The sequence below is a fragment of the Anabas testudineus genome, chromosome 19 (assembly GCF_900324465.2).
Source record: "Anabas testudineus chromosome 19, fAnaTes1.2, whole genome shotgun sequence".
NCBI classification, from domain to species: Eukaryota; Metazoa; Chordata; class Actinopteri; order Anabantiformes; family Anabantidae; genus Anabas; species Anabas testudineus.
Window position 1 is genome coordinate 8,905,568 of NC_046628.1, and position 135,027 is coordinate 9,040,594.

At 40.5% G+C, this 135,027-nt stretch overlaps 22 protein-coding genes across 31 annotated transcripts in view; 12 read left to right on the forward strand and 10 right to left on the reverse strand.

Moving 5' to 3' along the window:
* Positions 1-271: 271 nt before the first annotated feature.
* Positions 272-2,218, reverse strand: LOC113156627 (putative uncharacterized protein DDB_G0292292). Its single transcript, XM_026351864.1, has 4 exons — positions 2,111-2,218; positions 1,905-1,955; positions 565-1,359; positions 272-468 (listed from the first exon to the last, which is right to left on the reverse strand). The coding sequence occupies exons 2-4, from the start codon at positions 1,948-1,950 to the stop codon at positions 272-274; spliced, it is 1,038 nt and encodes a 345-aa protein (XP_026207649.1). The 5' UTR covers positions 1,951-1,955; positions 2,111-2,218.
* A 2,005-nt stretch (positions 2,219-4,223) lies between these two features.
* Positions 4,224-9,109, forward strand: adprh (ADP-ribosylarginine hydrolase). 2 transcript variants are annotated; one of them, XM_026350859.1, is made up of 8 exons: positions 4,224-4,559; positions 5,054-5,171; positions 5,373-5,481; positions 5,853-5,951; positions 6,037-6,142; positions 6,524-6,790; positions 6,971-7,185; positions 8,454-9,109. In XM_026350859.1, the coding sequence occupies exons 1-8, from the start codon at positions 4,552-4,554 to the stop codon at positions 8,600-8,602; spliced, it is 1,071 nt and encodes a 356-aa protein (XP_026206644.1). In that variant the 5' UTR covers positions 4,224-4,551; the 3' UTR covers positions 8,603-9,109. The 2 variants fall into 2 exon arrangements, with proteins under 2 accessions (XP_026206644.1, XP_026206645.1); XM_026350860.1 differs by having other exon boundaries at positions 5,057-5,171; positions 8,454-9,108.
* Positions 9,110-9,141: 32 nt separating this feature from the next.
* On the reverse strand, positions 9,142-19,574 carry LOC113156041 (ataxin-2-like protein). Of its 2 annotated transcripts, none has more exons than XM_026350855.1 (23): positions 18,874-19,574; positions 17,927-17,966; positions 17,269-17,325; positions 16,989-17,060; positions 16,674-16,833; positions 16,322-16,443; positions 15,996-16,087; positions 15,611-15,859; positions 14,822-15,246; positions 14,652-14,738; positions 14,456-14,569; positions 14,189-14,269; positions 13,984-14,045; positions 12,718-13,067; positions 12,543-12,612; positions 12,164-12,298; positions 11,781-11,853; positions 11,381-11,559; positions 11,047-11,185; positions 10,587-10,696; positions 10,246-10,425; positions 9,936-10,104; positions 9,142-9,830 (listed from the first exon to the last, which is right to left on the reverse strand). In XM_026350855.1, the coding sequence occupies exons 1-23, from the start codon at positions 18,996-18,998 to the stop codon at positions 9,781-9,783; spliced, it is 3,141 nt and encodes a 1,046-aa protein (XP_026206640.1). In that variant the 5' UTR covers positions 18,999-19,574; the 3' UTR covers positions 9,142-9,780. The 2 variants fall into 2 exon arrangements, with proteins under 2 accessions (XP_026206640.1, XP_026206639.1); XM_026350854.1 differs by having other exon boundaries at positions 13,984-14,048.
* Positions 19,575-19,730: 156 nt separating this feature from the next.
* Positions 19,731-24,427, forward strand: mto1 (mitochondrial tRNA translation optimization 1). The gene is made up of 13 exons (XM_026350856.1): positions 19,731-20,114; positions 20,635-20,837; positions 20,943-21,142; positions 21,250-21,367; positions 21,460-21,758; positions 21,975-22,087; positions 22,170-22,360; positions 22,555-22,685; positions 22,943-23,147; positions 23,284-23,455; positions 23,583-23,692; positions 23,863-24,020; positions 24,182-24,427. Exons 2-13 carry the CDS (start codon positions 20,648-20,650, stop codon positions 24,308-24,310), a joined length of 2,016 nt encoding a protein of 671 aa, XP_026206641.1. The 5' UTR covers positions 19,731-20,114; positions 20,635-20,647; the 3' UTR covers positions 24,311-24,427.
* On the reverse strand, positions 24,390-28,615 carry LOC113156043 (tectonic-3). Its single transcript, XM_026350857.1, has 14 exons — positions 28,095-28,615; positions 27,542-27,656; positions 27,363-27,460; positions 27,090-27,202; positions 26,884-26,992; positions 26,502-26,614; positions 26,367-26,405; positions 26,051-26,125; positions 25,837-25,956; positions 25,652-25,750; positions 25,461-25,564; positions 25,172-25,319; positions 24,795-24,929; positions 24,390-24,696 (listed from the first exon to the last, which is right to left on the reverse strand). The coding sequence occupies exons 1-14, from the start codon at positions 28,342-28,344 to the stop codon at positions 24,463-24,465; spliced, it is 1,752 nt and encodes a 583-aa protein (XP_026206642.1). The 5' UTR covers positions 28,345-28,615; the 3' UTR covers positions 24,390-24,462.
* A 1,724-nt stretch (positions 28,616-30,339) lies between these two features.
* Positions 30,340-35,098, forward strand: sult1st6 (sulfotransferase family 1, cytosolic sulfotransferase 6). Of its 2 annotated transcripts, XM_026351341.1 has the most exons (8): positions 30,340-30,457; positions 30,577-31,030; positions 31,507-31,635; positions 32,117-32,214; positions 32,388-32,514; positions 33,565-33,659; positions 33,791-33,971; positions 34,468-35,098. In XM_026351341.1, the coding sequence occupies exons 2-8, from the start codon at positions 30,844-30,846 to the stop codon at positions 34,578-34,580; spliced, it is 930 nt and encodes a 309-aa protein (XP_026207126.1). In that variant the 5' UTR covers positions 30,340-30,457; positions 30,577-30,843; the 3' UTR covers positions 34,581-35,098. The 2 variants fall into 2 exon arrangements, with proteins under 2 accessions (XP_026207126.1, XP_026207125.1); XM_026351340.1 differs by having other exon boundaries at positions 30,362-31,030.
* atp2a1l (ATPase sarcoplasmic/endoplasmic reticulum Ca2+ transporting 1, like) lies at positions 34,974-45,637 on the reverse strand. Of its 2 annotated transcripts, XM_026351338.1 has the most exons (24): positions 45,367-45,637; positions 44,489-44,506; positions 44,120-44,202; positions 43,033-43,137; positions 42,020-42,158; positions 41,178-41,258; positions 40,994-41,079; positions 40,582-40,879; positions 40,307-40,473; positions 40,126-40,214; positions 39,917-40,019; positions 39,688-39,819; positions 39,405-39,521; positions 39,112-39,330; positions 38,919-39,030; positions 38,513-38,736; positions 38,174-38,394; positions 37,866-38,068; positions 37,689-37,774; positions 37,484-37,617; positions 37,245-37,362; positions 37,008-37,125; positions 36,659-36,704; positions 34,974-35,439 (listed from the first exon to the last, which is right to left on the reverse strand). In XM_026351338.1, exons 1-23 carry the CDS (start codon positions 45,482-45,484, stop codon positions 36,700-36,702), a joined length of 2,976 nt encoding a protein of 991 aa, XP_026207123.1. In that variant the 5' UTR covers positions 45,485-45,637; the 3' UTR covers positions 34,974-35,439; positions 36,659-36,699. The 2 variants fall into 2 exon arrangements, with proteins under 2 accessions (XP_026207123.1, XP_026207122.1); XM_026351337.1 differs by lacking the exon at positions 36,659-36,704.
* A 5,479-nt stretch (positions 45,638-51,116) lies between these two features.
* LOC113156534 (serine/threonine-protein phosphatase alpha-2 isoform-like) lies at positions 51,117-57,289 on the reverse strand. The gene is made up of 7 exons (XM_026351748.1): positions 56,856-57,289; positions 55,651-55,782; positions 54,754-54,984; positions 53,421-53,525; positions 52,816-53,039; positions 52,161-52,295; positions 51,117-52,037 (listed from the first exon to the last, which is right to left on the reverse strand). The coding sequence occupies exons 1-7, from the start codon at positions 56,908-56,910 to the stop codon at positions 51,942-51,944; spliced, it is 978 nt and encodes a 325-aa protein (XP_026207533.1). The 5' UTR covers positions 56,911-57,289; the 3' UTR covers positions 51,117-51,941.
* Positions 57,290-57,618: 329 nt separating this feature from the next.
* Positions 57,619-63,185, forward strand: pelo (pelota mRNA surveillance and ribosome rescue factor). Its single transcript, XM_026350566.1, has 13 exons — positions 57,619-57,829; positions 58,316-58,408; positions 58,500-58,650; positions 58,900-58,990; positions 59,977-60,140; positions 60,850-60,910; positions 61,105-61,266; positions 61,358-61,404; positions 61,617-61,690; positions 61,784-61,855; positions 62,179-62,253; positions 62,347-62,378; positions 62,730-63,185. The coding sequence occupies exons 1-13, from the start codon at positions 57,789-57,791 to the stop codon at positions 62,822-62,824; spliced, it is 1,158 nt and encodes a 385-aa protein (XP_026206351.1). The 5' UTR covers positions 57,619-57,788; the 3' UTR covers positions 62,825-63,185.
* A 110-nt stretch (positions 63,186-63,295) lies between these two features.
* LOC113156436 (progestin and adipoQ receptor family member 4) lies at positions 63,296-65,800 on the reverse strand. Its single transcript, XM_026351585.1, has 3 exons — positions 65,451-65,800; positions 64,256-64,474; positions 63,296-64,051 (listed from the first exon to the last, which is right to left on the reverse strand). Exons 1-3 carry the CDS (start codon positions 65,617-65,619, stop codon positions 63,618-63,620), a joined length of 822 nt encoding a protein of 273 aa, XP_026207370.1. The 5' UTR covers positions 65,620-65,800; the 3' UTR covers positions 63,296-63,617.
* Positions 65,801-66,192: 392 nt separating this feature from the next.
* On the reverse strand, positions 66,193-76,821 carry cmn (calymmin). Its single transcript, XM_026351865.1, has 40 exons — positions 76,798-76,821; positions 76,502-76,552; positions 76,267-76,393; positions 76,112-76,186; positions 75,988-76,035; positions 75,803-75,883; positions 75,483-75,527; positions 75,299-75,340; positions 75,171-75,203; positions 75,042-75,089; positions 74,528-74,581; positions 74,346-74,423; positions 74,173-74,217; positions 73,778-73,959; positions 73,522-73,696; positions 73,093-73,389; positions 72,017-72,070; positions 71,825-71,878; positions 71,612-71,644; positions 71,473-71,523; positions 71,291-71,350; positions 71,122-71,160; positions 70,956-71,012; positions 70,616-70,660; positions 70,476-70,514; positions 70,268-70,324; positions 69,775-69,843; positions 69,599-69,646; positions 69,377-69,442; positions 69,246-69,293; positions 68,899-68,970; positions 68,616-68,684; positions 68,456-68,527; positions 68,285-68,353; positions 68,144-68,206; positions 67,974-68,039; positions 67,870-67,908; positions 67,467-67,760; positions 66,707-66,763; positions 66,193-66,608 (listed from the first exon to the last, which is right to left on the reverse strand). The coding sequence occupies exons 1-40, from the start codon at positions 76,819-76,821 to the stop codon at positions 66,604-66,606; spliced, it is 2,931 nt and encodes a 976-aa protein (XP_026207650.1). The 3' UTR covers positions 66,193-66,603.
* Positions 76,822-82,607: 5,786 nt separating this feature from the next.
* On the reverse strand, positions 82,608-88,108 carry patl2 (PAT1 homolog 2). 4 transcript variants are annotated; one of them, XM_026350704.1, is made up of 19 exons: positions 88,002-88,108; positions 87,516-87,669; positions 86,859-87,142; positions 86,708-86,770; positions 86,578-86,631; positions 86,328-86,492; positions 86,088-86,162; positions 85,843-85,991; positions 85,542-85,616; positions 85,331-85,454; positions 85,125-85,242; positions 84,873-84,979; positions 84,739-84,792; positions 84,507-84,649; positions 84,252-84,399; positions 83,929-84,069; positions 83,736-83,833; positions 83,447-83,587; positions 82,608-83,353 (listed from the first exon to the last, which is right to left on the reverse strand). In XM_026350704.1, exons 2-19 carry the CDS (start codon positions 87,592-87,594, stop codon positions 83,320-83,322), a joined length of 2,052 nt encoding a protein of 683 aa, XP_026206489.1. In that variant the 5' UTR covers positions 87,595-87,669; positions 88,002-88,108; the 3' UTR covers positions 82,608-83,319. The 4 variants fall into 4 exon arrangements, with proteins under 4 accessions (XP_026206489.1, XP_026206485.1, XP_026206484.1 ...); XM_026350700.1 differs by lacking the exon at positions 88,002-88,108 and adding an exon at positions 87,875-87,971; XM_026350699.1 differs by lacking the exon at positions 88,002-88,108 and adding an exon at positions 87,869-87,971.
* Positions 88,109-88,399: 291 nt separating this feature from the next.
* Positions 88,400-96,505, reverse strand: LOC113156708 (transforming growth factor beta-1-induced transcript 1 protein). 3 transcript variants are annotated; one of them, XM_026351962.1, is made up of 12 exons: positions 96,212-96,505; positions 94,079-94,129; positions 93,606-93,754; positions 93,451-93,476; positions 92,920-93,056; positions 92,762-92,843; positions 92,582-92,666; positions 90,896-91,078; positions 90,646-90,819; positions 90,440-90,521; positions 89,797-89,945; positions 88,400-89,244 (listed from the first exon to the last, which is right to left on the reverse strand). In XM_026351962.1, the coding sequence occupies exons 1-12, from the start codon at positions 96,222-96,224 to the stop codon at positions 88,978-88,980; spliced, it is 1,398 nt and encodes a 465-aa protein (XP_026207747.1). In that variant the 5' UTR covers positions 96,225-96,505; the 3' UTR covers positions 88,400-88,977. The 3 variants fall into 3 exon arrangements, with proteins under 3 accessions (XP_026207747.1, XP_026207746.1, XP_026207748.1); XM_026351961.1 differs by having other exon boundaries at positions 93,451-93,506; positions 96,212-96,503; XM_026351963.1 differs by lacking the exon at positions 94,079-94,129 and having other exon boundaries at positions 93,451-93,506; positions 96,212-96,501.
* Positions 96,506-97,775: 1,270 nt separating this feature from the next.
* On the reverse strand, positions 97,776-101,085 carry LOC113156589 (elongin-B). Its single transcript, XM_026351823.1, has 4 exons — positions 100,975-101,085; positions 100,021-100,155; positions 99,631-99,739; positions 97,776-98,772 (listed from the first exon to the last, which is right to left on the reverse strand). The coding sequence occupies exons 1-4, from the start codon at positions 100,975-100,977 to the stop codon at positions 98,660-98,662; spliced, it is 360 nt and encodes a 119-aa protein (XP_026207608.1). The 5' UTR covers positions 100,978-101,085; the 3' UTR covers positions 97,776-98,659.
* Positions 101,086-101,106: 21 nt separating this feature from the next.
* Positions 101,107-105,057, forward strand: pkmyt1 (protein kinase, membrane associated tyrosine/threonine 1). The gene is given in 9 exon segments (XM_026351822.1): positions 101,107-101,238; positions 101,916-102,330; positions 102,655-102,892; positions 103,020-103,299; positions 103,390-103,496; positions 103,585-103,757; positions 104,003-104,223; positions 104,326-104,431; positions 104,433-105,057. Coding segments are annotated over 8 exon segments (1,767 nt in total). The 5' UTR covers positions 101,107-101,238; positions 101,916-101,955; the 3' UTR covers positions 104,700-105,057.
* A 222-nt stretch (positions 105,058-105,279) lies between these two features.
* On the forward strand, positions 105,280-107,537 carry LOC113156012 (zinc finger protein 2 homolog). The gene is made up of 3 exons (XM_026350808.1): positions 105,280-105,548; positions 105,718-105,913; positions 106,023-107,537. Exons 2-3 carry the CDS (start codon positions 105,724-105,726, stop codon positions 106,901-106,903), a joined length of 1,071 nt encoding a protein of 356 aa, XP_026206593.1. The 5' UTR covers positions 105,280-105,548; positions 105,718-105,723; the 3' UTR covers positions 106,904-107,537.
* Positions 107,538-107,715: 178 nt separating this feature from the next.
* LOC113155941 (rho-related GTP-binding protein RhoG-like) lies at positions 107,716-109,307 on the forward strand. Its single transcript, XM_026350694.1, has 2 exons — positions 107,716-107,973; positions 108,061-109,307. Exon 2 carries the CDS (start codon positions 108,083-108,085, stop codon positions 108,647-108,649), a length of 567 nt encoding a protein of 188 aa, XP_026206479.1. The 5' UTR covers positions 107,716-107,973; positions 108,061-108,082; the 3' UTR covers positions 108,650-109,307.
* Positions 109,308-110,291: 984 nt separating this feature from the next.
* On the forward strand, positions 110,292-113,558 carry LOC113155858 (zinc finger protein 235-like). The gene is made up of 3 exons (XM_026350576.1): positions 110,292-110,577; positions 110,880-111,070; positions 111,217-113,558. Exons 2-3 carry the CDS (start codon positions 110,881-110,883, stop codon positions 112,125-112,127), a joined length of 1,101 nt encoding a protein of 366 aa, XP_026206361.1. The 5' UTR covers positions 110,292-110,577; position 110,880; the 3' UTR covers positions 112,128-113,558.
* A 451-nt stretch (positions 113,559-114,009) lies between these two features.
* On the forward strand, positions 114,010-117,021 carry LOC113155847 (sesquipedalian-1-like). Its single transcript, XM_026350561.2, has 4 exons — positions 114,010-114,148; positions 114,627-114,740; positions 115,355-115,658; positions 116,374-117,021. The coding sequence occupies exons 2-4, from the start codon at positions 114,657-114,659 to the stop codon at positions 116,805-116,807; spliced, it is 822 nt and encodes a 273-aa protein (XP_026206346.1). The 5' UTR covers positions 114,010-114,148; positions 114,627-114,656; the 3' UTR covers positions 116,808-117,021.
* Positions 117,022-118,859: 1,838 nt separating this feature from the next.
* On the forward strand, positions 118,860-122,256 carry mylpfb (myosin light chain, phosphorylatable, fast skeletal muscle b). Its single transcript, XM_026350621.1, has 6 exons — positions 118,860-118,919; positions 119,486-119,584; positions 120,687-120,867; positions 120,995-121,073; positions 121,152-121,200; positions 121,290-122,256. Exons 1-6 carry the CDS (start codon positions 118,917-118,919, stop codon positions 121,389-121,391), a joined length of 513 nt encoding a protein of 170 aa, XP_026206406.1. The 5' UTR covers positions 118,860-118,916; the 3' UTR covers positions 121,392-122,256.
* Positions 122,257-122,794: 538 nt separating this feature from the next.
* pgap3 (post-GPI attachment to proteins phospholipase 3) lies at positions 122,795-128,475 on the forward strand. Its single transcript, XM_026351988.1, has 8 exons — positions 122,795-123,481; positions 124,182-124,279; positions 124,466-124,618; positions 124,700-124,762; positions 125,373-125,434; positions 125,652-125,788; positions 125,936-126,140; positions 126,282-128,475. Exons 1-8 carry the CDS (start codon positions 123,211-123,213, stop codon positions 126,343-126,345), a joined length of 1,053 nt encoding a protein of 350 aa, XP_026207773.1. The 5' UTR covers positions 122,795-123,210; the 3' UTR covers positions 126,346-128,475.
* Positions 128,476-131,277: 2,802 nt separating this feature from the next.
* The window catches only part of erbb2 (erb-b2 receptor tyrosine kinase 2), a 20,548-nt gene continuing 16,798 nt past the window's right edge, over positions 131,278-135,027 (forward strand). The window contains exon 1 of the mRNA XM_026351015.1: positions 131,278-131,580. Coding sequence (XP_026206800.1) covers positions 131,508-131,580 — 73 coding nt within the window. The 5' untranslated portion in view covers positions 131,278-131,507. The remainder of the gene's footprint in view (positions 131,581-135,027) is intronic.

Below are 135,027 nucleotides of genomic sequence, written 5' to 3' on the forward strand. Positions count from 1 at the left end.
GAAACCTTGGGAGGGCCCACTCAAAGAAGAATCCCCCCCCAGGAAACAGTCGGTGCCAGTAGTGGACTGATGAGCAACTTTGTGGGAACCACCCTCTGTCTGTGTATCATACCCAGTGCCTAATTTACTGTTTATGCACACAAGTCTTTTAGTAGTTATTTGGGTGAAACACTACTAAAAAGAAAAAAGGATCACCACAAATGAAAACAGTCCAAAAAAGTCCAATTGTCAACTGTCATTGAGAGTCAGTCTTGGTTTCTAGTGTCTCGTCCTAATGTCTCGATCGTTTGCTGCGTCCACTGTCTTCATTGTCGTCACTTTTTCTCGACCTCTTCCGCTGTGATCTTGGCAGCGGGATTTCCTCCTCCACCAACCGGTTGACTTCCTCGTTCGTCTGCTCCGCAGGGCCTGCGGTTTCAGCCGGCTCAAAACTGCTACTACTCTGAGCGAGATCGTCACCAGTTGCGACTGAAGCAGTGTCAGAGCTGAGGCCAGAGCTGAGGCCAGAGCTGAGGCCAGAGCTGAGGTCAGAGCTGCTGTCAGAGCGGCTGTCAACTGACTCACGGCGCTGTCGTGATTGTTCGCCTCTTCTCGCCTCTTCTACTTTATCGTTGTTACTTGACCATTTCCGAGATGGACCAGGCAAAGGGTCTTCTTCTTCTTCTTCTTGTACAGCTGCCGTGCATTTGGCTGAACCATTTTCAATATTGCTGTCATTGCTGTTATTGTCAGAGTCAGTTCTGTCAGTGACACTGTCGCTGTCAGACATGTACCCGTTGCTGCTGTCATCAAACTCATCCCACCACCTGAATCGTTTACTGCTTCTGTCTTCGTTGTCCTCGTCATCCTCCTCTCTTGACCTCCTCCTGGATCTTCCAAGCAGGAGTTTGTCGTCTTCTACATTCTCAACCCCTGAGCTTGCATCAGTATCGTTCGCATTTTCCCCGTCAACATTGTCAGCACTGTCATCTATATTGTCGTTGTGGATGTCGTCATTGTGCAAGTTGTCAATGTTGTCTTGGTTGTCATTGTCTTCATTGTTAACGTCATCTCTGTGGTTGTCATTGTTGTCATTATTGATGTTGTCGTCAGGATTTTCATTGTTCTCGTTGTTGTCATTATTGATGTTGTCGTCAGGATTTTCATTGTTCTCGTTGTTGTCATGGTCTTCGTTGTTGATGTTGTTGTCAGCGTTGTGTCCTACCACGGGCTGCTGAACCACCTCCACCAACCAAGCAAAGCCAGCCTCCTCCAATCCATGATTTATGAGAAACTGCAGCCATGCAAGGAGTCCAGCATTAAGCGGAACAGCTGGTGGCTGTTCTCCTATTTCAAAGAGATGCAGGGGAAACTGGGGGTCTGCAAGATAAGTTAGAGAATTATTTTATTATTACCATTAATAGTTAAGCTTTAGGGTGACACTTTTCTTTCACAGGTCCCATATTTTTCCAAATAATCTCCTGGAAATATTCCTCGTACATGTCTAATAGTAGGCCGGTACGTTGTTGTTAATTACCACTTTCCAATACTGTTTTTGATAAAAGAGACACACTCAGCAATTCTACCTGCAAAACAAATGTCTTCCAAATCCCACAAACTGAAAAGTTGAAATAAAGTGACTCAACGAGAAACATTTTCCCTCTGGTAAAAGAAAAATTTCTCAGTCTTACTAAATTCAGTTGGATGTCTGTATGCAGTTTCATGTCCCTTATCAACCGTTTAGAACTTCAATGGAAACTTTACTGTTAATTAACTGTTGCATACCAGACAATACTTAGGAAATGTTGGGAAATATTTCCAGTGAATTATCTAGAAAATACAGTATAAAAAAAAAAAGCACAGCCAACTTTAGCCTTAGAGAGATTGTGCACTCACAAGGTTTGTGTAAAATGATGAGTACTTACGATCATCTCTGTTGTGTGTGCCATCCCCTCGTCCGTCTTCTTCCATTTTAACTAAACAGACACGAAAGCAACAGCAACAATGAACATTTATTAAAATGCTACTAAAAACCTCAAATGTGACAACAAAAACAATTAGTTTGGCTTCAAGCAAAGTGTCCAAAACTAAATAAAAGTGTTAATGTAACACTATAAGGCTACAGACATACCTTGCGACCAAGGGACTGGTCTGTAAAAGTAAGTACCAGTTGAAAAGCGATGCTTGTCTAAAAAACAACTTGTCTCAAAGTAAAGATGTTTACTTGAGATTAGCTGTGTTCAATCTGCAGGTTCTGTGAAGTTGAAGTGAGAGTTCTGTGGTTCCGTTGTGACGTCACACAGAAACTCTGGTTCTAGGGTTCTAATATATTCACGGATGATCACATTCTATAATATAATATAATATAATATAATATAATATAATATAATATAATATAATATAATATAATATAATATAATATAATATAATATAATATAATATAATATAATCCAAACAAGCCCTGCTTTTATAGCCACAGCCTAATTACTGATATTATTAATTAGCTTCACATTTTGTCTAGGTGCCCATAGGTACACCGACTGTAATCATTCTTCTTGCTCTCAAAGACTTTTATAATTAATGCACCTTTAATGATTGGTGGACAAAATCTGCAATTCTTGTTTTGTACCAGAACCTTTTCAAAGGAGCCAAATAAAGGTTCAGCAGGCTGAATAAAGCAGCTCTAGCAGGTACATAATTTCGACTACATGTTCCCCTCTTTGTGTCTCCTTGACACGGTTTCCTTGCTGAGTTTCAGTGGAAAGATAATAACAACTGTACTCAGAAGGGTGTGATGTATGAAACATCCATTGCTGAAGCTTCCTATTAATGTCAGAAAAAGTGTAGAGGGTAATTTTGAAAAGAACAAGGATTGTGAATTTAATCCCCCACGACTTGACAATGACGCATTATGAGGAGATGTTTAATGGTCGGAATGAGCAGGAGAAAAGATTACAGTAAGAAAAAAAAAAAAACAGTTTCGGTGTTCATAAGTTCACCAGACCATTGTTTTAAAATAAAACATGTAAAGCTATTCTTTATCTTCAGTCATTTTCTGTGTCAGTGACGTCTGTTGTTGTCTACAAGCTATTAAATACATATCAATAATCTACACCGCTGCACACAGCAACATGTTTCCTCACTTGGGGGTTTGTTTTCGAATCGATCACACACATTGTCTTGCTTTTCATCAATATTTCAATTCAAGCTGGTTGACGTCAGTGCAGCCTGTCAAAGTCCAACCCTGGTTTAATATTCAACACATACAGAGTTTATCATTATCATTATTGTGGGGACTAAAAAAGTGTGCAGTGATTTCAGGAAACTATGGTGCCCCTAAGCAAACTGTGCATATTTGTGACCTATTTTGTCTAGACACCATTGAACTGGACACTGTTGATAACATGAATGTTAAAGTCGTGCCAGGATTTGATCCCCATGTGCCTCGTAAAAAAGGTTTCTGCAGAAGTCTAAATTGTTTTTAGATAAAAAAAAACCTTGTTTCTGAGACTTTTACTTGAAAAATCATCATCATCTACAAAAAAACAAGACTTTGGCATGGAACAAAAAGAAAAGCTGTTCAGTGTCTTGTCCAGGTTCCAGGAATCAGGGGGAACTGGAAGTCAAACCACCAACCCCGTCGCCCCCTTAACAGCCATTTAATTACTTTATGTACATACAGGCATTGACAAATTATGAGAAAGTGAGCTCATGGGCACACACAGGTAAAAGGCTCCCCACCTCCCATCTTACATGAGAACCCCAGACTGAAAGAGAAACACTATTCTATCAGAAAACTACAGTTTCTGGTAGTTTGGTTGGACTTTCTACTCATGCTGTGAGTCTTTGTAGTCCTTTGTCTTTGGGATCACTTTGCATCTCCTTGTGTGTGTGTGTGTGTGTGTGTGTGTGTGTGTGTGTTTTTATTTTTAATCTCATATGAGCCTCTACTTGAGTAGCTGCACTTACTCCCTTTACCCCTTCTCACCTGTTCTTTATTCTAAGTGCTGTCAGGAAAACATGATAAATGTCTTGTTTGCCTCTAAATCTGTGGAGTTAAAAATAAAAAATACATATATATGTTTGGAATGAGTGAAATTATTGTTAATGTGTAACTGATATTAAAAGTATGCTACAGTATTAACAGAGCAGGATAATTTGGCTGCATTTGTTTTTGTTTGCAGTTGCATGTGCAAAGATACCAACTTTGCTTTTACAGTGTAATTCAGTCATGCAAACAGGAGTCTGTGCAGCTGTGGAAATGCTTCGTGCTCGGGAACTCGTCACTGATCAGTCCTTTGCCATTTGTTTTGTCCTGTCTCCATCTTGCCTGCTGGACTGCTGCGTCTTTTTATAGCCTCGCGGTTTGAAGGAGTCCATCGCGGCTTCAGACTGGAAACTAGCCTTCGCTCACTCTGATGCATGAACGCCGATGTTTGCTAGAAGTGTGTCAGAGCTGGGACTGAGCTAACACTTGTTAGCAGCGACAGTGTGCTTGCTCCTGCAGCCCCGGTGTCTGCTGGTGTGTGTGACCGCGTCGTGAAGCCTGGTTTCCGGGAGAGACGCGCTGCAATGGACCGGTGAGACCGCAGCTGCGCGGAGGAAGCGATTTACTAAAAATGAGTCTCAAATCAAGTCAGACAGTATATTTTTGTTAAAGAGGATGATATAGATACAGGCCACAAGCTGAGACGACTTTACAAACCTGCAAAAAAAAAAAAATTAACAAAGACTATGTTTGGCAAATATGTATAATATTTACTTCATAAATCATAATAATAATAATACTTGAGAAAGTATTGGAGCTAATACTGTTTTCAATTGAAAATATATTTTGTAGTAAGAAGAAATTCTTCCAAAAATAACAGGCAGTTACACATTAAAGTGACAGCACCTAACCAGCCTCACTGGGGACTGTGCAAAGGTCAAAGGTTACCAGTGCTGTTATGACCATACATGTATTTATTTCTTAGCCTCTTTATTAGAATGCAACTAGAAACTATAGGAATTGTGTACACCGTATTAAAAATCAGATCCTTTTAACAGAGAATACCCTCTTTGCCTTTTGTCCCAGCAGAACTGCTACAGTGGAGCACTATAAGGCCGCCATGCTGCTGAGTGGTGTTGGCGATGCTCTTGGATACAGGAACCAGCTGTGGGAATACAACGAGTCTGGACCAGCGATTCACCAGGTCAGTGCAGGACCACCACATCAAAGTGGGCTCGAGGCCTCCAGGTGTCATAGAGTTTAACTTCTGTTACATGTGGCATCGTTTTTGTTGATAATATCACTCGGACATTATCTTGTCCTGAATCATGACTGAGCTGCTGCTGAAGGCGTATTTTCACACAAGATGACAAGATGTCCATTTTCAGAGTTCCTGTCTTTGCAGGAGCTGAAAGAGCTCGGAGGTCTGAAGAACATCAAGGCTGAGCTTCCCGACTGGCCAGTGAGCGACGACACAGTTCTGCATCTGGCCACGGCTGAAGGATTAGCGACTGGTGAGGTCAAAATCACACTAAACCCATTTGCTGCCTCTCCTTTTGCTCGCTCTGTTTCATTGGAGGAGTTGATTGGATTGATCAGATCGCGCGTGTCGTTTCTGATGAGGCCCCATCAGGAACACACACCACACCCTCCTCCTCAAGAGCCCCAAACTGAAGGTTAAATCTAATTTCCAGTCTTGCCTTGATTTGCAGCTCCATTACAGCTCTGCACAAGTGGCAGGAAGGTGGTAGAAATTCAACTTGACCTTTTCTGTGATAAGGCAAACAACCAGCCTTGTTAACAGATCCATTACATCTTTAAAAAATGTTAATATGTGCAGGGTGTGCAGTTTGAATTAGTTAACACAGTGCTGTGACCCTGACAGGGAAGAAAGGGGAGGAGCTCCTGCACGAGGTGGCTGCTCGATATGTGGAGGGGATGAAAGACATGGACGGGAGGAAACCAGGGCCCTCAAGCATTCTAGGTGAGAGAAAGCCTTTGTTTCCCAGTCACATCACACTGATGGCTGCTGACGCCAGAGATCATACGTGTTCTGTTTTCTCTTTTAGGAGTGTCCCAGCTGAAGCCTGGAGAGGAAGGAGGCTACAGAGTGGCCTATAACCCTGAGGGAACAGGCTGTGGAGCAGCCATGAGGTCCATGTGCATTGGCCTGAGGTGAGCCACCTGTCCTGAGAATAAATCCACATGAACTCTAATATCCTTGTGCATCACAGTTTTAGTGGTCTAAACCTCGCAGTAATGCAATTTGTTTCTACCTCAAGACAAAACAAAGGAACTTATAAATATTCTAACCAATCAGAGAGTCATGACTGATTAGCAGTGTTTTTATTTTTTATTATTGCGTTTTGCTGCCAGTATCCACAGTAAATCATAATAGTGCAAAATTATTTGGAAAGTTTTGAAACAACTTCTGTAAGAACATCATGTGGAGTCAATCAAAACATGAAAAGAAGTAATTACTGTGTATATAAACACATCTCCCCTCTGTGTGATAATAATTCACATTGATAAGGACTTTAATCATTTGGTCACCAGGTATCCAAGGCCGGACCAGCTGTTGTCGTTAGTGGCAGTTGCCGTGGAGACAGGCAGAATGACCCATCCTCATCCCACTGGTTTCCTGGGAGCCGTAGCGTCGGCCCTTTTCACTGCATACGCCGTCCAGCGCAGGCCAATCACGACTTGGGGTCTAGGCTTGATCAACGAGGCCTGTCCAATAGCCAAAAACTTTGTCCAGGGTCGAGGCTACGCTGTAGAGGAGACGGAGAGAGACTGGGACTACTTCTGTGACAAATGGATGTGGTATGAGCGATTTACATCAGCCGCTTCTGTTCATCTATTTTTAAGTCTCAATGTTGAAAAGATGATGTAGATTTGTACTAAAATATTTTTAGTACAGGAGAATATTTTAGGAAAGGATGTTGAGCATTATACAAGAGGCCAGGTTTGACAGGGCTTCACACTTCTTATCCCCGTCTGCAGGTACCTAGATTTAAGGGGCATCTCTAACGGGGTGGGTCCCGTGATTTGGCCCTCCTCCTATGGCCCCGCAGAGAGAGATGAAGCCTACAAGACCTTCAGCCTGTCGGGCTGGGCGGGACGCAGTGGCCACGATGCTCCGATGATAGCCCTCGACGCTCTTCTAGGGGCGGGTTCAGACTGGGAGGAGCTGATGAACAGGGCCGGCTTCCATGGAGGTCAGAGATTTAACCAACAAAACCTCTGTGTTGTTTCTTCTATAATGACAGGGAATTCTCTCCCTAACTTTTAATTCTTAATACATTTGGGACCTGTTCTAGTATTAAGCACTTCTACTCATAACCCTGATGGACATCATTTCTCATCTTTTGGTGAAAATGTTCACCTCCGTCTCAAACGGGGACGTTTTTCCAGACGTCTGTCTCATCTAGAGTCTGGGCACATTTCCTCAGACAAGTCATAGACTGATGGTCTGCACTCTAATTAGTCCTCATCTGTCATTGTCTTGAGGACAGAAGTGGCTTTGTAGAGCCTGCACAAATGAGGTGTAAAGGAAGGTTTTTTCCAAAGTGGTTGCTTAATAACAGTAATGTAAAAAAAAAAAAAAAAAGCTTCTTAGCGACGTTGTTAAGTCACTGTAGCTGAAGATGATTGTGATAGAACAGTGAATTTAAAGAGAACTTAAGATTAATCAGGACATCAGTACTGTGACTAGTTTAAACTCTTAGATTAAGATGTCATTTTGATTCACTGAACTGTAAAATGTGCTCTGTGTAACCAGTTTGCTCACTTGCTAGTTAAATGTCCAAAAACCTAAAGGCTATGACAGTGGTTATCACCTGTTAGTTAGTTGAATGCACTGAAACCTGCAACTGGTCTTCAGCCACTTTGAGCAGTAGAAGCAACGAGTGAGCACAAACACCAACATTTTATATGCAGTGGCATTTTAAATGGAAACTAGCCACATGTGATGATGATTCTGGATTAATGTTAAATGATAAAACAGCAGCACGGTGGTTTACCTAGCTACACCTAACTCTCTAATGCCTTAGCATCCAGGCTTTATAACGTACTATAATGAGGCTTAGGTTTACCCAAGCATAATAGACTGAGCAAAGGTCTGTTTGACTGCTTATGACTTGACATGAACACAGGTTTTCAGTCACTTTGAGGTGATAGTGACCGGGAACAAAGTCCAAAACTGACTGTTCTGATTCTGTTTTGGTGTTGAGGAAAATAACTAACTAGCTCTTTAGCAGCTGATTCTTCACTGTGTTCATCACTGGCTAGTCACCAACCTTGTCATCTGAAAAGAATGCAGTTTTTGTAGAGATAATAGTGACGTTGAGAATAAATCTAAGCATTAAAGTTGGGGCTATAAAACCAAAACAGAGCTGAACATTGAAACAGACAAAAGGCAAATGTAAAATAATGACTCAGCTGAATTCTTGCATCATCACAGAATGTTTTTTCCCTTCTTGCCCAGGTGACAGTGACAGCACAGCAGTAATTGCCTGTTGCTGCTGGGGTCTCCTTTACGGCACCCAGGCGGTTCCTGAGGGCAACTACTCCAACTTGGAGTACCGGGACCGACTGGAGCAATGTGCCGAGCAGCTTTATGCCCTGTCACATTGAAAAGGCAGCCCAGCCTGCGGCGCTGACAGCGTGTGTCCCTACACTGAAGGGGAAACTAGGCCACATGCTGAAGTAGGACTAGTTGGTGCAATACATCGATCTAGAGTACTGTCACTGAGCCATAATAAAGTGTGGCGTCATACTTGGCTGACGGGGAAGCAGTATGTCCCACTAACCCAAAGAGGAATTTCTGCAACAAGGACTTTGTGCCTCTCAATGGTGGAACAAAGCTGGTGTATACAGAGTTCCCCCTAGTGACAGTTTTATATTAGCATGCAGCATTGTACCACTGAGCAGAACGAATCCAACCTAATGAGAATGTGAAGTGAATAGAAAAAGTCCCCTAGGAGGCAATTATTTCGTTTTGTCAGCCTGACATAATAGCAAATGCTTAGCGAGCTTCAAATTAAATGTACTCTTGTTATTGTCTAATGAAAAATAAATTTGTGTCTCATTATCGCTCATGCAGTGAAGAGCAACACTCCAGACTAGCACAGTTAATGATTCAATAAATTCAAGAGGAAAAGAAAAAAGCTTTGTAAGTTGAGTTGAAAACTTTATTTTTTGGTCATTGTTGTTTTAATATTTTTTTTTGTCTTGTCCATTTTTTTATTAATATTTTCCTACAGGAGAGAAGAATGGCCAAGGGGTGGTTTTAACTACAAGATTGAGTTAAAAAAAGAAATGATTTGCTAAAAACCCCCTCTCCTCGTCAAGTCCCTCCGTTCATGCTGTATTCATGAGAATCCTGCAACAGTCTCTGTATTTCCATTTGTGTCATGGTGCTTACAAAACCCCACAAAGGCTAAAAACACATTGTTTGAAGATAAAGTGTCTGCTGCTGTTTTTCATCAATGTTTTCTCCCCCTCCTCTCCGACTGGTCCGCCCAGCAAGGTGCCTCATGTCTTTCAAAAGGGAAGAAGTTGGAGAGGAGAGCAAGGTGGCAGCAGGGGTTGGGTGCTGCAGCTGTCATCTGCCGCCTTCATCATCAGCATTATAAAAGGTCCTTCTCGTCTGGCACAGACTGACCGAGGTTTGTACTGATGAAGAACATTACAGCAGGAGAATAAGGTGCTGTCAGAGATTCAGTCCTCTCCGTTCATTCTGAGCCTCACATCCAGCAGCAGTGGGGATGTTGGGCTCATTCTTGGAACAGTTTTGGAGAGTCCGGAGGTGTTTAGTTTCCAGGTGGATGGAAGGGTGCAGGATGTGGCTGTACCGACATTGCTGTGAGTAGTCAATAGAAAATAAAACTATAAATAGCACACTTGAAACAACACCGAATCAGAATTAGTTTGACTCGTCAAGGGGCATTTTTGGCATGTCTCATACCTTGTGGAGTTATGTAGAAGTGTTGGTGTGCTCCTTGCTGAGGTCCGTGCTGTGGGTGCTGGGGAACTGAGCCGGGGCCCTGCTGAGGTGGTGGCTGCAACATCACTAACTGGGGCTGACCGTGGCTTCCCGAGTGGTGTGGACCTGACATGGCTCCTTGTACATGTGCCTACAATACCAGAACAAAATTCAAATCAGATAAAGAAGCTTCAAGGTAAAAAATAAATAAAAGTCGCCGCTTTCATATATCACAGTTGTCAAATTAACCATTTTCATCCTACAAAACAGTAAAATCCACATGGAGGCATACCTGTGCAATCTGCCCCAGGGGGTATGTAGGTGGGATACCCTGATGACTGTGGATGCTGTAGCCCTGTAGGGGGTATGAACCTTGTGGAGATGTGTGGCCTGGCGGCATGTTGGGAGGAGTTGGTGCTGACAGAGGACCTGAGTGGTACAAGGACTGAGGCTGTGGGCCTGACTGGGGAGTCTGAAAGAAGAAATCATGATATTAATAGGCCATACATAGATGGGCAAAGCTTGTCTTTAATATCAGAATGTTTAGCACAAACACTCAAATTCACACAATAACACAACTAACAAATAGTGTTACAGCTTAATGTTAACATATGAATAGAGGGGCAATCTCACCTGTCCAGGGCTAGGAGCAGCGTGCTGGGGTGGAGGCTGGTTGCCTGTTGGGGTACTAGAAGGCTGAGGCTGATGCACTGCACCCGAGTGATGGGAGAAAGACTGTGGAGCTACATGGAGAAGAAATAATCAGTGTCATGGCTTTTGTAGCCACAATCTATTAAGACTTTCATCACTGTTTGAAGACATCATGATAAAGGTTCCGTTAACTGTATAGTATCAGGCTTCATATCAACAAGTGATAAACTGTCAGCATTTCTGGATTTTCAGTGCTTCAGCTCTAGGTCTTGAATCTAGGTTCTCCAAACATGGTTTTAAAAAAAAAAGTGTGGGAGGCAGTATGGACTAAAATGAATACCAGTCAATGTTCTGATTCTTACATACAGTACTTTTATACATACAATAAATGCAGTAGATATTTGTGTTTCATATTTATCACACTAGATTTGGTTCCACTAACCGTAGATGCCCTGCTGTGGTGCCTGGGGTCCATCTCCTTGTGCAGGAAACTGGGGGCCTCCTGGTCCAAGGGCTTGTGGATGGGGACCGCCACCTTGACCTATCATTCGTGCTCCACCCTGCAGCATGGAATACATTGGCTAGAGATGGGAAAGGAGAGGAATACAATATTTAGTATTTACTATTTCTGGGGTCAACTATACCAACAACCAGTTGAATAAACTCAGTGTTCAACACTCCCCTTAAGTATCATGTGTATATTACTACTACAGCAATCATTCTGCTTACCATCTAAAACCAGAATTATCAAAGGAATAAGGGCTAAAATGTCCTACCTGTCCAGGGTAGGGTGTCATGGCCTGGATGACCTGCTGCTGACTGTACTGCTGTGGGTTGTACTGAAGGTAAGATTGAGGGTAGGGGGATGCTACTAGCGGGGCCCCAGCTGCTGAGGCTGCAGTTTGCAGCATGGGAGGTGCTGCGCCGTGGTCAGAGCGTGGAGCCACAACTGAGCCTGATGGAGGCAAAGAATTATTAATCCAAGGCTGTCATACAGATACACATGCAGGTACTTAAAGTATAATTTAAAGATAACTGAAAGACTCCAGTCGCATTAATGCATGTTCTGTAAAGTCTTTGACGAGTTCACAGGATATTTACTCCAGTAGCCATCTACAGAATTTTAAACAAATTAAAATAGACATGCAGGACTAGAGAGAACAATGCTAAGTTTACCTTTGGTCCTGGGGTATTTTCCCTGGCTCACTGTAGACATTGTAGACATGGAATAGTGGTACATTTGTGGAGGCTGTAAGACAGAAATGACCAAACAGTCAAAACAAGAACTGTTGCTGCAATGTGTGAAATACATATTGAATCAAATTGAAAATCCACTGAAAGGAAAAAAAAAAACATTTATTCCTAAAACTTAGATAAATGGTTTATTATCCGAATCATCTCAATATCCAAAATGCAAAAAAAGCAACTAAACAAAAAATACACCTCTCTTGTACCCAAATGCCATTGTATCTGAAAATTACTTCCAAATAAATTGTACAAACACACAAATACATATTTGATAAGCAATACAGTTGTCCACACTTTATTTTCTCAAATACCTGCACAGTGTGGATCTGAGACACATAGGAGAGGTAGGGAGTACTGTAGAGTGGTCCTTGTCCGCCTGGATGTTGCAGGACCACTGGACTTGGAGGAGTTGGCCGAGGTGGGGTGGGTGCCGTGTTGGGCTTCGTCTGAAAGACAAAAACCACAGGTAAATAAATACTAAATGTCAACTTCATGTACTCGATTTTTTTTTCTTTCATTTTCTACAAGTTTCAAAATAAGTCATGGGACCAAATAAAGTTTTTCTATTCTAGTTTTTCTATTTATGCTTACTGAGAAACAACTCTAGTTTAACACATTTCCCTCCACACTGTCTACATTTTTCTACCAAGACAATTAAAACAATGATTTAACAAGAATGAACTGGCGTACCATAGGCATCTGAGGTTTGATTGGGTTGAACTCTTTAGCATTGGGGTTTAGCGTTGATTTCTTAACTTGGCTGGAAGAAAAGAATAATATTATATTACATGTATTATAATATTTGTGTTTAAGACAACTTATATAGCTTACTATCAGACACATTTTATCATTTTTTTAAACTCACTCTGCTACACCGTCTGTTCGCTCTGCAGTCTCAGACCTGACTTCCTCACTTCCTGGTGTCCTGGCCGGCTGTGGGGCGGCTGGTGACTGCCTGTCTGAAACAGGTGCTGTAGCAGGTGCTGTGGTGACCCCAGGTGTAGCTGTGCTGTCCTTGGTGGGATCCTCAGCTGGGGCTGGTGACGGCTTAGCTTGGAGCTGAGGAGCTGGAGGCTGAGGTTTGGGCTCTGTAGCAGGGTGAGCGTCTGATGGTGATGGTTTGGCTGCACTGGACTGGACGACCTCGCTGACAGCAGGAGGGGTGGCTGCTGCAGGAGAGCTGGGAGAGCTAGAGCTCCCTCCACTTGGCTGGAGCTGGAAGAAAAAGAGGCAGATGATGGCAGTCAGAGTGGTCAAGGGAGAAGGGCAAAAGGAAGTAAGGAATTAAGATTTAGTAAACAAATAGATTATGGCTAAAACTAACTTTTTTTTTTATTGTTTTGATGATTATTTTTAAACAGTAAAAATTCCTGTTACAACTGCAGAATATAAAAAACGACTAAGCCTGGCTTCTGAACCACATTGTTCAGAGGTGTGACAGAGTTACTCCTCTGTCACACGACTCCTACCTGTATCTCATTACACACAGCAATGTTAAAGCCTGTTTTTCCCAACAGCAAAGAGCAAACAAGCTCGACAACAACAACAGGTTTAATTTTGACTGGTCATCAATTTAAGCTATGGACTATTAGTTACAACTGATCTGACCTAATGGTTGTCATTTTAACCAAAACCAGAGTGATAACTAGCGACATGAAGCTCCTACTTCAATAATTTCACTTAGCTTTGCTAACATGAGGACCAGAACTCAAGTGTCATTTGCACTATTACGCCTAAATATTTTTCTTCACACGTTAATATCACGGGCAACGTTACATCGCCACTGGAAACATGTAATTAATGTCCACTGCCAAATGTTTTTGATGAGAAGTATACTGAGAATGGAAAAAAAAAAAGTAAAGCAGTAAATAGCAATCCATTAACTGCATAACAGAAACCAATTTGCTAACTTACAGCTAAGCTTTTCAGGATGAAAGATGCAAGTATCTTACAAAGCATATTGTTCAAATATTTACAGCCACCTAGTAATCACTGCCACACACACATTATTGGTCACAGACCTCATACAGACATGATTTTTTTGAGCAGAAGTCAGACAATGGTGAAGTTTCAGGATGTGTGTGTGTTTTTTTTTTTTTTTTTTTTTTATTAGTTAGAGTTTAACTCTTACCCTAAATTCCTTGCCAAATTTCCGCAGCTCCTCAATCTGAGACCTTTGCTGATTTGAGGGAGCTGCTGGAAGAAAGAGAAAAACATTTTTCACAATGAAACTGCAAAATCAGTGCATGCTGTCACGCAAAAGCATGCAACTAAGCACAAATGAATTCTGTTTTTCAGTATTTAGCTCGTACCAAGTTCTAGTATTGTACACAAACCTTTGTTACTCTTGCTTTCCTCTGTGCTGCTTGGGCTCTCGGCTGAACGTTCTTTTGCCGCAGCACCAAGGATTTCATTCACTGTAAAGACGAGACAAACAGCATGCCAATTACTTGTAGTGCTTCATTAGATTCCACCTTCAGTGCCTGTTGCTCACAGTTAAGAGGTGACTGTCTAATTGAAGCTCACGCCCTGACAGACAAAATCAATTCGACTTTGACATTGCACTCTTTACTACAGATTAAGAACAAGAGACGAGACAGTACCATCTACAGGGAAGAGAGGGGCAGGACCAGATGTCTTCTGGGCAGGCAGGGTGACAGACGATGTGTCCAAATAAGGCGTGTCCTGGGAAGAACCTGATTTAGGAGAGCGAGTGGCTGCAAGGACATGAAAGAGAGGTTTTAGGTAATAGTATAGAAGAGGATTGTAAACAGCATTTAATTTGGGTTTATACTACACCTGTGGGCTGAGAATGTGAGTTTGGAGTGCGGACTGTCCTGCTTGACTGTGGAGGTCTTTGGGCTTTAGGAGATGTTCTGGCAGAGACTGAAAGACCCAAGAAAACTACAGTTATGCATAATGTATAATGCCTCAGTTAAGTTACTTTTGACACAAATTCACACACTTACCACCATTAACAGGCCTGCCGGCATCAGACAGCGAGTGGGGGAGTGAATGGGAATGAGGTACTGCATGTCCATGTGGGGCAGGGGGGCTGGATGGGGAAGGGGCAGCAGAAGCAGAGGCAGGTGTGGGTGCTGGTCCACCAGGGCTTGCAGGTCCAGAGCCAGGGCTCGGGCTGGCACTTCCCTGGGGGTGGTGGGGAGCATAGGCTCCACCTCGGCCTGACAGAGGGCTGCTTCTCTCTGAGGGGGAGACACTAGGCTGGTTCCCAGCAGCTGAGGGTAGCGGTGGTCTTGGGGAAGAGGAGGATGGAGGGGTGGGGCGGTAACCTCCACTGAGACGACTGTGAGGTGAAGGCCCACCAGGACCCCTCTCAGCTCGCTCTCGGTTCATTTCTCTCTGACGCTGGGGTAATGGAATGTACTTCTCTCTGCAAGGTAAAGAAAATACACACGGACAATGGTGACACAAGAAACACTACGTCATCTAGAAACACAATGGAAGCAAATGATGTGAGGTTTTGTCAACAGCTATTTCCAAGGACAACTTAGCACGAAGGGGTACATTGTCCAAAACAGAATTCAAAATTCACACTTACTATTTGTCTTACAGTTTGGATTTTTACAATATCATGATTGTAGTGCTCTACAGTCAACAACTATCAACTCTCTTCTTTAGGAAAACAATAGCTGATAGGACAGTATAAAAATGGAGTATATTGATGCTGTTCATGCAGGTGGATGTTAACTACACTAATAGTAAAATACTACTTTTCAGTTGTTTGACAAACCCACCTGCTGATGGCTCCAGGGCTGTCCCGGCCCCTTTCGCGCTCTCTGTCACGGGGGCTTTCACGGCCCTTCTCCCGATCACTGCCATCCCGCAACACAGCACTGTACTTGTCCTCCTCGCTTTTACCCTCATCATTTTCCAGGTTGACACGATGGCGATACTGGGGGCTGGACTCAATCTCACTTGCCAGGCGAGCGGCACGTGCTTCCCTCTGCCGATAGACATCAGAGTTGCCTCTTTCCAGTGGCACACTGCACAGTGAGAGAGAAAGATGAGAAAAATCTATGCGACAAAATTCATTGGACATTACTTTGATTTAAGTATGCAAATATTCTCACAATAGATTTGTAATTATACCACAGACATGACCAAAAGATGTAAACGTACGTATACATGGAGAGGCTGGAATCGTATGTTGATGTGACTCCATATTTCACTTCATTGTAACGGAACATCTCATTAGCATCCCAGCCATTTGACTAGGGGGGGGGGGGGAGTAGATATTAGTAGAGTAGTATAAAAAATTAATTAAAAATACAGGACTTATAATCATGTTGATCACAGACATCATTTTACAACTTCTACAAAAAGATAGAAATGAAAGAAATGTCTATATCAATAAGAGTCTATATTCTTATGACCTTCTGAGGCCAATGGCCATTTTATCAGATGTTATGGTTTGATGAGCATTTTAAAGATACAGAGCAACTCACAGCATCATTTTCCAGGTCATAACTCTCTCCGTTGCTGTCTCCTCCTTCCCATCTCTGCAACACCTTCTCCTTGTGTTCTCCATTGACACGAGTGGAGCTGATGGCTGTGTCTGTGAAGGTATCTAGGATCAAGTATGTAATATTAGACAGGAGAAGATAAAACATTCTAAAAATGTCTGTTTGGCTCTGCAGCCTGTATTTGGTTCAGATTCTAAATACTATAATACATTTCCATTTTCCTATTTTAGAATTACACCACATTACTTTCTCTTGTTTTTTCTCTTGGATTATCTCACAAAAGAAAGATGTAAATTCGACCAAGCATATCCTGACAAATGACAACTATTTATACCTCTGGTGGCATAGTTTAGGTCGACGTCTCTGCAGATCATTGTAACCAGGTCAGAGGGGCTGAAGATCATAGTGTCAGTGATGTCTTCCCTCCGTGGTGGAGCTGATGGTGAGCCCTCCTCCCCACTGCGTTTGTGTACAGCATCCACAGCCAACTCGCACTAAGAACAAAACATGAGAAACGCATAAAAAAATTTAAACAACAAAATAAAAGCCCATGTTTTTCCTTGACAGGAGTTTACCATTGTACTGAAAGTATTATTTTTAGTGCTTCCTTAAATTAGCAGAAGTGTATGTCATAACATAAGCTTCTTACCCGAGAACTTAGAGTCTTAAATATGCCTTCAAATACACTTCCATTCTTCACTCTTATGTCACAGGTGGAACCCTAAGAGAAATAAATGTTTTAAATAAATAATTTTAACATTAAGTGAGTCAAAAATTTTTACATGAATTCATGTAATGTACTCTATGGTATCTTGCACATATTTTTTACCAGTCAGATTTGACTAGTCTGGTAGGTGTCAAAGTCTTTCATTTTACAAAATAATCACTATGGCCTGGGAAGGACACTGACAACAAGCCAAATTACTCACCACGACGGCTGTGAGGAAATGAAGCATTCTGGCATTATTGTACACACCCTCAAACACCTGCAGATAGGAAAAGCATTAAATATAAAAGTTTCACAGAGATTTAACCTAATTATTGTTGCAAAATATGTATGTATTGTTGTATTTTAAAAAAACACAGTCTGATGCTGAAACAGCTTTGTTAAATGTGATATACAGTTAACTGCTACATAGATGTTGCCAGTTTATTGGAGACACACTGATCAGGAGCTGAATTACACAAATTTCCTAAGGCCCCTGTTGGACAGGAGATGCAGTTATGATGTACTCTCCTGAACTTAACTCACTTAAGCCCAATTCCTGACAACTTACTTTCATCACAGGTTAACTTATGTTCTTTTGACCACTGTTCAGATATATTTAATTTACTATAGATTTCTATACATAGTGTCTATTGCTGTAAACTGTGTTTCATCTACAAGGTTTGTAAAAATGATTAATCTCTATATTTTGAAGCTGATTACCCAAGAAACATTTCAACTTTTCAATGTTAATGGCATTACTCCTTAAGTGAGGTGTCTGACACTTAAAGATAAGGAATCAGTACAGTCTTTTAGTTTTTAACGCAGAGCACAATATGTTGTGTGCTTGTTGCCCAACTTCTCTGAACCGCAATACTTACAGGAGATGACTGGAATGATGGCTTTGCAGAATTTCGATTCCTGTGAAAACAGCACAGTTAAAACGTGTTTGTCTGCTTTAAAGAAAAAGGAGCATAACTTGTTTTCAAAGCCTGCTGAGGCAGTGTCACCCTCCACATTTCTGAATACTGGGTCCTCTAGTGTCATGTATTGAATTTTAACTTCACAGCCACTGTCAACTTTCCTTGTTTTAGTACTAGGCTTATACTGGCTAATAGAGGCACTTCTATTACTTACAGTAAAAGAAACTGGTTTCTCCAACAATCCTAAATGTTAAAAATGGGTAACATCTTATAAATCATGGCTCAAATTTAATGTGTAAATGTTGGGGAAGGCACATGGTATAAATTACATCAGCATTTTACAAATTGTAGTTTGGAGCAATAGATTCACCCTCACTTATTCAATAAAAGACTACATACTAAAAGTACATTTAATAAAGAAAACATGACATGGGATGTTAGTTATGCACGATTACTAAAACTGAGGTGTACGGTAAACACATACTGTACACACAGATCAGAGATTCAGGCCACATATGACCTTGTTCTATCCATAAATTCCAATTGACGTTACTTGTGACTATTGTATATGTTTTTTTTATGTGTGTTACAGTGGTGAATTAGCCATTTTTCAATTAAGGTTCCATCTTTTGCTCTGCCTGGTCCAGACACTTTCTATCGCCCGTGTGCTGATCTACTACTCTTTGCTTTCACGAAACTTAGACCCACCTTCCTGATTCGTCATCGGATCACTTTGAGTATTGTGATTGGCCCAGCGCCACTGTCAATCTGGCAATATCTAATCTAATTGGTTCATGCAGACGCTTTATTTTCGAGACACGCCCACCAAACGCACAGGCCGGTAGGCCTCTGAAGCACAGGGCAATCCCCGGACTGTCCTGACAGAAATGACCGAGTTTGCTTACCTCCCTGCCGGTGTCCTGTTGCTGCTGTTGATGCCGCTGACTGGGGCTGACATACCGGCGGGGCCCGAGGTTCCGTTAGACGCTTTTCTCCCGCCTGAGCCGGGTTGCGGCTGTTGTTTCATCATTGCGAAGCACAAGGCTAAGAAAGTACCAAGTGTACGCTAACAGATAAACAATGATACCTCCCGATGTGAAGTTGTTTTAAAAGCGAACTATCTTTAGCAATATAGCCTGTCCTAGGAGCGCAGAGCCGGCGTAACCTCACTAACCGGCTATTGTAGCTAATCTTGCTAAGTGAATACCATCCGCTTGTGGCCTAAAATATAAAGGCAAAACACCTCTTTATTTAAATTAAATGTAGGATATAAGTTAACAAATCTCCCCCGGCTACCTACTTTGCAACCACAGCGGTTGTGTCAAAGCGAGCCACTAACAAAATGACACGAGTTTCCGTTTAATTATTTAGCAATAGCTGGCTAAGTTAGCATTAGCTTCGCTCCACAAGCTCACTTCTGGCGCTTTCCCTCCGGGATTACTTTCGTCTCTCTGTCGCGTCACCTGAACTTCGGCACCGCTGGCCCCTTCCCTTAAAAATTCAGGTCTTCGCGTTGCTGTCAGTTGCCTTAAAGAAGTTAGATTTCCAGGTTTCTTGCTGAGAACCTGCTGCAGTAGGTCAACACCACCTCTCGGTAGGTTCACTTGACTCAATCCGCGCGCGGATGACTGGAAACCGGCTGAGGGGGAGGGGGCGTATACGTGCGCGCGCGCGCCATTGACCTACCGGCGGGTGCTCGTGCGTGGTGTTTATTGAATCGGTTTCGATTGAACCGGATTTAACTCCAGTATAAACAGAATGAATGGTTTCCACTGTACACGTGGCAGTCCCCGCTGTTTTGTTGTGTTTACAAAGTATCGCGTTTATATTTATGGATTCGACCTTTTCATGTGTTTACTACCTGACTGCTTTATTTTTTGCATTTCACTGATCAATTCATCAATAAGCTATAATAAAGTCAGCACATTTACAGCCCAGGAAAATCAGCGTAGTACAACAGCTTTGTCAGTGCGTCTCTACACCGGATGTTACGGCTCTAAGCCACACACAGCATGGCAGCCTCCGTAAAGAGCGTTTGTTACATAGCGAGTTGTGTCTTGTTCCCAATTATCTTCTTTTCCTGAGTATTTTGCAGGGATCTGGAAATACCAACAAAAAACCACATCCGTCATCTGCTAAGAAAAGGGTAAGTACCTGTATCTACCGGTGAACAGTCGGAGATAGTTTGTTAGTGATAATATTGGTTGGTTATGTGCTATGTCGCTTTAACATTAGGTCATATTGTTCTTCTGATCATGTTTAAATGTTGAAGGACAACCACCTGACAGGTGATACGACTCTCATGGATATTAGCATATAGTGATCTTTATAGATGTAGTGGATCAACACAACAGATCTTTATTATGGGTAAAGGGTGATTCTGATCTTAAATTCTATGCAGCTGCAAATGTGTATCTGCTATTTATATGTATTGATTGGTTAATAATGGTTTTATTGTATATCTTCAGATTTGGAAGCATATAGTTATACCATCAAAACACTAGTAAGAGTATGGCCTAATGAAACAGAAATACCCAAATGTTTACCTCTGATACTAAAGCAGTAGTACTTCCAAGTATATTTTTTGAATGTAGATGCATTTTTAAAATCCCACTTGACTAACAATTGAATCTTCTCTTCTGACCATCTTACTTTTATTCTGACAGGTGCCCATCTCACATGTTGATAAAGAAGCTGCCCCCCCTCCAGAGTTTTCAGTTACTGGTTTCCAGACCTGCCAGTCATCTTGCCAGACAGCAGTATGATGTCATTGTGGTGGGTGGAGGTCATGCAGGCACAGAGGCGGCAGCCGCGGCAGCTAGAGTGGGAGCTGAGACCCTCCTTGTCACGCAGAAAATACACACTATTGGTGAGAAACAAATGACTAATAGGATAACTAAAAAGTACAGAAACAGGTGACTCTTGCTTGCTTGTGGTCCAAACAGATTCCTCTCATCAATTCACATTTTCTTAGGTGCCCTGTCCTGTAACCCATCTCTGGGTGGAGTAGGAAAGGGACAGCTTGTGAAGGAAGTAGATGCTCTGGATGGGCTGTGTGGCCGAGCAGGAGATTGGGCTGGGATTCACTTCTCCATCCTAAATCGTAGAAAAGGCCCCGCAGTGTGGGGCCCAAGAGCCCAGCTAGATCGTCAGCGCTACCGCGAATTCATTCAGGTATCATTTGCCTTTTTTTTTTTTTTTTTGTTCCGTTTCGTTTTAAAATGTGGGAATAAATTGAAAATGACATTAAACATCTGTGTGTCCGACTGTTTCCCATTTAGTCTGAGCTGCTGGGAACTCCCAGGCTGACAGTCTTAGAGGGCTCGGTGGAGGAGCTGCTGGTGACAGAACCAAACCCAGAGAAGCCTGGACACCATAGAGTCACTGGGATTCGTTTAGGTAGGAAGCCATGTGTGAAATCTAGGTCAGTAGTAACATATAAAGTATTCTGTTAATCAATCTATGATCTTCTCTTGACATCTTCTTCTCAGCAAATGGAAACCACTCGATCTCTGCTAGTTCTGTGGTTCTTACTACTGGTACTTTCTTGTCTGGCTCCCTCTTCATGGGACAAACCACGTCACCCGGTGGTCGGATTGGAGATGCTCCATCGAGTGCTGGACTGTCCCATACACTAAGGGAGAGGCTGGGGCTCAGGATAGGCAGACTGAGGACTGGTACTCCTCCCAGGATTGTGAAGGATTCAGTAGATCTTTCCCAGGCTAAACTTCACCCCCCTGACAGGCATCCAACTCCATTTAGCTTCTTAAATAAGAACACACGTTGTAAGGTAACGTTTATGTTAATTTAAGATTAATATACTAAATAATGAATCTTTAAAGTGTGGATCCTTGCATATAAAAATCTGTCACTGTCAGAAATAGTTTTGTTAGTTGAAGCAGTTTTTAGAACTAGTAATATGAGAGTAACAGCACAAAGGACTTGATATCATGTTGTTTAACTTAAATAAATGTCCTTTCTGATGAATGCTTTACTTTCAAATCAGCCTGAAGACCAGCTACCCTGCTATCTGACATTTACTACCCCAGGTGTAGAGAGAGTTGTGAGGGAGAGTCTTCATCTCAACTGTCACATACAGCAAGACACCAAGGGTCCCAGGTACAGGTGCAAACACACAACGGAGGTTGACATTACACTCAATGTGGCTGAAACTCACAACTTGGGTCTTCATCTTTCACAGATACTGCCCATCGATTGAGTCGCGAGTGCTTCGTTTTCCAGGCCGGAGGCACCAGGTGTGGCTGGAGCCAGAAGGAGTGACCTCTGACCTTTTGTACCCTCAGGGTCTGTCCATGACCATGCCCCCTGACGTGCAGCTCCGCCTCATCAGAGAAATTCCCGCCATGCACAGAGCTGAGATCCGCACACCAGGTAAACTGACTGAATCATACAAATGATCTAAAAGCATGGATAGCTCAGTAGTAATCTCCCAGTTATAGTGAAACAGTTTGTCTACAGTCGTCCCTGAAATGACAGGCAGCAGCTTAAAGGCTTTGAATAACACATGCATACTAAAATGTCCTGCTTTAATGATGCCATGGTGGATGTTATGGGCTTTTTTTCAGGTTATGGTGTGCAGTATGATTTTGTGTGCCCAACTCAGCTGAGCCCTGCCCTCCAGGTGAAAAGTACCCAAGGTCTCTTTCTGGCTGGACAGATCAATGGAACAACAGGATACGAGGAGGCTGCTGCACAGGTAGCTGCTTTCTCTGTAGATTACATTAACACTAAATCAACTTTTACAGACATTCTTTCACTGGATACCCAATCCTCACTTTGCCACAAGATATGCACACAACCGGAAGCGTAGACCAGCTTATTTTATGCTCTATTGGGAACCTACATAGTATACACGCACATAACTTAGGGCAGATTTAGCCTAGTTACTGAACTTTAATGCACTCCCAATATCTATTATCTGTTCAGCAATGTATTTGGATCAATTCTGTGCAGGGCCTGTGGGCGGGAGTGAACGCTGCTCGCTGGGCACTCTCCATGTCTCCTGTGATACTGTCTCGCACTGAGAGCTACATCGGTGTTCTCATTGACGATCTGGTGACTCGAGGTGTTACAGAGCCCTACCGCATGTTCACCAGCCGTGCTGAGTTTCGAACTGCTCTAAGGCCGGACAATGCAGACCTCCGTCTCACTCTGAAAGGTAGGTACAGTGTTTGGGAATTTTTAAGCAAACTTGTCTGTCTGAATGAATTAAAAAATATCTCTACCTCTCCTTTGGTTGTCATTTGTTACTTTCTAGTAGTTTTTCTCCTCTAATAAATGTTGTCCTCTATCAGGGTTTGAAGAGGTGGGATGTGTGTCTTCATTACGCTACCAGGAGACAGTGAGAGTGAAGGACAATCTCCAGGAAGTTCTGGAGGCCCTTCAGACTCTTGTTCTGTCCACTCCCAGCTGGAGAAAAAAGATGCCCAACATCCTTATGAGTGAGAACAAGAGCAGAAGTCTGAGGTGAATCAAAAAAAAAAAAAAACCTAACAAACAAACATGTAATTACCAGTGTAATTGACCAAATCTGCAGTGTGGTCAGTCTTAAACTTGGACTGTGTTCTAAGTTTCTGTGTGCCTTCTTTCTTAGTGGTATGGATGTGCTGCAGTACAACGACGTGTCCTTTGAAATGTTGGCATCTGTCTTCCCAGAGTGCCTTTCGCCTTACATGGAATTCTCACAAAGACTCAAGATAGAGGGTAAAAACAGAGTCTGGCATTTTTAGGAATGGGGAAAGAGGAGCGCTGCGAACTGTTCGCTGCTCATTCTTCTTCTTCAAATACCTGAAAATGGGTCTTTCGATTTATGCCTTTTAGGTCACCATGGTTTCTACTTTCACAGTATTTTCTTTCTCCGTTCTGATTTGTAGCTGTGTACAGGCCTCTCTGTGACCTCCAGAAGAAAGATATCGAGAGAATTCAGAAGGAGGAGAACATGTCTCTACCTCTAGATATTGACTATTTCTCTCTGCCAGTGTCTCTGTCTCAGGAAGTCAGAGAGATTCTGGACAGAGTTCGACCCAGCACTGTAAGTCTGCAAATTCATTATGTATTGAAACGGGTCCATAGCAATAACTCTGTGAAGACTTTAAAAAAAAATGTAAAAAGAAAAAAAAAAGATTATAACCTAGATTATAGTTGATGTTTGGCTGTATTAAATTCATCTTTGTGCCCTGTTACATTCTCTAGCTGGGAGCTGCTACACGTTTAGAAGGTATAACGCCTGCTGCAATCGCACATCTCCTCAACTATGCTCGACACACAGGACAAAAGGAGAGAAGAATGCACAGGAACCAAGTAGACCAAAAGGAGGATTGAGAAGAGGAGCTATGTGCAAGAAACGCATCTTTACCTCAGTGAAATTATGACTCAAACTGTCTTGAAAAAATATATGTATTCCTGGAAATGTACAAAACAATAAATTAAAATATTTTAGGGTGACATTATTTCAAACATAGAAAGTTCTCAAATCACTCCAACATATCTGACCATATCCAACTGACTGTGAACAGCATTAAACTCCATGTGACCTTCTCACTGCTGTTAATAACAGTGTGCCCGTCCAACTCAACAGTGCCTCTAGTGAAGAAATCAAAGGGAAACTTCCAGTTAGGCCGTGGCATGCCCCTGGGGGGTTCTGGGTAAACTGTAGTGTCGGCGAATGTCACTTCAGTAGTTAGACTGAAAGGGAGTGACACAGGACACTGAAAAAGAGACATAAGGAAAGTATGTGGACATTTTAATAGAAGCCAAAAGTGTGAAAATAAGAAATTAATGTCAGAGTGACAGTACATGCTCCTACCTTGACATTTTGACATTGGAAGAGGTATTTGGCCCCGAGTATGTAGTTCTGGGGAAGGTCTAAGAGACCCTGTTGAGCCCACAGCACTTGTATAGAAAGAGAAGTTGGGAGAATACAGCCTGATTCACATGTTTCCTGGGGAAGGGAACATAATAATTATCTGTAAATGAGAATAACTCAAGTGTGTAGATTAAAACCACTGATTAGTATATGTGTTGCTGCAGAGCCAAAAATAGCTGTAAGAGGCTTTTATTCCAATATTTTTCCCACTGAACTCCTTTCCTTTCTGGACTTTCCTACTGATTACTAGATAATCTAAAAAACACTGAAAATGATTCAACTTTCTTAAATGCTTTAGATTTGCGTTTTAGCTGTACCTGCAGGTTGATGGGACACTCCTGGGTGATAACTCTTGTCCAGTTCAGTTGGGAGCCTGAGCTCATTGCTATCTCATCAGGAGTAGCAAATCCCTGCAAGATTCCGTAAATCTGGGAGCGCAGCTCTGAGCAGTCATTAGATAGGGAACTATCAAGCACATGAATAGACAAGAGAGACATGGAAAAGAGACACAGAGGGATAAAACTCATCTGACACAGATCTTCAACAACTCCATCACTCATCTTTACTCATCTCAAGATAGTGGTAAAACAAATTGGGTCGCCTCACCTGAATGTACAGCCAGTGATGGTGTTGTGGGTGAAGTGGATAGGAGCTCGTGTGCTGGGGTCAGAGGAGCAATGGCCGCTCGGGGACACCCCCAGCGTGGTCAGCTAACTTACTGTCAAGGAACTGTGATGCCTAATTGATTTAACTTTAAGACTAAAGAAGTTGATGATGTAAATAAATGGTGTGGATACAGTCGTCAATTCTCCATTAAAGCGACCAATTACAGGAGAACCTGCTCTAAGTCCGATTGCAGGGATTGGACCTGCTGGTGCAGGGCTGGGTGTGGCCCGCTGCAAGAGACAAATGGCACTTATGTTACCGTTTGAACCCATAGTTCCCAGTGTTTGAAATTGTATATTTGGCATTAACAGGCTACCTGGAACTGTACTGAGTGTGTCTGTAACAGCAACTGATTTGGATCGACATCAGCTAAGACTGCATTCACTGTTGCATATGCAAGTTCTCCTTTGCTTGTGTATCCTATGATATACTCCACCTAAGAGATTCAGGAAAAGCAACTAAACGATTATTCATGTAGCCAAAGTTAGTGTGGTTTACAACAACAAATATTAATATTCCAATATACTCACCTTTTTTACTACATTTTTACAGAAGTTGTTTTGAGTGATTGGTGCAGGCCACTCTGACAACGGAGTAACAGGGATCTGAAATGAGTTAGTAGCGCTTATTTCTTAGGAAGACAAAAGGTACTACCAACACTACAACAAATTTAATAAATCATACTGTAGAGGCACGTGTAAGTATTTTTCTGTTAACTCCAAATGTCAGTGTTGGCAGCTGATGTCTGCTGGCTGGGTGTCACCTTCTGCCCAGGTGTGTGTGCAAAAAATTTTTTGTCTCATGATTTTTGGCTTTGTATGACTGTGTGTACAATCAGTGACTTACTAGTAAGTCTGACACTGGTGCAGTCTCAACTTTTGGAATCTGTAATAAAAAAATATGAATTTTAGTCTTTCTGCACTGGGATTCCCACCAGTATTTATCTACTTAAAAGTATTTAGTGCAGGCCCACTTGCTGACCTTAATCAGACTCAGGTCGATGAAGTAGGAGCGGGCATTGAGATTTGGGTCTGTGGCACAGGACTGAGGAGTCAACATACGAGTACAAGACAAAGACACAGATCGCAAGAACTCTGCAAGGAGAAAGAAAAACAGAAGGTAATTTGATAAAGAGTTTTAGTGGGCAAAATGGTTGAATCATATAGGTAATATATACTAGACATGAAAAAATGTGTTGACAGTTAGTCAAGGTTAACATGTCTACATATGCCTGCAGATTCACTTTGAACATGGTTCAAATTTCAGAAACTGTTAGCACAAACCTATAGCGAATATACTTAAGACCTGTAGTACACCACAATACTCATCAGTTTAACATATATTCTGTGTTTTATATAATTACTTGCAGGGTTGTGGTTAATACAGAATGCAGCAGCCACCCCTGGATATGGCTGACGAAGAAGACCCCGCATGGAGGTGTTGGAGAAATATGTCTGGATGACATCATCCACCTAAAATAATGGATTTTATTTGATTACAGATATTCTGATATTAAAAGTTCACAATGTGAATACTTCAGACACAACACTGTAAGCAGAAATCAGTTACCTTATAGAAATCTCTTATGTAGTTGCTGCTTGTAGGTATTGGTGGTGAGAAGTGATATGAATCACCTAAAAGTGGATACTGAAGTGCAGCTGGAAGAGACTGGGGAACATTATCTGATGGAGATGTAGAAAAAAATTCAGATGATCAACAGCATTTGTGAGGGACACTTATATGTTGATATTTGATCCTCCTGGTTGAACTACTGATTGTTAAATACTTTCAAGTTTAAATGAAATACATTGTTAAACTAATATTCTTATTTTATATACTTACCTTGTGACTGGACACAGAACAATGTGTCAGTCACAGTTACAAGAGATGAATTGACATTGGCGCTGAACATCAGCCATTTCTCAATGCAGACTCCTAATCTGTAAAAACAGTTTAACATCGTAAATCTTGTTACATTAGCACTTTATGCACTGACTTTAGATCTTGTGAAGAAGACTTACACAGTATTCTGTGAACATCCTGTGAAGACCGTACTCAAATTAGCAACACCACAATCAACTGTGTCACAACAGCAGCCAATGTCACAGAAATCAGGGGTTAAATCACAGAGACAACCTGGACAGCAAAAGAAAAGACAGGACAAATTTCACAATTCACGGAAGATGTAAGATAGATGTAAGGTGGGCTTCCACAGCACATCTTACTTTTAGAGTCTCCCATCAGGATGTGTGAACCTTTCAAGCAATAGCTTAAACTTAAGCAAACTATTTGAAACACGAGAAACATATTTGTTTTAAACACATATTGCAAAAATAAGGAAACCGGAGCACTTGAGGTATCTAGTGACTTACACCTACTGTAAATACAAATTATAGAGTTTGACAGCAACAAATGTTGAAAAACAAAATGGGAGTTCAAGAGTGTGGTCTAGAATAAACACTGGAAAGCAGTTTGATGGGTCTTGGATCAGCTGTGAAGTCTTTATCAAACCAATTTGTTAAAACCTGACTACAGTCTTCAGCTCATTAGTGACAGGTTGCAGGTGTAAATCACCATCTGAAGTCGTCACAGGTAGGATGGTGGCTGCAGTGGCTGCTCTGAAGACTAAATCAGCGGTGACAACACCGGTGGAGTTCACGGTGTCTGTAACATTTAAGACATCACTCGGAGCAGGGGTCGAGGAGTTGGAGGTCTCCCAGTTCGTAAAGTTACTGTCGACAGTGGGCGTGACCCCTGACTCTGTTGCTGCATTTACAAAACTTACACACAAGACGATAAATATGTGAAGTGAACGAGAGCTCATCTCGTTGAACACACACACACAGGGAGCTCCAACAAGCTAATTGGCTAACGCTAGATAGCTAAACGCTAAAGCTAAGGATAACCGCGTTAGTTGGAATAATGTCTCCTGCGTCGCTCGTTATAAATTCATGCCGACGAAAAATATATTAACATTAAGCTATTTTTAAATAACGCACTTGAGCAACTCAGAAAACAGCTTTTCAAGAAAAAGTTGAGTTAGTTAAAAACGCTAAAATGTAATACAACTGAGAGCCAGCTTCGCGTTACCAAGGAAGTTGTCACGGGGACTTCCGTTTCTAAGTTAATACTACCGTAAAACATGGAAAAGAGGCGGAAAGATTTTTTTCAGCTTCTTTAAATTCATTTAATCATCACGTCTGTCCAGAACTATAATGCCAAAACATAAATACCCTATAACCTATATTAAACAATTAGTAATTTAAATCAGCATAGTCATTTGTATCTGATTTCATTTGTACTCAAATTGTTCAATTAGTAGTTTTAAAAGTATTCTCTCTCTTTCCTACCAACCAGGAGAGTGCAGTATTACAGTAAGTTGATAAAAAAAAGACACTGTGAAAAAGATATGAATTCAATTTCATGATGATTCATGATTGATGATATAATTTATAGTACAAACAAATGAACCAAATTATTTTAATTTCATAATGTCAGTTTTCATAACACATGGGCCGTATTGGTATAGGTCTATCGTTCTTGTAGCTTTTAAGTCACAGCATTAGATGCTACCTAACTAAAAGTCTTTGAAACTAGGTAGTGAGCTTTGTCATGACGTCAGCTTGTCTTTCTTTTACGGTGATGTGTGTTATTTTGTGAGGAACATCTTTACATAAAAAAAAACTACAAAGGTAACAGAATAAACCTACTAATGTTAGGTGCTGCCATTAACACAGACTGTTCACCATAGCAAGCATGAGAGTTTTGGGGATTAGTTTAAACGTGTCTTTTATTGTAAGATGTACCATACTATACTTCAGCTTCTAGAGGCAAAAGCAAAATATCAGTGAAGAAAAGTGGACTGTATCCCTAATGCCTTTTCTTGTCCCACTGTGTCATTCTTCATGTTCTTGTGAAAACATCCTGTCAGCATGGCCTCACAACTTCCTCTGTTCTTTCTGGCAGAATATTTAGTGTTTAGTTACAGCTCAGTCCAGCATGATTATTGCAACAGTATTTTGTAACCTGCAATCTAAACCTCGCCTAAAAGAAAATTAGATTAAGCATGAAATCATAAACTCACATTAAACAATAGTACACTTGTCTGGAGCGATGTGTTTTTCTTTTGTGTTCACTTTCTTTATCTATGCGGAAAACCAACAACAGAAAAGCAAACTACTGTTTGAAGTTACAACATTCTGGTTTTAAGTTGTTGTAATTGAAAACAGTTATTCAAAAACTGTATTTCCCACACCACACTCTGTCCTTTGTCGAATGCCCCAGGCAGCTGCTGAGCTGAGCTTATTCACAGTATATTGAAAAATATATTAAGTGTAGAAATCCTGTAATGTGTATTTTAAATAGCTGCTAGCTGAATCTACAGCACTCTCAAGATAAACAAGTTATTACCCTGCAAACCACATGGCTAATTTTCTACACCACACCTAAAAGCTCAGATGAGAATAACAGACCTTTGTCAACCATCTTTTACCGCGATTGGGCCATAATTCTGTTTACTTAAGTGGGTCCAAAGGTGTGTTTCAGCTGCAGAGAGTCAATACATTGTTCAGTCCCTTAGAAAACCAGTCAAACTTCATTTTATTTGTAAGAAATATTATCGGCATCTTGCTGAGACACAACTGTTGTTTTCTTTTTTTTTAAAATGCAAGTAACAGGACAGACAGAATGCAGTTTAAACATAACAGCTTCTTGATCTGTTAAGATAAAATGGTCAATCCACCTCTTTTGTACTCTTTGTGTGTGTCCCTGGCTGTAGAGCACTTTTAAGACCCTCCCTTGTCCCCTCCTCAAATTACAGAGGAAGTGAAGGTAGCGTTGTGAACAAAAGTGGATTTCATACGTAACTGGAAATATTACATAAGGGCTCTGTAGTGTAGGTCTGTGATCACAGACAGATAAGAACTTACAAGCACAAGGTACAAGCACTCAGAGAGTCAGACTGTAAAGATAGAAGGAGAGTGGAGAGAAACATTTCAGAGTGACTAAATCATTTAGCTGGGAGAACCTACTGAGAGATTCTTGATTTTGGTTTCAGATGTTGGAGTGGATTTAACCTGAAGACCAGAAGAATTTAATGGAAAAAAACGAGAAGTCAAGACTGTGGGCTTGACAATCAACCAGGAAGAGGTTTGAAGACAGTTGGACAAAAGCAAGTCAGCTGTGATTGTTTGACAAAAGAACCAAAAGCCACCCGAGAGAGGAGCTGCTAGAAACACCACCTGGCCTGTTTGAAGAAATTTGACAGTTGAATTTTGGCTTCTGCTTCTTGATTTCTTTAAGTAAACATTTACCAGTGTCAGTCATGGCAAAGGAAGAAGATTTGTCCTACAAAGAGGCGATTCTGAAGGCTAGTGCTTCCATCTCTCGTTACCCTCTCATCCCAATCAAAGGAGTTCCTCTCATGAGCTACATTGCCAACAACTGGGACTCCATCTCGGCTTTCTGTCCTGACCCGTCGGACCTCCTCATCGCCACCTACCCCAAAGCAGGTACTCAAACAGCTTCTGGATGCTGGATGAACCTAAATTCATACTAAACATTTCTAATAGATAATCTGCTTTATCTGATGTCTGCTGATCTTTATGTATCATATGAATATCATAGAGTATTATCATAGAAATTAAAAGTACATAAATTTAGTGGCAAATCAGTAGCCACTCTAAACCAACATCCCACACTGTTTCTACAGTAGAAAGGCAAAACCTGATTTCCCCGGCTGACGTTGTTGAATATGTTACAGTTTTGAAGTAAAATTTTGTTTCTTGTTACATGAAGAGGAATACGTGACAAAGAGGAATTTAGAAAAATTAACATGACATTGTGTGTAGTTCAAGGACTGGAGGTTGGTGAGGGGGTTACATTGTATTTCTTCTCAAACTTATGAGATTCCCCAAGTAGAAAAAGTCCTTTTCATCAAATAGTTTTTATGTTTTGTTTTGGTTTTTTTTTGTGACATAAAACGCAGGCACCACATGGACCCAGGAGATAGTTGACCTGCTTATTCACAACGGAGATGCCGAGGCCTGCAAACGAGCGCCCACACCCGTTCGCAGCCCTTTCCTAGAGATCTGTGCTCCACCACCCATTCCTTCAGGTGGGTGTTACTTTCTCTGGTTGAGACTGGTTAAGTGTGTAATTGGATTCCACATGTTTTGTGTTGTTTTCCAGCTATTTTCATTTGTAGCTATAGCTAAACTATCCCATTCAAAAACACTTTGTGTCCACAAGTTTTTACTAAAACCAAACGTGTTTCTTTGCATAAAACCTGGGATTCTGAATCAGTTTTAATGTTTTTTTCTTCAAAGTTTGACAGATGTCAAAATACAGTTTCATTGCAGATGGCTTAAAAAATATACAGCATTTAGAACAAAATAAACAATACCAAGAATATAAAGGCCCTAAATTTAGGATCTTTTTGTTTTTGTGGGTGTCAGTGAAGACATTTAAAGTTCACTTTATTTTGGTTCAACATAATAGATTATAGCTCAATTTTAGTTGAATCAGATAGGATGGATCAAAAGTATGTTTCAGCTCTTTCAGATGTACCTATCTATCTTCCTATATTCATGTCTCAGGTCTTGAACTGCTGAAGAACATGGATCCTCCAAGAATGATCAAGACACATCTTCCTTTTCACCTGGTTCCTTCTGGATTTTGGGAAAACAAGTGCAAGGTAAAACCAAATTCCTGCAGTGTATTTTATTGCTTTAGTGTGAACAGTAAGTGCTGGGTTACAAGGTTAAAGGTTCATGATACAATGCACATAAAAAGGGGTAAGAGGTTAACAGTACAATGCAATGCAATAACCTAGTCTCTGTATTCTGAATTGCTTTTTTATGTGTAAAGACTATCTACGTTGCACGCAACGCCAAGGACAACCTGGTGAGCTACTACTACTTTGATTGTATGAACCTGACCCAGCCTGAACCGGGGCCCTGGGAGGGCTACATTCAGAAGTTCATGAGAGGAGAGTGTAAGCAGATTAAATCACATTCCTCAGTGTCACCTTACCTTGAATCAAAGGTAATTTGATTATTTCTGTTTGCCGAGCCAAGAAACGACCATCACATAATAGTTGTGGGTTATCTTGACCAAGACTCAATCAGCCTCTTTAGTTGCCTGCAGGTTTTTAGGAACTGTACAAAGTTAAAATTCTGCAAAAGTTTCTTGGGACATCTCCAATTGCTGACACTTTAGAATAATTAATGTTCTTAGTTTAAACAGCTTCTGTGACCATGACAAGAATAGTAATACTCTGCAAAACTGCACCACACGGAAAAAGAAAATACTTCTCTGAAAGAATATTTTTATAAAGAATATAAAGAATATTTTTCTATTCTTTAGGTTAATTATAACGTAAGCATGTAAAACAGTTATTACATCCACTTTTACTGACAGATTTTTGTTGTGGGCTTCTCAACTGTCAGTGGCTTTATTAAATGTAGAGTTAACATTATCATTTCATATGCTTAATAGATTAGTTAGAACAAATAAGAACAATTATTAATATCCTCCTCCACTAAGACACTTGCTGTGTTTTCAGCTCCATGTAGCTTTTGGAAAAGGACGAACCACATTATGACTGAATGTCAGAAACAGACATTGGCTAATTAAGTGGGTCTGATCAGCTTCTTGTTTTAATGACAACTGTTAAGATGAGTGTTAGCGTTTTGTAATTAATGGATTTAAATTTGGTTTTACCTGTAAACTTGCCTCGTAGTGGATAGAAAATAATTTAGTCACTAAACAAAACATCAAATGTACAATAATAAATATTGATCTTTGACCCTTTCTAATAGTCCATGTCTTTCAATAATTCATCGATCTACCCTCCTTCTACTATTAATAATATAGTAATAAAAACATTGAGAAAGTGGCCTGGGGTCTAATCAAACAACAGCATGTTACTGGGAATGATCCCTGCGATCAGGCTGCCACTAATTACACTCAAGTAAATTGTTGCCCTGTGCTAAATAGTCCCATTTGGCATCAGCACTTTTATCAGTGACTGTTGTCTCTACAGTGTCATGGGGCTCTTGGTATGACCATGTGAAAGGTTACTGGGAGGAGAGAGAGAAGAAGAACATCCTTTACCTCTTCTATGAGGACATGAAGGAGGTAAGCAGGACATATGGAGCCTCTTTAACATATGGAGCCAGTATTATCAGACTGTGTGGTACATTTGTAGTAAAAATTGGGAATATGTAGACAGTATCCTCTAATTCTTACCGTCATATTTATTCCCCCAGAATCCTCGGCGCGAAGTGGAGCGTATTATGAGGTACTTGGACCTGTCCGTCTCTGACGAGGTCATCAGTCGAATCGTGGAGCTCACAACCTTTAAGAAAATGAAGGAGAACCCGATGACCAACTATTCCTGTGTCCCACCACCTGTTTTCGATCAATCCATCTCTCCCTTCATGAGAAAAGGTGAATCACTCTGCTCTCTGTCTCAAAGAAGCAGGATTGTTGTTCAAAGTAATAAAGAAAGTGCAGGTAGGGGATGTAGCAACCCTAAAGACCCTGGTTTTAGAGTGATTACAGAGGGGGAATACAATATCATGAACGCACCAGGTGTCTTTACATGGACCCACATCTACTAATGATCTGAATAAAAGCTCAATCTGAATAAAAATGTCTTTGTTCCTCTTGCGGGTAACATTAGGCGACATGACAAGTTTGGTTTTTTACTTTCTTCTTTAAAGATTAAGATTTAAAAGGTCCTTTTGGGCTCTTTAGTTTAAAGATTTGCTTTTTACATTGCTGCCAAAGTCTGTTTTCATAACACCATGAATCTTGGTGCTCCTCTTCTTTAGTATGAACTGAATTTTTTCAAAGTTAGGAGAAATAATGTACACGGCTCTGTGGCTATTTATGTACATAACTAACACAACTGTATTCCCTTCTGCATTTCCTTTATAAACAGGTGAAGTGGGTGACTGGAGGAACCATTTCACACCGGAACAATCAAAAATATTTGATGAAGATTATAAAAAGCAAATGAAGGATGTCAACATCCCATTCAGGACCCTCATCTAATGGATGATTACCCAGGATTGATTAGCTGACACTGTGCTGCACGCAAACGGTAGAAACACTATCAGAATGATAATTTGGCATGAGCTAAAAATAACAACAATAATTAAAAAGCAAAACATGTTTGAATTAATCCTCAAATCTGTAGTCACTGTACGTATATGTCTATACAAAGGAAATTCTTCAAATATATGTAAAAAGGATCAATAAAAATGTGCTTCACAATACAAGTGCATGAGTTTGTAATCATCACTTTATTGCAGCTTATCACGTAAACAATATATAAGACCAAAAGTGTTGTGACTGAGTGTCATGAGACCTCCAACAGAGTCCGCTGACTGCATGGAGCCTATAGAGAGCGCTGGCAGCTAGAGACATAGTTTTTCTGCCCATATGAAGTCATTTTGCAACTCTACACCACACTGTACAGAGCCAGACAAAGCAGGCAGGCTGCACGAGACACGAGCAACAAAGACTAGGATAAGAGTAATGAGCTGGAAAGTCAGTCATATGAAAATGGACAGAGGACACAAAAACAGCTGACAATGTCCAAGTTTAACAAAAAAACACTTTTAATACATACTTTATTTCTTAGAATAAAATCTTAAATATTTTAATACTTTATCTGTAGGGATATGTCCCTTTTAAATTCAATCTCCTTATAGAGGCTATTTTTATGTAGTTTTTTTTATGTTTTATTGTTTGTTTTTTATATGTTTTCCTGTGTTTTCTCCTCTCCCTTCTGGTTGGCTCACTATGGCTCCCCTCTTTGGTTGTGATCTTCTGCTCTCTCTCCTCCGCTTCTTTCTCTCCAACTCCTAAGATCCCCTTCTTCTACATCTCTATTTAATTTCTGCAGATACTGAAAAGAAAACAGATGTATTAGAGAGGAGAAGGATGTTTTTTGTCAGCAACACAAATAGACTTTTGTGAAAAATGTAATAAGGCAGAAACTGAGTTATAATCATAGACATGTGTCTCCAAGAAGAAAAGTATTTTCCAAAGACTCTGATTTTGTTAATCAGAGTCACCTTAAAAAACATAATTGTAATTGTACAAGTCAAGATACAAGCTGCATGGTTCTTTCTGGGACTTTCTCTGAGTACTGTGGCCCCGCTCCCAGAGAGAATGCTTCAGCAGCAAAGCTTTTACTGTTAGCAAATCCCCAGCTGTCCTGCAGTGGTACCGAGAAACATGACAAGATTCTCCCACAGAAAGCCACTGAAGAAGCAAATGAATCTTAAAATAATTAATTGAATCCTAGTCCCCAACCCAGCACAGAATGATATCATATGTATGTGTGTATGTGTTGAATGTTTGAGAATCAATTAAAAGAAATGAAACGTTCGCATACTTTAAACATTGATCTATGACTACATTATACTGTAACTAGTTGCAGTTTAAGCATTTATTAATATCCATCCATCCATTTTCTTAAACACCTGTCCAATGTCTTAAGCATCACGGGAGTGCTGGAGCCTATCCCATTTTACCACCATTGTAATAATATTATTGTTATGAATTCTCCTATCAATAATTAAGATCATTGAGATTATTATCATTGAGATCTATATAAAAAAACACTAATATGCCTTATATCAGCTTCCTATTGCATTGTAATGTCTTAGAAAAAAGAAAAAAAAAGATTTATTAAGTGTTTATCTGCTGCTTATAAATGCTCAGTGGGAGTGTTAAAACACTCTTTTCAGGAGTGGTAGCAGAGCAGGCACTACGAGCCGCGGTGCTGATGCTGACAGCAGCAAGTCACAGGGGATTAACTCACCTGTAGAGCCATGTCACGAGCTCTTATGACACCAGAAACAGAGAGCTCAAAAGTGGATATCAGAAACATATAGCAGCCCTTAGGGATCTCCCCATACAGAAGTCATCATGCCACCTTGCCAAATTTGTAACATTTGTGATCTAAAATGATTTGTTTCATTTATGTCCTTCATTAACAAGGAGATCCCAGAGTTCCACATAATAAGCAGTGAAACTGCAGGCATATGTGCAGGAACATACACAAAAAATACAGATATGAGCATGGCAATAGCCACTAGCTACTACAAGCTGTGGAATACCTTGCTTTAATTACAGGCTAATGGTGGTGGGTTGACTGAATTTATGCTGGAAACAAAAAGAAGGTAAGTAAGTTAATGATGAAGAGAGAGAAGAGACAGAGAAATAATAAAGATCAGGCAGTTAAATTTAGAATGAACTGGTAAATAAATAAAGAGATGAGGTGAGAGAAATTAAATGACAGAACAAGGAAGAGGGACTGAACTTTGTTAACATAAAAAAATGTTAATGTAAAAAAATGAATACACAACGACAGTGTAAATGATCTGTTATTTTAGGAAGTAATACATATAGTATTTCTGTATTTAATATGTTAGAGTGAATGTACAAAAAAAACGAAACACTACTTACCCTCAACGTAGTTGCGGGCAACGAACTTCAGCACCTCATCAATGAGGATGACTGGGAAGGAAAGCTTTAGGACCATCAGCCACTGTTCAGTGGACAGATGGGTCAACTTGAAGATCATCTGTGGGGCAAAAGAAGTGCAGTCAAAACCTGTGGGAAACCACATCGGAGAACAACTCCAACTAATTCAAATGAATTTCTGCACATACAGATTTTAATCTAGAGATAATGTAGACTTACAGGCAGAGGGTCAACATAGATGATCATGAAGTGCAGGGACATGGAGAGGGTCATGGCAGCAAGCAGCCAGAAGTTGCTCCATGGGGGCATGCGCACCAGAGACTGGTTCTCAGACAAGCTTGAAAAAGAATATATTATGAGATTAAACATCTGTGTTGTCTCAATGAAAACACTGGAGTTAATTAAGGTTGAAACTGTGCTATCTGTAAAATCGAATTCCAACACATTTGAAGCATTACCTGTTGAGAGCGTTGCACATCTCAATGGTGACAAGCACAGACAGAGCCATGGTCATGGGAGGAGCAGCCTCAAAGATCTCACAGTCAAGTCCAGCAAAGTCCTCGTTCTCCTCGTGGCACTGCATGAAGTGAGACTGCACAGACGAGAGACAAGGTCAGTATCGGAGTTTGCAGAACACAACACGGAGGAGAGACAATCACTTACCAGCTGGTAGTAGGTGACACCAGGGCCAGTCTGATCGTACAGGAACCACCAGGCAGCACCACCAACAGTGGCGGCACCGACGTATCCTGTTAGGCAAAGAGAACAGCGTAAGTGTAGGTGAGTGCTTTTCCTGCACTCAAACACATTTCAAACACAATGAGGGGGGGTCCTACTTACCACCAATAGCCATGTATCTGAAGAACAGCCAGCCAGAGATCAGGGGCTCCTTGGGGGAACGTGGGGGCTTGCCCATGATGTCCAGATCAGGGGGGTTGAAGCCCAGAGCGGTGGCAGGCAGACCATCAGTCACCAGGTTGACCCACAGCAGCTGGACAGGGATCAGAGCCTCAGGCAGACCCAGAGCAGCAGTCAGGAAGATACTAAGAGAGCCAAGAAAGAACATTGAGCTTAGGCAGACACAGAGAGTATGGCTGAACTACGGCATTCAGGAGTAGATCAGAGTGTGCGTTCCACGTTTTACTCACCAGACGACCTCACCAACGTTGGAGGAAATGAGGTAGCGGATGAACTGCTTCATGTTGTTGTAGATAGCTCTGCCCTCCTCAACAGCAGCCACAATGGAAGAGAAGTTGTCGTCAGCCAGGACCATCTCAGAGGCAGACTTGGCAACGGCAGTGCCAGAGCCCATGGCGATGCCAATCTCGGCCTTCTTCAGGGCAGGGGCATCGTTCACACCATCACCAGTCTAGGGCGAGGGGAGAAGAAGGACAAGTTAAAACCACTACACGGCTGAAAATCCTGGCATAAACTACCAACGGGACAGCTGAACGATTCAAAATGTGTGTTATTTGCCGAGCTCCTACCATAGCAGTAATGTCATCAAATCCTTGCAGGAACTCCACAATCTTGGACTTGTGGGATGGCTCCACACGGGCAAAGCAGCAAGCCCTGCGCACAGCTTCAGCCTGTTCGTGGATGGGCAGATCATCAAACTCACGGCCAGTGTAGGCCCTGCCAGAGACATCCTCATCCTCAGAGAAGATGCCAATGCGACGGCAGATGGCGATAGCGGTTCCCTTGTTGTCACCTAACAACATGGAGATTTGGCTGAGTGAAATACAAAACACTTGTAGAATAAATTTTTTTCTGTAGAAACAAACTCAAAATAGCAACTTTTGCCAGCTTAATGAAACTGTGACAGAGGTGAATTTGTATAAACAGAACACATCACAGCACATATTGATAATTCCTTCCATCTAAAATGCTAACCAGTGATCATGATAACGCGGATTCCAGCAGCTCTGCACAGCTCAATGGAGCCAGTGACCTCCTTACGAGGGGGATCCAGCATACCCACGCAGCCAACAAAGGTCAGGTCAGTCTGAGGAAAGAGATTTTTGATGTAGTCACAGATGTATTACACAGCCTCAGTATCAAGTTCATCGGGTTGCTGAGTTCTCACCTCGTAATCGGCAAACTTGGTTGAGTCCTCGAGGTTCATCTCCTCCAGCTTCAGTGGGGTGTCACGGGTGGCCAGGGCCAGACAACGCAGGGTGTCACGTCCAGTACCCCAGTCTCTGATAACAGCCATGATCTTTTCCTTGATGGCATTGGTCAGGGGGACACGGGTGGTGCCAACACGCACATATGCACACCTCTCAATCACACCCTCGGGGGCACCCTGTGGAGAAAACAGATTGATTATTTACTGTTGTGTTGTGTGCGGTGCGAGTGCAAGAGAGAGAGATAACTGACCTTCACAAACATCTTGGGACCACCATCACCCTTAGAGGGGGTGCAGTACACGGACATGGACTTCCTGTCACGGGAGAACTCCAGAGTGAAGTTCTTCCTCATGAGCTGCTTGATCACCTGTTGGAGGATACAGTTTGTAGTAGATAGTCAGTCATCCCTAGCTACATGGTGGAATTAATTAAAACAATTTCATATAATTAACCTTCAGTTATTTGCGGTTATCTGAAATAACAATTAAAATGTGTACTTTCCTGAATGCGGCTAATGGCAAGAAGCCACTTACAGTGCAGCAGGCGTTGGCTCTCTCAATTCTTGACAGGTTCTTCACGTTGGAGTTGAACACGTTCATCTTCTCAACAAGGCAGCACAGGGCAGTCTCAGTAGCCTCACCGACCTTCTCATAGATCTTCTTGGACTGGAGAAAAGACAGGTGATGGAGAGAATTTGTTAAACTGATTAAGACTGTGAAGTGTGTACGGTAGTAAATAAACGGCACTACTTCATGATTTTACCTCGTTGTAGTCGAGAGAGGAGTCATTGCACAGGGCGCAGATGGTAGACAGCTCAACAAGACCGTCGTATGCACTGCAGACTACCTTGGCACCTCCCTGGGTACTGATGGACAAAGAAGGAAATATAAATAAATGGGAGATGGTTTATGTACACTTCAGTGATACCTGCGAGTTTGAATGATGACAGATGGTTCGGGAAACCAACTTACACCTCGCCTTCTGGGGTGTACTTGGAGCCAGAGATGTCAAAGGCATCAAGGTCAACATGGTCTCCATCAACAGTCTTGACAATGAACATCTGTGGACGAGGAAACAAAGATGGTTTTATTTTATGTAAGTAGCGTCACGTTGTAGACAAACTGACTACGTTAGGTACAATTTGCTACCCACCTTGGTCACACACATCTGGTTGGTGGTGAGGGTGCCAGTCTTATCGGAGCAGATGACAGAGGTGCAGCCCAGGGTCTCCACAGAGGGCAGGCTTCTGACAATGGCGTTCTTCTTGGCCATACGGCGAGTACCAAGAGCCAGGCAGGTGGTGATGACAGCGGGCAGACCTGAGAGAAATTGGTGGAAACTTTGAGTGTGACAAGCAAGCAGTGGAGGAGAAACATACACACAGGCCTGCTCTTCCTTTTTTTAACATTCATATTCTCCTCTCTCACCCTCAGGGATGGCAGCCACAGCCAGAGCGACGGCAATCTTGAAGTAGTAGACAGCCCCGCGGATCCATGAACCTCCGTGGACGGGGTCGTTGAAGTGACCAATGTTAATGGCCCAGACAGCCACGCAGATCAGGGAGATAACCTTAGACAGCTGCTCACCAAACTCGTCAAGCTTGGCCTGCAGGGGAGTCTTCTCCTGCTCGGTGGCAGCCATCTGGTCACGGATCTTACCGATCTCAGTGGAGACGCCAGTAGCCACAGCCACACCGATGGCCTTGCCAGCAGCAATATTAGTACCCTATGGAGGAGAGAAAAGGAGGAAGATATAAAATCAGGTCAAGGTAGGAAAAATAAGCAAAGAGTGACAGATACAAGCTTAAAACATAAATAACTGATGTCTGCAAGCACTTACAGAGAAAAGCATGTTCTTCTTGTCCTGGTTGACAGCTCTAGGGTCAGGAACAGGGTCAGTGTGCTTGATCACACTGACGGACTCACCTGAGAGGGAAAACAGAAAGTTTACTCAAACCTGGCAATGATAGGGCAAAAAGAAATACACACACTGACAGATTAAAGTTTTATTAATTTTTTCTCACCAGTAAGGATGGACTGATCAACACGCAGGGTGGTGGACTTGATGGAAACAATCCTGATGTCGGCGGGGACTTTGTCACCGACTGTGGGAAGCACAGATCAACCATGATTAAAATAAATTATCATTATTTCTTAGATTTATTTGGAGAAATATTGTTTTTAATGACATTCGAAGGAACTAAATCTGCTGTGGTAACTGTGTGTATTTGCAAATGAGTGTGTGGACAGGAGGTTTAATCTATTAATTAATCTTAATTAGCTTAATCTCAAGTACAGTATATATGCTAAATGCTTCATTTTTATGCTAAATCCACAGACTCTATGAAATGACACATATGTGGCCCAATGTGAATGAACTACACGTAGGAGGAGGGGGTGGGACAGGGGGGCAGCTAGCCCCAAAGGCAACAGGTGTACACTGACAAATGAACAGAAGTAGGCAATGGTAGGGGGGGGAGAGAAGAGGTGTGGCAGGTGCTAGTGAGGGTATTTATACTCATTTTGTTTTCCCTCAGTCAGCATGTTTTCACAGCAGTGCTACTCCATCCTGCCTCACTCACATTGCCTTAAAAAGACATAAGGCATCTGCCTTTACCAGTCACACATATCCTGCATTTTGTGTCTGCCTTTACTTCCTTCAACAGATATGTACAGTAAGTAAGTGACTGACCGACTGTGTGGTGCACATTTACACATCTATATTGTAATTTGACAGTGGAGACTATCTACCATGGCATACAGTGATTAACGTGGATAGTATTCCCCCAACACAAATGTTAAAAGACTGTCTTTAATACTAATTAACAGCTGGTGACAACTAATGGACAATTTAGACATTTCTTACCGGACACCTCCACAATGTCTCCAGGGACAATTTCTCTGGCCTTAATCCTCTGCACACTCTTTCTGTCAGAACGGTAAACCTTGCCCATCTCAGGCTCGTACTCCTTGAGAGCCTCAATGGCACTTTCAGCATTACGCTCCTGAGCCACACAAAGACAATTAAGCAGAGAAGATGATTAAGCAAAGGACACTTAAGAAAAACAACATTAAAATACACTTATAAAATATAAGTGTTCCATGTGATTGGGCGTGATGCACACCATGACTACGTGGAGGTTAACATGCTTGTTTATCGTTGTTTGGATGTAAACTATGCTTGTTTTTGTCCTTGATCTACCACTGGGAATGTCCTCCAAGAGGCTCTGAGCTAATACTGATACACAACCCTACTGATGACACATGAGTAGGTCAAATGAACTACTTGAACCAAAGCTAATGAACTTTACATATGGCTGATTTTTATTGTTGTTCTATGAAAATATAAATATAGATTTCTGTGTGATTTGCATCGTTGAACTGAGGGACTAGAGCAGAGGAGCATACTGTCTTCACAGATAATATTTGAAGGGATACAATTTCAACCAACACAGATCTAATACCAAGTTGCTATAGTCAGTTTTGTTTTTAATGAGAAAAGCAGCAGGGAAGCAGCTGATTTCAACACTTGGTGGGGATGTGATAACAGCAATGTTCCCACAGTGACTGATGCCTGACAGCAGTGCCAATTACTTAATGGCAGCCATGGAGAAGAGCATGGCTCTTGTGAATCATCCATTGCCTGCTGTCAAAAGATAAACTGGACATGATGTCTGCAAATCTGAAAATACCTTTATAGAAATAATAAAATGTGTGATCAAGGTTTGGTATATTACCACGTATAAGTTTAAGCGAACTCTGATTTTTTTATCTTTCAGTTGAGCAACCACGTCTTGTGAGGAAACATGACAGTAACTAGACCTCATGTACTGCAATGGATATGTGTTATTGCCCAATGTGCGGGGCCTCATCACTGACCTGCCACACTCCAACAACAGCATTAGCGATGAGGATAAGCAGGATGACGAAGGGTTCCACGAAGGCAGTGACGGTCTCCTCACCTTCCTCAAACCAAGCCAGCACCTGAGGTCATTGATAAAGAGTAAGTTAGTGTAGAATTCAGCAGGCTATGCTGCTCCGCTGTACATACCGTACAACCCTAACCCTAACCCTAACTGAATAGCTTATTAACAGAATTTCAACATTTTGACTGCACTTGAATTATACACCAGTCTCCTCACTGGTGTAAATAATATGTATGTCTGAATAGGAGAATACATTCTTAAAGAATGCGAAGGCCACCATTAAGGCATCACATATGTGTGTATAATATTTTTAACCTCAATTATGCAGGCCATTTTTGTATGTCATAATATGATTACGTAATTGTTATTAATTTGATCTCAGTGTCCCATAACGTCTTGCTCCTTCATACTTCAACTCTCAGTCTGTGATGGCCCGTCGTTCCTTCCTTCAGACCTGACCTTTCCCGAAGGATTCAGTTTCTCTCCTCAGCTTGGGGCTTACTTAAAATAAACCCTTACCCTTCAGCCCCCCTATACTTCCCTGACCCCCATCTCTCACTAGCTCCTCAATATTCGCCTTCTAAGGCCATCATGACAGCTGCCGTAAGGGGTGAAAGCTGGGCAAAGGAATTAATACACCTCCTACAAGCCTTCGCAATTTGTCTCCCTCCTCTCAAGTTGTCGTCCTCAAAAATACATGCACGGGTGGAGGGACTTTGAGGGGGATAAGTTGTCTTGAAGTGGCCAGACATACATGATCAACTACACACGTGCTTCTTTATTGTGTTACTGTGAAGGGTTTTAAAGTTAACTGTCAAGTCAGGAGGACAAGAAGGTCCAGAAATTATTATGCCAAAAACATAAAAGTGAGAAAATAGCCAGACTTGTTTTTTCTTGTAAATGAATATTATACAAGTATGCAAAAAACCCCAGACAATTATGCTATTATGTCTGCTACAAACCCTACTACTCTTGTTTGAATTTAAAAAAACATTGTGACATTTTAATGACGCACATGATTAAAAACATCTAACACTTACAAAAGAGATACAGGCAGCCAGAAGCAGGATCCTGACAAGCAAGTCCTCGAACTGCTCAATGACCAGCTCCCAGATGCTCTTACCTAAATGAGAACAAAAAAAAAAAAAAGAAAAAATAATTAATTAAATGATAATTATCATCACATATATATGTAACAACTAAAATATGCAAGTGACAGGTCATTTGTGTGGAAAGTAAAAGTACGTAAAGTCCACAATAATGGGGCTAAGTGACAAGTGGCCTTTCATCAGTGTGGGAATTAAACAATCAAAATGCCAGAGTAATTTCAGAGTAATTACGACCCACCTGGGTCAAATTGGGTGTCTTGAAGTTCTAATGGTCATTTTATAATTGTGGCTGGCACTTACCCTCCTCAGCAGGCAGCTCTGGAGTTGGACACAGAGATGAAGTAGGAGAGAGTTGGTGGCATGGACGCAGAATGACAGAAACAAAAGATGGTTGGTTAAAATTGAGATCAAACATCAAGAATAACTACACTTCATGGTAAATGACAATAATGATGACCACTGGTTATTCCATGACTTCCTCCTTTTTAAAATTCCCTGTGTGGTGAATGACAGCCAGCTGTATAGTAGATATTGGATCAGGCCCTTTCATTTCCAGTCTAGGCCTTATGAAAAAAGTGTTTTTTGGCTTAGTAAACAAAATAAAACGTTATGTTTCGAGTTGCACTGAAAGGCCACAGACACATCAGCATGAAAACAGGAATGTAGCTGCATTTGAACTTTAACACCAAACTAAAGAGGCTTTGTTGTCTAATTTGACATTCCACTGGTCATTGATTAGTATTCTTATTGCAGCTGTAAGCAAACTACAAACCTCCCCTTTTGACCAGCCTAAAATTATCCACCTCTCCTGTGGATGCCCGCCCCATATATTACCCAGGAAGCATCTTGAGCCATCACCTGTCTCTCTCGCTCGGCAGCCATTTTCTTTGGCTATATTTAAATAGCTCTTCAAAGCCCTTAAAGTCTCTGCTTCTCAGTGTCTCTGCATTTCTACCAGCTGTTGCAACTCATTTCTAAAAAAGCATCGCATGCAAAATCTCAACCAAGCCTGACTGGAGCATCCCCACTGGTGGAAACTCCTCTGGTGTCAGCTCTAGAAAACACTTCCACAAACTACTGCAGCAAAAGTTGCTCTAATTTGGCTAATTTGATTGTGAAAACAACTCAGTGAAGTTTCAGTAGGCTTCCCACCCCATCCCTGACGCCCACACTCTCACCATTATAGCCAAACTTGTCCAGGTTCTTCTTGAACTGGTCGGGAGTGAGACCGGTGTTCTCATTCACCCCAAAGTGAGCCAGGCATTCAGCCGGCGCCTTGGTGTGTGCGTTCTCCATCCTTTCTGGATAGACAAAGTTTTGGCCTATCCGCGCTCTTTTACTTCTTTGTTGTTCTCTGCAGTGTTCACCCTTGGTCCACCACCCTCAACTAAAAGTGTGGCCCTCCAATTCAGGAGTGCTGGACTGACAGAAAGAGCGAATAAGCACATACATGCTCTGGGCTTTATACCAGCAAAGAGATCAGGATTGGTGGACACCCCACTGACACACGCCTCCAAATTCCAACATGGGAGGACATGGTGGGGGGAGGAGGTGGTGGGTGGGGGGGGTGAGGTGGAGCAATGGAGAGGTGAGACGGTGGACTTGGACAGGAACTGCGGACAGGGCTTGGATTCGGAAAGGAGGCAATGCAAGAGAGTAGTGGTGCAGGGGCTGAGGGGGGTGCGTGGAGGGGGGGTTGTGCCGTGGATGAAAATGAGATCTGTTTTTGGAACATGCATGGTCAGTGGAATAAGACGAAGGGAGAAGGTGAGAGAGTGAGACAGGAGAGCGTCCAGAAAGGGGCAAGAAAGAAGGGGGTGCATTGAGTGACGGCTCAACTGGTATCTGCTGAGGAAGGTGGCTGGGCCAAGGAGAACTCACCCTGTGTCTCACACAGTGGAGAGGGGAGATGGAGGACCGGTAATTTAGTACCAAAATGAGGTGACATTTTAATACTGGCAATATGACACGTCACATGACGTTCTCGATCACAGAGAACAAGCTTAAACCTGAAGAACTTTGTGATGCATCACGTTTATCCACAGTTTTACAGAGACGGTAACCACCAATAACAACAGGGACATCACACCTGCTAATAAACCTTAATAGAGGAGAGAAGAAAGTGAGTGTATAGTAGAGGAATGACTGGCCCGGGGACAGGCATGCCAAGATGATAGCCAGCGTGTCATACTATCGTACCACAGAAGAGAGGCCCCTCCTGCAGATACACAAGGATCAGGTTTTATTTCTCTTTTTTTATGAGGAAAGGAAGGCAGCGAGGAGATACTGCACAGCTTGAGCAGACGTACAATAGATGATTCAGCCTCAACTAACTGTCAATCAGTGAGGCGCAGTGTTCTCTCGTGGTAGATTTGGAACAATGAATTAATTATTGATGAGTAAGAATACACAGAACCTAATAGAGAAATAAGCATTTCTTTTCATATACTGCATAGTGTTTAGTATATTACTGTACAGTACAACGTTGAGCCCAGACTGGTGATTTACTACTTATTTTAACAGCAGTAAACACCAGTAAACAGGTTGCTAGATGGTTCGCAGGCTTTTGAAGGCAGGAATCCAAGTTGTTGTTGCTAATCAATAAACTGACAGGTGTTCATGTAAGAACAGCAGTGACCACTGCTCACAGCATCTGACAGCTACGAGACACATTTATGCTGCAGTTTGTGTTGGTATCACCGTCTTCTGCAGTGCCACAGATCAATTTGCTTTGAATGATGTGAACATCATAGACTGGCAAATTTTACATTATACAGTTCAACAAGTAAATATATTCTGCTTCCCTCCCACAGAGAATTTCTAAAATAGGTAGATGTTATTATGGCAGCTTTCACGTTTCCAGTCAGCTGCTGGTGACCAACTGACTCGGCCCTGTGACCTGCTGCAAGTGAGGGGCAATTGCATTCCCAGCAGGTACAGTAAATTATCCATGATGTAGAGGAGGGTGACAACCAGCAGCAGTGCAGGAAGGCACTTAGTTTAATGCTTACTTTAAGAGCGAGCAGAATTAAGCTCAGTACAGCACAAAAAAGCCTCAGACTGAATAAGTCGAAACATTTACTATAAAAACTGTGCACAAAGCTGTTCACTGTGCAGTAAATTCAACGTTTATGTTAAAGATATTTGGGGAAAAATGTTTCATTTAGGATAGAAATGTATACTAATAAAAATAAATTAGTTTGTTTGCAGTGGTGCTCCAGATTGATTAGTGTGATGTTAAATAGTTAAACTCATGACAGTGAGAGATGTCTACACACCAATATAAAGTGTGGGTGAACTGAACTGTAAGAACGTTAAAAGTCAAAAAGGGAATTTTATCAGTCTGCACAACGTCTACAAGTAAAAGAACTTTTTGTTCCCGGACATGTTGAAAAAATATTTATACTGCCAGTGTCCCCATCTCTGTTTCACCCAGTCGTTCTCCAGGCCTCAGCTGTTGTACAGCCGTTCTGACCTCTGAGGTTTAGGGGCTGTGATGGGGTTAGCCTGTCAGTGTCTCCCTCAGGGCAGAGGAGTGACATTTAACTCAATATCCCAGAAGGATAAGGTTTCTCCCTCGCTCCCCTCCATCTTCCGCCTCTGTCTATTGCTGAAGTATCAGTAGCCTGTGAGTGCAGGGAATACTGCTGCAGTAAACCCCTGTAAGCTGGGACACCCAGCACCTCCAGCTCCAGCCGCCGTGCCACTCCCTCGTGCCAGGCTGTTCCCAGTTCTGAACAAGTGTTAAGTGCTGCGGCGGTTCAGCAATCTTACGCAACTCAGTCTGTCTCTGCTGACTTGCACGGCACAAGCAAAGTGGGAGCGACAAGGCGATAGTTGTCACTTAAAGATGTGGAGCTGGGAAAGACTGACACATTTCCTACAGGAGGACAGGCTCATTAACGACGGATCCTGTGGACTGTACATTGTATCTTCTCCATTTGATGGTCACCGACCATTTGTGGGCAGATAATGGAGTGAGGGAACACAGGGTTCAGGGTTCAGGTTAAAACTGCAGCATCACTTAGTCCATAAATCTTTGCAGTCTTTACATTCTGAAAACTTTTTCTACACTACAATATACAGTTTAGTCACGTGTGGAACTGACAGTGAGGACATAATTAGTACTGGGCAATAAGGCAATGGATAAAGGAGTTACAGCATTGGTGTTAGATAGGTACTTGTTACAGCATTAGCTAATAGTAATAATAGAAGTGGCAGCTGAGTCTCTGAATCCAGAATTCCTCACACGATATAAATAGATCAGGTGACACTCTGCTGCTGGACGTGGCACCATGACAGCTTTGCAGCTTTTTTATTTTAGAATGTTGGACCTTTAGTTGATGCTCATATATTGATTTAAAAAAATGACATAGGTGATGTTGGAGGACACACATCTGACTCCACGGGGTCATCAGTATCCATGTGGGTTCCCGGTTGTTCACACCATTCCTCACACTTAGGGCTGCACTACATAAGCCGCAGGGGAGCCGACAGGAAAAGCGAGCCCGTTGATCAAAAGTTGCCTTCATGGGTTGATGTGCAGCGCTGTTATTTTAGTGGCAAAGACATTTTACTGGGAAACCCGAGGTCTGCAGAGTCATGCCGAGCATCCTCTTAGGTTTACTGGATGAGATGAGTTCACATGTGACTTCGCTGTCGCGAGTCAGTTAAAGTAGAGCGATTTATTTTTTTTACTGTTACATTTGGTTTCCCTAACTGTGCTACTGTACATACGTTTTTATCACTCACTATTATTTTCATGGCGACTGTGACTGGGAATTTTGTTCTTTTACATTTAACTAAATTTCAGGAGATTATTATGTGAAGTTTCATCACATATGGACTACAAATACAAAGATCTGCTCAGTACTTTGTTTTTCTTGCATTCATGAAGTTAATCACTTCAAAAGAATTTTTTTCCAATAGATAATGTAGTACTATTACTCAAAAGCTATTTTGATAACTACTATCAAACAGTTACTTAGTAACATTGAATAGTCCAGTGTTACTGATAGCATCATCACATCTTCGTTCCAAAGTACTGCAGGTCACACCGCCGACCTTACAATAAAGTTACTGACACAGTTTCACCTATTTCAGAGATTAGATTTCACAAAACTACTATACAACATGTACTCTACGTTCCTACAACAGCAGCAGATTTGATTTAATTTAAGACAGGGTTTAATTGGATGTCTGCACATAAACAAAATCCTTCTGGAGTTTCATAATAAGAGTCATAAATGAAACCGTTTAGTATTTCAAGGCAGCGTAGCTGTATCAAATAGTATGTATAGTATTTGGCATCACCTGAAAGATGAACTCTTATACTACATCTTCAGTGTCTTGCTTATTTTCAGCACTCTTATCTAACCAAGACACTATCTTTGGGTTCATTACTATGACTGATGTGCATGTTGCAGTCATAAAATTAGATTAGACGCAGTTATCTACAAACTATAGTTTACTATAGAACTATGCATAGTAGGAACAAGGTCACATTGGACACCTCAAGGCTCCCTGCAACACAAAATTCAGCAACATGATCCTGTAGAGGCACCACAGTAAGAATCTGAGACGGCACAGCCAGTGACAAAACTGTGACAACCTATGTTAAGTCTCCATTTGTGCTATAAATGTACACAGGATTGTAGCCTTGAAGGAGAAGTGGCAGCCGATATCGAAGCATTTTTGTAGTAAGAATGAGGTTTCTGCTAGAAGCAGATGCAGCCTGCATAATTCAGCCTCAAACCTCTGGTCTTAGCCACTTTTTGTACAATGGTTTGAGCAATAAAAAGAAAATCAGCATATTATGAAATAAATCGGAAGTAATTTTGTAATTCATTTCCTTTTGTTTTAATTCCCAAGAATTTTTTTTCTGGAACTCATAATAGGACTTCACCTTACACCCTACTGGAAAAACAACACTGTGAAAAAAGTATTATTTTTCTTAAACTAAAGAAAACTGCAGCAAATAAATTTCCATTTAAAACACGTTTAAGTCCAATCCCGAACTTCTCACCAGTTCTGTAAAAGGAAGTCAAAATGATAGACAGAGCAACCTGAAGGAGGGTGTTGACGACAGGAAGACAAATGAATGAAAAAGAGCCTGAGAAATGCCTAAGGCAGAAATGGAATCCTTTTTTGATAAATATAGAATGAGGAACGTAAAAGAGAGACACAGGCGTTTCCACACAACCTCTGTGTAGCACAAGAAGGTGAATATTATTTAAAAGTATTCCAACTGATACAATCTTAGTAATTGTAATGCAAACTGTTGCAATTAGAAATTGCATTAACACTTTGATAACTCATGATAAGTTACATGATTATGAAATGTCTAGTTCCTTTGGAAACATTCCTTTTTAAAACATTGACCATTTTCTTAACCCCTGGTCTGGAGTTAAAGGAACCCAACACTGCCTCCATGTGGATAAAAGCTGAACTTAAGTTGACCTACTGACCTTTAAAAACTAGCGACAGCAGATGTATCTTTAACACCCAGTCAGTTCACATAGATTTTAAAACACAGTAGTTGTATGTGTTCAGCTCTGAATGTTTTCTGTTTCAGGCTAAATTAGTGCTTGTGCATGAAACAGGAACTCCAAGTAACATTTCAATTTCCTGCCATTCAAGTCTGAGCCACCAATTTGACATTTTACCACTGATTATCAGCAACCCACAATTAACTGTATATTTTATAATGACACAGGTTTGAACAATACAATCCTAGAAACTTGAAAAACTCAGATTAGTATATTTGCTTCATTTCATAACGGCACTTAACTACTGTGTGACCATATTACTGGTGTTAAAAAACTGAACTGCAAAAGTAACTCCTCATATTATGATGGATTGGTAAGCAGATAATCAGTAATTTGTAATGACAAATCATACAGTGTCTAAAAATGACAAATACACTATGTAACTCAGATTCTCGCTTTATTGGTCAACTTGATGAAAGACTACAAAACGAATTCACAAAAAATCTCTTTCAAGTAATCAAATCTGTACAAACCTAAACTGTATGGGGTTTTTACAGCTCTGGCTCATATGAATCTGAAGAGTCATATGCATGTGTGTGTGTGTGTGTGTGTGTGTGTGTCTGTGTGTGTGTTTGAGTGTGAATAAGCATGTGCTTGCTATTGCGAGACCAAGAGACATTCTCCTTCCTGTTCAAAGATACCAAAACATTACACTCAGAAAAGCAAGACAATGCACGCGTGTGCACACAAACATACAAACACACACACACTTGTTTCTGAGATTTTACAGTACAGAGGACTGGGAAAATAAAATACTTCCCTCCTCCACAAACACACACGCGCACACACACATTCACCCACACAAACACCACCTGCTGGCAGGGGTTTGCTTCATCATATCAGCAATCTCCCACCATCTCCAGACCCTGCTTTTCAGTCAGCATTACTGTACAGACACTGTGGTTTCAACCTTTCCATGGAACAAGTGGTAAAAGAGGGGAAAGTATAAATCTCTAATACTCTCAAAATGCACACATGATTTTAATGCTCACCAGCAGACGAGACGTGTTCGTCATCTGCGCACGCACTCATTCGTTCGCTCACTCAGACAATTCGTAACATTAAATGTTTTAAGAAGTACAGATAAAAAAGGAAAAAAAAGCCCTGGGTATAGGTTTGATTTCTGGCTGTTTGGTGAAAGAAAGGAGAAGAGAGGTAGAGAGGGCAGGAGGGAAGGGCTGGAGGTTAAGGGCAAACTACTGATGTCATTTCTTAGCCTTCCTTGGTGGAGTGACTGGGCGACTAGAGCCCATTCCCCCTCCGCCACCATAAAACAACTTCTTGTCTGCAGGTTTCAGAATCTGTAAAAAGAAAATTAAGAAAAAATATGATTCTTTTTTGTAAAGTAAAGAGCCACCATTAATTTGTGGGCAAAAAAATGATGTGGAGAAACTGTTTAATCAAAAGGGGGTTTAGTCACTAACCTGGAAAGAGCACATGAGGGTCTCATCTACGCTCATCATGGCTCCAGCATTGTCAAACTCACCGCAGTAGTTTGGAGCTGAGAACAGTGTCACCAGCTGCCTCTTTGCAAAGAACTCATATCCATCCTCAACCACCTGAAATCAAATATGTGACAGGTTGCTGCAAGTTGCTTTGGCTTGCTTCCACTTCTGTTGCTTCTTCTTTGCATACCACCATTAAATCCTAAGTTGTGAGTGATTTAGGATCAATTTATGAAAGAACGTATACAGACATATATATTTCTATTGCTCACAGTGTCTATTATTCATCAGTAAAATTGGGCAAAAACCATAGTTTAACAGGCTTTCTGCTCGTCTGTAATATTCTGAAATATTTACTGACAGCTGGACACAGTGTGTTTGATGTTAGGTGTCTTAACACCTCATTAGCTAAACCTAATTTTACTTTTGTGTGAACAAACAGTGGAAAAATGCAAACATGAAAACACTGTAGGAACTCTAAAACAAAAGATTAACTAGACCTTGTAGCGCAGCTTCTATTGTCTAGCCAGTTTAACAAGTCATAAAAAATAGGAGTGGTTTACTTTTTAATCTATTTAGTTGTTTTCTTTACTACAAAACACCTTTTAGCTTAGAACCAAAGCCATGTACTGACCTGATGGGCTCGACAAATTAGGTCCATGTCATGTTTGTGAAGGAACTTTGTGACCACATCAGCGCCAAAAGTGAAAGAGACACCGCGGTCGTTCTCGCCCCAGCCCAGCACGTCCTTGTCAGGGTCGGCCCACAGCAGGTCACAGAGGAGGCCCTGATCAGGCACGTCAGTGGGACGCATGACCCTTCGGATTTGCTCCATAGACTGGAGGTCTGGGGAGAGGCCTGAAGTAGAACATACACGTTAGAAAGAAGCAACAATGTCAACTCGGTGTCTGTGTTTGTTGATGTTTTGAGGCCCTACATAACTTGGATATGAACTGTGTTAAAGCCTATGTAAGAAGCCACTAAATGTGGTGGATAGATAGAAATTCACTTATTTTAAAGTTTCTATTTGTTAGCAGGTTGTGTGATTAGACAATAACTTTAGCTCTGCAGGCAGGTCTGCTGACTCAGGGAAAGGAAATAAAAATATCTCAACAACAAATGAAGATCCCGCACAGTCCTGCACCCCCCGCACAGTTTGACTACTATGTTGACAGTAACAAAAGTGCAGAGGAGTGCACATGCTGGACAGAAGCCAAATGAACTGTTGGATGAGGATACCTCCATGGCAACAGAAGATCTTCTCATCAACAATGGCGGCAACAGGCAAACAGTTGAAGCAGTCAGTAAAGGTCTTCCACAGCTTTATGTTGTATCGCCTCTTACCTGTGGGAGGAAACCACAATTACTTGGTCACAATCTAATCTTGAGACCTATAAAAACTTAGAAAAATGCACCTATTACAGCACATCTAAAATCCAACCCTGCCCAAGCCCTGACAAGCTGTACGCATTTTCTATAGCAAGTATGTGTTAGGGTTGTAGTAGTATCCTAGTTTTACAGTACACCCCGATATGAAAGCTGATGAATATCATGCCATGTACCTTTGCCTTTTACTGGTATTGGAATAAAAAAATGCAAAAGAATAAAGCAACAAAGCCAGGTTGATTTCCCCAGTCCCTAGGAAATATATACTTAGAGATACTTTGGATTTCCAAAAACAAATGTCTTAGTGTTTTTAAAGACAGATATTTAGTTTGCAAAAAATGTGACTGCAACAGAAAGAAAATATATAAAAACATCTTCACCCAAATTATGTGTTGTTAAGTGATCATTTGGCTCATCAGAATGCCCAAAGATTAAGAAGAATAAAATTATTGTACCCATTAGAAACTCGCTGCTGTGAGTCAATAAGAGATATTAGCATTATTTCCTCCTTTTTCATAAACTATGCTGTTAGTGTAAATTATTATTATCATCATCATCATCATCATCATCATCATCATCATTATTATTACTATTATTATTATTATTATTATTATACACACAGTAAACTTGTGTGGTGGCCTTAGTGGCCAGACAATTGCACCTTTACCTGAAAACATATGAAATTGCAGGTTAAATAGCCTTACCTTTTAGCTAAACCATTATCTTAATTGTCTGTGAATCTCACTAATTATGCAGTGCACAAGTCCAAGTCAACAATCATCTAGCCAACAGACATGAGTCTTCTTATGTCTATTGTCAGGTGCATGCTCAGTCAGCTTTTTCTCCCCTTAAGGTAATGCTTAAAAACACAAATTAATTAATTAAACCCTATCCTGCAAGCGTTTATACTAAGATATATTGTGGCTTTTAGTACAACTACTAATAGAAAATTGCTACAATTCATGACACTGCGATAGTCTCTAGATACTGACGATGTTAAGTCAATGAAATTCATAGTGATAATTATGAGACAACACAAATTTACAAATGTTATGTTTACATTTCTCTAATGACACAAGGTGTGGTTCAATTTACACCACTTCACTAGTGCTAACTAACTGCTTTAATATTTGAAAAAAGTAAATAAGCATAAGATTGATGTCTGTGTGCATGCCGCGTGACTTACACTCATCGTAGAAGCCATATATTCTGTTGATGGAGGCGCACTCATGGTTTCCTCTCAGCAGAAAGAAGTTTTCTGGGTATTTGATCTTGTAAGCCAGCAACAGGCAGATGGTCTCAAGGGACTGCTTCCCTCGGTCTACATAGTCCCCCAGGAATAGGTAGTTGCTCTCTGGTGGAAAGCCCCCATATTCAAACAGTCGCAGCAAATCATAGTACTGCCCATGAACATCACCTGGTAAGACAAGCAGTAAGTCAGGACACTGCAGTGTTTGTCAAATATGTGATCATCATGCTGTGTGTAAGTGTACACCGAAAGGACAGAGGTATGACAACAGCATAAAAATTAACAACACTTGATTCCATGATTATTATCCACGCACTATTTTAAATTAACATTCAGTTATTCCAGTGCTGTTTGGCTTGTTTACTGTGAGGATGAGACATCTAATTGAATATGCAAGCTTGCATTTAGTGTGAGAATGCTGGTGATTTTCTTTACAGTGCAAACATTGCCAGTTCCTGAAATCTTAAGACTGTTCCTTTAAACAAGCCTTCTTAATTAAATAGCATCAGCAGTACAACTCCAAGGAGACTTCTAGTGCAAAACAGTAATGTACTGGCAAGCCAATATTATCGGTTTATCCCTTCAGTTCTGCAATTATGCAACAAGGTCTCAGTCACACACTGTCTTGAGAATGCTAACAATGTTTTCTTTTTAATTTTATTCTTTTTCCCCTTTACTGTAACTTAATAACCTCCCGCATTGAGTAATATGGATGCACAATGCAATGTAAATGTAAGACTTCTCATAAAATCCCAGGAATCTAAGCTACAACATCCATCAGTGTGACCACACTCGAGAATTCCCTAGACTCTAAAGAACACAACTAAGCCTCACCACAAATCTTGAGGGGGGCCTCGAGTTCGAGCAGGATTGGCTGACTGAGGAAGATCTCCCGGGATTTGAGGCAGAGGCCACGGATTTCATTCTCTGTCAGCTGTACATTTTTACCAGGTCTTGAGCCTTTCACTGTGAAAAATAAAACAAGAGCAATAAACATTACATCTGAAGCAACAGATTACAAACACCCCATTTTATTGTTCATAAGGCACTAGCAACTTGAACTAAAATAATAATTTTGCAAATGTAAAGTCCTCATCAGGTCAAATACTGCATTTTATTTCTAACATGGAAAATACAAGTTAACACTAAACTAGAAATCACATCTTTTGTGCAAAAAGTGACACATTGCCATGCACAGTTGGCACATGTTAATTTGTAGTGTACTTGCTATTCAGTATTAATTGTGAAGGCTTTCCTCCATCAGCACATCCACTGTGATTAAAAAACATGTTCAAAGATTTACAGGAGGAAAACAAAAAATCTGTAAATCACATTGTCTATGGTGCTCCCTTAATGCTGAATGCTTATCTACAACCATTATATGAAAAAGTCAGCCATAAAACAATATGAGATTTAGTTTTTAAAAATCAGGAAATACTAGTGTTAAGTTTTTAGTTCATCTCATGAATTTTTGATTGCACCATATAAGATAGCTTTACATCCTACAAATGTAGTTCGTTTGAATTTAAGTAAATATCAAGCACCAAACATGGAGATTACTAATTGACCAAGTGGCAAACTAAAAAAGCCACCTGATGATTTACAATAATATATGTTAAGTATGTTCCAATATCCAGTTCACAGCGTATCTATATTGACCTTCTTGGCCAAATATATACAGCTAGCAAACATGTCAGAAAATTAGGGGGGGAAAATGTGTAAACAGCTCCAATTGTATTTTTATTTTTAATTGATAATTCAAGGTTAACGATACCAATTCTCACTATGTCGAATTTGTGCAGAGTACAAAGCAAATATACAAAAATAGTTAATTCCTTGTCATTTATTGCGGGCGAGCAGGAACAACAATTTTTAATTTACTGCGTAAAGGATGCTACTCGCCAAACACAACTGACGGTCAACAGATCTCCGTTTGCAGTGAGCTATAGATTAACTTGACATAGAATATGTGGCTATCGTTGTCTAGCCTGTTAGCTAAAATGGCTACCCCTGTGAATAAAAAAACGACTGAGTCTTACCTTCAAGCAGACGCTGTATAATGGAGTCGATGTTTAGCTTGTCGGCTTCTGCCATGCTATTTCTCTATTCTGGACGGTTTCAAACAACTCCTACTATTTTAAGATGTAACGTTAGTAACTATTAACCGGTTAGAGTCGCCGTTAGCTTAACTTAACTAGTTTCGCGTTAATCGGCTACTGTAATGTTATCCCGCTAGCTAACCTTAGCAGAACAGGCAACCTCAAAATACGAGGCTGGGTATTGAATGGTTAAAGATGTGATGGCAGACATGTACTTCAGAAACCCGCATTAGTCAACAATTTGCCATTAGATAATCGAATTCACTTTAAATATTCGTATTTTCTCGTGACAATGCTGGTCCTGCCGTAGATACTAGCACCATGCCATCGACAAAAAAAAGGCTAGATGAGCGTTAGCTCAAAGCGGCGTTGAACGGAAGTGGTCTGACAGCTCCCGCGTTTCTATTGGTCACTTTTGCCAGTAGGCGGTGTTCTTGGGGACCTCGTGTACTGTATGATTGGCTGTTTTTAACGTCAATCAGCATTTGCTTATCTCAAACCACAATGTAAGTCGTTCAACAATTGTGAGACACATTTCACGTCTTGCTGTACTTAAATTGGACCAAACAATAAACCAAACCCCCCCGCATTTTAACAGATTTACTCATGTATGTGTGGTTGCATTGCTCTGTATTTGTAGCGCAGTAAAGCGACACCTGCGGAAGTGACCAAGATGGAAAGGATTGACGACGTAGTTTGGCATGACGCAATGTCCTAGCGCCTGGCAACACGTAGGGGGGGATTCATTCTGAAGTTGTGAGATGGCTTAGCTAGTCTGTTAATTTATTGATAAATAAACATGATCCTAACACGGATAAACATACCTGTTTCAAGCTAATAAGTCTACTGTTTATATCAGACAACCATCCAACCATGAAGCTGCTTCATAAAGACATTGAAAAAGATAATGCCGGGTGAGTTACTGGCTAATGTTAGCAAGCTAACCAGTATGCTACTTTGCAGCTGACTGTACATGTGTCAGCTTTGTCGTGGTAAATGTCCATAACATTATGTGGTTTCCATTAACGGTTACCAGCAAGAACCTGGGGTAAGGGGGTTGATTACAACATAAATAAGCCAGATGTAGTTAATATTTAATAACAGCTACACGAAATATTACTATTGGGGCTTAAATTGTACCACTCAAACTCTACGAATGTAGCTTTAGCTTTTATGACTGTGCATACGAATCGTCAGTGAGTAAAACAAAACAAACCCCAGATGGTGGTATATTTGATGTACTCTCAATTACATGCATGATCTTGCATCTTTGCACCATATGTCTTTAAGTCAGAACAAATCTAAAGTTTACTGATGTGTTAACCAACATCTAGACAGAGTTATTACTTACATAAATGACCACAAGTCAGAGATTGACCTATTGATTGTTACTTCTTCAGTCAGGTGACTCTGGTGCCAGAGGAGGCAGAGGATATGTGGCACACTTACAACCTGCTCCAAGTTGGCGACAGCCTGAGAGCATCCACCATCAGGTAAACACTTATCCCTATCATATAAAGATGACTACTGTAGCCAATTGTCAATACAGACACAACTAAGTCCCTGTTTACCTACTTTGCACAGGAAAGTTCAAACAGAATCCACTACTGGAAGTGTGGGCAGCTCCAGAGTTCGGACTACTCTTACCTTATGTGTGGAGGCTATCGACTTTGACTCTCAGGCTTGCCAGCTGAGAGTAAAGGGCACTAACATAGTGGAGAACCAGTATGTTAAGGTCTGAGATTTTTATACAACCTAATAATTGTAGCCTTGTTGAATGTGTAGATATTTTATGTAGAGCAGAGGTATTATAGTAATAAAATTAGCAAAGAAACAATTGAAATTACACTACACATGTTGATTATTAACATATCAAATGTTAATGTATTTGCCACAATCGAAAAAAAATATTACTTTCTTTTTTAGTCGCTCAGGTTAATTCTCGTTGGAAATGATAATTCATGATTTGTTCTTCATTCTGTAGATGGGGGCTTACCACACTATTGAACTAGAGCTCAACAGGAAGTTCACTCTTGCTAAAAAGAGCTGGGACAGCGTTGTGCTGGATAGAATCGGTAAGCAGGTGCTACTCTAATTCAGTAAAGTAACAGATTGCCAATAGTTGAAAAAGTATTAAGATAAACATTTCAGTTATCCTTAGTGTAGTATTTGATGAGGAGCTACTATATGTGTGGACAGCATTTCGTCTAGCTGAAAAAAACAGCTTGTCTAGGTTACCTTCCACACTGACTATTTTACACTAAATTAGTTTGGTTTCAAAGTTGTTACTAACCACTATATCTTTGGACAGCTTAAATATTTGGCCGAAGAGATTCACATGATTTGATACTGACTAAACACAGACCTTTACCTCTTTCTGTCAAATAAGTTCATCATTGTGAATGCATCCAATATTGGTAAAACAACACAGGAGTCCAAAAGTCAAAAAAATGCACAGATGTTGAAGAGTAGGGAATTTTCCTTCTTTGCTTGAATAATTCCCTGGATTAAGATCCTCTGTTGGACTATACCACAGTTAATCTTGCAGTTCTATATCTAATTTTTATGCTAGCTACTGACTTGAAATGGCAATTTATAAAGGCAATTTAAGCATTCTCCACTTAGAAGTAATCAACCTAAATAATTAACGCAAATAAATGTCATAATAATTTCTGATTTGATTGCCTGACTGACGGGGTTGACTGACGTTTTGGCTCATTTACAGAAAATGGACACTCCTCTTGTTAATTTATTTACATAAACAATGAAGGCAGTGTGTTGCTATCAGAACTGAATAGGAAGAGACAAGAGAGGAGATCATAGCTGACAGATGGGGTTCATGAATTTGAAGTAGTTGAGTCATTGCTGCTATAATCTTCACCAGTATAATTAGAATTTAAGGCCACGTTCTTAGGAGTAGCTACACTTAAGCTACAATGAATACAAGTTAATTTACCAGTAAAATGCAGTAATTAATGTTAAAACTCTAATTACATATTCATTAATAATTCTGTCAAGTGCCCATTAATCCAGAAGATTCATTTATTTTTCTACCTTTCAGAGCAGGCATGTGATGCAACCCAAAAGGCAGATGTGGCAGCTGTGGTGATGCAGGAGGGTCTGGCCAACGTGGTGCTGGTGACCCCTGCAATGACTATGCTTCGTGCAAAAGTGGAGGTCACCATTCCTCGCAAGAGAAGGGGAAGCTGCACACAGCACGAGAAGGTAGGTAATTGCACAGAAAGTGGAGAAATTTCTAAGTGAAGAAGATGGAGAAATCCTTTTTGCCACTGAATATTGAGATTTAAATATGAAGAGGAGATTCAAGTATGAAGATAGACAGTTAAATGATAATGATATCAGCAAGTCTGGGCAGTGTGTTGTCTTGATGATACCCCTTTTTTTTGCACTTGATATTTTGATATTGGATAAAGACTCCTTGACGTGAACAGAACACAGTTGGGCAGATATATTAATACACATTCATCACTTTGAAAAGTATTGTCACAATTACAGTGAGTACAATGGGGTAAATCAAGTAAAACAACTATAAAATTAATCACATTTTAGGAATTATTAGTATTCAGCAAACATATAATAGCTAAGGCTTTGTCAAATTTGTCATTTCATTTTATTATCTCAAACACAATCAGCATTAAGGCAAGAGACAGAGTGTATTGGATGCATAATAACATCTACAGTGGCAAGGAAAAGTATGTGAACCTTTTGGAATTTCATGGTTTTCTGCATTAATTTGTCATAAAATATAATTTGATCTTCCTCTAAGTCACGAGTATTAACAAGTATAATGTGCCTAAAGTAATAACACAAAACAAATTCAGATCTGTCATGTCCTTTAAAACAACCATAAAAACCTCATACATGTATTTGTTATTCCTTATTACTGTGACCGGGCGTGTGTCTCTGCTTGCAGGCACTGGAGAGATTTTATGAGGCTGTGATGCAGGCAATTCTTCGTCATATCAATTTTGATGGTAGGGCTGCTTTGCAGACACAATGCACAAACATAGAGCATGTTCCTGTTCTGTGTCACGCACACACTTCTTGTTTTTTACTTAGTTCTTCCCTTTGTTGTTGTTTTCTGACTGTTGCTTGTTATCTAATTCAACATATCTAATTAAATCGAAAAAGATTTGGTTTTGATTTCTCTCCTCTTGCCTTCCAATAGTGGTGAAGTGCATCCTGGTTGCCAGTCCAGGGTTTGTTAAGGACCAGTTCATCACCTATCTCTTCAAAGAGGCAGTGCGACAGGATAACAAGGTCCTGCTTGAAAATCGACCCAAATTCATTCTGGTCCATTCATCATCAGGTCACAAGTACTCACTCAAAGGTAGGAGCTGCTGGTCTCTGAGAATAAAACAGTAAAATCTCATCACAGGGTGAAAATGTAGTGAAATCTTCATTTTGTTTTGTTTTTTCAGAAATCCTTTGTGATCCCACTGTGACTAGTAGACTCTCTGATACCAAGGTGACTATATACCCTCTCAGCCTGTTTTACGTATCATCTTCATATGATGATATGACAGTAGTGGCTGAACAATATTACAGCAGTGTCATAATAACTATATGACAAATTCTTAACATGAGGGGAATTATTATGATGTATTGTATCATAGACTATACAACCGCACAGCCCTACAACATCATATACAAATCCGTTAATTAGTATTTATGTTTCAGGCAGCAGGAGAGGTGAAAGCCCTCGAAGACTTCTATAAAATGCTCCAGCATGAGCCTGACAGAGCTTTCTATGGGTGAGTAATGGTGAACCAGAGCAGTTAAAAGGCAATGGCCAAGATTCGTTCAACCTGATAATCAACAACCTTTGTATCTTTGCATCATCACAGATTGGCTCATGTAGAAAAAGCTGCTGACGCCCTGGCCATTGACACCCTGTTGATAAGTGATAAACTGTTCAGGTATGTACTGACAGATATGTTTCTCATTTATGTCAAATACACAGTGTTGATGACGGTTGAATATATTTCCTGCTAAAATTTACATTTAGCTGCTGCCAGCTTGTTTAGTCGTTTAAGCTATTTGAATAATTTCAAGATACTAAAATATGAACATGAAAATCACAGACAAGAGCCTTTGATTCTGAGCTCTTCTCATAATTTCTCTGCAGCACAATAGTTGTTTTCAGATAACCCTATCAGACATTGAATTGTTAGTTATTTAAACACACAGTTCTGCTCTTTGTATAAATACATGTGTTGTGTGCCTCCATTTTTACGTCCAGACATCAGGATGTTCCCACAAGGAGTCGTTACGTTCGGTTGGTGGACAACGTGAGAGACAATGGCGGCAATGTCAGGTACTTATTATCTTTGAAAAGACTACCAACAATCAATAAATGATAGAATCTATTTTCAGCTTATGGGATTTCTCCTTTTTATTTTTCTTGCAGAATATTTTCAAGCCTTCATGTGTCTGGCGAACGTAAGATATTACACTACTACTGCATTACCATGATACTTTTTATAAACATACAGTAACGCTATTATTTATTTGACAAAAAAAATGTAATGACTGTGTAGATGGCTGTGACATTAGAAGGAATTAACGTAATATAATTTAATTATATATTAAATATATATTATACAAAATATAAATCATATTTTAAATCATTATATTTAGAATTTCATTATCTCTTTATTGATGGCACCCTCAGTTAAAAAATTATTTCTTCTGTCTAATTGTACTATCTGCACTTCAGCAATGAGACATAAAATCAGCTTGAAGCACTTGCTACACCGTCACCTATTGATTTATCTTCAACTATCTCCTCAGAATTGACTCAGCTAAGTGGTGTGGCTGCCATATTGCGGTTTCCCATCGCGGACCTCTCAGAGGCTGAGGAGGACAGCAGCTCAGATGAAGACTGAAACACAAAAAGGTCGTCCAAGAATGCATCCACAGTGCTATAAAAACAATAAAGCTGCTGTGTTGTGCATCTGCGCGTCCAACGACAACATCCAAACCTCTTTCAAATTTAATTAGCACCTGTTTTTTCTTCTTTTTTTTCTTTGATGCTTTAGATTTGAAGGTGACAGTGTCTCTAAAAGGCGTGGGTTATGCTAATGTCTGAAAGCCCTCATCTCATTATATTGCCAATGAAATGTTTGTTGCCAAGTCCACATTAAAACATTTGAAATTAGTGACATCCAGCAATAGAGGAAATAGTGATTCATGTGTATATAATAATACAATATATGTTTCTTGCAATTAAAAAACGGAAGCATCCAACCCCCCGTGTTAATCATCGTCTGGATTATTTTCATCATGTGTGAATGAAATACAAGTTGAGACATGATATAAAAACATAATTTATTACATATATTAATTTCATTGTCCACTTAAAACCTGTCTCGGTTATGGTTAATATAACCCAGAACTACTGCATTTCAACAAACTAAAAATCAAGTATGGCCAGGACTTTGCATTTAATATGGTGATATTTGATCTGCAGTTACAGCAGTGAAAGTTCCTCTTTCTTCTCTGGCAAAATGTCAAATCGTAATTTCCTTTCTGAAGAATTTCAGCAGTTAGGACTAAAGTGCCTTTTAAAATAACTTTCCTCTCTTCACTGTTTACCCATCCTGCCTCAACAATTCCTCAATATCGTTTCTATCAGCATGTCCTTGAGTGTGTGGTTGTGTGTACTTGACACACTTGGCATTACTCTGTAGGACACTGATAGCTCTTAATCCAGGCTAAATCCTCCAGTGTGCCCCAGTGCAGGTAGATAATCGAGCAAATAACCATGACGTGCATTATCTGGTGGCTGTTGCCCCAGTTGTCAAACAGGCCTGGGCTGAAGCGCTCCGGGATCTGGATGATGTTCACCAGCCCTCCCAGTACAGCCAGTGAGTCCATGATGATGAAGAGGCGCAGGGAGTTTGGACTCCCCACCCCGCTGCCATACACCCGGAACAGGAAGAGGCTGAAGCGAAACAAAGCTTGCCAGACAAAAGCTTTTAGACGGGTAATGTTAGTGTTGGCAGTGGTGGCACAGTAGATCCCGTAGGCTGACAGAAGGATGTAGGCCAGCAAGGAAGCCTGTTGTATGGTTGGGTAGCAAAGAAGGGTGATATAGATGATAGGAAGTGCCCCTAGACAGAAAAGACAAGATGGTTCAAGCTGAATAAACCCTCTAAAAACCTTACAGTACAGTTAGGGGTGCTGGGCAAGTTGAACACCATGTAAACATTAGTGGAATCAAGCTTAACATGAAACTCTTGGCAAAATAATAAATGTTATTCCAAAGTGTGGAACTACTGTTTTAAGATACATTTCAATGGATTTAAATTACCTACCAAGGGTGTTAACTAGGCAGACCCCGAACATGTCCAAAGAGAGCAGGGTGTCATACACCTGTTTTCCTCCTATGTGGTTCATGAACAAGTGGTAGACCACTGAGCCTATGGTGGGAGAGAGGCAGGCCAGGTAGTGGACCACACAGATCCACATGTTGTCCACCTCCATCCAAGGAATGCTAAAAGGCAGAAACACTAAGAAGAGGAAGAAAGGTATGCCTATGGTGATGGGAAAATGATGAGATGAAAGGGTAAAGAAGATAAGAGAAACAGAGAATAAATAAATAATAAAAAAAGGTTTATAATCTAATACATAATATTGAAGACAACTGCACAACAAAGTCAGATTCTTAACTTTAGACAAAACATTTTTAAGTAAATCCAAAGGTTAAAGGTGGATGTTAATGTTGACTTGGTTAATGACAGCTGTTGTCATTATAAAGACATCAGCTGCATATAAAAGTCACCTTTTTCAAAAGAATATGAGGAATTTAATATTCTGAGAGTGGTTCCTCTGTTTGTTCTCTTACCAGAAGCCAGGTGAAGGATTTGGATATTGGTTGCATGTATAGAGAAACTCATGCAAAAGCTAATACCCTTCACTTCCCCTTAGTAAGAGTGTTAATCTAAATGAAGTTAATTGGATAGCCAAAGAGGAATTATACCATCAAGAAGATGCATCCTGAAGTTCAAGGCTGTGGAGGTTTAGGATCATTGCTAGAAACTCCAGTCAGATTTTATATTTATAAGAATCACATTAGAGGCACAAATTTAAAATATGCAAATAAACTGTAATTCTGCAACTGCTCGCATTTTAATACAAACTCGTGTTTTCAGGATGTTTTGCTCTGTTACGCATCGCCATTTACAGCTGAGAAGAGTTAGCCCATAGTAAAGATTAGGATATTTACAGGGCAGGGAGTCCCAGGCAGATTACAGCTAATGCCCCATATCCTCATTAAATGCTCTTGTATGCAAGTAACTAGCCATAAGTGAGAGTAGTGGACTTCTGTGACTGGTTTTGCTTGTACATCTCCTGTATGGGTGAAATTATTATAAGGTGCTCTATGTATTCAACTGCAAAAATATATTTTGTGGTGATTCAGATACAGTTAAATCACTTTCAAGCTTGATTTTTGAAAGAAACACCACCAGTTGAAAATAAAGACAATGCACAGTTCACTTCTGGACTTACCATGAGTGTAAATGTTCCCCAGCTCATTGTGCACATAGAAGAGGCTCCTGATGCACTCCTGAGCTGTAGACACTGGCCGGTAACCCGTCAGGACATATTTGTTGAACTGAAGGTGTGGAGGAGTCTTTGCAAAGTCCAGCAGCCGCGGTCCCTTGTAAAGCACCATCATGACTTCCTGCTGCCAGTGCCCTTACATTTAGCCGGTAGTACAAGTTCCTCACCATTCACATCCTAAAAGAGGCCACACTCGGAGCTTTGCTGCACAGTCATGACCACGACTAGCAGGAAACTCTTCCTTCCTCGAAACCGTCATTGGACAGGTGTAATTCCAAGCCTGCAACCTGTTGAGGTGGCCAAGCGGCAAGCTTTCAGAAGGACCAATCAGGAAACAGTTCTTATTCCTAAGCTTGGGTAATCCACATGCCACATGCACTAATGCAGAAACTCCTCATGGCCCATAACTGACTTACACCTTAACTTCATGTCGAACATAGATGTATTCTGTATTTCACTCACTGCAGTTTGCACACATGGTCCTAATACCCATGGTTCTCTACAACTGTGCCACAGTTAGGAGGATCTGAGGATTACAGAACATTAAGAGGTTGTTGTTTTCCTTAATGACATTAATTCACTGGCACTAATAATTCCCTTTCCTGTACTTTTAAACATATTAAGCGGGACTTGGCTCTTACAAAACATGCATAGATGAATAAAAATCAACATTTTCCAACGTTGGGACTCTGATGATTTTATTAAATACCGTCCTGTACATTAACATAACACAAAGAGTAAAGAACATGTTAAAATAAATTATGTTTTGTAAAAACGTTAAGAGTTGACAACATCCAGGCAAAACTGCTTGGTTTAATTAAAACACTGACTATATGCAGCAGGCAAATTACATTTGTCCAACAAATTCTTTGCATGTGCATTAAGTGCAGCACAAAGCGTTTATATAGGATGCAGAAAAATATACACTCAAACCTGACAACTCAAAATGTTTAAATGGTATTTTATCTCTAAACTTACAACACATACGCAAAAATATGTCCTATTGGTAATATCCAACAGTCAGGATTAAACAAAAATAATATACATTAATGAAACAATAATTCACAATGTCAGAAAATATGACGTCACATCTTCACGATTAACCTGTGAGGAAATAAAAGAACGCAGTTTGAATTAATGGAATGACTGATGAAAACCACCACAAAGCAAAAATATTTTAGTTTGAATCAGTCTGCTCTTACCTTGATAGCCACTATTTCCAAAGAAGCCTTTCAAATCATGTTTTCCGTTTTTTGCTCCTGAAGACAAAGCAAACTGTTACTCAAAGGTTGTCAAACATCTAATGTCACTCATGATGATTAGCTTAGCATAAGCATAGAGTAAAGAAGCTACTATTGGCCACTGGCCAGGCAGTGTTATTAAATTTATAAGTAATTTAATTTGAAAAATCATTAACATTACTTTAATTGAAATTGAGTTTGTAGTCTACTAAACTCTCACAAAGGAAAGACTATATAAGTTAGGGTTATATAACTTGTTGCCAGCTGTTTTTTTATTTTGGACGGGCAGTGTAAGATAATTTGCTACTAATTAATAAAACAAGGGCCAGAGAAATTACCCAGCAACTTGGCATTAAGCATTTAACTATTATGTACTGGCAGGTGATGAATCCATAATAATACATCATGATTTATAATTGATTATACTTTGTAATAAAAATCTACATGTGAAAAGTATATAGTAGTTAATACTGTTAAGTAAATGTACAAACAGCACAATGCTTCTCTCTAAATTGTAGTGGATTAAAAGCAGAAGTCACATTATGGAAATACTCAGGTAAAGTACCTCAGAATTGCACAGTACTTGAATAAATCTACTCAGCTACTTAGACAGGGTACATGATTTATTTCAATGTTTAGAGACACACAGTTTATGCAGCTTGTTTTCAGTTGTTATTTTATTTTATCAATTAATTTGTCAAATTTTTGATTTTACTTTTACCTGTCCATGGTTTATTTTGTGGGTGAAAATGCAGTTTGAGCTGCTGCTGGATGTGGATCTGACGTGGCAGCTGCTGTTGTAGCAGCTCCTCGGGCTGCTCGGGCACCGGTGCCACGCCCTGCGTTTCTGCAGAGTCAAGGCTTAGGCTGGCAGTGCCCGCAGGGGCGGAGAGGTCTTCAACAGCCACTCCAGGTGCCACATCAGGTGTGAGGTGGGACTCCCCAGTCAAATAGGATGGGGCAGAGGGGTAGGCCAGGGTGGGGCTGGCAGTAGGGGCTGCAGAAAAAGCAACAACTGGGAAAGAGAAATTAATGAACATTTTAATGCTGTCGTTATTGTCGGTGCACTATACAAGCAGTCAAAATTTTAATTAAGAGGAAAACTAGTGCCACTGGTTACCTACCGCCTGGCTGCACTTGTCCATTTATGTAGCCCACATTGTCTGAAAGTGACAAACAGTTTAACTTAAGCAACAAGGCACCATGCAGAAATACACACTATGCTTACCATATCTATAAACAGACACCCCATCACCTTCGGCTGCAATTGCAGGAGTTGGTACCTCTCCCTTCACTAAGAACAAAAGGAAAACTGAGATAAGTAAAAAGAGGAGTTTGGGATCTATAGCATATTTATGCTTTAAATGTCTAAAACTAGCACTGCTTTTCCTCACGCACCGTAGGATTTCCCAGCTGAATCTGGCTCCAGAGGCAAGGGCTGATAAGGTAAACCAGCTGTGTCTGTTCAAGACAGAAGAAGTTACGCCTACATTTGTACATTTCTAACTTGTTTACTCAGTAGCAAAAATGTTAAAATACCGTATTGTGCACCGGTTCCGCCTTCTGATGTAGATTCAAGAGGCTGCTGCTGGTACGCTCCCTGGTTATCTGACATATTGATATGACACCGTTTAGTCAACAATTCAGAAGAAAGGAATCATTGGTATGACGAGAACAGAACAATTACAAAACGTTAAAGTGTTACTGTACCATATTTTCCAGAGGATTTTGCTTCAGCACCATAACCAAGACCCTGTAGTGCATGGGCAGCCTCACCACCTCCTAAACAGTAGACAGCCACACACAAGTTAAACCAGAAACGTGAACAAATCACAAGTAGACAGTAGCTGTGAGGTTTGCCCAATCTCACCGTATTTGGTTAATATTCCACTGTGTCCCAGTCCAACATGTTCAGGCTGATATGGTAACACAGCCGGACCTGGCAGGAAAGCAGCTGGTTAGTTTATCTTAGTAAAAAGAAGGCTTAAAACTGGGGAAGCAACAAGTCTGGTTCTGTAAAAAGGAACAAAATCCATCTAGCAATATTATAATAACCAAGTTGTCCCATTCGTTTAATCTACACAAAACCTAAATGAAGTTGGCTATCTGCTTTCTGAAACTGTTACCAAACAAGAACAAATTTCAAACTTTACCATATTTGCCAGCAGATTTAGTTTCAGGGCTCAGTCCCGCTGGTTGAGCTTGATAAACTATTCTTCCATAACCTTTAGAGGAAGAGGAAGAAAGTAAATAAAGAGAAGTTAGTTGTGAACAGCGCCTGGAGATAACAAATTAAATTATTGTGCAGATTTGCTGGCTGTATTTTTATAACTGCCAAGACTAAGAAGTTGCCATGAGCAAAGATGGAAGGAAGACAGTAAGAAATGATCCCATGGCCCCACATAAACATTTTATATCAGCAGTCTATCAGGGTCTGCTCACTTTTTAATGAGTACTATAGAAGACAAAGTTTAAAGCTAAAATCTTTTTTCTGTCATACCATATTTTCCAGGTGCAGGAACCCCTCCAATACCAGCACCAAGACCTCCTGCAAGTATTGGGAATTAATATAATCATTTCAACGAATGCTCATGAATTACTATTATATTTACTACACTAACAGCGACATACCATACTTTCCTGCACCATTTGTTCCTGTACTGAGAGGCTGCCCAGCAAATTGCAAACCACCAATGCCTGAAGCACAGTAAGCAGAGAACACCACTGGTTGAAACATGAATGCTGAGAATTTAACTTGCTTCTACAAGTGCCATAAAAATATCTAAACATAGAGATACTGTATAACCTTTTATTGGATAGTGCAGTAATGGAATATGACCAAAAAGGACTCACCATACTTGTTGTTGGGTGTCTGGCCACCAAAAGGCCAGCCGCCCAATCCTGTATGAGTGTGGTCCATTAAAAAAAATTGTATTAATTAGCAATTAAGCTGTACATGTGTTTTTTATTATTTCTCTTTGAGATGACTTTGCATTAATAAAAACATGAATGTGTGAAGCTGTACGTACCCCCAAACACATTTCCCTGTTTTCCATTCAGACCAAGGCCAGCTGGCTGAGGCTCAAACTGACTCATTCCTGCATAGGTACGTAGAAAATATATGTGTTGCTGTTAACTGTTGTTAAAATGCATATAACTCCATGACTGTTTCTGAAATAATCTTACTTAACCGTGGATCATCAGATGAGTAAACTGCATGCAAACATTCATGTAGACCCTCAGTACACTCTACATCTGAGTGTATATGAACTTTTTGCCTGCAGTGAGTTAAACTGTAATCAATGCTTTAGATGCACAGAAATAGAGATGATTCACAGCTGCCCGAAGGCAGCGCTGAACTCTAAATGTGTTGGATATCAGATTCCAGCCATTCTGTCTCTTTACCCGGATCAAAAACAGTTATAGACTGTTTGCAAAGTGTTTTTGTTCCTTGTAGATTTGAAAATCCTACAGATCTTTCATGCTTAAATCAGATATTTCTATGCAATAGCATAGGCTTACCATCTAGTCCAGCAGGCACCACTGGGGCTCCATTGTAAGGAACTTGTTTAGTGCCACCTGCAGAATCAGCAGTAAATTGCACAATTATGGATTATTGCATCTATTTTTCAGTACAGTCATTGTCGATCTAGCTTACTTCTCTTTTCACCCTTATCTTAGATAAGAGAGAAGCTGCACTGATAGCTGCGTGTTTGCACCTATATCATACCTGATTTTCCATCAGTGGTAGGTACAGATTGGCCAAGACCTAGAAAAAAAAGACAAATATTGACGTTTTCTGTAATTCACACAAAACAAAATGATTGCAAAACAGACTTTCTGAACTAAATTTCATACAGTCCTACTTACTGGCATAGTCAGGTGGTAGAGCAGGCCCGTAACCATTTACGTAACCTGCATAAAAGACATTACAAACTACGTCACTGCACTGAAAGCTACATGTACATGCTGAGCAACAAGCTCACACTCAAAGTATGCTACATCTGTTCATTGACTTAGTACTTAGTGCTTAAATTTTTTTAAAAACAGAATTGTTTTCTGTTTTTAAGAGATCCTTAGTTCTACAGACCTACAGTATGAACTAAGGGATTGGATTCTTAGTTCATACTGTAGGTCTAACCTATCACTGGCCACACAGTTGACCTATAAAACCAATTCTATGCCTAATTATATGTCCAGGTATATGTACCTCTATGTGAATTTCCATTTCCATATTCAGCTCCAAGGTACGCTCCTTGTCCATAGCCTGAGAGCATAATAAAATATGATCAAAATGCAAACTACACTTCTAATTGTAATATCTCTATTCCTTATCAGTCTAAAGAGATTTCAGTTGAGAAAAAGAAATCACTCACCAGGCAGCTTAGGTTTCCCTGCATAAGGATATCCAAGGCCTGCACACACGAAAACCAGAAGATACTTTAAGAATCACTTCTTAATTACATGAAAAAAACAGGACACAGCAGGATTCTTTTTCCAAGGTTTATTATGTCTGTATGTTTTTCATGCAAAATAACTCCTTACCTGGTTTGCTGGCTTTAGCTCCTCCTCCATTTGGATATCCCTCAGCACCAGCACCAAATCCTAAACAATTACAGAACATTAAAACCATTTCTGCATTCACATCGCTAAACCTGTAATGGGCTTCATTACTCATTAACAAAATGATGCTGAATATTGGGAATAAACCATTAAAACTGATTTACCATTGGGTCTAGTACCATATGTGTTTAAAACTCCAGCTCCTGCTCCATATCCTTCAAACAAATTCAGGAATGATAAATAAACAATATAAACAATAGTATTTTATCTATGCAAAATGTTGTATCAGTCACTAGTGCCTACCTTTTGTTTCTGTGCCAGCAGATACTTCAGCACCTACATTATATCCATATGATAAAACATGGGTAGTTAAAGTTTTCATTATCTGCTTTAACTTTCAAGTCACGATAGATTCAAATTCATTATAAATACAGTAAAACGACACAGTGTGGCAATCGCTCACATTAAAATATACTGTAATACCATGCACATAATACATAATATAACTCCGTTTACCTGGCCGAGGTATTTTCATCCATTGTCCATTTGGTACTCCTGATGGGTCACAGTCTAAAATAAACATGTAGATTAGAAGTACAATTGAAGGCATTTTACTAACAAGTAATTTAATAAAGAAAAATTCCTATATTACCCTATATTCTCTATAATCCTATTTAAATCCAAGAAAGTAGACGAATGAATGATTACCAGGTGTGGCTGGCTTAGCTCCCTGTCCCTTGGTGATTGAAGGTTGTTTGTTCTCTAAAAAGCAGAGACACCAGAGATCAGGGCTTAGATGGAAATTATCCATGTGCAATCTCTCTATGTCAACATTTTAACACTTGGAACATCATTAACCAGCCATGTCATCTTCAGTCAGTGGGTTAAACCTGAAAATCCACTCATGCACTAAATGCACCCAATTAAAAAAATATGACAATAAAGGTAAATAAAGTTGTTAAAAAAAGAAATCAGAAGGACCACAAAACAAGGTATCACAGTCTTCTTTTTTAGTCGAGCAGCACAATGTAGATCAAATAAATCCCCAAATACCAACAAAATTTTACATTTTGGCAAATATGCTTAGTTGATAGTGAGATGAGAAGAGTCATAGAAGCATAGTCTGTAAATTGCCAGCACCTTAGTATGAGGGCTGGAAACTGGTTCTGTCAGTCACACCTCTACAACAGACTGATTATTAATACACTAATAATTTGTTTAATCTGTATAAAAACAAAGCGTAAAGAAGTTTTACTGGCCAGGCTGACTCCCAGTTTCAATTATACCAGACAGACAGTTATCATTTTTGTGATGGATTCCCAGCAAGAAAGCCAATAAGCATATTTCCCAAAAGGTCACGCCTGAAGTTGAAACACAATGTAAGAGATAAACCCATCTAAACTCGAGTTATTGGTCATTTTTGAGACAACACTGATGAGAACATGCAGCAAAGAAACAAACAAGTTCATAGCATTGATAATCATGATCACTGGCTAGGATTCACTCTCATGTTAAGATATTTTCCCTTTTATTACATATCATTGTAAAATTCACCTGAATAGATAGAGAGAGTCTTTAAACACTTTAGACTGAATCCTGGCTGTAAAAACAGAACAATTCTTACAATGTGACAAATCCTGTGAACTGTTTAGAGTGAACACAGCGTATATAAATCTGCAACAGGCAGAAAGTTAGGACAAACACAGTTCAGTCAACATTTACACATGCACTGCAACACATGCACTGCAACACATGCACTGGACCTGTTACAAGATTTAGTTTACCAGTTGCCCCAGTTTCCCCTGCAGAGAGACCTTTGACCCCAAGCCTGTCAGGTCCTGCCTCAGGCTGAGTGTTGATGTTTGCTTCTTCTGGAGTAACCTCAGGCACACCCACAGTCAGTGTCTCGTCTGGGGTGATGCTCCCTGTACTTTTAGCTGCTACTTGTTCGGGAACAGCTTTGACTTTCAAGGGTTCAGCGCTTTCAGGGACAGCATCCCCCTCAACACTTTTGTCTACCCCGAAAAGAGCAGGTGCCTCTGCACCTTTCTGCTCAGGCACAGCACTTCCAGTCACATAACCTAGAGGCCATACATTTCATCAACAGTTATGCCGACTGTTTTGCTAAAAGTAACAACTGTTATTGTTATTAATGGGTGATAAATTAAGTTAGAAACTACTACAGTGACATGTCTTTCCTGTGGGATACTTGCCTTCAGGGAGGATCACTGCAGGCTCTGGTGCTGGGTTACTCTGGATAACTGCTACAGGCCTGCCTGCCTTTGGACCCTTCCCCTGTGGACCCATGTGTGCAAATTCAGGTGTGGGTTGGGCTGCAGGCTTGGGACCTTTGCCTTGTAGAAGCACAGGTAACGGTGCTTGTGTGGCCTGAGGAATTATTGAGGGTTGTTTGTAACTTTTTATTTGTGGCGCAGGTGAATGCAGATTTTGGTTTTGCTCTTGAGTTACCATAACTAGGATGCCGCTTGTTGGTTCAGGTACAGCAGGTGCAGCACCTTGAGTTATTGCTCGCTGAGGAAAAACACCTTCTGGTGGTGGATTCAGCTGCTCAGGAGAGAGAATTTTAAGACTCTTTCCGCTGGATGCTCCGACAACTTTTGCAGCCTTCCCATTTGGCAAGAAGCCATAACCTAAGAATGAAATGGAGACATGACGGGGGAAACTAAAAACAATGGAGATTACAAAATAAAAATAAGAATACAAGCAGATATATAGTATAACTTAAAACGCAGTAATTTACATTACACCAATAGAATATTTTAGGTTGAGATGAACAACTTGTTAGACATGTAACAAGAGAGAGGTTACAACCTGAAACCAAACACATGCACAAGAGCACTTACCTGAATTGGCTGCTTTAGCTAACTGTCCAGCAGCACCTCCGCTGCCTGTGAAATGCAACACGTTCACAAAACCTTGAATCCAATTATGACTTCACATAGTGTATTATGATATTGTAACATGTGTTTCACAGGATACATCAGAAAGAAAAATTAAGAAAAAAATCAGTTCTTACCAAGTGTGTTAGCACCTTGACTGAGTGACACTACTCCAACTCCTTTGGTAGTTTGAGGTTTTGAGCCTGGTCCATATCCTGGAAATAAATATCATGCACGGTAAAGAACAACTGCCACAATAACCTCACAAATTGAACTTTGACAAATAACTTTCAAAGCTTGTTTATAAATAACCCTTTACCATTCAGTTTACTTCCATATCCACCGAGTGCAGCCCCGTTTCTGACTCCATAACCTTGAGACAAAATAAAACAAGGCTGGTGATTACGGATAATTTAAAATGTCTACATTAAAAAATAACAAGAAATAAACTATGACACAAAAAAAATGTATAAATACTGTATCCTTTTAAAAAAATTGTGCTCAAAACACATTTCACACAGTCTTCTTTTATTGTAACATGAATTTACTGCACATTACAGTGACAATTCAAAGTGGTGTATTGCATTTCATTATTGTTTAGCAGAGAGCTGTTTAGACCTGTCAATGCCAGATACAAAACACTCTCATTATTTTTAATGAGGAGGTGCAGGGGAACATTTTCATTGAAAAGCTGAAAATCAGCTGTCTAATCACAGCTTGGGAGTGTAACAAGTTAGGTAGGCTGAAAGGTAACTTTTGCTTTTGAGATATGCTTTTTGAAATTAAATTACGACACATGCAAATGCAGAATAACACAGAATATGATCAGTTACCACTGGGTTTATTTCCATATCCATTGGGAACAGGTCCATTTCCATAACCTGGAGATGAAATAATTAATCATAACAGCATCCATGGTATCATATCTGAAGAAGCCATTGTGTTTATAATACAAGTAGTACCTGTCTGGGGTCTTGTTACGCCTCCTCGATATCCTGCAACACAGTCATGACAACAAATCTATGATCTGTCATAAGAAACAAAAAACATTTTGAATCTTAAATGCATCTGAAAAGAAGTGACCTCTTACCATTTTGTTTTGGACCCAACCCATTTTGAATATTGCCATAACCTAAAAATAACAGATCAGCACTTAATTATTGTTGACAATGTGCTTCACAGAGAGAGCTCTTCATATCTAATATGGCCCAAACCTTTTGAAAGTCATTCAACTGAATTATTGCTTTTCTATGTGATGTAAGTGTTGTGTTTACCTGGTTTTGCTGGCTTGTTAGCTCCACTACTGGGGTATCTATAACCTAAGAGATTCACAGCAACAATAATATTAATATGAAACTGTTATTATAATAGGAATATTAATAACAAATGTCTATTGAATGTATTTACTTAACAATGCTGCAATTCCCTTTAGCAGCTCTGACAATGACATTAGATTACTTTAACTGTATGTGATATGTTGTATTCCATATTGTTTATTATCACAATCAGTACAGTGAATTGTATTGAGTTATATAAAGGAAGACAGACTAGAAACATGTATATAACCAAACAGTATTAGTAAGGATATTTCTACCTTGCTTTGGTCCTTTCAGTCCTCCATGTCCATACCGAGATCCCAGACCCAAGCCAGCGCTGCCATAGCCACCGTTGTAGCCTAAAAATACAATGCAAACATACTTATATATCCAGTACATTAATACACATATTTTATTCATCCTGTAAGTGGTGACAACATAGACTGACTTGTGTGTAACTCACCTCCCATGGGCTGAGCTCCATAACCATTGTAACCATTACTGCTATGTACTGGAATGACATATAAAGATTATATTAATGGACTATAAGGTTGTGAAATCTGCACCATGGAATGATCTTCACTCACCCTTCCCTTGGTTTCTGGCAAACTGAGGCAGTCCAAGACCTCTGGATGCTCCCATTCCCACACCAGGACCTTTGACTGAAGAAATGCAAAAGTATAAATGTTGTGTATGAGTTTTGATTTCCTAAAGAAAAAAAAAATAAAAGAAGATTTATTACCTGAACCATAAGGTGGTCGACCATATCCCTTCAAGGGTTTATTTCCAGTGGGTCCCTGATTGGTTCTTGCCCCATTGCTGCCAGCAATGGCTCCTTGACCTGAAGAAGAGTTATTCCATTTAATGATCTGATACCATTTAAAAGTATTTTAAAGTTATGTTTTTGCACAGGTGTAAATGATGAGACATGACACAAATAATACACAAATACTGCTTTAGGAGAAACTCTACTGTACCGTTTCCTTTTGTTCCAAATCCATGATGTGCAGAAGCTGCTCCTCCATTACCTACAAGTAGAGAGATGACAAAAATGTTTTCAATCTCTACCAATCATCCTACTAACTATACGATCAGCAAGGAAACTGTTTTATTGCTAGATGCTAGATGCTAAGCACTATCTTTATCAGATTTTGAAAATGTTTCGGGTACATGGGAGTTATTTCTCATGAAAAACTGAATCAGATTCTTGTATTTGCTAATGAACAGAGTTCTATCGATGGTTACTGGCCATTTTGTTTAGCTCCATTCGCACCCAGAGCAGCAGCTGCAGCCCCATAACCTAAAAGACAAAAACAGAGACACCAAGAGACTCATTTCTCACTTCGAAAGCATTTGTTGCATTTGTTGGAAAATAGAGTGTGTCTTCATAATATTTCTGGAACAGTGGACTTTTTAATTTAAATGTCCTGGTTAAACTGCTACATTTCATAGATCCCGATGTTCTCCATAGAAGCATGATAGCAACTCTGTATGTTTCAAATTCAACACACAAAGCATCAGTTCAAGTAATAGAAATCTCCTTGTAACCCTGTCTCAATCAAACCCAAAGCCAAATACAATCCAGTACTTCATATCTAAATTACCATTGCCTTTAGTTCCTTGTCCACCATATCCTCCAGCTTGAGCACCGTAGCCTGCAGTATGAAGAACAATTCAGTTGAGTTATGTATGTGCGAAAGTATGAATGTGTATGTGTGTGTAAAAAAAAAAAAGATCTATCATACCGTTGCCCTTTATTTGCTGTCCATTGACTGGGCCAGCTTGAACACCATATCCTGCAACAAGAATCAGAGCAACAAGTCATTAAGTTGAATAAGATAAAAGAATGAATGGTTGGTGGAAAACAGTGAATCTGGAATATTTAGCAACATTATGGATGTTGAATATCTTTTTATGTATTTATTTATTTATTTTGACTTCACTTTATGTTTTCTTCAGTCTGGAAACCTTAAACAGAACACTTTAGCCAACTTGTTGCATCCCAAAAGTTACGGTAAAACCACAAACACAACACATATGTCTGCACACCTTTCTCCAAATCCAGCCAGACCTGTGCTGTGTCAACACACGGGGAAGTCTCCTGGGCCACCATTATGCTTCCCACTCAAATAGAAACTTTCTTTCTAGGTTGTTCAACTTAAAAAATATTATTCTTTGACCTCAAACTGTTTTATTGCCGCCTAACGTGGATCCCCACTGGAATACCTACCCTGTGGTTTGCCGCTTTGTCCATTTGTCACACCAGCTGCTGCTCCATAGCCTTAAAGAACATATCCAAAATATTCAGCATTCTTATCTTCCTCAACTCATGAATTGCTTATTATTATATAAATATGGTGAATACAGGTATGACACATTTACCTTTTGTCCTTCCCCCATTGGTTACACCAGCAGCTGCACCATAGCCTTAAACAGGACAGAGTATATAATTAGAGAGAAAAATGTGTATAGTGAAAATAAGCTCTAAATTTGCTAGTGCAGTAGGGTAGAAAAATAGTTTTACCATTTAATTTTGCTCCATTTGCAGTTGAAACACCAACTGCTGGCCCATAACCTGTGCAAAAAAAGGAAAATTTAACTCTAAAATACGTTCAGCCTACTATGGAGATTCAGTTAACAGTAATCACTGACCTATTCCTTTTGTGGGGTAACCACTGTGTCCGTTCTGTGCACCCACACCTACAAAAACAATATACTTATTATTAATAACAAAATATTCTTAAGAACATACAAATTCACAGCTGAGAATATTATGTGCCGTTTTACCTTTTGATGGCATCAACAATCTTCCTAAACCACCATTGAGGGGGTTATTTCCTAAAAGAATGCATGACAAATGTGAAAAAAGTTGTGGTTTGTGCCAGAATTTAACAAATGCATTAATTTTATGTTTCACAAATACACATTTGATTTACCGTGAAGTTGTGGCCCTTGCCCATTGGACACTCCGGATGTAGCGCCATAACCTGAAATGCATTTGAAACTGCTGTCAGTCATGGTACTGACATGAACTTGACTGACGAATCAATTTAATTAAACTAAACTAAAACAGACTAGATCTCTGAAGCACCACTGTTTTTATTTGGTTTACAAAGAATAAAATCCTAAGGAAAGATAAAGAATCCAAAGGTCTCTACAGTACATGTAACTTTAATGATGTTTCAAGAAAATGGTCTTATCTCATGTTAAAAAATGATCTATGTGAGTTTGTAAGAAACTTTCTACAAATTACTAGCAGGGAAATAAGGGGTTGGATCAAGAGAGATGGGAAATGTGTTTTAGTTATTTTCTCTGCAGTTACAGAAATCACTTTTATTTTTATTTTATTATAAAGTGAAATAAATTTGAGATAGAGAGGCTTAGCAAATCAGTCTGAGTGTACAAATAAAATAATTGTGCTTAGAAGTAGAAAATAAGGTTCTTTTTTTTTTTTTTTTTTTTAACATCCAGTCCCCTGGTTTGTCAGTACCCTGACAAACAATTTTGGGAAGACTCACTAAAATCAATGCAGTGACTGTGCACACGTAGTAAAACCATTCTCTTCCCCGCTCACGTACAGACGTTAAATTTAGACAGGTGCTGCCACTGAAGCCAGGCAGCCTTTGATTTCCCACATGGAGACAGCGAGTAAAGAAGCAGCAGGATATATGGCTGCTTCACATCGACCTAAGAAAACCTGGAAACGGGCCGACCACACGTAAGAGATTTACAGCTCACATGGCTAAGACTTCACCTTAACATGATCGTTTGAAATTTGACAGACAAACCCGACCATCAGAAAGACATTTTTCTCACTGTCCTTCATGTCATGAGGACTTTGAGCAGGTTAAACCGTTTCACTGGAGGTTTGAAACAGATTGTAAGTTTATTTATTGTAAGTTTAAATGTGACAAAAAAGATATTTTTAATCTATTCTAGTAATTGTTTCAAATCTATTCACACTAAATTCTCTATTCTTGTTTGTGATCAAACATGTATTAAAGAAACCAAAATACAGAAGTTCAAAGACTGAAAGGTCCCATCATTAAAGTGCTTGAATGTAGATGTAATCCATGGTTTAAATATTTACTAGAACACGACGATGCTACAATCCTACTTCATATTCAAACAAAAACATTTTGAGAAAGCAGCATCAGGGATTTTTTTTTTTTTTTATAATCACATAAATTTTCTTCCTGCAAGATGAGAAATTAAATGTAGGATGTCACTTGCAGGGCTAACGCTGAGACTTTAAATGATGCCCGATGTGCAGACACAGAACGGTTCTCAGTGCCAGCTACATCATCCTTGGCCACGAGACAGCTCGTAACTGTCAAATCAAGTCTTGCACCTTCTCTTGACAGCTGATGGCAGACGCATAGCTCACTACAGTGACTCCACAGAACATTTAGCATACAGATTTATACAGATACATTTTGAAGTATACCAATACCTTTAACGGCAAAGTTTAAGCCACTTTGTCTTAATTAACCAAATGACATACTACCTTTGCTAATTTTCTGTGTCTTTATTTGTTTGCATGTATTCTAACAAAGAATTACATATTGTTTTACACATCAGTGACCGTCATCTATGCTCTTCAGACACTCACCCAGTGTATGTGTGGCCTGCACCAGCCAAAGGATCGCCACACTCTGAAGAAGTATCTGTCCCAACATAGTGGACCTGAAGGAATCAGCCCAAAATGTTCAAGACCTGGCAGGAGAATGAGGAGGCTGAAGGAGGTATCCAGGAGTGGGCCAAGCATCCTGGGTGTGAGGGTCTAATATACACTCTGGTCCGAGGCGTCCCTCCTTTCACCAACTTCGCTGTCCTCCAGATCCTCCCCAAACCTTGTTAGGAGAGACACCCTATGTGCACAAACACCAACTGAATAATTGGACACTTAAAGTATATTGACACCACAGAGAGAGGTAGAGAAGCAAAGGCAGGGTGGTCACCAGATTGGACAGTGACTGATGACCTAACACAGGCCGGATTAAAGGACGACACAGCTGCTTTTATCTGATTATTGTCATAGTTTGTATAAACTATACATACACTGTATGTAACCATTCAAATACTTGATGTTTCTCATCAAGATCAAGATTATTTCAGTTTTGACAAACGAAGCACATGGGGTAAAATAAATATGAGGCCAGTCTGATAAACTCTTACATGACTGCACACAGTGACAGAACACAGCACAACTAAAACGGTACATTTGATGATCTGAACTGTCCGGTCTACACAGAACAACCTATTTTTTAATACTTTTCAGCAATTTCGCAGTCACTCTGAGATGCAGGGTTGCCAGGTTGAATGTGTAATATGGTGGAAACTGTGAGTGGGCTTCATCCTCTATCCATGTGTCTCCAAGGTCACAGCCTATACACAGATACAGTTGATGCGTGAGAGTGGCCCCTTGTATATTTAAAGAAAAAAGCGGGTAATAAGAGAACGATATCTCACCTTTCACATAGATTCCTCACCTAAAGTCCAAATCCTCTGCACTATCGGGTCAAGAAGAGGTTAACGTCCCTCGACCCAGCCCACCCAGACCTCTCACATACTTGGCTTTTCAACAGACTCACTCACCATCTCTGCCACCACTGACAAATCTCTAACTTTTCACCAAATGGTAACAAATGACACTGATCCTTCAGCTTTTTAACTCTTGTAGAATCATTTAAGTAGTTGAAGCTTCAGTTTTTTTACCATTCAAATTAATCTTTATGTTTAGTCCCATCACAACATTCAGATTTGGGGTTCTGAGTGAATAATCTCCATTTGGTGCAGATATCCATGAACCTTACAAATTTTGGTGAACCACTCACTTTTTATCTCCATCAAATTTCTTCTTTAAAACTTTAATTTCCTCAATGTTTTAAAATCCAAGTAAAACTTATCTTTTTTGTTTACCATCTGCCTCAGCTGGAGTATCTGTCTAGTGCCAATTAGGGAACTAGCATGCCAATAAACTAAGACTGTGAACACAGTAAACATTTCTTCTTAACAGCATATTGAGGATGCCGACAACCACACAAAGCTGTGCACATTCGCCTTGTTTAAACACTCTGCTTCTTTTGGTTTGAAGTTTCTGCAGCTGACAGCCGTGCACAGCAGAAAATGTCTTCACTGCTGAGTAAATAGGTCATTAGATAAAATTACATACCAAAAGAAATAAAAGCCACAGGCAATTTATAGATTTAACTGCAAATGTGAACACAACACACATGCATTGATCTCTTATATAAACCTCCCACACAGTGGTATACACACACATCACGATGGTTTTCACGAAGACTGAAGACAAATAATCACATTCAGTGTTTCTGTGTGACTATTCGTGGCGCACCTGTACTGTCCATCTGTCCATTTGAAACCAAATTGAGACAAAAAAGATTACATGAATTTGTTCCAGCTGTGTCATTAAACTTGGATTTAGTTTGAGGTGGTGGTTGGCAAGTTAGTATTTTGTGCTCTGTTTATGATAAAAACTTCAGCTCAGACCACAGTTCAGCTGTGTTCAACAAGAACACATCTGCGATATCTGTCCTTGTCCAGATGTATACAGCTTTCACAAGGAGGCTGATCAACCAGACTATGATATGAACCAGACTATGATATGAACCAAGCTTCTTATATTCAAGAAACAATTCTGTATTATCCTCCAAGTTGTGCATAGCACCAGATAAACATTTGTATTCTGCTACTTCATCTTTCAATTTTTTCACAACCATTTGTCCTGCTGTCAGTGTCAGAACTGTGTTTTAGCACACAGATCAGTTTAGCTGCAAGGCAATTCTTTTCAGCCAAACAGGAAATAGCACAGATTTGGTGTAATGTTGTGAGTCAGTGTAAACAGCCACCTCAGAGTAGAGACCAGAATCTCTATTAACACAGCCTATTTAACAAGTCATAGTAAACAACTCCACTAAAATGTGATGCCCAGGACCTTGCACTGTACAAGTCGAAGGAGAAAACGATATAACAAAATCCTCCAATAACACTGCCAGAATGCTTTTTACAAAACAAATTTCAGCCATTTGATAAAGATTTTTTTTTATTTATGTTGCAAGTGCTCTACAAGGGTGCAATTTAAATTATTACTGTTTCCAAAGGAACATAAATAAAATATTTTAACAACTGAAACATCTAAGATGGAAAAATTACATCAAATACATCTTTTAGTATCACTACACATGTATACACAATGCCATGACAATTTTCCTAATGGTTATTATAATTAACATATGGGTTCAGCTGTACAATCATAAATTACTATACAATCCTCAATTTGGTCCAACACATCTAAGTTAACTCAAATTCATTGTCCTAAATATTAGTGATATGTAGATAGTTTATGGAACTACTGAGAAGTAATAGACATTAACTGTGTTTTGGCTGTAGCTATACTATACCAACTTTTGATCTAAGATATTTCTTAAATTCCTTGTCCTAAGTTTACATGGACTGTAGAGGCCACATAAGTCAGATCTATGTGCTAGTTAATGTAATGTTACTAAGTACAGTATACGAAGACCAAATAGAGGAAAGCGATGAGTTTATATGAAGGAAATAAAAAAAGGGAAACAGTTTAAAAGTGCAGAAATGTGAGGGGATGAGGGAGGGGGAAAACTTAAGAATGAAGACATTTTGAATACAGTTCAGAGTACTGTACATAGCTTCTGTTATGATGAACACCAAGGAGTTTTGTCAGGGCTGCACCTTACACTTTAGTGCTCGCCAAAACCCGGTCATTATCTGAACGTCTCATTGGCTTCGGTCCATCTTAAGACGGAAGAGCAAGGAATCCAGTTGCAGACCTTAATAAAAGACATTTGGTAATTAAGTATAGGTCAACCCAGTAAACACTTCCTTTGTACAGTGTTCTCTTTCTCTAACATCTAACAACTTACTCCATGTTGCTTTTAAGCTGATGCACAGTACGCTTGTCCAGATAACGGCAGAAGAGAGTGAGCAGGTTTGAGGGCAGGAGGAGTGGCTCCACTAGTGAACACTGGGATAGCTGTCCTGCCACCTGGAATATTGTGTCAGTCCTAAAAGAGAATAGTACGACTCCTGACAATATCCCATACTGATGCTTTCTCAGTCTTTAATATTTGATCTATTTAATATATTAATGATAAATTGTTGTAAATCGAGATAATTATCCTAATTTTGCAATTCAAGGTTTGAGATTCTCACCACATCTCAAAGTCACCAATACTGGGCTCTAGGGGAGCACCTGAAGACAGTAACTTCTCTCCTTGGGACAGGAGAGCATACAGTAAGGACAGTCCAAACTGAAAGAAATTATAGGAATAAAAACAAATCTGAAGATTGAATTCAGCAAACAATGGCACAGAATAAAAGCTAAGCTGCAACAGAGAATACAGACCTTGTTCTGACATATCTGCGTGAGGGACTCATATGTCGACAGAGACTCAGATGAGGTCAGATTTTTCAGGACCCCAATAAGCTGACTGAAAGCCAGGCCGCCAATCACATTTCGAAGTGATGGATAAAGTATTGGAAGGGCCTAAAGAGCATATGAGAGTGGAACAGTATCTAAAAATGATCCAAGCTCAAACCGAGCTGCCAGTCATTCGATCAACACCAATTTATTCAGTTTACACAATAATTTCATTGAATTGGTATATTTTGTCAATATTTGCTTTGCTAGTGCACAACATAGAAGCATTTAAAGAAAAACTCCCCTACCTCTTCTGCATCTCTGGTCATCAGTGTGGGTAGGCTGGAGGTCACAACGTGCAAGATTCTCAGTGCAGAGTCGTGTTTTAGGAATGGGAGCAGACGGGCAATCAGCTTTTTGCCTTTTGACACCAGCAGGAAAGGAACAAACTCCTCCCTGAAAAGGTAGATTTGATACCATTTACTGCTCAAATTCAAAATCCATCTGAATGTTAATGAAGCCAGACTAATTATAGCAGAATAAACAAGATGTGTATAACTCACCGGGGATCATGGTGTTGCAGCTGGGAGTAGATGTGCTCCACCTTCCTCTGGGTCTTCTCCATCAGCCTCCTTTCTTCTGGTTCAGACAAGACTGTGGTTTTCCTCCTCTCCGTCTCCTCCACCTCCAACAGAACTATGAACAACTGTGGGGCAGAACAAAGGTGAACAAGTGTTGGTGGAGAAAATAAAAACAAAGAGGGTTGTATAACACCAAGAAATAAATCGCTGGTACCGTTTCTATTTTGCTAAGGACTTCTAACCGCTGTTGTCTGGTGTCTTTTTGTTCCTGTGATGTGAAAACAAGTCTCAGTATCAGGGAAGGCAAGTTAACAGACATCAAAAAATGCCAGAAATCATCTAAATCACCTCAAGTGGACCATGAGCTTGAACCGCATGAACTGCACTGATGGCACGGCGAGGAGAGTAACATGTGGAAACAGCAACTTGACCCAAAGAGCCTTCAATATGCACCACTAGAAAAAAAAGTTAATTGCTGTGGGTTTGTTTCAAGTTTCAGTAGATTAACTTTGGTGGTACAACATTAAATTAAGTAACTTTCTACCACATCAAATGTTAAACCATGTTGTTTAACAGCATGAAAGGGTGACTAGAGGAAACCTGGTGTGTATGATTCAGTCTTCATGATGTAAGGTGTGGTGAGCTTGGGCGGCTCCCTCTTGCTCCTAATGCCCAGCTCTTCCTCTGCCATCTTAGCTTCTATTCGCCGATAGTACTCCTATTGGAAAGTTCAAATGCACGGGTAAACTTTAAACGTTCCTCTTTACTGAGTGAAAACACCGAGTCTTTTAAGCAGGAGTTTCTACCTGGTAATAGTAGTCCTCAAGGAATGGATTCTCACTCTGCAGCTGTATCATCTGCAACTTGGTGATCCACTCCTTCTCTTTGGCAGTCATGAGATTACAGTAAGGATCCCAACCCTCTGGTTTCCTATAAAGAGATTTTTTTTATATACATACCAAATATGACAAAATACATAAAGTACAAAATTTGAAATTACTTGATTATAGTACCAACCTTTGCAATATGTGCTGTTTTTGACTGAGAAGTCGTTTGTGTTGGGGGTGAAGCTGAGTGACAGGACCAGGGTACCTGTGGTTCAGAGAAAGACTTCACATTACATATATAAGACTTCAAAATGTATATTTTGCCAGTGCCTGGACATTATGTAGGAACATCAAGTTGAAAGAGCAGTTTATATAGTAAGTGATGAAAAAGTGTGCCAAGTCATAAATATACTTGATACTCAAACATTACTGACAAATATTTCAGACCACAAAACAAACATTCCTTCGAGATACATGAGGTTATCACACACCTGAAAGGCTGCACTGGATTAGTCATGGGGCTATAAAAGGGGGAGGGTCTTGGTGAGTTGGCACCAAAGCGAAGCTGCATCAGCTTAGGAGTCAGAGACTGAGGAGTGGAAGGGCAAGGTCGGTTCAAAGGAAACATGAAGCCCCCTGGCTAATTCAGAACAAAATGATGTCATGAGTCAGGGCAAGACCAACATATATTTAGTATTTGATAAATGCATTAATTCTAATGTAATGTGTAATAAACCTGGTTGTAATGCTGCCGTGGGGTCAATGGTTGACGTGCGAAAATGGGTGATCCTGGAATGATGGGTGAATGCATCTATAAGAAATATTTCAGAGACTAAGATTAAAGACAGAAGTTGACAGACAATACCTTTCACTGCGTCTGCTCATTCTGACAAACACTCTTCTACACTCAACACAAAATAAACTGTTTAGGAGAAATGATTTGCTTGTATTTTTTCCCCCCCTTCATATCATCCACCTGAGTGGGGCTTCTCTGGCCAAACGGTCTCCTGCAGTAGGGTCCTCTGGGTTCCCCTCTCCTGCCCCTGAAGGGAGAGACAGGATATGGCAAATCCACGAAGTTGGAGGTCAGGTGCTGACCTCTGCCTCTGTGACCATCAATCACACACACTATTGCACTGTCCTGAGAAACAGAATAAAATAAGACAATCATTTGTTAAAGCAACCCACTGGCATCGGATTACCGAGTGTTTTTCCATGACCTTAACCTGAAGTATTGATCCAGAGATTCTTCTGGTCTTTCTGTAAGACGGTGACATCCACTAAGAAAAAAGAAAATGTAGAACAGTGGAAGGAAAAAAAAAAAAACTAATTGTTTCAGAAAGTTATTAAACTTACATCCTCTTCAAATGTCTTCTGGTATATGGCATTCCCACAGTCCACGATTGCACTGTCAAGACTCTTAAAAGTAAAACAGACCAAATTGAAGACGAGCTGCTAAGAGGTGATCAGGGCATTTACAATGTTTAGACAAACTAATCTCCAGCACCTTGAGGCTCGGTCGCCCCTCCACTGTCCTCATCACAGCTGGGTCTTCAAACATCTGCCCCCTGCCCAGCGCTCCCCTCTGTCCCCTGCCTCTGCCACGCTGCCCTGGGGAAGCACGGCACAGGTACTGTGGCCTCTGTCGGGGAGGGGAGGGCGACCGAGGAGGAGACTCTGGTTTGGTGTCTGGTGGTGGCGGTGGTGTAGGTGTCGGTGGAGGAGGCGGTGGTTCTCCAAACTGAAGGAGACCGTTGCTGGTGTTATCTGTGGTCCCATGTGCATCGAGATCTACGACACCAACACAGAGAGTGTCTGAGGGTTGCTTTAATCTTTTAACACAATAAAAGCACCAAAAGGAACAGACCATGGCCAAAAATAGACACACTGACCACAAAGAAATTCTTAATGCTATCATGACCCAATATGGTCATTTAGTATATTTTTGTTTTTCTTGTTTGGTAATTTTGTCCACAACAAGTGAGTCTGCACACTGAGGATAAGGGAATGATGAATCATTGTTCTTCCTGTGAAGCCGTGCTAAAACTGTCTTGTTTACACACATTGAAACCTTGAAAAAATGTGGCCCGCGGCAGCTGTCCTGCAGTCCATCACAACCCCTCCCATAAAACAGCTAAGGGGGGGGAAGCAAACATCTGCATACCCATTCCAAACGTCTCTTCATTGTAGACATTTATCTCCTCGTCCTCTTCAGCCATGGCCTGCAGCAGCCCGCAGTCCATGTTGGTCCCATCTTCTCCATCACTCCACGCATCTCCATTCTCAGGCCACTGAGGCTCAGACACTTGTTCAGCCTCCTGGGTGGATACAGATCAAAGCACAAGTCAAGGGACACTGACAGATAAGATAAGATAAGAAAAAGGAGCAAGGGGGGTTAACTTTAGGAACTTCTCCTGCATTAAGCATTTTGTGTTTCTCGACTTCTCCTCTCTCCAAACACTGCAGCACTCTCAACACTACATTCACACATTAAATCCAAGCAGCCAAATGACGCACACTTACTTGTTGCTGTTCTGAATCACTCATTGTGTAATTTATTTATTTTTTGGACGTAGCACAGCTAACTTTCTTCTCCGGGTTACCTGCTTTCTCTTGTCAGCGTCGCTCATTAACTTTTAAATGAACTCACCTGTGCGCTGCAGAGGCGTGGACACGTCGGCGCGCTTCGTCATCTCACGGCTGCCGCATGCTTCAGTTTAGGAAGGACTCACTGGATTTTTGATTTGATGATTTGACTTCTCGTTTACTGATCTTCTACTTCTACTCAGGATGCAGAGTCGTTGCATTAGATGCGTTTTTTTTTTTTTTTTTTTTTTTTTTTGCCGTGTTCCTCTAATAAAAGCAGTGCGCGCACAGGGCCATCTAGTGGCCAAAGAGCAGAAACGCGTAAAGCTGCTCGCCAGCTTTGCTCACTCTTTATTTTTTTGGAAGCTTATTTCCAACTTCAGCTTCACCACATACACACTCGTTCCTCAAATTTCACAATTGAGTCTTTAATTCATACAATCAAAACCATGAGACAGATCGGTTGTGTTCCTTTATTTTACTCTTTGGAATAGTTTATGGCAAATTGCATAGAGCTATAGTGCAAGAATAATGCATCATATCTGACTTAAAACATTTCATAGCTTTGTTTGTTACACAAGCATAGCAGTCAGCATACAATATATAAAAGCAATGGCGGTGAAAAATATACTATTTGCAATATAAAGCAAATATATTAAAGGGGATTTGCTTGAACAACAAATCTTTCACTGAAGAAATAAATTTAATCTCATTATACGGTGTCTCTTCTACTTTTGGCAAAATAATTCCGTTTTCAATATTCCATCTAAATTTATGCAGCATGTAAAAGATTGACATACATGACAAAATAATTTGGCATCAATTTGTGTCTGACTAACTATAGCCAGAGTTGTGTTTCATACACACACGTCAGACTAATTCAGTCCATTTTTTTTTCCCCTCCCTCTAATGACTCAAATATTCTTAAAACCAAGAAAGAGACCAGCTCCACCCTCATTCCCATAGTAAAAAAAAAACAACAAAATGAGTGATAAAGCTTCTCTGATTCAGAGGATGGGGGTCAAAGTCCCATTGAGTCCTCAACCAAAGAGTTTGATGAAGCAGGGGTGGCAGTAGGGTTTGTTCTCCTGCTCCTTGAAGCAGCCTTTGCTCAGGGGCTTAAGGCAGAAGTGACACACAAGATGGTGGGGGTGGAATTTGGCCCCCATCGCGGTGACACAGCGGCCCAGGATCGGCTGCTGGCACGCCTGGCACATGCTGCCTCGCGACTGGTGGTAGTGGGCCTCACACAGCGGCTTACCCTCGTGTTCAAAGAAGCTGCCGTTAACGAAGGGGCTGTAGCACTCCTAAAGAGAGAAGCAGGCAGAGTGAGCAACAGCAGAGAGTCCTGAGTCACAGAACTGTAATTAGTAAATTATAATGTAAAAATGACAACTTTCTCATGACATCATTCCAACCTATTCTTAGTTTTCTAGGAACGCCTTACTCACACACACACACACACACACACACACACACATACACATTCATGACAAACAGCCTGATTTGTTTGCTTCTGGGTTGCAGTTATAAATTAAATGCCCCAATCAAAGGATCACCTAAAAGAAATATCGGCTTGTTGGTTCAGAAGTGCCTCATTTGTGGTGCTGCAGAACTGCTGCTGTCGTAAACCTGTGTAATCCAGTAAAACTTGCCACAGCAGAACCGTTTGTCAGGGTCATTAGTAAAATTTCACATTTGGTTCCTGCCCCTTAAATATTATCTAATATATCTATTACAACCACAACTAACCAGGGATCAAACTCTTTCATTTTACCGCACCACAGTGCATAATCAAGCAAACCTCTGTCAACGTGACACACATCATCTTTGGACACAGTCCACACAGAAACACTCACCCGACAGACAAAGCACTGTGGGTGCCAGAGAGAGTTGAGAGCTGAGATGTAGTTTTCCAGAATTGGTTGGCTGCATCCTTGACAGCGAGAAGCAAACAGGGTCAGAAAGCACTGCTGGCAGTACTGCTGGCCCTCACGGTCATGGAAACCTGCAGAAAACACAGTCAGTTTAACACAATTCAAGAGTTCCTTTGATAAATGCTGAATTTTATGGAACATTAAAGTCGTGATTTAAGGTTTTACTGATCTTAACTTTTAATGGCCAGCAGTATTTCTTTTTTTGTCTGTAATGCTTTAAATTAGGTCATTTTGCTGCCAAGAAAATACAAAGATTCAGTGTTTCCTTTGAATTATTAGCAAGGTGGAACTGCCTTTACAACAGAGTGCAGGCCACAACACATTAAACTAAATGTCACTTTGGAAACATGGTTGGAAAAGTAAATGTTGAAATCCTTATGAACAGATTATCCTCTGGCACACGCTAAATTAAAAACACATATAGCTAATTTAGTTATTAAATCAATTCAATATGTATGTGTGTTTAATCGAAAGGTGAGTTTTTTCTATGGGTCTTTGTAAGTGAGGCCTCACTACAGTCAACTGTATTAGTCGCAAACAGGATACAGTACACGCCGCCCATTACCTTCCTCTCCGAATGCTCGGCTGCACTTAACACAGCAGAAACACTCTGGGTGCCAGTTCTTGTCCAGAGCAGTCACCATTTTCTACACAACCGCAGAGAGAATGAAAAGTCAGCTAGTTTGGGATACTGAAATCAGGTATGTTATATATATATTAAGGACAGTATAAGTTATATAGCAGAGACAAGTGCACATCCAAGTGTCTCACGTTCAATATGGGCTTGTTGCACTGTGCACAGTGAGGGGAGAAGAGGGTGAAGTAGTCTGACTCGCAGTACGGTCGTCCGTCCTTCTCAAAGAAGTTTCGACTGCCCAACTCTGCCTCACACTCAGTGCACACAAAGTGCTCCGGGTGCCAGACCTTCCCCAAAGCTGTCACCACCTGCACAATAAATGTTAAATGATTGAAAAACCTTAATGATGATTTGTTTCAATATGTAGACATACTGACAGCTCACCTGTCCTACTACTGGCTTTTGACAGGCTGAACAGTTTCCCTTGGAGGATGTCTGAACTCCTTGTCGGCTCAGATCGGACTGGAGGAGTCCCAGCATGCTGTCCAGTGAGCCACCAGATGAGGACTGTGGGGGGGCGGTGGGCTGCTGCGGTGCTGTCACCACTGGAGTGACCGGTGGAGCGGGCTGGGAAAGAGAAATGCATGCCTGTCTTTAATTATCCAAGAGTTATCGTTGCTCTACAGTTGCCATGAAATGAAGTACCATGAAAGAAAAAGATATAGAGGGAGAAGGGTGATGGGTGTCCACATTAAACAAAGCCATAGTTCCAAAATGTGAGCTGAAAGAATCAACCTTCCTGAGGGTCCCAAAGACTTCCTTTGGACCCTCCCAGAACCATTATATATACGACCATCGTCAGACCAGAGCATCAGAACAGACCTGAGTTTCCACACAAAGTATGCAGCAGGGAAGTTTTTCTACCGCTCCATTCAGGACTTTGTGTGCACAGAAAGGTAACTTTGTTTTCTTTTCCCAAACAATAAAATGTAAGACAACAGTGGATATGGTTTGTTTTTCAGAACAGAAAAGGCCTTACTCTATTGTTTTCATCTGTTTACAGCACTTCACAGAAAGTTTTCCCCTCGAAAATGTTGCTAGACTGTGTCTACAGGAGATACAATGAACAGTTTCAGACAGGGGATCACAAGAGGTACTGCACGAAGTCAAATTACAACAAAACTAAGCAGTTTTTGGAATTGTAAATGGTCCAAAACTATGTATAGTTGAAATTGTGCATAATGAGGCCACTTTGCTACAAAATGTACAAAGTAAAGATGCAGGATAGGACTAAAATACACTGCAATTCCTAAAAAAAGTCGCACTCTCCAATATTTCGTTGAACCGCCTTTAGGTTTACAGCACGCATGGTATCGTTTTGAACAAGCTTCTGCAATGTCACAACATTTATTCCTGTCAAGAGTTGTATTCATTTTTCGCCAAGACCTTGTATTGATGATGGGAGAGTCGGACCACTGAGCAAAGTCTTCATCAGCACATCCCAAAGATTCTCAGTGGGGTTAAGGTCTGGACTCTGTGGTGGCCAATCCATGACATTGTCATCTTGGAATATGCCTGTGCCACTGATTTCACCATTTACGTGATCGCTAATCATGATCATTCAAGATTTTCTTTCCGACCACTTGTTGCCAGCGGAAACATAATCACCCATGCAGTAATCATCCAATAGGAGGCTCCTACCTATTTGCTTAAATAAATACAGGTGGTTTTTTTTTTGGGCAGTGTATTTTGATATTAAAAGTTCAAGTAAAGAGGCTGTGCAGGTAACACAGTGGTTAAGACACATTCCATTTAATTCTAGTACCCAGGCACCGTGCCATCCTCACTTGCCTGTATACATCTACTATTTGCTGTGTGTAAAAAAAACAGCTAAATCACCAAATAATATTTCACAATAAAACACAAACAAATTTCCTCTTCTCACATCCTCAGGTCATATCTGCCTTCTAATTTATACAAGGAGGTTTGTGCTGTGGCCAGGCCACATAGTAATGATGTAATCATCATAAAGGTAAGTGAATAGCTTCATGAAGCCATGAAAAAACAGAATACTTTTGCGCTGTGGACTTGGACTGTGTCATGTTCATGCTGTTGTGTGTGGACTCTTACTGTGCTCTGGACTCTGAAGTCGGACAGAGAAGCCATCAGTTTGTCCAGTTCCAGCGTGGCTGAAGTTGCTGAAGGCTTTGCAGAGCTACAATACAAAAGGCATTTCTTAAGATGTGACCATGTTTGAATATAGAGAAAAATTATATTTTGTTCTACAACTGAATTGGTGAAATTTGGTACCTGGTGGAAGAGGTTGTGGCCTTATTCTTAATCTTGTCCCTCTCATCTTTTTTGGAAGAAGGGAACTGGGCCAGGATCTCATCTGATGACAAAAACGAGGTGAGGGAAGATGCACTTCAGAGTAAAACGTGGAACTATAAAAACACTCGCTCACTAACCTGTGATGTTGAACTGGGTGGCGTTGAGCTCCTGTAACAGATGGTCCAGCTCGCTCAGACCTCCTCCAAGCAGCGAGGAAGAGGAAAAGGCTGGAGGGGGGTCTGCCGTGCGCGGAGAGCGCGGTTTACAAACTGTGCTGTGACAAAGACGAGACAGGGAGAGTCCACAATGAACAAAGATTAATAAACATGCTGCACTTCCCATAATGTGGGTGTCTTCATCACTTTTGCATCATACCCTCTTGTCCACGCATCGATGATTCATGTAGCAGCAACATACTCATACAGGAATGTATGGCCTCATAATTCCATTACATTTTCTGTTTTGTTGCACGTAACTCACCCGTGTAAAAATATATTCTAATACATCTGCTCTATTCTGACTAAATCTGCATTGTGCAAGTCTGGAAGATGTTTATTCCACACATACTGGAATCATTCATTACTGCAGAAACTATATTATTCTTATTTGTTCATACATTATGTGATGAAATAAACAAAAAAAAAAAAACAAGTAAACATTGGAGTTACCTGTATAATTTGTCTGGGTTGGAGTTCTGGGAAGATTTCATAGCAGCAGAAACAGTCTTAGAGGCAACAGAGATGGACAAGCAGTCACATTTTTCATATTTTTCAGAACCATCACTAAGACAACTGGTATGAACGCATTCCTGTTGAGTACCTACCTGCTGTGGGGTGTAGGCAGGTGGAGGCGGTCGCGATTGGGCGGGATCCTGGATGGTAGGATCAGCATTTTGTGGAGGGTCAGAGGTGAGCAAGACAGGACAACGTGCTAGAGGAGAGCCAGTGTTCTCCAGATCAGCGAGGAGAGCGTCTAGACAGTGGAGAGGGAACGTGATATAACACTAAACAGCGTAACAGGATGATCAAGGTTTGGTTGGATTGACAGTCTAGTTCATGATTTAGTACCTATTAATATATCTCTACATTTATGAATGTCTTGATGGTGTTATCATTTGGTTTAGGAAGTATCAGAGGGAAGGTGAAAGAGATAGAAAGTGACTCTAAAATTATGCAGTGCCGGCAGAGACAAAAACACTGGATTGGCATATGAAGTTAAGACAAAGGTAGACAAGTGCATAACGTGCTGGCAGATGGGATGCAACACATACAAACACATGCACAGACAGTTACGTACCAAACACAACAATACGAGGACTGAGAGGGTAGTTAGGTGGCTCAGGCACTCCTAAGGAGAGACAGACAGCCTGTGTGACCAGTACAGCAGCAGCAAACCGGTCCACGGAGGACGGTGCAAGTCCTCAGACACAAACCATTCAGAGGACAGGACCGCCAACAACTGGCACAACCCAGAGATAATCCATCGACAGTGGCATTATTAGAGTACACAGAAAATACATCGGCATTCATATCCAAGACATGGCAGCGTGGAAAGGAAGCAAAAGACGAGTGTTGGCAAGTCATATCTAAATACACCCCACCCCACTCCTCCTCTGCTCAGACTAAACTATGCATCAGGTTTTGAAGATGTAAGACTTCAGACATTTAATGACAAATACATGTACGTGCAACTAAATGCCAAGGCAGACAATAGTGAAAAGTGGGAAATTACAAACTGTAAGTCACAGCAGAGAAGCTGTTTTGGCTGTTTTTGGGTCAATTTCACGTTTTTCACAATTAAAAGTCATTTATCATTCAGTTTACTGAGCACTTTTTAAATCTTTTTGTTCGTGTTGGCTTCAGGATCATGCTTCACCTAGGAAACTGACGTTGAGGCAAACCACAAGGTCACTTTACGTGTACTTCTTCTATCTAGAGCAGCTACTAAATGGTCCCTGTGCTGAGACTGTTTTAAGTACAGTGAACCTCCTCTTTTCTAAACTGATACCAGGGGTGTTCGTGCCAAGTATTAATTCTAACAAAGTGCTCTTCCAAACATCTGTGGTTATGTAGACACATTAAACCTAAACGTAACCCGTTTAACCAGCCTTAGTTCAGCCCTGTGGTCACTTCTGTCCCAGATGATTCACATTTATGGTCCATGTGGTGAGAATCATGTGCACATACTAAGTAATTGCTCTCCTTCTCCCTGCCGTGCGTCTGCCTCTTACACACACACACACACAAACACACACACACACACACTCGTTCTGAACTGCTCATATAAGGAGTTGAACATCTCTCAGTGGGAATTATGACCATATTTAGAGCTGCCTGTCGACTTGTTTGTCTTGGCCAAAGGCCTCTCTAACAAGTGGTCTCTCTCCCTGAAAGCCTCGCCAGATCCGATACATAAACTTACAACACTGTTGGACAACAGCACAAACCAAGTGTCCCGAACATGGCCACTGGCTGCCTAACGCTCACCCAGTCACCCAGTAACTCGGTCTCGCAGTGCGCAATCCAGTCCAGATGTGCCTGGCTACATCTAGCCTTTCCTTTTTAGTGATGTTTTAAATGCATAAGTTCCCAAGATGTGGAGTGAACCATGTGAAAAAAGAAAAAAAGGTCCCGAGGGAGGGAAATGGGCAGTTGAGGAAAAAGGCCTGACTATTTTCTTTGGACTCTGTGGGGCTATTTCAAAAAGCCACAGAGTTCCGGGCTATTTCAGGGCCTTTCCAACACAGGGCACAGCTATTCCTGAACACAGGGCTTCTCAAAATGTCCTGAGAAAGAGAAAAAAGCTTCTTTAACAGCAGGAAAAGACAGAGCGAGACGTGCTCTGTGATGCTGCTCCCAGTCCTCTTCAAAACAGCAGACAACTCTGTAGAGCATTATCCCTGACTCATTAATTATAAAGAACGAGGCTGCGGATCTCTTTAAATCTAATTTACGACGACTTTATTGAATTTGCAGACCACGCATGATACATTGGTGGCGGGCAGGCAGATGCAAAGCTGTGGGGGAGTTCTTGTGCTACCTGTGTGAGTATGTCCTGTTTGTTATGGCAAAACTAAAAGAGATGGTGACAACATCAAGAGGAGGCATCAGTCTTAGATTCAGAGCAGAATAGATAATAAGGTGTCACATGAGAAAACCCTCTCTCTGTGTTTGATCAGCGTCAGAGACCTGACTTAGGATGTAAGACAGCTACTTTTACGCATTTGCCAACTTTTCCCATTGTAAAGCAATAAAATTCCCTATCCCAAACAGCCTCATTAATACTTTTATGAAAAGGGAAAGTGCTCTATGATGACTGCCAGGATGTGCAGGGATCATATTTCCTCTGTTTGGGCACACCACCCCTTCCCACAGATCCCCTCAAGATAACCCAACATGTAGAAAAACGAAGAACCGCGCAACCACTCACCCAAATCCTCCATGATGTGATTTCAGCCGAGCCTCTTCCTTTGTGCGCGGATCAACGCGGACGCGCACAGCATTAATAAGTGGTGATGGGCGCGTATCAAAGCCGGTAAGAGAGGCAGCCTCGGAGCTATTGTCTGCGTCAGTCCTGAATAACTTCTTGGACACCGTTATCCGCCGAGACAGCAGGAGGAGGAGGAGGAGGAGGAGGAGGAGGAGGAAGAGGAGGGCGTCCCGTTTCTTTTTCCTACACCACTCTTCCTGTAATGCCCACCAGGAGCTCAGATCGGGGAAGGCGTAGTTAAATAAATGCGGTTACAAACCCCGGACTCAAGACGTCACCCTGGACATTCCTCGTCCATATTTGGCCGAGAAAATGAAGCATTCAGCGCAAAGCTGCTGAAGCTGCTCCTGCTGCAACTCTTCTGCAGAATGAAATATTGAGACATTCATTTACTGGTCTTTACAGGAAATAACTCGGGGATATGGCCGAGTCCACACCCCTTTTAGAAGAAGCTGATGATGAAGAGAAAACATTTGGATTTGATCGTCAAACTCCAGTCTAGGAAGATGTTTCCTCATAAATAACCCACATTCTTACCCTGCACGAGCATAAAGAACAGGAGAGGACAATAGAAAATATTCATCTACACCCACGAGCTTTTCAAGAAGCTTGAAAAAAGTAATAATTATACATTTCTATAGATAATTAAAAAGAGTAGATTATCAAATATGAGTATTAATAAATAGATTAGGTGGTGTTAATATGTGCTGATGGTTTTATTCACTCTGTTGCTTAAATAAAAGGCAAGTTTACATTTTTCAAGTATATCTACAATCCTCACATTTCCAAACTGTTTGCAGTATTATTTGCTAATACTGGCTGTTAATAGATCCCCTGTGAAGTGATTTCACCTAAACCTTTGCTGTTCACACACAATAAGAGGGCTAGATAGAAAATTAATTTAAAAATTAATTAATAGGTACTTATGTGCAAGCATTGTCCCATGAAGGAGTTGCATGAACTTTTTTGGGGGAGGGAGGCTTTTGGTTAAGGCTCTGTTCATTTGCATTTGTGCATGCTGAAGTACTTCAAGTAATAAAAACAAATAAATCACTGTCATGCTTACTGTCACGGCCTAATAGAACTGAGTGATTACCCTAAAAATTCACAGGTAATCGTTACCAAAAAGCAGCTTCCTGACAAACATTAAACCTGGGCTTTTGGGGCCCCTGGAGATCCAGATCCTATTTTTGCCTTTTTGTACCTAATTTGATAATCCAACCTTATTCAGCTATATCAGACAGTTAAGAACTGTTGAATTTAAAAAACTTAAATGTTTAACATAATGGTGTACAGTCAAAACAACATGGTCCTCAGTAGACCTATGTCACTGACTCAGTAAATAATAAAGTTATCAGTGTGTTAATTTTCAGTTACACCTGTGCTTCTTTGTTGAAGGGCCTGTGATAGCTTAAGCCCAACAATAACCTCCTAACCCATTAAATTTGGTTCATTTACTTCATTAAATAAAAAATGTGCTTCAAATAAAAACCAGTCAGCAGTGTAAAAAAGGAAAACAGGAAAAAAATTTTAATTAAGCAAGCTCACAGTTACAGGCTGTTTGTGTGATTAGGGGATGGTGCCACATTTATGTTGGTGACATGACGTATGCATCTTCAAAATTTAGGAGTTAACACAAGAAAATGCTCCTCTTGTGTCGTTTACTGTATGTCACAGACAAAACGTCCTCCGACCAAAATTCCAAGAGGTGTCCAAGAGGTACGTGCCTTCGGCCTCAGTGCATGAAACATACAACAAATAACTAACAAGAAAAACATACTGAAAAACAAAATGACAAAAAAACAAAGGAGACGAAGAAGAACCAACATAATTATCATAAAGACGTTATTTCCCGGTATGAAGTCAGATCCAAAATGTACAACAAAACTGGGAGAATCAGATCAAGGAAACTTATCTGTTGGTGTGAAAATAAAGCCTTTGTCTTTAATTTGTTCATGCAGTTTGTCGATTCAGACACTTGACTCCGTACCCATGCATTTTTCTTCTAGAGCACTGTGACACACAACTATGCCTTAACCTTTTGCAAAATATTAATGATAATACTTACAATAACACACATACACACAATCACACTTTTCAAACCAACTTCTTCACTCAAAAGATTTCAGCCAGATGGCGCTTGAGAGCAAAGTGAAGGAGGAGAACCGCATGTAATGTGGAAATCACTAGTAGTTTAAAAAAAAAAAAAAAAAGTGAAGCAAACTGTGAGGATGCTGGGATGATAGCATGAAGGTAACATGGATAGGCTTGGTTACCTATAATGTTCCCATCCATCAACTGAAATTATATTACATATCCTCCACCCCACTACTGCAGTTAATCCACACACATCCACTTCCATCCTTCTTTCCTTTCCTCTCTCCACTATCACTGCACCGCCTGTTCGTTGGCAGTGCTACCAGAGTCCTGGGGCTTCATCACATCAGGTAGTTCTGGGGGGCTAGAGAAGGCCTCGATGTGCAGCTGCTCAAACATTTCATCTAGAGGGCAGATGAGACAAGGAAACATTACATCCATCATGACAGCAGAGTTGCACATGGTAACATCGGTCAGGTCACAAAGTTGCTGCTGTGAACAATTACTATGACGAGTGATTAAAATCTAATTTTACACTGAAATGACTACACCACATTCAGTCAGTCATGTCATGTCCTAACTGTGGCATGGTCAGCTGACTGCAACATCAGAACAAACTATTATACTCTTTAAGAATAACTATACAAATATGTATTTGCTACATTTAGAATGTGACAGGGAACAATAACAGTTATCTATGGCCTAAGATCACATTCAAAATTTATGACGCAATTTACAAATACACTTTATCCCAACCGTTATCTTACTAGTCATCATCGCTGTTATTACTTGTCATTGCATCATTGCACTGCATATTCCTCGTTACTGTGCATGTAATTTTATCCATCTTTAGATTTTCTTTATCCCTACTGACAGATGTTGCAATGCAGTTTCCCTCATGCATTAATTACGTATTTGAATCTTGAAGTATTGTCATAAATCTTAGGTTATACTAAGATGCACCATCAAAGTCAGTCACTCATGTTGCAGACTAGAAACAGTTAAAAACATTCTGTGAAATGTAAGAAAAAGAATGAATAAAGTAAACAAGGCAAACTAACAGACCACAACACAGACATGGTATCCATCCATCATGCAAATTATTACTGACATTCGGCTATTTAACTATTTAAATTCCCCACCATTAGCCATATATTACTGAAAATAAGCAGAAAGGCAGGTTGTACTTTTCACAGTATTAGAATGAGGAAAAAATACAACACAACCTGCTTGTTAATATACAAATAAAAAACAGAACATACCATTTATACGGAAAGCCAGGCCAACTGTAGCTGGGGCTTGAGGTCTGGCAGTCTGGTTGGTGAATCCGCAGTCTCCCAGTGTTTTGCTGTCCTCTAGCAACTGATCATCCTGTTAAAAGTTGAAAATGTCATTAAATCCCCTAATGGCCTTGAGGTATGGTGTTGAACTATGTTTTAATGGATTCAGAAACTGTGTCATACATTTACAGGAAACATTTCACTCACCCATCTGAAACACAACATGGCACCATTGTCAGTAAGAATGCTATGGTTAATTGCATGTATGTAAACTAAGCAAAAATGTATAATTAATCTTTTTGATGCTGTAACGATGTCAGTCATTTGACAGGACTGAGTCTGGTGATATTCCTCCCACTGCTATATACTAACTTTGTAAAGGCGTTGGTCTTCAGGTGGTCTTTTAAGAATTCCTTCAACAATCCGCTTCAGCTCATAGACAGTGGTGGACTCCTTGGCATCTGTGAAGATTGTAGTCTTATGACGCCGGATCATTAAGAACACGTCCTGAAAAAAGGGGGGTACAGAATTGTATGTTAAAAAAAAACTGTCAAACACAACTTGACTTGTTGATTACACTTTTAGGTGAGGGCTTTATATTGGTTCTACAAACATGTTGGTCTCAATTTGAATTGGGCTTAAACTAGTTAATTGATTCTTACAATAAGGTCAACTGGCATAAGCCCTTAATATGACAAAACATTTCAGCACGCCAAGTAACGTTAAGTCGTTATCAAGTGTCCATCTGGCCACTGTACTAATCTGCATATAGACTATACGTGTATTGTTAACGATATTTAGTTATTTAGCTGGTTGTTTTGTCAGTGTGTCAGACAAGTTTTTACATACAGAAACCCTACTAACAACTAACTGATTTATAATCCAGCTACGAACAGTGAGCACTTGACGGAACGCTAACGTTAACTCTGAGCTAGCTATCGCGAAAATAGCCAACACGAAACAGCATTGAGATTTCTGAGAGACAAAATTAGCACTGACAGTTAACTAGTCGTCGTAGGTATGACAGTGGCAGTAAACATTCAGTTGATCTGACAACCCTAACTGGGTTAGCTAAATGTCGTTACATCATCTCCACGCTAGTGTAAGTTACTTCGCTACAACCTCTTGTTATAAATGGGAAAGCGAAGCTAACATAGCAAACTTAGCGTTAGCTAGCTAGGGAATACAAAACTGAAATACACATTTCAGCAACCCACTGTAACGTTTGTTGTCACTGCGTCAATGTTTTAACAAAGCGTTAAACGCAAATTCGGTGTTTTTACCCAGGAAGTCATCTAAAAAAATCGGTAATAACAATAAAGTTACCATTTCAAGTGGTCAGCTAGCTAGCCAGTTGCGCCAGCTCTGTGTTGTGTAGCAGAACCCAGACTGCACCGCTTGCGGATATTGCGCAATCGAGATACGTAGTCGGTATTCTCGGACGTCAGTTACGCAGCGCTGCGTGTGATTTTCAGAATTTGGCGCGATCGATGTTGTCCACAGGGTGTAGTCGCAGTTTGAGATGAAGACAGCGACTGTCTCACTGTTTTGAAGACTATCTGTCCTCAGTATTGGATTATGGTCTGTGCGGTAATGTTACAACATCTTTCTTTACCCAACGCTGAACTGTCAGTTACAGGACGTTATGACTGTATGTTAGCTAGCTAGCTGACTTAACTTAGCTGTCTTGTTATTTTGTTGATGACGTTAACGTTAGCCACATTTGTTTGTGTGACATTTGTCAGTGCTAAGAATTCATAATACTATCTAGTAAAGCTAACTCTGATTAGCCAAAGTTAATCTACCAGAGTGATTGAAATCCACTTTATAGTTTAGGAATGACGTTGTGAACTGAGAATTGTTTACTCGGTTAACCTAGCTAACGTTACGTCCCGTTTAGCAGGTTTGTTTTACCTGTTAACGCCCCTAACTAGCTAACTTGTGTGCAAGTTCATTCTACACATGATCGGGTCAGTAAGTATGCTGACATCAGACAATTAGCCAACAACCTGTCAAATAGGATGTTCAGGAAATCAAATCAAATTCGATATAGTATACTGCATATTACAGGCATGTTACAGGCAACATGTAAGTATTATGTAACGCCATTTGCTTTTGCTCTGTAATTTTATAACTGCAAAAGTATGTGCATCAGTTGAAAAAGTATATTGAATGGGCCTTATCTTTGTATAGACAGCCTTTGTATATTTATATTAACTGTCAACCAATGCTGCTATTTCTTAAAATCTTTCTTTTCAATCTTACAGCTCACTATCTTCGAAGAAGAACTGACAAAATTCCTACACAATGTCAGTGGCAATAGAAAGCACCGTCTCCAGGATGTCTCTCCCTCTCCCAACCCACTTCTCTCATGCGGAGCAGTCTTTCTCCCTGAAAAAGCGTCGTCACCCTTTTTCCTCATCATCAACATCCAACTCCTCCTACTCTTCTCCTGCCCGGCTGTCACATTCCCTTCCCCCTCTTCCACCATCCAAAGGGTGTCCACCTCTGAGCAGGATGTTTCACCAGCATCCATCCCCCTGGACACCCCTGTCTCATTCCCTTAGGAAGTCCACTCCTCCAAATTCTGTATATGATCCTAGCAAACATCAGTCCTATTTCAATCAGTGCTTCATTAATTTGGGCATACTGGGTAGAGGATCTTTTGGGGAGGTCTTCAAGGTGAGCAAGAAAACAATATGTATTTTATGTGTTGCTATGTATTTACATTATGTAAGTTGGAAATTCAACATTGTACATAATAACATTAAGATGAGAACATATCTGATATAAAGATCAGAAGTTTAAAGTCAAATAACAGACTGCTAATTGGCTCTTCCCCTTCTTTTATTTCTGGCAAAAATACTACCAAACATTGGATTAGATTGAAAGAGAGTAAACATTATTTACATAAAACATCCGTGCTATGGTTTTGTAATGAAGCTCATGATACAAATTTTGAAATCCCAAAACAAAGGACATAACCTTAAGTTTTCATTTTTACAGGTACAAAGCAAAGAAGATGGCCGTCAGTATGCAGTAAAGCGTTCTGCTCATCGCTTCAGGGGTACCAGTGAGAGGAACCGGTGTGTGAAGGAGGCCCGGAACCATGAGCGCCTGTGTCCTCACCCTCACATACTGAAGTTTGTGGCAGCCTGGGAGGAGTGTGGTCGACTTTACATTCAGACAGAGCTGTGTAGCACCAGCTTGCTTCTCCACGCTGAGAACCAGCCCCCTGGCCCAGGTCTGTCTGAAAAGTGCAAAAGTGGATAAGCTGGCATTAGCTTTTGATTCACTTAATGTAGTGTGCTCACACCTGTCAAATTCCAGACAGTACAGATGTGACTTACTTTTTAAACTTCCCATTCCAGATGAGCTCGCAGCATGGGCCTACCTGTGTGACCTCCTCTCAGCGCTGCAACACTTGCATTCTCATGGTTTTGTACATCTGGATCTCAAGCCTGCCAATGTCCTTATCACTGACTCTGGCTGTCTGAAACTGGCTGACTTTGGGCTGCTGCTTGAGCTCAAACAGAACAAAACAGAGCTTCTAGAGGGGAAAGGGAAAGATGATGCTCAGGAGGGAGATCCCAGATATATGGCTCCTGAACTGCTTCGTGGGGAGTATGGACCTGCTGCAGATGTTTTCAGGTATAAATAAAATGAAAAAAGGAAAAGAAAAATCTTATATATGTAACTGATTAATCTGATTAGAATGAGTGCCTTGTCCTATGATTTCAGTTTGGGTGTTACTATTCTGGAGCTTGCCTGTAATATTGAGGTTCCTAATGGTGGAGAAGGGTGGCAACAGCTCAGACAAGGCTGTCTCCCTTCAGAGGTTACTAGTGGTATGCCGCACTTTTTAAGTCCTCATAAATAGTCTACCTTTCTAAATTCAAAGGACTTATGTTTTTAATATCTCCACCTGTTATCCAGGTCTCTCGACTGAGTTGCAGACTGTACTGCGGATGATGCTCACCCCAGACCCCTCTAAGAGGCCGACAGTCTCTGAGCTTCTTGCCCTCCCTTGTGTTCGTAAACACAGGTTGAAAAGGCGCATCTATCTTATGGCTGCAGAGACAGTGTTAACACTGACCTCTCTGTGTCAGGTAATGTGTCAAACTATTGTGAAAATCAATATTTGATTTTGTTTAAATAATTTTAATGTATGCAAAGAGTGACTTTAGCATGTTATCAGATCAGCTGCTTTTGCCAAGTCAGAGGTGGGCATTAAGTATAATAGGAATGTAAATGAAAATGAATAAGCACATCTAATGCATAAAGGTATCATGCTTCTTATCAGTAAATGTTACATTTTCTTATTTATCTGTTTGTTTGTTTTTCTTTCTCAAAGTTGGTGGTGTGCTTCGGTTGTAAACTTCTCTCCTCCCTCCACTTGTCCTTTCTCTCTCGTTGGACTGAGGCCGTGCCCTGCACTCCTCCCAGAGACAGTTGGGACAGGGATCTCACCCTGCCCCTCAGTGCCATGCACGCTGAGTCGGGGAGCCCAGAGGATGATGCAGTGTTTCTGTTGGCTCCCACAGGCCCAGAGCTTTCCCCAACCTTCTCACACAGGTGGAGAATCATTGTGTCAATAGGATGTTTTTGACATCCTTGCTTGTTATTGTCTGTTTCCATTTTCCTGCTTAATCTTTTTACATTTCTACTATTTCATAGGATCAAATCCAGACTGTCTATGGAAAGCACATCCACTCCTCTCCCACGGTCACCGACACACAATCGCCAAAGTCCTGCCAGCACACCCACTAGGCTCAATTTTGGATGACTGGCACTCCTATGACTTGGCTCAAACCCCATCCAGCATCCACTCAAATGGGTCCTGCCACACACTGACCCCCAATGCCAGCCCCATACATGCACACCACTATACAGGTGACATGAAAGAAAACTCTAGTTGTCATGCTTCATCTTGCAAGTCCTCACAACGACGGGATCGCAACTGGGTCCTGACAGAGGAAGTGTTACCCCGACCCAACTTTGAACCAAAGAACCTGCTCAGCCTGTTTGAGGAAACAACTTTAGAGGGATAGCCATGAGTACAAAACTGCCACTTTTACATTCAGGAACACAGTTTTTCACTTTAAAAAAACTTGAAAAAAAAAAAGACCTAATGAACGAATGTATGTAGCAAGTTCACTACTTAATGTGTATGAACTGTTTACTGCCATTGTCCAACAGTCCTACAACACTTATTTTATTGTGTATTTGAAAAAAGATAAATGGGGAAATGGGTTGAACATGTAAAAATACCTTAATGCACTTTTTTATGTTTGTGTAAACACAATCTGTTGTCGTGGTTTATTGTTAAATAAGTCATTGCCTTTGTGTATTCTTGAGTCATGTACCTTAAGAGTTACAAAAGAAAATAAAGTGAGGGGGAAACAAGGACTCTGTTTGTCTACTATAAGGAACTTTCAAAATCTAAAGATGTCTGACAACTTTACTTGGGAGTGTTCATGGCAGTAAAATCTACAGTTTTCCCCATCAAGTATTCGTGTTTATTTTAATGGATTAGTTTGGATCAGGTGGTTTTCAGCTGTGTTTGTGTATTTTCCACTAGATGGCAGAAACGCACTTCACCCTGGACACCACCCCCCTAAAAAGATCCAGGAAGGGGATGATGTTTGGGAACGTTTCGACCACACAAAACCATAGTCTGTCGGTATATATATATATATTTGCCCAACGGTATCCGGACCTCTTCGACGTCTGCTGGATGTAACAGCTGTACTCACATACGCGGACCACATCCTGTGTTTGGATTCTGCGTCGTCTGCAGAACAAGCATCGTAAACAATGAGCGGTGTCATCGGGATCACTGTTAGATAATCTGGGAATGAGAAAGGATCGCAGCAGTATTTCATTAGGAGCTACAGAAGGTATGCTGCTCTTTTCTTTTCCGTTGGAAAGTGTCAATCAATGTGATATGCAAGTCATTTTGTTCTGATTAGATAGACTAGAACAAATCAAACCATAATATTGTGACAATGCATGTTGCTTTTGCAAAGGAAAATATGTGACAGCTTGGCTCCATTTTCTTCTTCTCAGTCAAAGATGTCCAAAATTGAGCGTCTCAGCGCCCGAGTGGAGAAGCTGCTGTCCAAAGCTGTGCGGGAGGTTCTGGAGGTGGTGAAGGAGACGGTGTCAGAGTATCAGGAGAAAACTGCCAGAACCCAGAGAGAGAACCAGAGTCTGAAGAGGAGGCTGAAGGAGCTCCAGGAAAAGATTACTCTGGAGAGCAATGGTAAGACATAACTATTGACTTGTGTCCAGAAATACTGGGACTAATTGATTAAGATATTATTATTATTTAAATTGTCTCTTTGTGGCTCATTGCCTTTGTTTTCTTTCAGAAGTTGGTCCACAAAACTCAGCGACCACACAGCAGACCAAGGTTGAACAGAGAGAGAAAGCAGAGCTGGAACAGGACATCGAACTGGTCCCGTCAGATAAGGGCGCTGAATTAATTGGTCTCCGAGATTCATTTGAGGACAGTGACTGTGAAGCACCCATCGCATCATTGCCCACGACTTGTCTCTCCCCGAGCGCAACGATAGATCATTTAGGCGATAGCCTACACAGCACAAGAACTCTTAAAACTGAGAGATGCTCAGCCCCACTTTCAAATTCTCTAGACCCCATTATTGCAGTTAAAATCAGTGAAAATAATTCAGATTTACACTTTACATCAAATAACATGAAAGCAGAGCCTACATCAGATGAAGACGTCATGCATAGCACAAATTATTTTTATGACAATACTGCAACAAGCTCTACATCCTTAAGCAGACTAAACCTAGAGTCTCCTCGAGCCAATTCAGGAATATACAAGGAGTCGGGAATTGTCTTTAGTCTGGACAAAAATGGCCTAGAAGAGCCTCTAACCCAAAGTTACAATAATGCAAACAGTGCCGGTGCTGGAGAACAACAAACTAACACCAAAGCATGTGGTTCAGGGTCGAGAACTTTCCAGAAAAACGTCAGAAAACACTACTGCTGCTCGCTGTGTGGTCGCACCTTCAGGCACGCAGGCGACTACAAGAAACACAACAGGGTGCACACGGGGGAGAAGCCATACTGCTGCTTGGTGTGCGGGAAGCGCTTCAGTCAGTCGGGCTACCTCACAGTGCATCTGCGCTACCACACAGGAGAGAAGCCGTTCGGCTGCAGCCATTGTGGGAAAAGTTTTAGTCACTCGAGTAACATGAAGAAGCACCAGCAAACTCATCTGTGAGGATCCAGATTTCCTCTTTTCATATGGTGTTTTTGGTATTTAAGGCATGGACGCTGAGGAGGCTGCCCATTTATCTTTTTGGAGGGTATTTTTAATGTATTTCAGTTCTGCTATTCAGGCAGGAGACAGATTTGTTTTTATCTACAGTGGTTATTATGGTTGTCACTAATTTGCCTCATGGGGGGGTTTACCATCTGTATTGCATATTCTTCTGCCCATAGATACTTGGATTGTGTAAGAAAATTCCCCAAAATGTAACATGATTAAATGTGCCTTCTTTTATCAAATAGAAAACCTAATGTGGAACACATCTTATTTAGAGATTCGTGTTACTGTAGCCTGGATTATTTTTTCCAAATCAAATAAATGTATTGTGTAACCAGTGGCACCCCGTATGCTACACATGGTAAATTGTTCTATACTAATAACACTTACTTTTTTTTTTCGAGTTTGTATTCATTGTGAGTGTTGCTTTTTGAACAACCATATCAGCATGGGTGGTGTATAAATCATAGTCTCTGTCTATTTAATAGACAAAGACTATGACAATCTAACAATATCATAGAAAAAACAATGCAGGTCCATCTTGGGAGAAGAGAGCTGAACCAACCTCAAAAGGTAGTTTTTTGTGCCTGTCTAGGTGTCTGTTGTCTGTCTTTGATAAGGTTGCACACTTGTTCCTGCTCCTAGTTTTACAGTATTAGTTTAAACATTTAACTTGTTGAAATGTAGGCTACAGTACTGCAGCACTTCATTACATCACTACACAGAAGGAAGGATTTTCATAAGTTTCCAGTAACTCCTCTCTTTACCAACCACATGTGATGCAATCTCTTCAGCAGATGAGTTATTTCCTTATTCACTCATTTGCCAGACACTTTATCCAAAGGCAAACATAGGGTTAGCCTGAGGAGGTCCTGTCCAAGTACCCCTAACGGAGGTAGACCACAGCTAGGATTTAAACCCCAGTCTCCCACATATAGGACAGTGATCTTACCACTACACTATTCAGCTGCCACGCTGACTGAAGTTGATGGACAGACTGCAACAAGATAGTACAGTAGATTGAGGTAAGTGAAATTCTCAAAAATAAGCATTTTGAAGGTGATATTAAATATTAAATTTTATGTTGTGCTTATTAAGTATTTCTTTTTCAGAATTTCTGGAGACAAAGTCATAATGCAGAGTGTCAGGTGTGTGGCTGTTGGAGACCCTGATATAGGAAAGACTAACCTACTCTTTACCTACACCAAAAAAGTATATCCTAAGGAATTCATACCATCTATCTATGATACATACAGTACCCAGGTCAGTGTAGACAACCACACTGTCAACCTTGAGCTTATAGACAACTCTGGTAGTGAGGACTATGACAGATTACGCCCCTTCTGCTATAACAGAGTCAATGTTATCATCATCTGCTTTTCCATTGCAAACCCAACATCCTATGACAATGTGAAGAACAAGTGGCTTCCAGAGGCTAAGCAGCATTGCCCCAATGTGCCTATTCTCCTTGTGGGAACTAAGACTGATCTTCGTGATGATCGGCAGGTCCTGGAGAAACTGAAGGATCAGAATCAGGTCACAGTCACAAAGCAACAGGGAGAAATAATGGCAAAGGAAATAAAAGCTCTTAAATATCTGGAGTGTGCTGCAATCAAGCAGGATGGACTGGATGAGCTGTTTGATGAGGTGGTGAGTGTCTTTCTTAGGCATTCAGATAAAAAAACATGTGTACTGCATTAAGTTAAGGTTGCATGTATTTTGTTGTGATATAATTTAGTTCAGATTGAATTTAATGGGTTTTGTTTTAATATGTAAAGCAACAAATATAAAAATAAATAACTAAATGTTAATACATGCTGTCCGTCCAAAAGAAAAGAAAAAGACAATGAATATTTAGTGAAATATAAAGACAAAGTCAAAATAATTCATAAACACATTCAAAAAGGAGAGGAAGCGTTAACTTATCTGATCTCACCCCTTCTTCCTAAGGCATTAGCAGCTAATAAATAAGTCAGTTTACATGTACACTCACATGCAATATATACATATAAACACCTATACAATAAATAATTTTTTTTGCCTTAAACAATATTTGTGCTGTATGAAATTCTACTCAATATGTAAACTTGAGACATTTTGACTGAATGAATAATGTGTTGGTGTGATGCAGAAATCCAGCTATTTTGCTTTTCTTGTTGTTTATGTGTGTGAATATAAAGGTGTATGCAAATGCCAGATCGTGTATGCACTTCATTTGGGCATTTTTTTACTGTATAGACGTTTAATATTAAAAATAACGTTGTTTACACTGTTGTGGGTATTTTTAAAGGAACAATATGTAGCACTGACACTGAGCGATTCAATGCAGTCTGGATGGAGGTCCCCTGGAATTTGTGAGATATGCAGTGAGACTGCATCTCTTCAGTGAGATGCAGTCACTGAAGTATAAGAAGTAGAGCAGAGACAAGAACACACAGCCCTATAGAGATCCAGTACTGAGGAACAGGGGATTAGAGATATTTTCTTACTCTGACATATTAGTTTAGAACAAGAAGTCATGCATCCATGGGAAGAGTTGGAGAGGATGTTCAGGTGCCTCAGTTTTATCAAAAGAGAAAGCCTAAGGTGGAACACAGGTACAGTAAATCTAAAGATTTCTACTGTTGCTTCCTTGACGTTATTTTTTGTCTTGTTTAGAGATTTGTTTACTGTGTAACTGTATCCTAAAGTATCTTTTTAAAATCAAATAAATGTATTTAAAATATGTGGTAAATTGTTTGGGGACAGCCAAAAACAATATAATCAAGAAATAATAAAGGGTACATTTTGGAAGACAAGGGCTGAACCAACCTCAAACATTTTTTGTGCCTGTCTAGGTATGTGTTGTAGAACAATTAGCGGAGGTAGCACACATGTTCCTGCTCTTGTGCTCACCTAGTTGTACATGTACAATATTAGTTTTAGCATTTATCTTGTTGAATCAATGCATTATCTCTGAATTGGCAGCTACACACACGATCGGCAAGTATTCCTACAAGCTCCATTCTGTTTGCCTATTATTTAGTTCATATGCTTTTCTAGTTGTGCATATACAGTATAATGGTGTCTGCAAATACTGTGCACTGCAATACTTTAGTGAAAAAATTATCTTTTTTTTTGCATTATTGCTGATTATTTATTTAGGTTAATGTAAATGTGGGATGAATTAAGATTTATGTTATCTTATTTATGCAAGTATCTTTCTTTCTTTTAAAGAATTATTTATACTTAAACTTAAAATGCAAATAAACCACAGACTTCATATAGAGTCTATTAAATAGAGATACAATAAACTTAAACTTTTATTTTGAAGAATATTATACAGCGGATGTGAGTCAGTTCCTCTTCCGGGTTTTGTGGGTTATAGTATTGCGTTCTTATATGTGCTTTTTCATGTTGTTTCCAGTCTTTTAATTTTGTTTTTGACGAATTGGGCAGAGTCAAATCGAATAAAAAGTAAACGCCATACTGACACGATAACAGCATGGTGGGTTTGTTGGACCTCTGAGATGTTAAAAAGGAAAACGTACACTGAGTTAGCTAATGTAGCTAACGTTAACTACCCACGCTATCGTAACAACTAACGTAAACGCTGAAACTCAGTCGCCAACATCTTCACCAGTGTGCAGGTACTGTATTTTAAAACGTGTGGTTTAACTCATTAACCTGTGTGAACTTAAACACGTACTGTTCACTGGATATGTAATTTGGGAACCATTTCAACGCTATTTTTTAAATAATCTGATGATATTATGACTTCAAATGCAGCTCAGATTGTGTGCCTAACAACCCAAACATTTCTTATTAATTATAGTCTAATGACAGATGTATACGTACTGTTAATTTTCAAGAGACTTCTGCATTGACTAGCTGAATGGTCAGTCCACAACCTTTCTTCTTCTTTCTCATCCCAAGTATTGTGTGATTTCAGGATGTCTAAACTTGAACGTTTGAATACTCGTGTAGCAAAGCTACTGACTGAAGCAGTGCATGAGGTCCTGGACATGGTGAAGGAGACCGTGTCAGAGTACCAGGAGAAAACGGCTAGAACATTGAGAGAGAACGAAAGTTTGAAGAGACGACTGCAGGAGCTCCAGGACAAGATGACAAGAGAGAGCACAAGTGGGTACAAGTGTGATTACCTTGGGGTATCTAACAAATGAACAACAACAATTGCACAAAGTTGACATGTAATTATAAAAAAATTCATTTACATTTTTATTTATGGATTTTTAAAAGAAAAGTAAACTTGCATCTTACTTTTGCAGCTGATCTCCTGGCAAATCGTCTGCTTCTTGAAGAAAAAGAAGGCACAGACAATCATGAGATGGCAGACACCACTTTCACAGAGCAAATCCCAATAAGCATTCACAAACCTGACCGTGATGTGAAGCAGGAATCCAAACAGCAGGAGAAGAACAATACTGAATCACAGCCTGAATGCGAGCCATCACTAACATCAACAGAACATTACAAAGCACAACCTGAGGAGCTGATCCATATTAATGAGGAGGAAATGACTCTCCAAACATCACACAGCACAAACTTGAATGCTACTACCATCGCATCCAATAATACATGCCCTTTTCAATCTGGCACCTCATCAGGAGTAAACCTGACTGTTATTAAGAGAGAACTAGAGTCAACAGACTGTGCAACACCAGAACCACCATCTCTACAAGAACATTACAGTGAATGTGTGGATTTAAGCTGCAACTCTTCTCATAACGACACTGCTGAAACCCTCAGACAACAAGGTGCCACTGAAACTTATGGACTTGTCCTGGCCCATGCAAACTCAATCCCACAGAGGAGGCATGGGATTGCAAAAACCAACAGAGTTTCTTTTGATTTGAGGAAAATCAGGAGGGAGCATTTCAGGGGGAATGACTCCCACATGTGTGTTGTGTGTGGAAAGACGTTCAGCAGGGTCGGGAACTTAAGAATCCACCAGCGCTGTCATACAGGAGAGAAGCCATATGGCTGCATACAGTGTGGGAGGTGTTTCAGTCAGGCAGGAGACCTAAAAAAACACAAGAGGGTCCACACAGGTGAGAAACCATATTACTGCAGCCAGTGTGGGAAGAGCTTCAGTCGAGGGGAGAATCTCAAACGACACAAAAAGATCCACATTGGTGAGACTTTACAGTTGCAGCGAGCATGGATGGAGCAGCAGTAACAATTTCCATTCAAGACTCTGTAACTCTCGGCACATTTAGTTTGTGCCGTATCTGTGAATGATAATTTTGGACTGTTCCCTTAGTTTGAAAAATAGCTAAAGGATTTTGAAATATTAGGATGCACAATACATAAAAAGGTTTGAGTCTCATTTCTTTTTAGGTGCTCTTATGGTTTACAGCCAGTTGTATGCAGTTGTTTAAGTGCAGAAATCAGTCTTTCTAAAAGACCATTTTAACAGCAGACATTTGGTTTGTCCTAGCATAAAAAGCACACATGTACATTTTATTTAAGTGAATTGGTTTCTGTATCAGTATTTCTGGATTCTGTGCAGACTCTTCTGCTCCACCTATCTGCCTGCTCAGCCTGAGTAGAGATCTAATCAACCATAGTAGATAAAGATAAGTAAGAGTGTACAAGAATTTTAACATAGGCAAGATTGCAGAATTGCAAAAAGTCTTAGAAATGCATAAATTTATATTTAAATGTATAACATCATGTGTAATGTATTAAATAGGAAAAAGAAGCAGTAATACTTTGGCATATGTTTATCTTGTTCACAAAAATTTGTATTGATTTTGGACTAAACAGATGGAAATCTTGCAATTTAAAACATCCAATGTGACAATGTGTTACATACTGTAACACCTGTTTGTGGTTATATGCACATTTTACATTATTTTAAATATGTGACTGGTAGATTGACTATTGATACTTTTTAAAAACCTCAATAGCACAATTCTCTATTAAATTGCCTTGCTATATGCCAGGTGTATTTATTATAGATCTATTTTAAAATATAAATTGAGTTTGCACATCAAAAGCAATAAATGAGTAGATTACACCTAGAAATGACTCAGTGAGTTTTAAACAAACTCGCAATAGACTTTTTAACATCACTATAAGGCTTGCGCTGTCTCATGGCTTCATTAAAAACAATCACCATACACTCCCTGCGAATTAATTCTGTTTTTACTTCATTTGGGTTGACTCGTACAGCTAAATTATTTAAGAAAACATGCAAACATTACATGTTTTTAGTGGAGATTGCACAGAGGAACCAACACACAGCCAAAAACTGCATGTCATCAGCATTTTACTAAAATAGCTGTTCACGCTGTTGCATTTGACAAACCACAGGCCACTGAGTAAGTAGCATTTCAAACAGTAAAGCTTGAGGAGACACCAGTCACGTATATGATGGAGTAACCTTGAAGGGGCAGAGATCAGCTGCTGGACTCTGTTGATCACTGCCAGCTACGCATCTTTGGTCCACTGTGCACTTATCCTTTCAAGTACCCAAGAAGAAATGCACGCAACAGTGCACATAGCAGCATTACTATACGGCCAGTATATAGGATTTATGTTTACTATGTTACAGTGCATCAAATGTCAATGTTTATGTTTGACATTGTACATTGTTTTAAAATAAAGATGTAAAAGGCTGTTATAGTAATATTTGTCCCCAGGATGCCAGTTTACATAACTTTATTTACAAGGTGAGCACAATATAAAGAGCTGACCCGTTTCAAGACACAACCAACAGATAACCTGTAAATGCATGACCTGTGTGTGTGTGTTGACTTTAGACCTTACTGGTGGAAATTTTCAACAAATGTACGGTAATTAGTTAATCCGATCAACAAAACCAACATATACAGATATTAACATGGGCGCCTCTGGGGCCCCAGTGTCTGCCATGTTGTGTAACTTTATATCCAGCTGAGCTCAGTCACCTTGAACAGCTGCAGCCATTGGTCAAATGTCAATGAACCCAGTGGCGACTTCTAAAAAGCATTTGCAGAAGAAACCCAGTTCATTTTAAACACTTTATGTATTCTGACAGTTGGAGACAGTAACTAGTGCTGGTGCATTGCTTGTTTGTGCAGCTGCAGTCATTTGTGGACACTGTGTTGACTAGTCGCTGCTGTTGACGTGGAGCTGCCCTCACCTTTAGCTACCAGGAAGTGATTTGCACACATCCTCGGAGGAAACCGAAACGTATTGACACACTTCAGAAAGGTGAGCAAACAAGAACCATGTGGCTGGGAGAAGTAGTTTGGCCTCTAAGTGAATAAATGTCGAGCAGACATTAAAAATATAAAGCGAAATTCAGGAGCGTCGCTCTTTATGGTCGTAAAGAGGCACAGACAGATGTTACCACCTTAAATGAGAGCGAGGTCTTTCATGGCGCTTTGTTTGGCAAGTGTCCAGAAAAATATGAACTATTAAAAGACTTCTTTATAACTCACAGCTGTAGAAAAGAAACTTTGCTGTTTTAAAAACGTAAAACTCGGGTGTTTGGACTATTTCCGCGTAGCAACACGGAAAAAGAGCTGTGGCACTAAGCAAACAAGCACTGAGGCATAGTCCCAGTGTTTAACATTAAGTCCTCTTAATAAACAGAGAAGCGGGGTATCTTAATCATAAATATTAATTTATTATATTATATTATATTATATTATATTATATTATATATTACGTTTGATGTCTGTGCCAGGTTGTGTTTTGAGCAACCTGTGATGCTGAAATGAAGATTGATGAAAAAGCTGTTAACACCTATTTTGAATCTTGCAACTCACGTGTGGACAAAGAAGGATACCTGTACAAGAAGGTAAGACCCTTAAATGAAACCATGTTTAAATTAAAGCCTCTTGTTTACTGATTTCATCATTGTTTCCCTTCTGTTTATTTTATTGTTTACTTTTGAACTGTCTTTACATCATTACCTGCAGAGAATCTAAAGCGATATTAACGTGTAGGAAATGTGCTGTTTAACAAAGGTTAGATTAATTGATATGTTTTTACCCTTTGATTAATCACCAAAAGTAAACTATTGTTTAAAAAAGAAACATCCAACACTTACATTACATAACATATTTGAAGCCTTATCATAATAATAATAATTATCTTTAAAATAATGATAATACGTTTGATTTATGCAGCACCTTTCAAAATAAACTGCTGAACTAAAGGTTATTTCAATTCAGGGAAATAAAAGTGCTTAGAATGAAATAGAATAAAATACTTGGATCATCTGAAGCTGTTAAGCCACGCAGCTTTCAAAATAATACCACATTTTGAATTTCACTTTTCGGTGCTTGCATGAGTAGATTACTGAAACTGTCTGTAACATTTACCCTCCCAGCTTGCACCAGAGAATTTGTGTAACAGACTGGCCAAATAAACCAGTTGTGATCGAGTTAGTAAACCACAGTTGTCACACAGGGTGAAATAAAGACTTCCTATCAGAAGCGCTGGTGTGCTCTGAAGGGGAACCTCCTCTTCTACAAGGATCGTCCGTCTGACCGAGACGTGATAGGAGCGATTGTCCTGGAGGGCTGCACCGTCCAGCTGTGCGAGTCCGAGGAGCAGTTCGCTTTCTCGCTGGTGTGGAGTGAGCCGGGGCTGCGGACATACAAGTTTGCTGCTGAGGACCAGGCCAGTCAGGAGAGCTGGATCAAAGCCCTGCTGTCAGCCAATCACAACTACCTGGCCCTGCTAGTGATGGACATGGAGAAAATGTACAGAGGTGAGAGAGACGAAAAGTTTGAGTGGCTTCATCACTGCAGGCGAGAGAAAGGAGTCATTGTTCTGCAGAGCAGCACTGCGTCATTGTCTCCTGCTCAGACACCGTGTACATAATGGTACATGGCATGCAGATATTCTGATTTATCAGTCAGTATGTGCAGTGTTATAAAACTTTATCAGAGAATGGTTCATTCAAGTCTGGAGTAGGTGTGAGGTCTGTAGTTTACAGGGTTAGTCATATATCATCTACTGTTATATGTTTATTGTGACATGCAGTAATTATCTTACTTATTTGGCTTTTGTGGGTTGTTTTTTGTTTAATATACCACTTTACTTTCTCTATCCCTTCTGCCAGGTTTCCACGTCAGTTTAACATGTTGTGTTATGAGACATGTGACATGAGACAAGCCTTGTTTAGTTGACGTAAATGCTGAGCAAATAACTTTACAATTACATTAATTAAGGGTAATTTCTATCCTCCTGTTTTGCAACCATGCTAGTAAACAAAATATTTTTTGTAAAACACAAAATTTTAACTTAACTAAAAATTTAATTTGACCAGATTTAATAGTAGTTGATTGTAGGATTGTTGGTTTGATTCTTGTTCTTCCCATCATCTTGAGCCAGCACATGTGCCAAAGAAATGCAGGTTTAGTCTGTTAATTTTAACTGTTTTATTACGTTTCTCTTTTCTTCTTTATTTTCTCTTTCCTCAGAGACAGTAAGTGCACTCTCCAGTGAACAGGCCAACTCTTTCACCATGCCAAATTTCAACACAGCAGAAGCGGGACATCCATCATCCTATCACTGCACACAAATGTCGACACTGTATTCATACCCAGGGTTATCTGTGGGAGTAGGAACCGGCCTGAGCTCCAATCTAATGCTTCAACCTCCGGCCATTTCATCCAAAACAGCCAGTAAAAGATCACCCAAACTCTGGCCTAAGAGGAATGCAAATGCGATGCCTGTTACCGCTTCTCCTCCACTCATGAGGGAATGGTCGGGTGTCTGCTTAGGCACCAAAGAGGACTTTGGTAAACTACATGAAGATTTTGGAAAAGAAGTGAAGGAGCTGATTGCTGACTGGTCAAGACGAGGACAAGGTGGTGCAATTGTTCAGGAAGAAAACTTAATCGATTTTGGCTAATAATTGTGAAGTAGTGTTTAAACCTTAACGTCAGTAACCATGGTTGCAATTCTAAGCTATTATGTAAATATCTATTTTATGTAAATATAGAATAATTAGATATTAGAGCTGTTATTGTTGAGCTATATTTGGTACATTTGTATATAGACCTAAATGTTTTTCAGGTGTATTTTCTACTTAAATACAACCAATAAAGGATTTATGTTCTGCTCAATTGACCTTTGTTTGTTATTACAGGAAAGTAAATTCTTCATTACAACTAGTAATTATTATAATCTAGCTAGTGCTGATACCTGTGATTCTATGCTGATACTTAATGATGGGCTATGGCCATTGCAGAATGCATTGTCATTCGGACAAATAATTGTTTGTTCTGTGAGCCATCAAAAAGTTTTTATCATCATAAGTATAATAAGTAATCAGTAATCAAGTGCACTTGATGGTTTAATGTGTCCACTATGCCTATATACTAGAGAATTAAAGCTTTAAACCACTGTCACTGTGAAGCAGTTCAGTGACTGTGGGTAAAAAAAGGATTGGGTGATGGGCACAAAGCAGGCCAAGAAGGGTGAAGTCTGTCAAATTTTAGAAGAGTCAAAATGGCTGAGAAAGAGAGCGGCGGGGGCTGGAAGCAGCTATTTCAGTCTGTACAGCTGTCTTGTTTTTATGGTCTTTCACAGAGCATGGTCTCTTTCTCCTTCTCTCTCTCTCTCTCTTTCTTTTCACCTTTGAGCCCATACTCGAAGTGGCTGTTCTGCAGCTCGCAGCCTTCTTCACAACTCACTGCTCACTTGCTCACTTCTCTAAATGAAGTTGTCATTGGTAAGATGTGTCCAATGCAATCAATAAAAGAAAAGTTTTAAGAAATAGAATAATTCATCTCTTTAGAAATTACAGGTCTTATCCTGCCACGTGAAACACTCGACCTACAAATGACTGAAGACACAGTATCGATTCTCACTAGTGCTGAATCCCAGTACATTCCTCGCTGTACAGTGAAATGATTGATGGCAGCCAATGAAGCTCATATATGGAGTTTGGTGGGTGGGCTACGGGCCTCCTGTTCAAAAGCGACTAAACTGGGACGTATAGGAACACCCCAAATTAGTTGCTCAACATTTCTTGATTCTCATCTCAGATGTAACTCATTGTGACAGAAACATTTATTAAGACATACTGCAAACTCACAGAGATACTGGTCATTTAACATGTTCTAACTTTTTCTGCCTGTGTCTTTTATTTTACCTACTGAACATGACATTTTATACCAACTCATGAAAATAAAATCCATCCATTAAAATTCAAAGGAGTGTTTACAACTCATCGATGCAAGATGACTCTTTCTGGAAGTGCGGTAGTCAAGTATCATTACTGGAGCTGGACCAGTGTCCATCAGCCAACTGTTTTCAAGTTTCATGACTGTTTGTAAACTTTACAGGCTACTACTGATCTACTACTACTACTGCTACTACTCCTGATCATAAACGTCACCCCAAACCTGTCACTTAGATAGGTGATGATATAAGGATATGTTAGCTGCAAATACATTTTGGCATCTTGAGCAGCTTGATGCTGCTCATTAATAGAAAGCGTTGGTGTGGTTGACTGCGGGATTACAGTCCCAGACATGTGTGTATCAAGGGAGTAAAGAAGCAATATCCTGTCATCATGTGGTGCGCTGTGTTTTGTTATCTCATAGAGGATATAAAGGAGACAGAAATAGCCACAACAAAGACTCTCAGTATGTCAGGAAGAAGAAGGTTACAGGGACAGTTGTCCCTCAGTATGTCCTGTCAGTTTGGCCATATTAGTCCACAGATGTCACCAAAGTCAGGCTCGTGTATTGGCATTGAATTTTCCTCATTCCAAGACTCCTGGGACCTATTTTGGACCATCGGTAAGCCGATCCATCCTACCACCTCCTCACTCCTCCCTCTTTCTCTTACTTTCCCTCAGCTCTGTTTTCCTGCCAAACCTGATGGTGTGGCTAAAGTTAGCCACCCATGGGCTAGTATATAAGACCCCAAGGGTCCAATACTTACATGTCAGTCACATCGGCTTGGTGAAGGCTTCTCTTCTTGACCAACAACAACCCCACAAACTCGAAAGATGGTGAGTGTGGCCATTTTCCTTGGAAGAACAGTCTCTAGGGATCTAAGATCTTCTCTGCGCTATCTGATGAGATGAAAGCATCACTCAAACGTTTGCTGTCTGGATTACCAACGTCCCATGGAGTGAAATTGTCTCTTAACTTGATCCTGCCAAACTGTGGATATAGACCCAGTCTTAGCCTGATCTGCTGGCTTGAGCTCAAGTTTGGCTTAGCTTAAACATCTCAATCATTAACCATGATGAGATACTAAAAAACTGTCTGTTTGGGGATAATTCATTATCGTCCCGACAGCTGTTTCCCTAAATTAATTGATAGATTCAAAATGTCCAAAAGTTTTGTCAGTAAAAAAAAAATCACCTTTAAAAGGGTTTCTTGGTAATTTGGCAAACTTGTAGAGCAATTTCAGTGAAATCTCATTTGGACATTTTTGGTTTATTTTTATTTTTAGTTTGGGACAGTTTAGTTTTTGTTTTTGACAGCAGTCCCTGTATGTTATCTTAGCCAGGATCTGTTGTTTGGTTAATTTATTAGTATTTTTGAATTGGATTTTATCATCTTTTCCCAGGCACCCAAGAAGGCCAAGAGGAGGCAGCAGCAGGGTGAGGGTGGATCCTCCAATGTGTTCTCCATGTTTGAGCAGAGCCAGATCCAGGAGTACAAGGAGGTAAAATGTTCTTCATCACAACTCACTTCAAAATCTTCTAGTAGTAAAATGTCTCTCTAGGCCACGTGAGAAAAATGACATTCTGTGGCACTCGTGTAAGTGATGACTCTGTGTATCATTTGACCTTAGCTGTAATGTGAAGAAGCTTTTGAAACATATAGACCGGATCGTTTTTGGCTGTGTGACAGCAAAAATGTCCTCATCAGCATGACAGGACAGTAAAGCGGAGCTTTTTCCAAAGACAGCAGCTACCTCTCCCCTTTGGTAGCTCAGTAATCCTCCTCAGAGACTCAAAACACTCGCTCAGTGACCCCACTGGAATGCCGCCCAACAGCTGGTGGACAGTAATCAAAGCAAAAAAGAGGAGCTCAAGGTAGAAAGAACATGAAAACATTAGAGGTCACTTTATCTAAAGTTGAAAAAGAAGAACTAAATGTTGTTTTGCTACCTCAAGAAGGTTTTGGTTACTTTTGAGGATGTAGCATTTTGCTCAACAAGGAAATTGATGATAGTAGATTACAAAAACTAGGAGCGTTCTTAGGCTTTTATTCACTATACAGATACAACTGAAAGACAATACAGTGGCTACAGGGTCTCAGCTGACTCTTTACAGTCATCAAAAGGTGAGAGAACATTTTGGACAGGGTCAGAAGATTTAGTCACACGGCAAAAAGAGGCAAGGAGGGTGACAGCTGTAATCAATACCTTCTCCTTAAATGTCGCAAGGGGCTTGTCTCACATTCTGAGACCATTTTAACACCTCCGAAAAACAAGTGGCCGACCAGCTGCCAAGTCCCGAAAGGTTTCCAATGCCATCTTTAGTTTCACTGGTTGCTAGGCCCAGCTATGCAGAAACAGAAGTGGAGAACAGCTCTACATTTACACATTTATGTTGGCAGACTATACAACATAAATAATGATCATAAGCTAGACTTATAATGAAGACTTTGTGGGTTTTGACATTTTTAATTAGCTGTAGCTTAGCTGATAATTTGAGGTCTTAAGGAGGTGCCGAGAACTACCTCCTCAGAGGTGAAAGCAACCCGCAACAAATCAAGCTCCACTGAATTTCTATGCTCTTTTCTCTTACTCTTCCTGGCAGGCTTTCACAATCATTGACCAGAACAGAGATGGCATTATTAGCAAGGATGACCTCAGGGATGTGCTGGCCACCATGGGCCAACTGAATGTGAAGAATGAGGAGCTGGAGGCCATGGTGAAGGAGGCCAGCGGCCCCATCAACTTCACTGTCTTCCTGACCATGTTCGGAGAGAAGCTGAAGGGTGTGTTCGCACACAACTTTCAATTCACTCTTTCTCTTTTGCTTATTCATCTAAAACAATCCACATTTTTATTTTTTGTTTCTTTATACTTTTTAATTAAGACTAACTGGTCTGCTTTTACTTTCAGGTGCTGATCCCGAGGATGTTATCGTGAGCGCTTTCAAGGTCCTGGATCCCGAGGGCACTGGCTTCATCAAGAAGGAATTGTAAGGGCTTTTACTTTTACTCACAACCCTATCTTGAATCAAGATATCCAAACTCATACTCTAATTTTCCCTCACCAGCCTTGAGGAGCTCCTGACCACCCAGTGTGACAGGTTCACCGCTGAGGAGGTGAGCTCATCAGACTTTGTCGCACTCATTTTCTGTCACTACATATCCTGTCTGGGTTGTAAGTCATCTCTTTAATCCTTCTGATACAGATGACCAACCTGTGGGCTGCCTTCCCCCCTGATGTGGCTGGCAATGTGGACTACAAGAACATCTGCTACGTCATCACACACGGAGAGGACAAAGAGGAGTAAAATCCTCCCTCTCGAGATCTCTAACTCTGCTCGAACCCACACTCTCACCACCCTCTACTCACTCTGCCGTTCTTCTCCAACGCCATGGCCTCCTTGCACACGCTCCCTCCCCGGCCCGCTCTCTCCGCTTACAAGCTCACTACAAAAAGACTTGTCTCCTTTACCAAGATACCCAGTGAGAGGATTGAAGGCTGTGGGGGTGTTTGTGTGAGAGCAAACAGGGAAACATGGGATTATTTTTAATAAAAAAATAATCTTGTGACACTGAAACTCTCTCTCTATCTCCGTCCCTGCCTCTTGTTCCTTTTCCTCCCATCACCCATTCTGTCCTGCATTGAAGCCAACAGTGTATGCATCATACCTACATGCAGCATGTGTGCATATACAGTCCAGTGTATACAGGGGTCAGTTCAAATGTCTCCTGGGTGCTGTGATGCACGCACAGTCACTTGCTTGAAACAAGTAAGCAGCCTGACCCAAGAGGTCTGTTAGTTTTAATGTAGAGCGTTTAATGGATTTGTCCCTCTGTTTGTATTGGAGAGGATTGCACAGTAAAGGAGTGGGAGTACTGTACTATAATAGTTTACCTACCCCACTCTTTTTAACAAATCTGTCCCTCTCTTATACACAGGGATGAAAGGAAACGTTGCAGAAAAGAGGAAAGCAAGATTTTTTAAGCTTTAAATCTTGTAAATAGAGAAGGAGATGGTGAAAGATTGTGAGTGGAAGGTAGGAAAGAAATAAACAAAAGAAAAACATCTTTGTTTTTTTTTACTCTTCTTCCTCCCTCTCACTGCTGTTTCTCACCTGTTGTTGTGACTGCATCTGTGTCTTCACTGTAACAAGTAAAGAAGTTCAAATAAAATCCACTATCTTTCGTACGACACTGTGTCTGTTCGTTTAAGTGGGTAAAAAAGTGAGTAAAACTACTGGTTGACAGTGGACAGCCCTGTAGAGCACTGACTGCACACTGACTGTAATATGCATATTGTTTGGATCAAACACTTTTAAATAGTGTTTAAAAAACACTAGAAAAATAGTCCCAACATCTTAAAGAATCAAACACTGTACATTGTGCTGTATGGTAATTACATTTTTATAAAACCAGTAATTTCTTAGATAATTTTTTCATGACATAAGAACTTCTGATGCTAAATTTGCACAACAAATGGACAAGATAGTGGGAAACACATGGTAATGTAAATAGTACGCGAATAAGGAATCCTCAGTTATTGTGGTTGGTCAGTTTTTACATAATGTTGCTGGCTTGCATCCATCTATGTATGATCTATAATATAATAATAACACATAACACTCAATTATTATTATTATTATTGCATTTCTAATTAACTATATAACATTATTTAAATAATTTATAGGCAACATACAAAAATCAGCTCAATTAATCACGTGACCAGTGACGTCGCCATAAAAAACAGGAAGTAAAACTAACTGTAACAAAACGTTCTGCCTTCAGAATAAAAGCACAACACATGTCGCCTTAGTAATAATACTGCATATTGGAAAATTGAGTTGGCAAACAAAACGAGACTAAATTTTAAAACGTATAGTGAATATATATAGACGCTCCAGCTGTATATCCCTCAAACATTTTGCATGTATCCACCAGTCAGTGTTTTATTTGGGAAATGGCGGCAGGAAGCGCCGCTAGTTGAGAGTCAAACTTGACCCCGTCAGAGGGCAGGGGGAAGCGGTGGACTCCCAGTACAGAAACTGTAAAACATTTCAGCTCCGGTTTGTCACCACAAGGCAGAAATGGCCCTGTTGTAATGTGGGCAGTCGGCTGTGGAAGCCATCGATGCCGCTGTCGTCCCGCCGTGCCTTCGTGAGTCCTGACGGGCCGAGACCCACCACCATGGCCTCAGCGTTACCCCGCTGCACATCTGTCAGACTCCGCGCTCTGGCTGCCGTCGTCCTGCTCCTGATGTCGGTGAGAGCAGTGCGGTCATCCCAGGGCGACAAGGAGCCGGTGTACCGAGACTGTGTGAAACAGTGTGTCCGGACTAACTGCACCGGAGCTCGGCTACGGGGCTTTGAGTCTGCCCAGCCGCAGTACATGGCCCTGACAGGTGAGTTCATGTTGTCGGCAGGTGACTTAAGCTAATTTAGCTGCTAGCAGTGTTCCTGCTGCTTTGGATGTCCTGGTTATAGCTTCTCTTCTTTGACGTTTCATTTAACGTGCTGCTATTTCACAAACTAAAAAAGGGACAACAAAGGTAAAAGCCTGATTTTCTGGCCGAGCAAGGTGTCACAAAAGGCCTATTGAAACTCCACCCTCCGCCCATCATGGACACTTGTATAGTGTGAGATGTAAAGAACTGAAGTTTGTCTCACTAAGAGGAAACTGACAAAGTAAATATACAGGTAGTTCATTTTCCTTATTGAAAGCTATTTCTTAGACATGTTTTTCAGTAAAGCAAATAAACCTACACTTCTCTGATATTATTTTTTATAAAATATTATGTACAATTATTCAGTCACAACATCTTCTAGTCCCGGATTATCTAACGCAAGGATTTGCTGCTTTTGTTAACTTCAGTATTTGGATTTCTGGACAGACAGAACAAGAAATGTCAAGGCATCATGTAAAACAGTGAAAATCTTACCACTTTTTTACATTTTGTGGATAAACAACTCTCCACTTGATGGTAAAAAGTCTTGATACATTCATTAGGAATGAAAACAATTAGTAGTTGCTGCACTAAAGTCAACCTGTGTCTGTGATCTGTTTATCCCTTCAACCTGTCTCTCTGTGTTCCTGTGTTGCAGGTTGGACGTGTCGCGATGACTGTCGCTATCAGTGCATGTGGACCACCGTGGGTCTTTACCAGGCTGAAGGATACAGAGTCCCACAGTTCCACGGCAAGGTATGTTCCTCCTACAGAGGCCACTATGCTGTACTTATCACGGTGACGCAATAGCTTCATATCCCCCTCAACTAAAAAAGTTGATCATAATAAAGTTAGGTTACATTTCAGACACTGCCTAAGTGTTCTGTTTTGGTTCAAATGCAGTGAAATGATAAGAGATACAGTAAAGTTTATTCCTCGTAGTGGCCATTTGCACGCTTCCTGTGTTTTGAGGAGCCAGCGTCTGCCCTGGCGTCTCTGCTGAATGGCCTGGCTTGCCTTCTCATGCTGCTCCGCTATCGAAGCACAGTGCCACGCCAGAGCCCCATGTACCACACCATCAACGCCTTCTCTCTGGTGAGTCAAGCTCAGACCAATACACCATTACTATTGTGTAAAAACTGGGTATGTAACAAAAACCTATATGTGTTTCTTTAGGTGTCTCTCAATGCCTGGTTCTGGTCCACTGTGTTTCACACTCGAGACACCTATCTCACTGAGGTTTGTAAAGCTTGTAGAGTCTCCAGTAATTAGAAGCTTCATTAAATGTTTTTTCCTCCACTAGTCAGCAAATCTCTGCAAAGTTGCATCTTCATTATAAATACAGTAACAGAGACTAAGTATCTTTTTAGAGTTTAGTCTCTCTCCATCTGACTGATGCACAATGAATAATCTCTTACCATACAACCATAATTTGGTCCACTTACTCCTGGAGAAATATATCTATTGAGTCAGCATGAGAGCTGGCAGCAGCTGCTCACTGTTTAAATGAGGGCTCAGTGAGAGCTGCTTGGTTTCAGCATGCAGGCCAGCAAACCCAAACAACCATTTGATACAGTGTTGTATTAAACAAATACCACTGGATGTGTCTTTATTGCATTCAGCATGTCATAATTATCTTTCCAACTGGCAGACCACCTACTGTGATGACTGTTTTGCTGTTTCGTCAGCTAATGAGCTTACGCAATCAGTAACACACTAATGCCATTACTGACAAGCTCCAGCTGCATGCACCATGGTTTCTGTAACATTTAACAGCCACAAGTCTTTTTCTCTTCATCTTTGACATTGATTTCTGTTGACAGTAAATACATTTTTGTCTGTCTTTCAGAAAATGGACTATTTCTGCGCAACAGCGGTTATTCTTTACTCTATCTACTTATGCTGTGTCAGGTAAGTGGAAAACTCAAAACAAACATAAGCTGTAAATGGGAAGTTCTATGAAGATGAGATGAAATCACAGTCAACTCTAGTAATCATTGACCTTTGACAATATTCCTTTCTACTATTTCCTGGATGAAGGGTTGATATTGATAATAAGACATGCAACCATTTTCTTCAACAGAAGCCACTAACAATTATGTTATGTCTCTGTTATAAAACTTTCCAGAACACTGGGTTTGAGGCGACCGGGGGTGTCCAGCATGGTGGGAGTCCTGCTCATCTTGGCCTTTACCTCGCATGTGTCCTACTTGACCTTTGTCAGTTTTGACTATGGCTACAACATGGCTGCTAACACCACCATCGGTACAGCCCTTTCTTAAACATGTCATGTTAAAGCTTGGCCTGGTGATTTTTAATTGTTATTTTGGGTACTGTTTAGGCACTCTTTAATACTGCACACAGCTAAAATCAGCAGCTATGTTTCCATCATGCAGCTACTTTATATTCCAGGTATGGTGAACCTCCTGTGGTGGCTGTGCTGGTGCTGGCACAACCGGCGGACCCTGCCATACTGGTGGAAGTGCGGACTAGTGGTGGTGCTGCTTCACGGTCTGGCCCTGCTGGAGCTGCTGGACTTCCCTCCATTGCTGTGGATCTTAGATGCTCACGCTGTGTGGCACCTCAGCACTATCCCAGTGCACTTCCTTTTCTACAGGTTTGTACTGTAGAAATCTGCAAGAAAATGTCATGAATATAGGAAATAAAGTGTTGTTTTAAAATCTGTGGGGAGGAAAAGAGTAAAATTAAGATTTATAGTGATAAACACCTGTTGATGAATTATCTTTACTTCTTCCAGTTTCCTGATAGACGACAGCCTCTACTTACTAAACACAGAGAAGATGGGTGTCAAAGTTGAGTAGGAGGAGCTCATCATGTCTTCACCACGCCTGTGCCCTTTGCACCCCTCCAGTCAGGGCAGCCGGACACCCGAACACGGAAGTAGCTCAGCCTCCCAGATGACGTGCATGACACCACTATGACATCTATCAAAGCTGACTTTGTTTACATCCTTCTTGTTTTAACTTGTTTTATTTTTATTTATATCTACTTTGTTTAGTTTTTTTTAAGAGAGTTGATCACTTTCTTAACTTTGCCTTGTACCAATATGTGCACAATTATTTTGCCATTCATCGTAACTGCAAAACAGGATGAGGAAACATTTTCGTATTCTACCACAGTAGAACCACGTTTTGACGCTTTCAGCTGTAATGATTGGGTGCAGATCCTTTATCTCTCTACTCTCTGGTATCTCTGAAATCTCTGAAATTCATCCCGAGAACCTCTGAATAATTTGATTCGACTCATTCTCCCCCTAGCCAGCTTCTTGGACACCGGACACGCTTAGCTTTGCACAACCAGCAGTGTGCGGAGACTGACTATAGATGGCACCAAATCCTGTGCCGTGTTGTCGTTAACCTGCTCTGTGTGGTACAGCATGTGTCAGGGTCCATCTGTGCCCAAAGTGGACTGGTACACACAGAGCGGTCTCTCTTGTGAAGGGGTGAGGGGACTGCCAGAGGATTGTTCCAGAGAGAGGGGGAAGGGGATTCATGTTTGGAGGCCATTCTAGCTGACTGTGTTTTTTTTTTTTTCTCTTTTCTCACCATCACACCTTTTATTTTTGTGCCTTTGTTGTTTTCACTGCTGCTTTTGTTTCTTATGTGTCAGAGTTTTATTTTCATTGCAGCTGTTGTGCTGTTGTTGACCATTTGTTGTAGTTGTCAAAAATTGATTACTTGATTTTCAATTTGGGTTGGATATTCCTGATAATCAAACTGTGGAAATATTATTTTTATTCACCTAGATTGCCTTTTTAGAGTGAGGACAAGGAGAAAATGAAGGTAGGAATTACAAGCAATGCAACAGGAAGCTGCGGTCGGGTATTTTTCTTAGATTGTGCGTGTGCGTGTGTGTTTGAGTGTTTAGACAAGTGTTTGACAGCCATTTATCAGATTCAGTTTCATTTGCTGCAATATTCCCTAGAATAACACACAAGCCTGCCTTACATAACCATAACACCTTTCTTCATCTGCTTTTCTTTTTTTTTTTGTATCAAACGTTTTCCACTCACCATATATGTCTTCATCCCTCCGAGTTTCCCTTCCACATGCGCACTTTACGGATGTGTTTGTATGTTTACATGCATTTCTTGAAATTCTGCCCATGCCTTGCATTTCTGTGTGAACAATGACCAGTGTGAGTCTACATGTGGCTTTGACTCAACAGTGTGTTGTTCCTGACACCATAAACCAAATCACTGTGTGTGTGTGTGTGTGAGAGAGAGAGAGAGAGAGAGAGAAAGAGCTCGTCTGTGCTTGACCCTTTTGTAAAACTACTGATGCGAGTGCATGTGCGTCTGTATGTATGGTGGAGGTTTGATGGGTAATTTAGCTTTACTGATGTGATGAAGCTGGGGCAAAGACATAGAGAGGGTGTCACAGGTCTGCATAACAAGAATCCTGAAATCATGGCATATGTCATATTGGTCATAGAGATAAGAAAAAAACATACAGTACCTATATTGTTTAATATTGGTTGTGACTGTGTGTATTAGATTACTGGTTAATGTTTGTTACATGGTGACACTTATGAAATGGTGACTGGGCCCAGATATGATAATATACATCTGAAAAGCAATGAAAAAGAATCTCTATTTTATAAATGATATCCTGAGTAAAAGCTGAAATATCTTTGTCTATTGAAATAATTGAAATAATTTGATCATTTAATTTGTTTCCAGAGGAATTGGGATAAAACAGACTCCTTTTTTTTTCTTGCATATTGTCTTGTTGCTCATCTCCCTCTTCCTAACTAGTGTCCACATTAGCCATGTCCCTCCTTCTGCTCACTCCTGTGCTGCCCCCTGCCTGCTGCCCTGTGCACCATCACTGCTCCTACCGAGTGCACTTTCCTTCACCTCACATCAAATATTTGACCTAAAGAACAATCTTCAAGAAAAAGGCCAAAATAAAAGTGTTCTTGATAAGGAATGAGTGAGTGCTGTTTGATTTGTTTTTTAAATTCTCTGTATGAGACTATTTTTTCTTTGACCTGTAGATGTGATTAGTCCATGAGCTGTTGTTGCTTTTAAAGTGAAGTTATGGCCAGAAGTTATTTTTCAAGGACTGCTACCTTACTTTACCCACACCACAGTCTCTGTGTCTAAAAAAATGTGTTGCACAATCTTGTATTTCTTTACTCTAAATAGTACTCTCACTGCTCATAATTTAAAAGATTTAAATGCAATGATGCAAGAAGTATTCCATCAGTATTTCTTTAAAAGTAGCAATATAACAATGTAAAAATACTCTATGACATGAAGTAGGATTGAGTGGGTATTTAAAAAATCAATGAAAGCTAAAACAGATGCATATTTAATTATATTTTGTGGAAACATGATGAGAATATATTCAAAGCAGAGTACTTTTAAATACCTAGCGTACAAATGGAGCAAATCTTTAAATGAAAGCTATTGTGATGTACTGTAAATCATATGTAAATGTTTATACTGATGTATCAGTGCTGAGGTCCCTGGTTGTGGATGGTTGTAAGATAATTAATGAAGTGGGAAAAGGAGTAAAAACATTTGAACAATGATCTTATCTCTGATTTATGTTTAAAATTATTGTTGTTGTTGACTCTCAAGTGTTGAAGGGACATATCTCTGGTGAAACTGGGAACAACTAATATTAAACATGAAAGAGGGCCCCCAGCTGGAGAGGAGTAGTAAAGAGTCCCACAGCAACAAAGGGCCACTTAATGCATTTTAATATACGTACTTCCAGTCGTTCCATATTGGGAAATACACGTGCGTAAACCTCACTCTGTCTTCTCTAATGTGGTGTCACCTATAGGAGCAGATTAGCAAAAACATAACCTCCATAGTATATGGAGTATAATAGTAATAATTGATGCTCTGTTAATCCCCTTAAGGCACCAAGGGTTTGGGGTTCTGGATCTTGCAGGGACAATTTGACATGTAGCCAGGGGACCTTGGAATTAAACACCAACCCTGGAGACGACCGCCCTACCAACTGATCCACTGTCACCCGTGCATGTTTCCTTAGAAGCAGTGAGCTTTGTCCATGACTTCATCGTTGACAGCTCCCTGTACAACTTGTTGATTTTGCAGCTGAGAAGTGCTGAATTGGCCTCAGCTCCAGAAAACTGGCTTATTTTTGTGGGAACCAGACATTAAAGCAGGACCAGGACCACCAAGCGTTGTTGAGACTTGTGTTCTGTCTGGCTCAGTAAGTAGCTTTTTGTTGTTTCCTGATAGCTGTGTGCAGTAGGTTGGACTCTGACCCGGACTGCTGTGGGTGGGGAGAGTGGATAGATTGGGATGAATAGAGTTTATTCTTCTTCCTTCAACTCCTGATTTGTGACCGTGAAATGAAGGGCATGAGAAAAGTGAAAGAAATATGAAGATGTTCCAAGCCTAATGCAAATAATTTCCCTTTTCTGAATTCTGTGATGCACAAAAATCAATTTAGTAACAGTTGAATTGGAATAACTATAATTACGAGGTTAAAAGCAATAACTATTAACTGTAATACGGAGAATGTGAAGGGGAACTGAGGGAGGCCGGATGGTGGGTTGATGTGTTGAAGAATGGATATTTGCATTATTGAACAGTTTATGGTCTGGGTGCTCTAAAGCATTTTTCATTAATAAATTATTAGTCATGGCCCATAAAATTCGGCTTAAAATTCTACAACAAAAAATCACATGTATATAAATCTTTACAGTCTTTGCCATGACACTCTTGATCCTGATTGGCGTCCAGATGTGGGAAAAACAGTTGATTGGACATAATTAACAAAGACATACATCTGTCTGTATAGGTGTAACTGTGCATGTCAGAGCACAAACCAAGCTACGAAGTCCAGGGAATTGTCTGTGGACCCCTGAGACAGGATTGTATTGAGGCGCAGATGTGGTGAAAGGTACACAACAAGTTCTGCAGCACTGAAAGTCCCAGTGAGCACAGTGTCCTCAATCATCCATAAATGGAAGAAGTTTGGAACCACCAACCAAACTAAGCAATCGAGAGAGAAGGGCCTAAGTCAGGGAGGTGACCAAGAACCCGATGTCACTATGAAAGAGCTCCAGCCTTTCTCTGTGGAGAGAGGAGAACGTTTGAGAAGAACAACCATCCCTACAGTGAAACATGGTGGTGGCAGCATCACGCTGTGGGAGGAACTTGGAGACTAGTCAGGATTGAGAGAAAGATGAAGGCACCAATGTACAGAGACCTCCTTGATGAAAACCTGTCCCAGAGCACTCTGGACCTGTTGGACACGTTGCATCATGGAAAATGTGTGAGATCCAATGTTTTTATAGGCTGACTCATACCTAGAGCTAACGGTCAAGAAAATAGCCCCCTTTGGCAATGTTTAATTTACGATTATAGTTTAGGAAAAGGATTTGAGTACGTCTTCCACTAATGGTGTTCCGATAATTAGACTTTTGGAGGTTGTTAGGATGATTGAATGCCTCCAGGGAGGTGTCTCATCTTTAAGAAATCAGCCTGCAACATGACAAGAACTTCAAACACAAGCAGCCCCAAATCCTAAAGGTGAGATAAGACAGCTGAGTTTGGACAACTTGGAAGAACTTTGACTACAGTAAATAACATTAAGGACAGGATGAAACGTGATGAGCTTATTCTACTGTGTGAGGGGGCCCAAGTGGCAGCAGGGCACGGCAGAGATAAGTCGGTTTGAAGTGAGGGCGGGCCGAGTCAACCTGCCACTCCCCGCTCAGGCCTTCACGGGAGCGCGCCTCGGCTCCTGCGCGCTGTCTCGCTTTACAACTGGCACGGAATTCCAGGGAGGAAGTCACTGTGATTTGGAAACGAACAACAACTCCAAACGGTGCCAAAGACAGAGGAACAAAAGAAGAAAAAGAAGAAACTAACCCGGGGACGGGGGGGGAGAAGCCAGCACACAGAGATTTCTCATTCGGGAACCGTAAAAACATCCAACGTTGGAATATGGACTAGAGGCGAGGGTCGCGGCAGATGGAGGCGGCGAGAAGTTTGCTGTTTGTCGGGGCCGTGCTGCTCGGAGTCACGGGCGCGCTGGGCAGAGAAGGTGGGTGACTTCCAGGAGTGCGCTGTTGGCAAAATGGACACGCCACTTGGTAGTAACGTGGGAGGAAGGGATATTAGTTATATTTAAGTAAACACTCGAGGCTCGGCTTGGCCCACACGGGTTGATATTTCTGGCCAGGACCACATTCCTCCGCGAGTCCACAGCCCTCGTCCTCTCTGCGTGTGTCACTGTTGAGGCTTGTGCAATTTAGGAAGCGCGGAGAAGGTGAAAAAAAAAAAAAAATCACACCTGTCATATTGTAGCGTCTGGAGACGTGGAGTCAAACTGCTTTCGCACAACTCTGATCGCACATTGTTGCAATAATAAATAAATAAATAAATGAATAGCCCGATCAATGCAGCAGCAGCAGCAGCAGCAGCAGCAGCAGCTACAGGTAAGAAACATGAGAAACCTGCTGTGCAGCTCGGGACGGAGAGAGACACTTAGCTGTGCGCGCAGGAGGACGTTAGGCTGGTTTGCTCTGCGCGTAAACAAAAACAAACCAACAACAGCCAGCGCATTGTGCGCCAGGGATAATGACGATGTCAATTATTCACTTCTGGCTCTGAAGAGGACATTGTCTGATAGAGGGGGCCACTTGTCACACTTGGAGCTTGAGCGCATGCCAGTAAAACAAGAGCTAACTGAAAGTGCAAACAAGTGCGTGTCTGCAAAACCCCAACGCTACAAATCTTTTAAAAATGGTCCAGGATAAACAGAAAAGTGTCAAATAGTATCTTATTTGTAAGAATGACATTTATTATTAACGAGGCTCAACAATAATTTGATTTGCTTTTTATTATTCTCTTACAATAAACTTTAATTCCACTTTAAATAAATTGAATATTTTTGAACATGTTACTTTAGGCTCTTGGAAAAACTATTTATGAGCTAAAATCTCAAGCATATGTGCAGCTCTGGTTCATATTAGTGCATAACCTTCCATGCTTTGGGTGTAATCAGACACATCAATAAAGCTTTTAAAAGCAGTTATATGGCACAAGCAAATGGCACAAACATTGACATCAGTGACAATTCCTGTCTGTATTGACCAGCGTTCAGATTTAGAAATCCATGCTGCAGAATGATGATCAAGTGGCTTTTTAAAGGAGTAATAACATGAAGGATGCCTACATTTGAGTTTTTGAAATTGCTACAGAGGAATAATTCATTCAAGTTCTCTTTACTCCTAAATAATATGAGAAAAAAAAATTGTTTTATTAGCAGCTGCCCCCACCATCACTACTGTGCAAACAAAGGCAATAGTCACAGGGGAAGTGATTTCCAAATACAGCTGCATTGTTGGTGGGAACAGGTTGGTGCACTTCACTCACGTCCAGAGTCAATCTCTCAAGCATCAGTTCAGTGTGAGCGTTATCATTCGACTGTAATCCCTGACTTAAGCAATGCATCGTGCACAAGTGTATAAATCTCAGCAGTTCTACTTTCAGTTGTTAGATATTGTTTTTGTCTACATGCACACACACCCATACTGACACACACACGAACACACACGTAGTCAACAAGTGTATAATTCCAAAGGTCAGCTGTTGTGTTAGACGGAATTAATTACTTCAGCAATCAGTGAGTGGGAATCTGTGTGTGTGTGTGTGTGTGTGTGTGTGTGTGTGTGTGTGTGTGTGTGTGTGTGTGTGTGTGTTTAGTGGCCCCAGTATCCACCAAGTTCATGTCCTTGTCACACTCCAGTGCTCCCATTGAACTAAACTCACTGTTAGGTGATTAAGTCCTACTGAATTGGCCTCGGTGGCAGGTTAACACAGCCAGCCGTGACTCACCAGTCTAGACTGAGTGCTATGGATCTAACTCGCTCTGAGCTGAGGAAGGGGTCCACCAGTGGTCCTCATTACCAGCCTCAGAGGAAACTTTCTCTGCCTTCTTGTGTGGTTTTCTTTGAGCATCACATCTTTTAATTCCATTTGCTGTACTCAGCAATTTCCTTGTACTGTACACAAATCTGTAAAGTACAAGGAAATCAGTTTCTAAATAAATCACACGTTAGACCGTCATTGCATTTCATTCCTCCTTCATCATTAACACCTTTTTTTCTGTTACGATCAACCATGAAATAATAATTGCAAGCAAATCTGTTCAAATAATATTCTACAGTTCCTTGAATTTCAGTGTTTATGCTGTAAAATCACTGATGGATAAAAGTTATTAGTTGTATGATTATGTTAATCAGTCATTTCATAATTCAGGTCAATAAATAATTTAAAAAAACAATTAATACTAACTTTTCAGTTGCTGAGTTGTGAATTAATTATAAGGAATCATTCCCAACATTAATAACATTTAATAATAAGCTAGCGCATGATATCAGTAAAACTAATGTGCACTGCAGTATTTTTATATAAGTGTGGATGTTTTTCTGATGCATTTAGGAGCCAAAAAGAAAGTGAAAGCAAATTATGCTAGGATAAGTAGCAGTTAGAGCAATTTTTCACAACCTGGCAACTTGAAACAAACTTAAAACTTGAACAAATAAAAGAATATGAGTGAAATAGGTGTGTGAACATAGCTGTAATTGCACCACAGTTCAGAACCACAATTTGCCATAGTTTATATTATACTTTATACTAGTAATTAGTGAAATAATGTTGTTGTTTTTAATATTATGATTGTCCAGCCTCAGTTTAGGCAACCTATCAGTATTGCAAGTTCATCTGTTAATGTAATTCTATCATGGAAGTTATTTCTTATTTCCAGTGACCAGAGATGTTAATCAAGGTAATTAACACTACAAAGACATCATATAGTTAAATTGCCTCTTGGAAAATGTCACAGGTGAAAACACGTCTTCAGTTAATTTTCAATTCCCATCAGCATCAACTGAAATTGACAGAGGAGTTTGCAGATGACGGCTAACAACAATTTAGCTCCATGTGATCTAGTCCTAATCCAGACTTCCAGGTTTATTAGGTTTTAAATGTTAATTGTCTCCTTGTCTTTTTGTTCTGCAGACAGTTTGTGCCTTTTAATTAATCTGCACATTTGAATGCAGATGATTTCAATCTCTAGTAAACACAGGAAACAGCAGTAGAGACATGCTGATTGAAGCTGTGTGTTTGTGATTGTAGGTATGTGTGACAGAGTGAATGAGTGAGTGAGACGTTCACGTCTGTAGCCCCAGAACAGTAAAGATCCTGTTCTGCTTGTCTGTTGAGCAATACCTGTTTGTTCTCCCTCGACCATAGAGTGAAGGGAAAGAAAGAATGTGTTCAGAGAGGCTAGAGAGACTTGACGCTTATGAAAAACACATTGCTGTAATTAACACTGTACCATAATCAGGCCTGTCGCGTGGATTATGAGGGCTAATGAACTGACAGAGGATGTCCTGTTTGCTCCATCTGTTTGTGTTGAGCTTTGAACGGATGTGATCCATTAGAGGACAGTGTTGAGTGCCGGTGTGTCACGCCACAGGCTGTT

Bases quoted from the DNA above. Each gene is read 5' to 3' on its own strand.
- pelo (XM_026350566.1), top strand. From the start codon at position 57,789: ATGAAGCTGCTTCATAAAGACATTGAAAAAGATAATGCCGG. The intron at 58,651-58,899 runs GTCTGAGATTTT...TTCATTCTGTAG, and splicing joins TGGAGAACCAGTATGTTAAG to ATGGGGGCTTACCACACTAT. The intron at 61,856-62,178 runs GTATGTACTGAC...TTTTACGTCCAG, and splicing joins ATAAGTGATAAACTGTTCAG to ACATCAGGATGTTCCCACAA.
- LOC113155941 (XM_026350694.1), top strand. From the start codon at position 108,083: ATGCAGAGTGTCAGGTGTGTGGCTGTTGGAGACCCTGATATAGGAAAG.
- LOC113155858 (XM_026350576.1), top strand. From the start codon at position 110,881: ATGTCTAAACTTGAACGTTTGAATACTCGTGTAGCAAAGCTACTGACT. The intron at 111,071-111,216 runs GTGGGTACAAGT...TTACTTTTGCAG, and splicing joins GATGACAAGAGAGAGCACAA to CTGATCTCCTGGCAAATCGT.
- LOC113156041 (XM_026350854.1), bottom strand. From the start codon at position 18,998: ATGATGAAACAACAGCCGCAACCCGGCTCAGGCGGGAGAAAAGCGTCT. The intron at 12,613-12,717 runs GTGAGTTTAAAA...CTTTTCTTCCAG, and splicing joins CGAACAGACGGTGTAGCAGA to CCAAGTTAAGAAATCAACGC. The intron at 11,186-11,380 runs GTAGGACATTTT...TCCCATCTCTAG, and splicing joins TGACACCCTACCCTGGACAG to CCAATGTATTCCATGCTGCA.
- LOC113156589 (XM_026351823.1), bottom strand. The intron at 99,740-100,020 runs GTTAGTATATAG...AACTTTTAACAG, and splicing joins AAGACCAACGCCTTTACAAA to GATGATCAGTTGCTAGAGGA. The intron at 98,773-99,630 runs GTATGTTCTGTT...TCTGCCCTCTAG, and splicing joins CCTGGCTTTCCGTATAAATG to ATGAAATGTTTGAGCAGCTG.
- LOC113156534 (XM_026351748.1), bottom strand. From the start codon at position 56,910: ATGGCAGAAGCCGACAAGCTAAACATCGACTCCATTATACAGCGTCTG. The intron at 54,985-55,650 runs GTGAGGCTTAGT...TTGTCTTACCAG, and splicing joins GGCCCCCCTCAAGATTTGTG to GTGATGTTCATGGGCAGTAC. The intron at 52,296-52,815 runs GTCAGTACATGG...ATTTGATTTCAG, and splicing joins TAATTTGTCGAGCCCATCAG to GTGGTTGAGGATGGATATGA.
- LOC113155847 (XM_026350561.2), top strand. From the start codon at position 114,657: ATGAAGATTGATGAAAAAGCTGTTAACACCTATTTTGAATCTTGCAAC. The intron at 114,741-115,354 runs GTAAGACCCTTA...GTTGTCACACAG, and splicing joins AAGGATACCTGTACAAGAAG to GGTGAAATAAAGACTTCCTA. The intron at 115,659-116,373 runs GTGAGAGAGACG...CTCTTTCCTCAG, and splicing joins CATGGAGAAAATGTACAGAG to AGACAGTAAGTGCACTCTCC.
- adprh (XM_026350859.1), top strand. The intron at 5,482-5,852 runs GTGAGGTCAAAA...TGACCCTGACAG, and splicing joins GGCTGAAGGATTAGCGACTG to GGAAGAAAGGGGAGGAGCTC. The intron at 6,791-6,970 runs GTATGAGCGATT...CCCCGTCTGCAG, and splicing joins TTCTGTGACAAATGGATGTG to GTACCTAGATTTAAGGGGCA.
- atp2a1l (XM_026351337.1), bottom strand. From the start codon at position 45,484: ATGGAGAACGCACACACCAAGGCGCCGGCTGAATGCCTGGCTCACTTT. The intron at 38,069-38,173 runs GTGAGTAAAACG...TGGCTCTCTTAG, and splicing joins AACGTTGGTGAGGTCGTCTG to TATCTTCCTGACTGCTGCTC. The intron at 37,775-37,865 runs GTAAGTAGGACC...TTTGCCTAACAG, and splicing joins CAGATACATGGCTATTGGTG to GATACGTCGGTGCCGCCACT.
- LOC113156436 (XM_026351585.1), bottom strand. From the start codon at position 65,619: ATGATGGTGCTTTACAAGGGACCGCGGCTGCTGGACTTTGCAAAGACT. The intron at 64,475-65,450 runs GTAAGTCCAGAA...CCATCACCATAG, and splicing joins GGGGAACATTTACACTCATG to GCATACCTTTCTTCCTCTTC. The intron at 64,052-64,255 runs GTAGGTAATTTA...TTTTCTGTCTAG, and splicing joins CTGCCTAGTTAACACCCTTG to GGGCACTTCCTATCATCTAT.
- mto1 (XM_026350856.1), top strand. From the start codon at position 20,648: ATGTTGATAAAGAAGCTGCCCCCCCTCCAGAGTTTTCAGTTACTGGTT. The intron at 23,456-23,582 runs GTGAATCAAAAA...CTTCTTTCTTAG, and splicing joins AACAAGAGCAGAAGTCTGAG to TGGTATGGATGTGCTGCAGT. The intron at 23,693-23,862 runs GTAAAAACAGAG...TCTGATTTGTAG, and splicing joins ACAAAGACTCAAGATAGAGG to CTGTGTACAGGCCTCTCTGT.
- LOC113156708 (XM_026351961.1), bottom strand. The intron at 93,755-94,078 runs GTACGTAACTGT...TCCACTGTCTAG, and splicing joins TCCTCGTATTGTTGTGTTTG to ACGCTCTCCTCGCTGATCTG. The intron at 93,507-93,605 runs GTAGGTACTCAA...GTTGCCTCTAAG, and splicing joins CTGCCTACACCCCACAGCAG to ACTGTTTCTGCTGCTATGAA.
- LOC113156627 (XM_026351864.1), bottom strand. From the start codon at position 1,950: ATGGAAGAAGACGGACGAGGGGATGGCACACACAACAGAGATGATC. The intron at 1,360-1,904 runs GTAAGTACTCAT...CTTATCTTGCAG, and splicing joins CACACACAACAGAGATGATC to ACCCCCAGTTTCCCCTGCAT. The intron at 469-564 runs GTGAGTCAGTTG...ACACTGCTTCAG, and splicing joins CGAACAATCACGACAGCGCC to TCGCAACTGGTGACGATCTC.
- patl2 (XM_026350699.1), bottom strand. From the start codon at position 87,898: ATGAGTGATTCAGAACAGCAACAAGTAAGT. The intron at 87,143-87,515 runs GTATGCAGATGT...TTGGTGTCGTAG, and splicing joins TGAAGAGACGTTTGGAATGG to ATCTCGATGCACATGGGACC. The intron at 86,632-86,707 runs GTAAGTTTAATA...CTTTTTTCTTAG, and splicing joins AGAAGACATTTGAAGAGGAT to TGGATGTCACCGTCTTACAG.
- LOC113156043 (XM_026350857.1), bottom strand. From the start codon at position 28,344: ATGAGCTCTCGTTCACTTCACATATTTATCGTCTTGTGTGTAAGTTTT. The intron at 27,461-27,541 runs GTAAGTCTTCTT...CTGTTTTTACAG, and splicing joins GGATGTTCACAGAATACTGT to ATTAGGAGTCTGCATTGAGA. The intron at 25,751-25,836 runs GTAGCCTGTTAA...TGTCTCTTGCAG, and splicing joins CACACTCAGTACAGTTCCAG to CGGGCCACACCCAGCCCTGC.
- LOC113156012 (XM_026350808.1), top strand. From the start codon at position 105,724: ATGTCCAAAATTGAGCGTCTCAGCGCCCGAGTGGAGAAGCTGCTGTCC. The intron at 105,914-106,022 runs GTAAGACATAAC...GTTTTCTTTCAG, and splicing joins GATTACTCTGGAGAGCAATG to AAGTTGGTCCACAAAACTCA.
- cmn (XM_026351865.1), bottom strand. From the start codon at position 76,821: ATGGGGCTGCAGCTGCTGCTCTGG. The intron at 70,515-70,615 runs GTAAGTAGGACT...TTTTTTTTCTAG, and splicing joins TCTACCACCTGACTATGCCA to GTCTTGGCCAATCTGTACCT. The intron at 68,685-68,898 runs GTAAAGTTTGAA...CTTTCCTGCCAG, and splicing joins TAAATCTGCTGGCAAATATG to GTCCGGCTGTGTTACCATAT.
- mylpfb (XM_026350621.1), top strand. The intron at 120,868-120,994 runs GTGTGTTCGCAC...TTTTACTTTCAG, and splicing joins GTTCGGAGAGAAGCTGAAGG to GTGCTGATCCCGAGGATGTT. The intron at 121,201-121,289 runs GTGAGCTCATCA...CTTCTGATACAG, and splicing joins ACAGGTTCACCGCTGAGGAG to ATGACCAACCTGTGGGCTGC.
- pgap3 (XM_026351988.1), top strand. From the start codon at position 123,211: ATGCCGCTGTCGTCCCGCCGTGCCTTCGTGAGTCCTGACGGGCCGAGA. The intron at 124,280-124,465 runs GTATGTTCCTCC...TATTCCTCGTAG, and splicing joins TCCCACAGTTCCACGGCAAG to TGGCCATTTGCACGCTTCCT. The intron at 125,789-125,935 runs GTACAGCCCTTT...TTTATATTCCAG, and splicing joins GGCTGCTAACACCACCATCG to GTATGGTGAACCTCCTGTGG.
- sult1st6 (XM_026351341.1), top strand. From the start codon at position 30,844: ATGGCAAAGGAAGAAGATTTGTCCTACAAAGAGGCGATTCTGAAGGCT. The intron at 33,660-33,790 runs GTAAGCAGGACA...TTATTCCCCCAG, and splicing joins TCTATGAGGACATGAAGGAG to AATCCTCGGCGCGAAGTGGA. The intron at 33,972-34,467 runs GTGAATCACTCT...CTTTATAAACAG, and splicing joins CTCTCCCTTCATGAGAAAAG to GTGAAGTGGGTGACTGGAGG.